The 144,179-nt window shown below is 46.5% G+C and overlaps 2 protein-coding genes across 2 annotated transcripts in view; both read left to right on the plus strand.

Annotated features, from left to right (window-relative positions):
• LOC142312767 (uncharacterized) overlaps positions 1-6,343 on the plus strand; it is an 11,773-nt gene extending 5,430 nt beyond the window's left edge. The window contains exons 2-8 of the mRNA XM_075351755.1: positions 3,866-3,906; positions 4,217-4,322; positions 4,395-4,472; positions 4,555-4,632; positions 4,728-4,941; positions 5,022-5,178; positions 5,308-6,343. Of these exons, the coding sequence (XP_075207870.1) occupies positions 3,866-3,906; positions 4,217-4,322; positions 4,395-4,472; positions 4,555-4,632; positions 4,728-4,941; positions 5,022-5,178; positions 5,308-6,343 (1,710 nt within the window). The remainder of the gene's footprint in view (positions 1-3,865; positions 3,907-4,216; positions 4,323-4,394; positions 4,473-4,554; positions 4,633-4,727; positions 4,942-5,021; positions 5,179-5,307) is intronic.
• Positions 6,344-31,003: 24,660 nt separating this feature from the next.
• LOC142312768 (uncharacterized) lies at positions 31,004-92,880 on the plus strand. Its single transcript, XM_075351757.1, has 3 exons — positions 31,004-31,073; positions 36,309-36,865; positions 92,661-92,880. Exons 2-3 carry the CDS (start codon positions 36,315-36,317, stop codon positions 92,878-92,880), a joined length of 771 nt encoding a protein of 256 aa, XP_075207872.1. The 5' UTR covers positions 31,004-31,073; positions 36,309-36,314.
• Positions 92,881-144,179: the final 51,299 nt, after the last annotated feature.

The following is a 144,179-nucleotide window of genomic DNA, read 5'->3' on the forward strand; positions in this document are numbered from 1 at the left end:
ACAAACCCCCTACCCACGGAGGGGTTAAACATCCTGCTGCTACACCAATGCCCCCAGGCTCCCCAACAGCAGCGGTGGTCTCCTACATTACCACGCACCGTGGGTGGCGTCACGAACGTACACATCCCCCTGTACATAGCTATCCCCTTTCTTTTGAATCCGAGTGTCCGCGCGAACCCCCGGGTCCGAAGACCCCTCGAGCCACCGTGGCTCCGGATCCGAGCGGCTCGGCCGCTGGCACAGGGATGGTACAGAGGCATGGCTGGGGGCGCGGTCGAAGAGCCTGACGTGTGAAGTTACTGGGCTCTGACACCGGAAGAGGCAGGCCCTGGAATACAGGAAGCGCGCGTCATCGGCCCGACCAGCGCCATTCTGGAGAGAGCGTGATGCTGTGAAGGATTTGTACAGCAGAGGCAGAGACACCGCAGTGATGGTGATCGGAGGAAGCGTCTCTGAGCTGGCAGAAATTCTTCGCCTGCTAAAGCTGGGCGAGCGCCGAGTGACGGAGGAGAACAAAGACACGTCCATCTATGTGACCTGGGAAACCATGCCAGACCCTGGACTCGGCCTTGTCTGCCACGAGCTGTGCATCCAGCAGTGGGACAAGAAGAAAGAATCCTGAAAGCCCTGAGGTAATCCCTGTGTTCCTGAGTTGGCCGCAAGGCCCTGTTGAAAGAGGGAGGCTAGTTTAAGAGCCCTCCACATTAAAAAGGGAAGCCTCAGGCTACAGAAGCTATTAAAAAGTTGGGCCAGTGAATGTTGCCCCAAAGTGGCCAGAAGAGGCCAAAGTTTTATTTGAAGGTTGTTTATGTGATTAAGGGATGGGACATGCCCCTCGTGGCAAGAGGAGGCCAGTACTTTGTTGTGGCTTTTTGTTTTTCCCCTGTTGGATTTGGGGAATCTGCGAGCCTTCGGGGCTGGAAGAGGACTGTACCCTCAGCTCAGAGCTTACCCTGCAGCTCTCAGGAACCCTGACCTGTTGTCCTCTTGCCCTGCCATGTACTTTTCCCATTTTGGTCCACGCCACATACTTCCCCCCACCTTGCCCCAACCTTGAGAAACTGCGTCCAGTGGAGAACGGAAACAGGACATTATTGCTAACAAGTATGGAGCCTCCAGAACTTTTGGAAGATGTTTTCCCCCTTGCTTAAGGACAGCACCCCCATTGTTCGGGTTCGGTGGGCGAAATAGACAATTCCACTGTGTCATCCTCCCCATAACCGGCGGATGAGAGGAACTATGCAGTTTATTTTTAGGACTCATTTTAGGCTGTTACGGATTTTTTTTTCTAGTGGGCCGGATGGGTCTACAGCTGCTGGAAGGAACACGCAACCATGTTATTAATATTGAATGCAGTGTTGTAGGTGTTTATATTGTAACGTAAGGGATGTGTTATAATGTTTTTTTTTCATAGGTGGATTATGTCACAGTACTGCCAGCTACCAGTAGTTGACAATGAGCTCCCTAGCAGGGAAGGGAGGTCCATATGCAAGGTGCAGTACTGAAAGGGTCTTGAATATACCTGGTCCACAGTGAACGTATTGAACTGAGGTGTGTTTTTATATTTTCTGTTTCTTGCATGTCTCATCACCAGGGGCCTGGCAAATTTAAGTGGGGGGGAATGTAATAGGGTTACCAGTGTCTACCGCCCCCACGTCCCCGCTGGTGACTATTGGATCTACAGAGTATTTGTATAGAATACATTGTAGTAATGTGTTGTATTTTTGTAAACTGTCTTGCATTAATGTATATTTCACCCCCTGTGTAATACGGCCAGCTTCCACCAGAGGTCATGGCTTTGGGGGCCTCTCAGAGAGAAGGGATGGACTGGGAGATGACAGGGCAGCAGGGGGTTAAATGCCCAGTCACACACAACGACTTACCAGCGATCCCGAAAACGATGCGACCTGATAGGGATCGCTGGTAAGTCGCTGGGAGGTCGCTGGTGAGATGTCACACAGTCAGACAATACCAATGATGCAGGAACGATACAGGTCGCAGTAGCGACCTGTATAACGATCTCAGCAGTCACTGTGACCCTGTCACACAGTGTCAAACACAGCGATGTGTCCTGCCCAGCAGGATATCGCCTTTGAAGAAAATAGCCTGGACCATTCTGCAACGACTAGCGATCTCACAGCAGGGACCTGATCGCTGGTAGATGTCACACATAATGAGATCGCTAACAGGATGGCTACTGCGTCACAAAAACCGTGACTTAGCAGAGATCTCGCTATGTGTGACGGTACCTTAAGGGTACCGTCACACTTTAGCGACGATCCAGCGATCCCACCAGCGAGCTGACCTGGTCAGGATTGTTGGTGCGTCGCTACATGGTCGCTGGTGAGCTGTCAATCAGGCAGATCTCACCAGCGACCAGTGACCAGCCCCCAGCCCCCAGCGACGCATGGAAGCGATGCTGCACTTGGTAAGGCTACTTTCACACATCAGTTTTTTGCCATCAGGTACAATCCGGAAAAAAAAGGATAAAACGGATCCGGTATCGCATCCGGTTTATCCCCATAGACTTGCATTGTAACCGGATTGTACCTGATGGCTTTGCGGTGCATCCGTTTTTTTCCGGATGCGGCAAAATAATTAAATGCGGCAGCCGGATAGAACGTATCATGTAACCTTTTTTTGCCCCTTAAAAAAACCGCATTCTGCCGGATCCGGTACAATGCGGCATTGTATAGAATGGTTGTCTATGCATGCCGGATCCGGCGCAATGCGGTTTAAACCGGATGCGGTGACCGCATCCGGTTTGGTAAACAGAGCATGCGCAAATTTTTTTTTTTCATCATCACAAAACTTATAAAAGGATCCAGCACATTCTACACACCTCCTGCCGTTGGTTCCTGACTTCAACTTCTGCTGTCCTCCAGTCCAGTGCTCCAGGGAAGAGGTAATGTCCACAGTACTGTCCACAGATCACTGCTGTGAGCTGCGTACATGTACTTAGACATTTTTTTTTCTTTTTTTACAGGTGCAGTGTTGCGGTCACATTTTGGGCCTGCCAGTTGCTGGGTATGGTTCGCTTCAGTGCCAGTGCGAATTTCTTTGGAGGAGAGTGTTCCTGAGGTAATGTCCACAGTACTGTCCACAGATCACTGCTGTGAGCTGCGTACATGTACTTAGACATTTTTTTTTCTTTTTTTACAGGTGCAGTGTTGCGGTTATAGTTTGGGCCAGCCAGTTGCTGGGTACGGTTCGCTTCAGTGCCAGTGCGAATTTATTTGGAGGAGAGTGTTCCTGAGGTAATGTCCACAGTACTGTCCACAGATCACTGCTGTGAGCTGCGTACATGTACTTAGACATTTTTTTTTCTTTTTTTACAGGTGCAGTGTTGCGGTCACATTTTGGGCCTGCCAGTTGCTGGGTACGGTTCGCTTCAGTGCCAGTGCGAATTTATTTGGAGGAGAGTGTTCCTGAGGTAATGTCCACAGTACTGTCCACAGATCACTGCTGTGAGCTGCGTACATGTACTTAGACATTTTTTTTTCTTTTTTTACAGGTGCAGTGTTGCGGTCACATTTTGGGCCTGCCAGTTGCTGGGTACGGTTCGCTTCAGTGCCAGTGCGAATTTATTTGGAGGAGAGTGTTCCTGAGGTAATGTCCACAGTACTGTCCACAGATCACTGCTGTGAGCTGCGTACATGTACTTAGACATTTTTTTTCTTTTTTTACAGGTGCAGTGTTGCGGTTATAGTTTGGGCCAGCCAGTTGCTGGGTACGGTTCGCTTCAGTGCCAGTGCGAATTTATTTGGAGGAGAGTGTTCCTGAGGTAATGTCCACAGTACTGTCCACAGATCACTGCTGTGAGCTGCGTACATGTACTTAGACATTTTTTTTTCTTTTTTTACAGGTGCAGTGTTGCGGTCACATTTTGGGCCTGCCAGTTGCTGGGTACGGTTCGCTTCAGTGCCAGTGCGAATTTATTTGGAGGAGAGTGTTCCTGAGGTAATGTCCACAGTACTGTCCACAGATCACTGCTGTGAGCTGCGTACATGTACTTAGACATTTTTTTTCTTTTTTTACAGGTGCAGTGTTGCGGTTATAGTTTGGGCCAGCCAGTTGCTGGGTACGGTTCGCTTCAGTGCCAGTGCGAATTTATTTGGAGGAGAGTGTTCCTGAGGTAATGTCCACAGTACTGTCCACAGATCACTGCTGTGAGCTGCGTACATGTACTTAGACATTTTTTTTTCTTTTTTTACAGGTGCAGTGTTGCGGTCACATTTTGGGCCTGCCAGTTGGTGTGCGAGGCCTGTAATAAAAAAAATATGTCGTCTTCTGGTAGCCCGCCCTCCGGTTCACAAACTGAGGTATATTTTTTTTTTTTGGGTGTTTTTTTAAAAAAAAAAAAAAAAATTTTTAAATAAACGACATTTACACAGGTGGCCGAAACATCACAGGAGATGCTGCCAGAAGAGGACGGAAGGGGTGGAGAAATACACGGAGCGGGCGGTCATAGTGTAAGTTTCATACAGGAATTGTTTACCACAGCACACCAAACACATAAGTAAATAATGTTTTTTTTTTTTTTCTTCACTAAAGGCTTCAACTTCTAGGGCTCACGATAGAGCTCCCCCAAGACCGTCCCAGGGTCGTCGTCGAGGTGGCGGTGGTCATAGTGTAAGATTTTTTTTTTTTTTTTTTTTTTTTTTTCATGTCAGTGTGAATTTATGTCTATTTTTTTTTTTTAATTTCTTTTTTCTTTCTTTGAACAGGCATCACAGCGTGCTCCCGATTCTGACGGTGAGGAGGCCGGATTTATCAACATCGACCTCCTCATCGATGAAGTTAGAGAGAGGGAGCCGCTGTGGAACATGGCTGACCGCCGCCACGCTGATTCGATCGTAACCCGTCGACTCTGGGACGAGGTATGCCACGCAGCGATAGAAGGTTGGGGGGAGCTCAATTCTCGTGGCCAGAAGAAAGCGCGTAAGTATTCACAGTTCAGTAGGTTATGCTGCAGGATGTAATGTGTTGTATACTAACCACTTTGTGCTTTCCACTTTCAGGTGACAAACTTCAGAAGCGGTGGCGGTCTATCAGGGATCGCTTCAAAAAGGAGTTGAATCAAGAGATGCAGGCCCCGAGTGGATCCGGAGGACGCAGATCGAAGTACCGTTACTTTAGAGCGTTGTCGTTCCTCCGGACAACTATGGTGTGCAGAAGGTAAATATTCCCCACAATATGTACAAAGTATAATATTTTATGTCTGATTTTTTTTGCCTTTTTTTTTTATTCAGTGGCACTGTATAGCAATTAAATTAATTATTATTTTGTTTTTCCTCTTTTTACCAGCACCGTCTGCAGCACTCAGGAGCCTGCATCGAACCCGACAGGAGCGATCCCTGAACAGTCCGCCACTGGGGAACACAGGCACAGACCCCACCCATCTGAACCTTCCCTTCCATCGACATCTGTCCCATCCACCTGCGCTGGAGCTTCCCGTGAGACTTCATTACCTGAAGCTGCTGGTGATGAGATAGCTTTTCCCCTACCCCACCCCTCTGACACTGCTGCCCTCAGTAGAACACCTTTGGGTTCTGGGCGTCAGCGTCATAGGGGTCAGGAAAAGAGCTATGCGCCCGAGTTCTTGCATCTAAATGCAGCCTTCCAGAACGCCATTCAATTATTAGCCGAACAAAATCGTTCATCTTTTAGCTTCATAAATGCCAATATGGAAAAAAATACACACGAATTGTGCACGCGTCTGGACAGGCTGCATTTAGATGCAAGTAAATCACCCAATCATTGTTTTTTTCAAGCCGTACTAGAGCGCATGGAAAAGCTATCTCCTGACCAGCAGATGCATGTAATGCAAGCCACACGGCAGGCTCTGGCGCAGGTTTCCTCCCAACCACCTCCACCCACCCCTCCTCCAGCACCTGCCCCCCCTCCAGCCATTGTCCCTACTCCCCCTGCTGCCCAGTACCAGCCTGCTGCCCAGTACCAGCCTGCTGACCAGTACCAGCCTGCAGCCCAGTACCAGCCTGCGGCCCAGTACCAGCTCCCAACCACATCTGCCCCTACACTTCCTACCCACTACCACATCTCGCCTTCCACACCCATCATGACCCCAACTCAAGCCACTAATTCACCCGCCACCTCTTCTGTCTCACAATCCCTCCACTCCACCCCTCAATCCTTACCAAATCCCATCCCATCTCCTGGTTTCCCTCTTGGTTTCTCAACCACACCTTCACCTTCTGTTACTTCCCCACCACCACCACCAACACCACTTTCCACCCTCAATACTCCAACTGTGCGTGTGTTCCCATCTGTCAGCCCCTCCAGTACTATCTCCACCCCAAGCCCAAGATATACAAATTTATAATTTATGTATGTAATAAAAATAAAAGTTTTTTGTTGAAAAGTATTTATTTGTTCTTGTTTTTTTTGGGGGGGAATATTATTTTGCAAGTTAAGTTAATAATAAGGTAATACAAAAACATAACATGTTGTAATTTGACGGTGTAAAAATTACAAATTTTTTAAAGCGAGTGAAAGATTAAAATTAACAAGGTTAACAAGATATTTTTTAATTTATTTTTAACTATGTTTATTTGTTATAAAACTAAACAAAAATCTTATACCATTTGATCTTGCCAATCTACTCTACCTTCTGGGGACACAAAATAGTCAGCATATTTGTCACGTATTGTTGAACAGGCAACACTACTCCTAAATCCAGGACTGGTGTAGTCAGTCAAAGAGGTGGATTCCAAACTCTGGTCATCCAAGGACAAAGGTTCCTTTGTTAAAACAAAATTGTGCAGTACCACACATGCTTTCACTATTTCATCAACAGTTTCAATGTTTAAATTAATGGCTGTTAACAACACTCGCCATTTGCTGGTTAGTATCCCAAAGGAGCATTCCACCATTCTTCTGGCTCTGGATAATCTGTAATTATATATTTTTTGTGTTTGCGTCAATCCACGGCTTGCATATGGCTTCAATAGATGTTGGGAGAGTTGAAAGGCTTCGTCGGCCACAAAAACAAAGGGCATTGGGGGCTCACATGTGCCAGGAAGAGGTCTTGCAGGAGGGAAATCAAAAGTATTCCCATAGATTCGCCGCCCCATTGGGGACATTTTAAAGACCTGCGAGTCATTGGATCTCCCATATGCGCCAATGTCCACTGAGATAAATTTGTAGTCCGCATCCGTTATTGCCATTAGGACAATTGAGAAATACTTTTTATAATTGTAGTATTCTGACCCCGAAGCAGCAGGTTTCACAATTCTTATATGTTTGCCGTCCACTGAGCCAAGGCAATTTGGAAACTGACAAATGTTATAGTGTTGTTCAGCAATTGCAAGCCATCTGTCCCTGGTGGGCTGGGGGATGAAATCCTCATGGAGGCAATCCCACAAGGCTTGGCAAGTGTCTCTAATGATTCCCGAGATGGTGGAAATTCCTAGTCGAAACTGGTAGTGGAGGGACGAAAGCGACTCTCCAGTTGCAAGGAATCTGTAAAGGAAAGACAATAATTATAAAAAAATAATAGCAAACACATTACAGTTAAAAGTCAATTTACAGGAGGATACAATTAAAAAAAAAAAAACTTACCTAAGCGTAACCAGTAAACGCTCCTCGGGTGTTATAGAGTAACGGCAGAAGGTGTCCGTTTTACGTATGTTGTCCGCAACAAGGCCAAGGAGGACGTCAAAATTATTCACTGCCATCCGGACATAGCTTGTGAATTTTTCATGGTTTCCACGGAGCTCCAGGTATAGGGTTGAAAACACCCCACGTGTCAGTCTCTGGGCAGTCAGGGGATGGATCCAAAAGCGTCGATGTCGCTGACGCCTCAGTCGCTGTCGCTCCTTTTCTCTGACGATGATAGCCAAGCGATTTGCCTCAAAAATAAAATCTGCAGTGATCTTTGTGTAATTTGCAAGAATAGCATCCATGGTTTCTGATTGTCTCTGTCTTCATTCTGTAATATATGCTTCAAAATACTGTATATATACTATATTTTCCCAATAGCCAATCAGAATACGGAACTCGTTAATTGTTTGTTTAGTGTTAAAAAAACGGATCCGTAAAAAAAACGGACATAACGGATGCAAAACGGATGCAAACCGGACCCACCGGATCCGTTTTATTCCGGATCCGTCCACAACGGATCCGCTTAAAACCGGATCCGGTGGGTCCGGTTTGCTCCGGTTTGCACAACAAAACCGGAAACGATGGATACGGCAAAAAAAAGGACTGTACCTGAATACAGAAAACTGATGTGTGAAAGTAGCCTAACTAAGGTAAATATCGGGTAACCAAGTGCTTGGTTACCCAATATTTACCTTGGTTGCCAGCGCACACTGCTTAGCGCTGGCTCCCCGCACTCCTAGCCAGAGTACACATCGGGTTAATAAGCAAACCGCTTTGCTTATTTACCCGATGTGTGCTCTGGCTACGTGTGCAGGGAGCAGGGAGCCGACACTGGCAGCCTGAGAGCGGTGGACGCTAGAAACCAAGGTAAATATCGGTTAACCAAGCAAAGCACGTCGATTGGTTACCCAATATTTACCTTGGTTACAGCTTATCGCAGGCTGCCATACGCCGGGTCCCTGCTCCCTGCACATTCAGATCGTTGCTCTCTCGCTGTCAAACACAGCGAAGTGTGTTTCACAGCGGGAGAACAACGTCCAAAAAATGAACCAGCACTGTGTGCAACGAGCAACGATTTCACAGCAGGGGCCAGATCGCTGCTCAGTGTCACACACAGCGAGATCGCTAATGAGGTCACTGCTGTGTCACAAAAAACGTGACTCAGCAGCGATCTCGCTAGCGATCTTGCTATGTGAGAAGTACCCCTTAGGCTATGTGCGCACGTGTGCGTATTACATGCAGTTACGCTGCGATTTGCAGCGCAGCGTAACTGCATGCGTCCTGCGTCCCCTGCACAGTCTATGGAGATTGTGCAGAAGCCGTGCGCACGTGGCATATTAGAACGCAGCGCTTCGGCTGCTGCCCGAATCGCTGCGTTCTAAGAAGTGACATGTCACTTCTTCCGTGCGGTTTGCATGCTGTCTATAGGGAGAGGCAGCATGCAGAGAGCACGTTCTCTGCCGGCACCATGCGCTTCAGAACGGAGCTTTTCAGCTGCGCTCTGAAGCGCACCTTTTAGGTGCGGTGCAGAGCACACATGTGCGCACATAGCCTTAGTGAGAGAGAGAGAACTCATCAGCACAGGAAGATATAGGAGAAGGAACTTCCTGTTACAGTCAGATAAGGATTGGAAAGGCTGTGAAAGAGTGCAGATCAAGAGACAAGTCCAGCAGAGACAGAAGAGCAGAGTGGAGTGCAGAATGGTGGAGATGACAGGGACAGGATTTAAGGAGTGTAGGAAGCCCAAATCTTCACCATCCCCTTGTCCCTGCTACAGGAACAGCAAGAGAAAGACAGAAAGAGATGCAAAGTTGTCATAAGGGGCTCTATTGCAGCAGGACATAAGTCCAGAGTGTCATGGACATGTAAAGAGAAATTGGGGTGCTCCTACCTGAGGTGTTATCTGCCGGTAACTGTGGGAATGCAGTTGCGGCGGGAGGGTGTTTGAAACTGTCTGCCAGCAAGTTACTTAGTAAAGTGAAGCAAATGTTACCGGGTGTCTGTCTCCTTCCTGACCGAGCGGGGCACAAGGCTCATAGAAGTGAACAGGACTCAGACGAACGGCAGCTTAAAAGTATCTCCTCCATGCCACAAAACACCCACTCCACTCTGTCCCCCCGTGTCTCTACTGTGCCGGGGTGGGTTGAAGTCCGCCACGACCCTCGCCCACGACTGCCCCTTTCCGGCACTTTGCAATACTATTAACTGCCACACTATTACAAAAATACCATAATAGCACACAACAATAATACACAGTTAAACCCACAATTACTTAATTATATACCAACCACATTAGATAAAACACACACATAACTAGTAGTCCACCCACCTACTAACTATCCCTAGATAGAAATCAAGGGGTTAATAGTAGTGTAGCCAAATTGCCAACAAGGGGTTAATAACAGTTATAAGCAGTTACAGTATGCAGGGGGTAGCAGATTAGTATGCAAGCGGTTAATGTTAGTAATGCTGGTGTGCAAGAGGTTAATGCAGGAGTCCTGAAATATAGGGGGTAATAAAGGGGTAATGCAGAGGGTTTGAAAGGGGGTTAATGCAGAGGGTTTCCAGGGAGTTTATGCAAGGGCTTAATAGTTAACGCTGTATCCTCATAGTCAGGCGATGATGCTCGCTTTGTGGTGCGACTGAGGGACGATCTTGATTATCCTAGGCTGCTCGCTGCCATGCGGTGAAAGGGGATAGAGGCCACATATTGGCTGCTTGAGGACAGTGAAATCAAAAAGAGGCTGAGCACTGCCACTAAAAAACATACTACATACTACATACCCGTTTGCACCAGCGCCTGGTGGCATGGCGCTTTAAAGTGGTGCACATCTGCAGAGATGTGATTACATCGATGGGAACATCTAGACCCCCACAGGCTTTGGCTGCTGTCAGAATAAAGGATCCATTTGATCCTTTGATTTAGCAGCCTGTGGTCATCTCCTGTCATGGTAATTAACCATATCAGCAGATGGACTGTTATCACCAGATGGATAATTGTCCATCTGCTTTGATATGCCCTGGACAAGAATGTCCAGTCTGGGTATATCTCATCAGTGAAGGAACATTAGCGGGGGCCTATATGGGGATATATTTATTACATATATTGCAGAACATAATTAGTGTGGGAGAATACCAGTGGGGGCATATAGATTTAGATAGATAATGGATAGATAGCTAGATAGATAGATAATGGATAGATAATGGAATAATGGATAGATAGATAGATAGATAGATAGATAGATAGATAGATAATGGATAGATAGATAGATAGATAGATATCTGCATGAACTGGCACACATGCAAATATATATCTATATACATGGACATTTTTGGGGCATTTCCATCTACATGAAGCATCGTTGACTGGAGATAACATTTTATATGGGGATCACCTTGTAGAAGAGGACACATTTTTCACCTAGTCACCTTTCATTATGTTTCACTGCATAGCATATGCTTCATCTGCTGCCAATAAGTTGTGCATTCACAATGTCGTTTGTAACATTACATTATTTTTTCCCTTTCTTTTTTTATTATAACATGGATACAAAAGACCTGTTTTACAGTAAAATCTCTTGTCCAAAATCAAAGACATGTGGGATGGATTGCACAATGCTTTGAATCACATTACAGGAAACCGCATTCTGACATTACTTTCATTGGGAAGAAACATATTTTGAAGCTGAAGATATAGCCCATAGGGGAATAATGGTAAGGTAAAAACAGAGAAAAATAAATACTAGCAGTGAAGACAGCGAGAAATGCCAAGTTTTTCAAGAATTTACTTAGAAATATACTTTAAATTGGTTTGCCTTGCAATTTCATATTATGAAAATGTTGCCTTCTACAGACGCAGTAGATCCCCGTTGGCTTTTTATATATTACTTAGTGCACTGGAAAATTCACTAGTAATATCAGCTATGTTACAGAGTTAAATTAACTTGTGATCCAAGAGCTAACACAGGATGCACAGCACTTTACAATGGTTTCACCGTAAAATTGACTTTTATATATAAAGCAGTCTCTTATGGCTGGTGTTCAGAGGGGGAGCTGGGAAAGGTTTATAAAGTAAACTTAACTCACAGAGACCTTGTATATATGTGTGCATGAGTTCAAAAGCATATAGCCATTGACATGACTGTACAGGGTGCAAGGTAACAGCTATACCCTGGTCCTGGTGCTTGGAAGGGTCCATGGTCCCCTTCTGAAAAGTCATAAGGAGTAATTTGTCTTCTAAATAGCATGTAGTATGTAGTGGATGTGCATACTGCATATATTAATACACAGTACAGACCAAACGTTTGGACACACCTTCTCATTCAAAGAGTTTTCTTTATTTTCATGACTCTGAAAATTGTAGATTAACATTGAAGGCATCGAAACTATGAATTAACACATGTGGAATGAAATACTTAACAAAAAAGTGTGAACCAACTGAAAATTTGTCTTATATTCTAGGTTATTCAAAGTAGCCACCTTTTGCATTGATTACTACTTTGCACACTCTTGGCATTCTCTTGATGAGCTTCAAGAGGTAGTCACCGGAAATGGACTTCACTTCACAGGTGTGCCCTAAATGGGGTTGGGACTATCAGTTGTGTTGTGCAGAAGTCTGGTGGATACACAGCTGATAGTCCTAATGAATAGACTGTTAGAATTTGTATTATGGCAATAAAAAAGCAGCTAAGTAAAGAAAAATAAGTGACCATCATTACTTTAAGAAATGAAGGTCAGTAAGTCCGAAAAATTGGGAAAACTTTGAAAGTGTCCCCAAGTGCATTGGCAAAAGCCATCAAACGGTACAAAGAAACTGGCTCACATGAGGACCGCCCCAGGAAAGAAAGACCAAGAGTCACCTTTGCTGCAAAGGATAAGTTTATCCAAGTCACCAGCCTCAGAAATTGCAGGTTAACAGAAGCTCAGATTAGAGACCAGGTCAATGCCACACAGAGTTCTAGCAGCAGACACATCTCTAGAACAGAAAAAAAACAAGGAGAAAAATTGTATGGACTGACTATAAATAAATAAATTGCAAGTGCTTAATAACAGGGTACTTAGTATATACATTTTTGCAAAAAAGTAAAAAGCTGTCTCACCTCGTCACGATGTACCCATCTGAGACAGTCCCTAACCAACTAAAGTTAAACCCATTATACATACCTGACTTGTGTCTATCAAAAATTCCAATGTGAATGGTAACAAGTGGTCAGCTGTGTCCCAGATTAAATACACAGCAAAGTGAGATGCAGTTTGCTTTTCAGCCTCAGTGAAAGGAGGGCTGCACCCCCAACTTGCAATAAAGCAAGATGACAGACAAAAAACACTAAAAAAACTGAGCTGTGACAAATATTCAATAAACATGCAACATTACAAGCATTTGAATTGCAGCCTTAAGACATCTCTAGAACAACTGTTAAGAGGAGACTTTGTGCAGCAGGCCTTCATGGTAAAATAGCTGCTAGGAAACCACTGCTAAGGACAGGCAACAAGAAGAAGAGACTTGTTTGGGCTAAAGAACACAAGGAATGGACATTAGACCAGTGGAAATCTGTGCTTTGGTCTGATGAGTCCAAATTTGAGATCTTTTGATCCAACCTAATTGTCTTTTTGCGACGCAGAAAAGGTGAACTGATGTACAGTCATGGCCAAAAGTTTTGAGAATGCTACAAATATTAATTTTTACAAAGTCTACTGCTTAAGTTTTTCTAATGGCAATTTGCATATACTCCAGAATGTCATAAAGAGTGATCAGCTTAACAGCAATTACTTGCAAAGTCAATATTGGCTAAGAAAATGAACTTTAATCCCCAAAACACATTTCAACATCATTGCATTTCTGCCTTAAAAGGAGCAGCTAACATTGTTTTAGTGATTGTTCCATTAACACAGGTGTGGGTGTTGATGAGGACAGGGCTGGTGATCAATCAGTCATGATTAAGTAAGAATGACACCACTGGACACTTTAAAAGGAGGCTGGTGCTTGGTATCATTGTTTCTCTTCAGTTAACCATGGTTATCTCTAAAACACGTGCAGCCATCATTGCTCTGCACAAAAATGGCCTAACAGGGAAGAGTATCGCAGCTACAAAGATTGCACCTCAGTCAACAATCTATCGCATAATCAAGAACTTCAAGGAGAGAGCTTTCATTGTTGCCAAAATGGCTCCTGGGCGCCCAAGAAGGACCAGCAAACGCCAGGACCATATCTTAAAACTATTTCAGCTGCAGGATCGGGCTACCAGCAGTGCCGAGCTATAGCAGCAATGGCAGCAGGCTGGTGTGAGTGCTTCTGCACGCACTGTGAGGCAGAGACTGCTTGAGCAAGGCCTGGTTTCAAGGAGGGCAGCAAAGAAGCCACTTCTCTCCAGAAAAAACATCAGGGACCGACTGATATTCTGCAAAAGGTACAGGGAGTGGACTGCTGAGGACTGGGGTAAAGTTATTTTCTCAGATGAATCCCCTTTTCGATTGTTTGGGACATCTGGAAAACAGCTTATTAGGAGAAGAAGAGGTGAGCGCTACCACCAGTCTTGTCTCATGCCAACTGTTAAGCATCCTGAAACGATTCATGTGTGGGGTTGCTTCTCAGCTAAGGGAATCGGCTCACTCACAGTCTTGCCTAAAAACACAGCCATGAATAAAGAATGGTACCAGAATGTCCTCCAAGAGCAACTTCTCCCAACTGTCCAAGAGCAGTTTGGTGCCCAACAATGCCTTTTCCAGCATGATGGAGAACCTTGCCATAAAGCAAAGGTGATCACTAAATGGCTCATGGAACAAAACATAGAGATTTTGGGTCCATGGCCTGGAAACTCCCCAGATCTTAATCCCATTGAGAACTTGTGGGCAATCATCAAGAGACGGATGGACAAACAAAAAACAACGAATTCTGGCAAAATGCAAGCATTGCTTATGCAAGAATGGACAGCTATCAGTCAGGATTTGATCCAGACGTTGATTGAGAGCATGCCAGGGAGAATTGCAGAGGTCCTGAAGAAGAAGGGTCAACACTGCAAATATTGACTTGCTGCATTAAATCATTCTAACTGTCAATATAACCGTTTGGTACTCATAATATGATTGAAATTATATTTCTGTATGTGATGTAAACATCAAACAAACAATTAAAAACCAGAGGGCAACAGATCATGTGAAAATATAATTTTGGTATCATTCTCAAAACTTTTGGCCATGACTGTACTTTACATGCCTGGTTCCCAGCGTGGAGCAGGAGGAGGTGTGATCGTGTGGGGGTGCTTCACTGGTGACACTGTTGGGGATTTATTCAAAATTGAAGGCATACAGAACCAGCATGGCTACCACAGCATCTTGCAGCGGCATACTATTCCATCCGGTTTGCCTTTAGTTGGACCATCATTTTTTTCAACAGGACAATGACCCCAAACACACCTCCAGGCTGTGTAAGGGCTAAGAAGGAGAGTGATGGGGTGCTACGCCAGATGACTTGGCCTCCACAGTCACCAGACCTGAACCCAATCGAGATGGTGTGGGCTGAGCTGGACCGCAGAGTGAAGGCAAAAGGGCCAACAAGTGCTAAGCATCTCTGGGAACTTCTTCAAGACTGTTGGCAGACCATTTCCGGTGACTACCTCTTGAAGCCCATCAAGAGAATGCCAAGAGTGTGCAAAGCAGCAATCAAAGCAAAAGGTGGCTACTTTGAAGAACCTAGAATATAAGACATATTTTAGTTGTTTCACACTTTTTGTGAAGTATTTCATTCCACATGTGTTAATTCATAGATTTGATGCCTTCAATGTGAATCTGCAATTTTCAGAGTCATGAAAATAAAGAAAACTTTTGAATGAGAAGGTGTATCCAAACTTTTGATCTGTACTATATATATAATATATTGTGAGGCTCATGTGGGATTAGTGAATGAGGGCAGGTACATCTTGTCCCAATATCTGTCTTATGTGATCTAGCCTGGTCAGGATCTAATGGACTAATGGATTGAAAAGGAGGCTGGGAGGTGGGGTGAGCGTCTCCGCCTGGGAACACGGAAAGCCTGTCTGTGTAGAAGACACCTGTGAGTGGTAGCAGTGCTCAATGTCTGTATGGTTTAGCTGGAAGGGAGAAGCCCTCCAGTCTGTAGTTAGGGTATCATCATGTATAGTTAGTGCCGGACAGGCAGGGATTTAGTTTGTTGCTGTTTTTTTTTTCCTGTTTGTGTTTCCCCAAAATAAATCGGACCCAGCATCAGTTGCACCTGGATCTCGGCTGTACGCCTGCGGTGAATACAAACCCTACGTGCCCTTTAAACCTAGAAAAGGCGATCCCCGAGCGTCTTAATCCAATATATAGATATAGATAGAGAGAGAGAGTTATGGGCAGGGGTTTAACAATCGCGGTCGCAGAGCGCATGACCAGGCCCCTGGGTGGGGACCTGCTGATCAGTGGCTGCTTCAGCTGATTATTAATCCTCGAATGCACATCCAGCTAAAATGTATTGTGGGGCAGAGACCGGTCGGGTTCCTGCACCGCAAAACATGCCGCCAGCCAATCAAAGGCTGGATGCTGACTTTTGCATGTCAGTCATTGGTGTCACATGGCAGTAATGTAATGCTTCATGATAGCATTCACGCTGTCAGCTGCCAGCCACAGCACTGGCTAAGGAGGCTGACACCACAGGACGTGAGAAGTAGGGAAGGTGAGTATAATTTTTTTATGCGTTAGAGGCAGAACAGGGAATATATATACCAGGAAGGGGCCCAGGATGTGGGCATATATAGCATATTATAGCAGCATGGGGCACATATTTATCAGGAAGGGGCCAAAGATGGGGATATATATGCCAGCATGGGGATCATATATACCTGGAAGGGGCCCAGGGTGGGAGCCATATAGCAGGTGAAATATTGAATACGTCACCAATTTTCAAAGTAAATAAATTTCTAAAAGTGCTATTGACATGGATTTCTCACCAGATGTTGGTGAAGACCAATTCAATCAACACAGGCAAAAAAGTCAACCATAGATCTCGATACATTTAGTGATGTGTAATAATGAGAAATGACAGGGAAAAAGTATTAAACATGCTTACTGAAATATATTTAATATTTTGTATAAAAGCCTTTGTTGGTGATGACAACTTCATGACATCTCCTGGAGAAACTAGTAGCATTCATTGCTCAAGTGTGATTGTAGCCCATTTTTTCACACAAACATTCTTTAAATCCTGAAGGTTCCCTGGGCTCATTCTACAAACACTGAGCTTTAGTTACTTCCATAATTTTCTAATGGATTCAGGCAGGTGCTTGGCTGGGCCATTCTAGCAGCTTTATTTTCTTTCTTTGAAACCATTTGAGAGTTTCCTTGCCTATGTATTTGGGATGATTGTCTTACCGATATGTCCAACCTCATTTCATCTTCATCATCCTGGTAGATGGCAGCAGATTTTTATCAAAGATCTCTCAGTACATTTACCCATTCATCCATCCTTCAATTACATGAAGTTTGCCAGGGTCATATGCTGAAAAGCAACCACACACCATGGTGTCCCCAGTTTCAAACTTCACAGTTGGAATGGTGTTTTGTGCTGATATGCAGTGCCTTTTGGCCTCCAAACATGGTATGTATTATGGTATCCAAAGAGTTCAGTTTTAGTCTTATTTGACCGGGCTATATTCTCCCTGTATTTCACAGGCTTGTCTAAATGTTGTTGAGCAAACTTTAAATGTGCATGAACAGGGTTTTGTTCAGCAATGGAGTCATGCTTGGGGAGCGTGCATACAGGCGATGGAGGTTGAATACACTACTTATTGTTTTCTTGAAACAATTGTATCTGCTGATTCCTTTGTGTAGTTCTCTATAAGTGGTGTTTGGCTCTTAAACAACTCTTCTGAATATTCTTTTCACTCCTTTGAAATCTTGCAGTTTGCACCTTGTCATTGCTGGTTTATGATGTAATGATGTTCTTTCCACTTCTAGATTAAGGCCCCAATAGTACTCACTAGTAGCTTCCGTAGTTTAGAAATTCTTATGTAACCAATGCCATCTTTGTTATTAGACACCTTTTAATAGGGCATTATTTAAACCAAATGATATTTTTTTCACTAAGTGTCAGGATTGCTTTCTAATTACTGATAGATTTCAGCTAGCGCCATGACTTTCCATGGCTTATTGCACCTCTCTTTCTTCATGTGTTCAATATATTTTCTCTGTATCATTTCTCATTCTTACGCATCAATAAATTTATGGACATCTATGGTTTAATTCCTTTGCCTGTGTCGATTGGATGGGTTGTTACTGACATCTGGTGAGAAAATTATGTCAACAATATCTAGTTAGAAAATGTGTGACATGTTCAATACTTATTTTACCCACTGTTTATATCAGAATAGAGGACATATTTACCAGGATGACGGACATATTTACCAGGATCGGGGACATAGATACTGTACCTCGAAGGGGTCAAGTTGGTTGACATTATTACATAATGAAGGGTGAGAGGAGGGAAACACGTCCTTTATAGGATTTAAAATACTACAAGGACCCATACCTCTGACCAAAATGTGTGTGGGGGGTACAGGTCCAAATTTTGCACTGCGTCCGCTTTGGACTTTAGATGCAACACTGGATATAGGAAATACATAGGCCTGTAAAATGCATCTGTAGGAGCTCTGCATGAGCTGTACAGGGTCTGTGCACACAGCTTTCAACATCATGGACAATTTGGGATAAAAAAAAACGACAAAATACAGTTAGAATTTTGGGGATTTTTTTTAACTAAGTACAGCAGCCAGAAGTTTGATGAATCAGCCAAAAAAGTATTGTATTGTCTAGAAATGTTAAATTTATAGGAACGCACCATTAGGATGAAAAAGGAATAGGTAAAGTGAGAGATGTAACTAGGAAATGCAAAGGTCCAAATTAACAATATTATCAATGACATATGGAAGTAGGGGAACTTGTTACAAATTTAGTATTATGGCCCTTGAGCTTCAAATGACGTTTTTGAAAAAACTTTGTTGTCAAAATCTGAAAATTAAATACTCAAAACTGCTCTCATAATCAGGGCTGTCGAGTCAGTAAACCTTCAACTTTTATATTCTCCCACTTCGACTCCCACAATACTTAGTTAAAAATTTGTGTAATTACTTGATCATTAAATTAATCATTACATTTATTTGTTATTATAATTTCTAAACATTTCTAAATTCTTATATATAATATATATATATATATATATATATATATATATATATATATATATATATATATATATATATATATTAATAATAAGTTATATTTTTATATTGAACCTGGAGTCGGAGTTGGTTTGTTTCCACCAGCTCCACCTGAGACAGTCTCTGACTCTATGAGTCCAATTCTCCAATATCTTAGGGATCTATTACTTATCCAGTTTTCATTGTACTAATTACAATTTAGTGGATCAAAGACATTACTGGATGACGAGATCTGCCTATTATAGGGAGTAGCTGTTGTCTGTTTCCACTTTTAGTTATACAATGCTTGGCAGTGCTGAGGGACGTTTTCCATTTATTCCGCTTCACTTTGGGATACAGCTACCAGTGATATAAGTTCAGCTGATTTCACGCAGAGAACAGGGAGTCCACCTCCTACTGCTCCCACTGTTTACCTCTATGGGATTATGTGATTAATGAAGCCTTTAGACATCCTTTTTCCACTGGAAACAGGGAGAGCCGCAGCTGTAAAAACAGCTCCCCCTTGATTCCATGCTTAAATGGAAATAAGACTGCAGGTAGCAGATAGGAGGACTAGATTTATTGGGAAGGGGAGACCACATACTGACCCTTTACATGTGACCATGTGTTTATAAACACTGACAAGCAGTAATAGTATGATATATGGCTATATGTGACATACCTCACTGGGACACCAAGGCAAAGCTTACATAGGCACAAAATATAGCAAACTGGAATCTAGGAATATATATTGTGATGTGTGTAAGTGCTTAAAGGGGTTTTCCAGGAATATATATATCATATATAAATAGATATATAATTTATAATATACCGTATTTTCCGGATTGTAAGATGCACTTTTTTCCCCCCAAAACTGGGCATAAAATGGGGGTGCGTCTTACAATGTGGATATGGTTTACCGGGGCAGCTGTGGTGGAGCGAGATCATAGGAGGCAAGGTCGGCAATACTGAGGGTGTCATTGCAGTGTCGCAGCGGTGTCCGGCGCTTGATGATTGCGGACACTATTGAATCGCCCGTGGTTGATGCAATGAACTTCAAGAAAATGGCTGCGGAGGCCTCTCTGCGCACACGCCGCCTCTGCGGACGTTTTCTTGAAGTCCATTGCGTCAACCACAGGCGATTCAATGGCGCCTGCAGTCATATCAGGCTCCCGCCGCCGCATCACCCCCACTCCCCATCCTGTGACCCTCCTAAGTCACTCTACTGCTGGGATACCCCCGCAGCATGAGGGCAGATCAATGGCGCCCGCTGCCGCGACAACCCTGAGGCCGCAGTATCGCCGACCTTCCGTCCGCTAACCCTTCTGAGATGCAACACCCCCTCTTCTGAGCCTGCAGCATTGCTCACATGGCTCCTGTCAAATTCCTGAGCCGCTCCACCTCATTGCTTCCCCTGGTATTATTATTATTATTTATTATTATAGCGTCATCAATTCCATGGCGCTTTACATGTGAAAGGGGTGTACATAATAGGGACAAGTACAATAATTATAAACAATACAAGACACAGACAGGTACAGGAGGATAGAGGTCCCTGCCCGTGAGGGCTCACAGTCTACAAGGGATAGGTGAGGATACAGTAGGTTAGGGTAGAAGCATTGGGATAGTGGTAAGTTAGTGGTAAGTTAGTGGTAAGTTAGTGGTAAGCATTGGGATAAAGACACACTAGGATTATAAGATGGACCCTCATTTTAAAATTAAAAATTATTTTTCCTATTTTCCTCCTCTAAATTTGGGATGTGTTTTATAATCCGGGGCATCTTATAAACCAAAAAATACGGTACTCTCTTCCTGTAAAAGCTGGGCCTCAGGTAGGGCGTTGTTTCGATAGGCATTCTCCATATTCATTTTATATATACATAGATCCCTAAGATATAGAAATCCTCATCCTTTTATACCTTACCAAAAATATGCTCAAAATGGGAGGGAGCGAATCAATATATAAATGATGGTATGTGGTTTTAAAGTCTTGAACTTTTTCTGAACTTTGAAAACTGCCCTTACATTACGCTCACAATAAGTAATACTTATGCTTAATAACCCCTCAATAAGAATGTTATAGGAAACAAGAAAGCCAAATAACTTCATTTTGAACCTTTCTTTTCTAAGCAGAAGTTGGATATATACCCAAGACCTGGCAACAAATGCAATCATTTTAGCTCTGCATTCCCTTATTATGCCTGTAGAGGAAACATATTCACGTGAAACAAATAGTTCTACTCAGTCACAAGCGCCTTTGTTGCTAAATGTGACCCAGCTATGTAACTATTTTGGTTTCCTCACTGATATAAATATGAGATTTCACATGTCAGATCTCCAGCGATAGACAAAGTAGAAGTAACGCAATAAGAATGTCTTGTTATTGAAAATATTCTTATCGGTTCTCTCCTTACTGTGAAAATCACTACGTTCCAATAAGTATGCTTCCTCTAAAGGAAACCTGCCCCTTACTTCACAACAGCTATACATAAGACTGGAGAAAGAAGTATACATTGTACATATGAACGATTTTCCTATGGAGCCGTTATAAGGTGCTACTGGATATAATACTATTTTACTACTGTAAAAATGTTGATTGTTCGGCTTTCAGCCAAATCAGATAGCAAAAGTCCCGAATGTATCCTTCAGCCATGTTCACACGTCCAGTAACCATCCATTAGGGCTCGTTCACACTGGTGTATAAAACGGACGAATGCAATGTGAGAAAATATCGCATCGCACTATGATCAATATTAGTGAATGATGAAGATAAGATCTGCCATTTTTCCCTCAGCTCTGATTGGACTGTGCAAAAAAAATCACTTAATGATGCGATTTTTTGCGAGTCTTGGATCAAGTGCACCCATACAAGTCTATAGGTGATTGTGAAACATTAGACTGCACTGGTGTCATCCAAAATATGCAGAGACAGGCAATGGAGAAGATGGAGACATTAATCTCTCCTTCTTCTCCTCACCTGTGATCTGACACTCGCATTCGAGAGAATCAGAGCACAGTAAAAAAGCCTCTCAGCTCTCGCTCACAGCAGAGCCTAAGCTGAGTGTTATTAGCATATTGTATTTGATGCTATACCCTAGTGCGACCCAGGCCTTAGGACAGATCCAGCAGCAATCCATTGACAAAAAAGTTGTGAAAACACAACATGTAAGATGGCCTATGTCCTCCTCCAAAGCAGAAAGCAAGTTTTGTCACAGACTCATAAATGGGTGCATTAGAATGGGCTACTGGACTGAAAAGGGCCCACATACTGTTCTTGCACAAGGACCCTCATCTGTATGTGTACACCTTTGTCTGTACACTCAAGTCAACTTGAGTCTTTAGTAAAGTTTCTTTACGCAATGAATAGTACAAATTGAACACCTATCTTACTAGAGACCACAATGTTTGAAGCCAGTTTAGCTATTATTCATGTCAATATGTTTTGTTATAGAGGTGATCCTCCCAATACAAAGAAGAAGCAATAAAGAAGCTTTAAAAATACTGGAAGGTGGCTGGATCCAAATGTGCCTTCAGCATTTAAAGGGAAACTGTCACCAGATTTGGTCCCTATAAGCTTCGGCCACCACCACTGAGCTCTTATATACAGCATTCCAGATTGCTGTATATAAGAGACCAGGCCGCTCTGTAGAACATAAAAAATACCTTTATAATACTCACCTAAGGGGCAGTCAAGTCTGATGGTGTCACTGCTCTCCAGTCTGGCGCCTCCTCTCTGCTTCAATTGCCGTCCTCCTCCTACCCAGCTCAGTATGGATGACGTGTCCTATGTCATCCACACAAGACGGCATTGCGGTCCTGCGTAGGTGAACTTTGATCTACCCCAATGAGGGCAGATCAAAGTACTGTAATGCACAGTCACGAGGAAAGGTTAAAGACCACCTGCGCATGCGTACTACAATACTTTGATCTGCCATAAGCGTGGCATATCAAAGTGTGCCTGCGCAGGAGCACAATATCTGCTATACTACAAAGCGGATTGTGAAGTGTGCTCATGATGGAATATGGCCCTTAATGATCAATGGAAGATGTTTGTTCGTCTTCATTCGTTTCAAGCACTACATCTTAAGTATATTACATTGTCTGCCAGAGGGTTTTCTTTAAGTAAAAACTGAAAAATAAGGTAAAACTTCATAGATTTCTTGAAAAACATAACTGTATTATCAAGCTAAGTAAATCTTGGAAAACAGCCACCCTTGGACGGAAAGCAGGGATTAGGTGCAATTTAGTATTAATTTCACCTCCATTGTTGAGGTATTCCTTTGTGCTTGAAGAACTACATCTTCATGGTTTCAGGATATTTGCAAAGCCTTTGTTGGCTTTTCTTGCCTGAGCATCTTTAATTACCTCAAGTGGATCTATTGCCAGTGAGCTGTGTAGGTGTTCTATTAAGTTCTGCTATGGAGCAGGAGGTTCCCCTGGGGTGCTGTGTGTCCTGTTCACCTAGGATTGATCTGAGGGGGTGTGGAATGAAATCTGGCTCTTGCTTCCGAATGAAGAACTGCTCTGTGGCTTTAATATCAGTTTGCACCAGAGCGATGACTTCCATCCCCGGAGCACAGCTTACTTCTCTTAGGTTTGGGTTACATCCCAATCAAGCCAAAATGCTAAAGTTTCACATTTGCTTGCTGTCACAAAATCAACAAAAAAGTTAATTACAATGTATTATATTGCTTTAATAATCTTCAGGGAAGGAACCCAAAGTGACATCTTGGATTATTTCATAATATTGAAAATCACTATGCACTTATTTCCTGAGGTATAAAAACATGAGTGGTTATAATTTTCATACAGGTCAAGTACTACTCATAAAATTTGCTGGCCCTTTTAAAATGTTTGTTTTAATAAAGTAAGTAGCTCTTTTATACTATAAATTCTTCGGTTGTAAGAGCTGGAGAGAAGCTAACACGTAGACTTTTGATTTGCCTTACATATTTTTCCTACAGTTAGGTCCAGAAATATTTGGACAGTGACACAAGTTTTGTTATTTTAGCTGTTTACAAAAACATGTTCAGAAATACAATTATATATATAATATGGGCTGAAAGTTCACACTCCCAGCTGCAATATGAGAGTTTTCACATCCAAATCGGAGAAAGGGTTTAGGAATCATAGCTCTGTAATGCATAGCCTCCTCTTTTTCAAGGGACCAAAAGTAATTGGACAAGGGACTCTAAGGGCTGCAATTAACTCTGAAGGCGTCTCCCTCGTTAACCTGTAATCAATGAAGTAGTTAAAAGGTCTGGGATTGATTACAGGTGTGTGGTTTTGCATTTGGAAGCTGTTGCTGTGACCAGACAACATGCGGTCTAAGGAACTCTCAATTGAGGTGAAGCAGAACATCCTGAGGCTGAAAAAATCCATCAAAGAGAGATAGCAGACATGCTTGGAGTAGCAAAATCAACAGTCGGGTACATTCTGAGAAAAAAGGAATTGACTGGTGAGCTTGGGAACTCAAAAAGGCCTGGGCGTCCATGGATGACAACAGTGGTGGATGATCGCCGCATACTTTCTTTGGTGAAGAAGAACCCGTGCACAACATCAACTGAAGTCCAGTACACTCTCAGTGAAGTAGGTGTATCTGTCTCTAAGTCAACAGTAAACAGAAGACTCCATGAAAGTAAATACAAAGGGTTCACATCTAGATGCAAACCATTCATCAATTCCAAAAATAGACAGGCCAGAGTTAAATTTGCTGAAAAACACCTCATGAAGCCAGCTCAGTTCTGGAAAAGTATTCTATGGACAGATGAGACCAAGATCAACCTGTACCAGAATGATGGGAAGAAAAAAGTTTGGAGAAGAAAGGGAACGGAACATAATCTAAGGCACACCACATCCTCTGTAAAACATGGTGGAGGCAACGTGATGGCATAGGCATGCATGGCTTTCAATGGCACTGGGTCACTTGTGTTTATTGATGACATAACAGCAGACAAGAATAGCTGGATGAATTTTGAAGTGTACCGGGATATACTTTCAGCCCAGATTCAGCCAAATGCCGCAAAGTTGATCGGACGGTGCTTCATAGTACAGATGGACAATGACCCCAAGCATACAGCCAAAGCTACCCAGGAGTTCATGAGTGCAAAAAAGTGGAACATTCTGCAATGGCCAAGTCAATCACCAGATCTTAACCCAATTGAGCATGCATTTCACTTGCTCAAATCCAGACTTAAGACGGAAAGACCCACAAACAAGCAAGACCTGAAGGCTGCGGCTGTAAAGGCCTGGCAAAGCATTAAGAAGGAGGAAACCCAGCGTTTGGTGATGTCCATGGGTTCCAGACTTAAGGCAGTGATTGCCTCCAAAGGATTCACAACAAAATATTGAAAATAAAAATATTTTGTTTGGGTTTGGTTTATTTGTCCAATTACTTTTGACCTCCTAAAATGTGGAGTGTTTGTAAAGAAATGTGTACAATTCCTACAATTTCTATCAGATATTTTTGTTCAAACCTTCAAATTAAACGTTACAATCTGCACTTGAACTCTGTTGTAGAGGTTTCATTTCAAATCCAATGTGGTGGCATGCAGAGCCCAACTCGCGAAAATTGTGTCACTGTCCAAATATTTCTGGACCTAACTGTATGTAAAATATAATATATACCTGGAAGAGAGGATCAATTTTTTTCAAATTCAAATTTGCTAATTCATCAAAATTTTACAAAGAAATTGAATTTGCAGCTAATCGATTCACCGCGAATTGCAGGTACCGCAAAGCCTTTAATTGCCCAAAAACAGATGTGTAGTCGTCTGAGGACTCCTAGGACTGTATTGAATCATTTTTTGAGCTTTTTAACAAAAACAAAAGCCTTAAAAATTTTCAAGTGATTTCAATATACAGTATTTTTTGATTTATAAGACGCACCGGATTATAAGACGCACCCTAAATTTAGAGAAAAAAAAAGATAAAAGAAAAAATGGAGTCCGTCTTACAATCTGGTGGTCTCTTATCGGAAGGATGGCAGCGGTGGTGGAGCGGGGTCAAAGGAGGCAGGGACGGTGGTGGAGTGGGGTCACAGGAGGCAGGGACGGTGGTGGAGTGGGGTCACAGGAGGCAGGGACGGTGGTGGAGCAGGTCGATGATGCGGGCGGCGGGGTCACAGATACTGCGAGGTAGGCAACTTCCAGAAACTGTCGGCGGTGCGGGCTTCAAAAAATAGCGCCTGGAGTCGGCATGTGCGCAGATTGAGCTGACAAGCCAAGATCTCATCTGCGTATACGCCACCTTTGGGTGCCATTTTCCTTAGGTCCACTGCTGGAAGATCAATGGGCCAAAGGTGGCGCGTGCGCAGATGTGCGCACATGCTGCCTCCGGGCGCCATTATTTGAACCTCGAACTGCCAATATTTTCAGGATGCCCCTGCCTCACTGCCTGCCGCACAAGTCCCAGCACAGCACACAGCACAGGCCCCAGTACAGCACGTCGCAAAGGCCCCAGCACAGCACTCCTCAGACCCCAGCACAGCAGCTGCCTCCTGCAACCCCTCTCCTCCACCCTTCCGGTAAGGTGCATTCGGATTATAAGATGCACCCCTCATCTTCCTCCCAATTTTTGGGGAGTAAAAGTGCATCTTATAATCGGAAAAATACGGTATATGGCTGAGGGTAAACAGATGGTAACAAACATCCTGTTTAACAACGCACTGCACTATCACAACTTTTTTTTTTAAATTGCAAACATTCTAAAAATGATCCCTTTTTGTGGGACAAATACTTGCATTGCTGTTATTTTTACACAAAAGGTGAACATGGAAGATGCCATATCCGAGAGTATTCATTTGCATTTTCTTTAAGTGACTTTCCAGTTCTGTCTTGTGCTATTAGTTGCTGTTTTTAGCACTATATTCTTCAAAATGGCAGTTGTTAGTTATGAATTTTGTGCAAAGTCAAAAGAGTTATTTTTTTATCTTGAATTGTTGTTCTGAGTTTTTGGAGCCAAAAGTTGCATGTTTCATAAAATGGCGCACTCATAAACACTCCGGGGGACTGAAGTTTTAAAAAAGTTGCAATTGATGAATCAGGTGAAAAAATCTGGAATCACTTTAACCAGAAAGTGGAAAGCAGAAAACAGCACAATTAATATAGACTTAGAAAAAGTGCAAACATAGGAGCAAACAAAATAAAGGCGTAAAACTAAACAAAAACCAATGTAAAGGAAATGATTAATCAGGGCCCATAGGTTTTTAACAATTAGTTGTCCAAAAATGATCCCAGTTTGTTTTTGGTGGGGTAGCAAAATCTTTGATGTTTGTTAAATGAAGACGCTACATATAAAGCCTTCTAAAAATGATGCCTATTATTTTGGGATCGGCAACAGGTTTGATATTTAGGAAGAATGAAACAACAGCAAGGAGATGTTTGGCACTGTCAGCCAATATATTGCTCAGCTAAAAACCACAGTGGAGAGGCAAGAGATGTTTGGCTGGTGTGGCTTTTTATCTATTGGCACTAGCTGTGGCAGGAGACACACAGTAAAGGAAATTATATGTTGGGCAAGTAGATTTATGGCTCTGTGTGCCCAGCAATAGTAGCCCTGGCAGCAGCATTCCCTGTCTCAGCTTTTATCTTGTCTCTATTAGCTCCACCTGAATAGCTGCAATGTACCAAGTGATGTGATAGCTCCAAGGTTTTATGTGGAAACCTGTGCAGCCACACCTGAGCTTGTGTGAGCCCTCTCTAGCAGATGCTATTAAACATATTACAAAAAATTGCATTATACATTTTTTGTGATTTGCACCAATGAAATCACAAATTGTTCTAATTCAAAGCACTTATGAATTTCAGGAAATTCGACACAAAGTCAATTAGCATTGAATGGTTCATTCATATCTAAGGGGTACTTTGCACACTACGACATCGCAGCTGCGATGTCGGTGGGGTCAAATCGAAAGTGATGCACATCGGCGTTGCTGTCGATATCGGAGTGTGTAAATCATTTTTGATACAATTAACAAGCGCAGAAGTGTCGAAATCGTATCGTTGGTGTAGTGTCGGTCATTTCCATCATTTCGGAAGGACCGATGTTACGATGTTGTCCCTCGTTCCTGCGGCAGCACACATCGCTGTGTGTGAAGCCGCAGAAGCGAGGAACATCTCCTACCTGCATCCTGCGGCTCACGCCGGCTATACGGAAGGAAGGAGGTGGGCGGGATGTTTACGTCCCACTCATCCCCGCCCCTCCACTTCTATTGGCCGCCTGCTGTGTGACGTCGCTGTGATGCCGCATGACCCGCCCCCTTAGGAAGGAGGCGGGTCGCCGGCCAGAGCGACGTTGCAGGGCAGATAAGTCCGTGTGAAGCTGCCGTAGCGATAATGTTCGCTACAGCAGCTATAACACAATATCGCATGTGTGACGGGGGCGGGGACTATCGTGCTCAGGATCTCAAGCATCGGCTTGCGATGTCGTAGTGTGCAAAGTACCCCTAATACCTGGTCTAAAATATTAGATAACTTCTATATAAGTATTTCCTTATCCTTCCTTTACCAGCTTTCCCATGTACAGGACTTCTCTTGTGCTGCACGAATTTAAGTCACTACCTTTGACCCTTCTATTAGTTCCTAACATTTTCAGCTTAAAAAAAAACTTGAAAATGAAGTCATTCACTGATTTCTGAAGCTTCATTTTATTCCCTTTGCCAAAATAAGTGGCTGGCCTGATGGACAAAATTAGTAGTAATGTGTCACTCCATCCATTCTATTTAGACCTTACGTTCTTACAGGAAAAAAACCTCTCTCTTCCTTTCATCTCATTATTTGTTAATTTCCTTCTCATTTGTCATATATTTGTTTGTTGCTTGTTAATTGTCACGGCGCAGACTAGGGATGGCCCGGCGTGAGCCAAAACACACAACAATAGGGGTTACACCACGACAAACAATGGGTACACCAGGGATACTTTAATAATGGAGGGCCCTAGGACTAGTGAGAGGGAGATGGACACCTCCTTCACTTACCTGCTGCTGTACCCTGCATTTTCAGCCAGTCCCCATACAGGTTACTGAAGCCTTGAGAGACCCTATAATAGTCCCTGGCTAGGGAGTGGGCAGGTAAAGGACACTAGCCCATTCGCTGCTCTATAACAACACACCAGGGAAGGACACATATGGGGGAAAACAACAGACAGCTGCAGTCAGCACCAAGACTGCAGCCCCCACAGCAACTTCAACAGAGGGTTTCAGCAGCTCCTTCCACCTCCTAGCCCAGCATCCAAATGGAAAAGAGAATAACTGGTACCCTCTGCTGGTAGCAAAGGGTATATAAAGGGACTGGGAGTAGTCCAAAACCGAAAACACCCAAGATGATAATGAAACTGCTTGCTGGCAAAGAACACTACCATTAACCCTACAACTGCCAAAGGAAAGAAAATACATTTAATATTGAGAGTCAAGAATGGCAATGACTCTCAAGTCCTGAATCTATCACTACGCTCATATTGCAGAGAGACAGCCATGACACTAATAGTGCCGTAGATTTCAGTTAGTACAATCAATGTTGCTTGTACACGTCAGATAGCCATTTGTCAAATTACTTTGTTTTTGGTTCCCCATACATAGCCCCCATGCTGAAAGTGCAGTAGGCATAAGGAAAAAGGTCAGAAAAGATTAGGACACACACATAAGATTGACTTTTGGTCCTGCCAAAATCATTGGATATGTATATTAGCACCTTTTGGTCAATACATTTTTAATTTTATGTTTTATAATAGATAAAAATGAGTGAGTTGAGTCAATGTGATTCGAGCTAATGTAAAATTTAAGGAAATTTGCTGGATCTGGGGAAATTTAAAAAATTGTGATTTGATTTACACTATTTTACACAATGCAGAAAATTACATAGGCCAAAGAAGGCTCAAATGAACTTCGTCACCACTTGGTTGAGCTTTCTAATAATGCTTGGTAGCTATTACATCACTTAGGCTAGTTTCACACTTGCGTTGGACGGGATCCGTAGCATTGCGTTGTGTGACGCATGCAACGGATGCGTTGCATATAGTGGCACAACGGATGCTACGGATCGTACAAAATAACGCAATCCGTTTTAGGGTTTTTTCCTTGACTTTACACATCTGAGCATGCGCAGATGTGTAAAGACGGATGCGTTAACGGAATCCGTCAAATGACGCATTCTAACGGAATCCGCCACCATAGGCGTCCATTATAAAAACAACTGACGCCAAACGGATTCCTGCAGGTTGCGTTTTTTTGACACTCCGCCAAGCGCAGAAAAACGTTACATGTTGCGTTCCATCCGCCCAACGCAGCGTCAAAATAACGACGCTGCGTCATCCAGCGGATGCAACGCAGACACTTGCGTTACAGTGCGTCATCCATACAAGTCTATGGAGAATTGCGCAGTGCGTTAACGGACTGCGCTATTCTCCATAGTGATGGAATGCACTGAACGCAAGTGTGAAACTAGCCTAAGTATAGTATAGTGCCGTTGTAAAATAGTGAGTTTATGGAGATTGATTCATAGACTGGATTACATATATTCATAAATATATGTATATTATCGCCCATCCCTTTAAGGAAAGTCTGTGTGTTGGAAAATGCTAAACCAAGAGTTTGAGATGGTAAGAACCAAACTCATCTGTTAGTCGTCCATCAAAGCCATCTGACATTGTTTGTCAAAGTTGTCAAAGTAGTGCTATATATTGTTTAGAATGTTGGGCTATGAGCTGAACTAGCTATGAGAAACGTTTTACTGTAAGTTACTGTTACACTGAGGTCAAAGCTCAGCGAGCTTCAAAGGAATTATAAATAAGACTGAAGTAGGTTTTGTTACAGGTCTCTAGTGCGCAAGTACACTTATTTCGCGGGTAAAATGTACCACGTGACATGATGTAATGCTTAACCTAAATTAAGGATAGTTAGTTTTTGTGTTACCATGTAAAGAGATAAGGACAATCCAGAGGAGGGGTTTTGGGTTATAAAAGAAGCCCACACTTCAAAGGTTTAGGAGAAGGAGGGAGAGGCAGAAGGTGACAGGAGAAAGACGGACCCATCCGACCAGACCATCTACAGACCATCCCGAGACGACTTACACAATACAGCGATGCGAACGACGATACACTGTGTCCACATCAGAACCTAAGAGAGGGTTAACGTGACAAGCTGCTCGGAGGTCGTATGTGTCAAAGCCATTCCAGGACCATCCATCCATAAGTCGGTTGAAGCCATCCGAGGACCATCCATCCATAAGACGGTTGAAGCCATTCAAGGACAAGCATCACATACTGGTGAGAAATGGAGTTTATTCATGATTATTTTAGTAACTGTCACGTAGAGTATTCTTTTGATCATACACATAGTGACGCACAGTTATGGTCAAATCTGTACCGGCAATGTGAACTTGAGAATTCTAAGCTAGATAAAAAGTTTTTTACTGTAAATCGGTTACAGAAAAAGATACAGAATGTATTGGGTATGGTATACACTTACAACTCCATGGTGGGTGGGGCACAGCCATATGCACGCACTATCTGTATGGTGACTGACACACCCATAACAACAGGCACGCCCAATACAACAGACACACACGTCACAGATTCAGAAACAACAGATTGTCCAAATTGTTCGATATTAGCAGAACATATCGAACATCTGGAGGATCAGTTGGAAACAAGAGCAGATTTAATATCAAAACTACGGAAAGATATTAAATATGTATCTGTTAATACGAGACAGAACAAGACAGAAGCTTTAGGTTCAGACGTACCGGACGGGCTGAATACGGCCGAGGACGAGACTCTGAATGAGGAGGAACTTCAAAAAAAGAAGTTACATGATAAGGCCGCCCGTCTTAACATTAAAATCCATGACCAATTGATGAAAATCATTAAGGACATACCGAAATATGATGATAAAATGGACGCCTTCCATAATGCGGACATTTTTGAGTCACATTCCGATAAATATAATCTGACAAATGAACAGAGAAACAAGATTTATAGGGTATGGCTTCCCTCCCACATGGCAAAAAGGTTACAAGCAACACCTAGGACTGACGAACACAATGACCTGATCCATGACACAAAGGAAGATAGGTTGAGACAGTTGATTCTCTTTACCACAGGAGAGTCTATCCCAACAGTCGAATTGTTAGAAAACCTTAAGACACACATACAGGAGGATCCATTTGTCTTTGTCGTTAAATTTGAACAGGCCTACAAAATGATAATGGAAATCGGATCTGATCAAGAACCGCCTTCCATGATCAAGGCCTTTGTTAAAAAGTTTAAATATTTGGACCCTGCTTCATTCGAAATAGCTTCTAGGATGGAAAGTCTACAAGAGGTCACGTCATTTATTGATAGAATACGTAGACGAATGAAGCAAAATCAGGTAAAATCAAAAATAGCCATGATAGAAGGGAACACTGACACATTAGTATCCCAGGAAAAACAGATCAAAAACAACAAAAGACCGGTGTTGAATTCTAAAAACAAGAATTCAGGGGGGGGTAACAGGAAAAGCACAATTCATTGCTTTTTTTGCGGCCTACCCGGACACCTGAAGTGGGAATGCAAGAAATTCCTGAGGGCGGGAGTTGAGGAAAGGCTGGGTAAGGAAAATGGACTGATGCCAAACACATCCAGTGCACCTCCCCCATCTTCAGCACCTCCACCTTCATACACGCCCACTCGTACTGACAACAGAAATAACCAATCACCATACACGCCCACTCATACTGACAACAGAAATAACCAATCACCATATGCACCTCTGACCAGACAGATAAGGGAAATGTCCATACAGGGATTGGATGGAAGGGGCAAGACACCTGTTGCTCTTCTCCCTTCTCCATCATCCTGACTGGCAAAGCCGGTCCCCAGGCTGCATCCACTGGAATTTGTCACTCGAGTTTCAATGGATAGCTGTGGTCGACCATTTTTAAAGGTAAATCTTGAAGGTCAGGAAGTAACATTTCTCCTTGATACAGGTGCGCAATTGAGTGTCACAAATGTTGATTTACATTTAAAGCCAGATTCCCCTGTATGCACAATTGTTGGTTTCAGTGGTAAAAATGGAACAAAGGTGACTTTAGCGCAGGATGTTTCTTTGGAAATACCTGGTTTTTTGAAAACGAAAATGGATATTTGGTGTTGTCAGGATACTGAGAATATAATTGGCACTGATTTTATGGAAAAGCATGGCTGGATTATTGATTTGGGTAACAAAACAGTTTGGAAAGATTCTAACGGTTGTAAGGCGGTAGTTATTGATCCAGATGAATATAGTCATGTCGGGACCATTTGTTTGACCGATGTAGTGTCAGCAGATCATTTGTGGCCTGAAACTGGTGGTGATGAAGTATTGACTGAGTTAGTACAGCGGTTTCCTTCTTTATGGGCTCAGTACAGGAATGAGGTTGGAACAATGAAGGATGTAATTGTCAAAATTGAAGGCCGAGACCCACCTCCTCAGCGTCAGTATAAGTTGCCTCCAGAGTCAGTTGCTCCGATGTCAAAGATTATACAGGAATTGTTGGCTCAAGGTGTCATACGTAAGGCAAATTCGGTCTGTAACAATCCATTGTGGTGTGTTCTGAAAAGCGATGGTAGCTATAGGATGTTGTTGGACTTGAGGATGTTCAATAAGTGTACTCCCAATGTAGCACCGATTGTAGCTGATACACATGACATGATGTCGAGATTAGATGCTAAGGCAAGGTATTTCTCAGTGTTGGATATCAGTAATGGTTTTTTCAGTATACCGATTGAGCAAAGTTGCCAATATCGATTTGCATTCAACCACCTCGATCAGCAATATGTATGCTGTAGGCTTCCTCAGGGGGCAAGTATGTCGCCAAGCATTTTTCATCAGGCGCTAGCGAACGTTTTGTCGAAATTTTCTCGTCCGGAATGTTTATTGCAATATGTGGACGATATCTTGTTGAGTACGGAGGACAAGGAGATGCACGTGATCTTGCTTGCAGAATTGTTTGAGCTGCTGCATGATGCAGGTTTAAAACTGAATACCAAAAAGGTCAAGCTGATGCAGACTGAGGTCAGGTTTTTAGGAGTTCTGCTAAGTCCAGGTACACGGCGACCCCTACAGGACAGAATAGAGGCAATTGCATCTCTTCCAATTCCAACATCACACAAGGCACTAAGACATTTTTTAGGACTTGTAAATTACTCAAGGGATTTCATTGAAAATTTTGCTGACAAAGCCAGACCTTTGTATGATCTTTTAAAAGGTGACAATGATGATTATTTTGGTCCCTGGAGTGTTGAACAGGAAAAAGCCTTCACACAATTGAAACATGATCTACAACACGCACCTGCGTTAAGTATGGTGGAAAAGAACGCACCTTTTGCGCTTCAAGCACACACTTCAGAGACAAGTATCTCTGTGGTTTTGCTGCAGCTGCAAGGGGGGAATGGAGAATCTTGGGGTACTTCTCTAAGCTTCTCTCACCTGTTGAGAGGGGGTTTGAGGTGTGCGCAAGACACCTGGTGGGAGTGTATTTTGCAATAAAAATCACTCAACACATCATCGGGTTCCAAAAGGTTATTCTCCAAACGCCACATTCCACACTGAAACTTCTCTTTGAGAAAAACATCCCAGGTGTGTCAAATCAGAGATTTGCCCATTGGTTGCTCTCATTGTCTCCAAATCAAATTGAGGTAGATTATAAGGCCAAGTATGTTCTTCCTCAATTGATGCAGTATGAAGGACAAACCCATGATTGCATAGAAACGTTCCATGAACCAAGTCCATCTCTCTTCAGACGACAGTCGGAAGACGCAGATGAACCTGTGTTTGTAGACGGTTCTAGATTTTTTCTGGAAGGACACTATCACACAGGATATGGAATTTTCTATTCCAAGCGAGGACAAGTGGTAAAACACAAGTTACCGAGTCATTTCTCAGCTCAAAGGGCAGAGATAGAAGCGGTAAGAATGGTCCTACAGCTGAATGAAGCTGATGATCAAACTCCAATGGTAATCTACAGTGATAGCTCCTATGTTGTCAGATCCCTAACCGATTACCTGCCTGTTTGGGAAAGGAGAGGCTACGTGGACTCGTCCAACAAAGCCTTGTTGCACCGCGAAACTCTAGAATCAATTTTTGAGATGGCATCTAGGGCCCCAAATAGATTTGCTATAGTGAAAGTCGCTGCACATCAAAGATCTGATGATGAGTTATCTGTAGGAAATGCAACCGCAGATGCTCTAGCCAAAGAAGCTGCCCTGACAGGAGAGGAAGTGTTTGACTCTGAACCTTCTGAGATTTCAGCGGTTCAAAGAACAGACACGTACATACCTTCATTTGCAGAAGAACAGAGAAAAGATCCTTCTCTTGTTATTTTTCTGGATGATCCAAAACCTCCTTTCATCTGTGAAAATGGGGTTTTGTGTCACAATTCAAATGAAGAATTGCGTCCAGTTGTACCAAAACATCTACAGGTAGAATTCACTCGATACAACCATGAGAGTTTAGGTCACTTGGGACAACAGAAATTGTTAGTCATTCTCAAGGAGAAATTTTATTGGGAAAAAATGGACGAAACAGTTCAAAGTGTTGTACTATCATGTCTCATTTGTGCCCAAATAAATCCAAGACCTAAAGGACAGAAGCCACCACTTCTACGGATCGCACCTGCAGATGGTCCATGGTCTACACTGCAGATAGACTATATTGGTCCTTTACCCTCAGGTAAACATGGTCTCAGGTATGCATTGATTGTGGTAGATGTGTTCTCAAAATGGGTAGAAATATTACCTGTTAGGAAAGATGATGCTTTGTCCACAGCAAGGGAATTGGTACAACATGTCTTTTGTACTTGGGGGATCCCAAGGATGATTACCTCCGATCGAGGTAGCCACTTCACAGGTAAAATCATGCAAACTGCTTGTGCTATTCTAGGGGCGCGACAGCAATTTCATGTCCCCTATCATCCACAATCTGCGGGAATTGTGGAAAGAATGAATAGGACAATCAAGTCCAGAATTGCAAAGATGCTTTTGGACAAAGGTAACACTTGGGTTGACAAGGTTCCTTTCATACTGATGAGTATAAGAGGTTCAATCTCTTCTACAACTCAATTCACTCCGTTTGAGTTGATGACAGGAAGAAAAATGCCATTGTGGTTTCCACATGAGCCATTTTTATCCACTCCACAAAAAGATGCTATCTCAAGGTCCCAATGGTTGAGATCGCTGCAGGAGAACCTGAAAGCGATTCTGCCATATGCGGCATCAAGAATGCAGAAAATGGAGCCACCCTATGAGTCCAAATTCAAGAAAGGTGCTCTAGTGATGATCAAAACCTTTCGCAAGAGTGGTCCATGGGAGTGTAATTGGGAAGGTCCTTTTGAAGTCCTTGAGACTATGGGACAAGTCATGATTCTTGTGCACCGAGTGTCAAATGTGGTAAAAAAGACCCGGAAAACACAAAAAGTGTGGGTTCACGTTGACCAGTGCAAAATATTTGTGACAAAATAATGATACTGCATTTCTTTCCAGGAAGAAATGGATTCCTATACGAACTGGAATAAAGAACCTAAAGACTGTGAAGGAAAGATGACATCAAGCCTTCTGGAGAAAGAACATCTTCCCAAGCTCAAGACAAGCTTCTACGTGATGGGATCTACGTTCCTGCTGCTTTGCTTTATTTTCATCATTGTTTACATGTTACATCAAGGAACAATCGCCAATGATGTGAATGAACAGACTAGAGAGATTCAACATTCACGAAGACCAAGAGGATCAGATACACGGAACTTACTGACAGAGGACATCACGGACGATTCTGTGGAGATAACAGGAAATATCTGCATGGGATATGGAACAAAATGTTGCATTGAATTACATTTCATACACGACACAGACATAATATTACATGCGATTGCAGGACCTAAAACTAGATTCACACAATTACAAGGAGAATATGTACACAATAATAAAACTGGTACATGGGAATGTTCTCCTACAGATGTACTATACTGGAACATAGAGATCAGAGGTGATGAACCTGCTGTATGGTCCGGTGATATTACAAATGACATGATTGCAAAGGGAAAGTTTGGAAGATCCAAAACAGAAATTTTGTTAAAAACTCAGGTTTTTGGGAAAATTCTGGATCCTTCTTTACTCTCCATCACAGAAGGAGATAAAGATTGGGTCAAAACATGGAATTTCTAGATAACACGGGAACCTGTGCAAGTTCAGGTATCTGTAGTGTTTACCGCTACTAACACTATAGTTCCGGAAATAAGGGTTTCACCACAGACAGTACATAATAAAGTAAATACATTACCCATAATGTTAAAATGTAACACAAGGTTGAAATTGCCTTCTGAGTCTTTGTTGACATGGACCAAAAATTCATCATTTTTGGGAAGTTTTTTAAACAGTCCAACTAATGTCATTCACAGAGGTCAGATTGGTAATATCAGGTGGATGGATGATACGTTCATTTTTTCCATAGAGAATCCATCTTCTAGGGACTCTGGAATTTACCAGTGTTGCGTTGAAACAAAGACACATTACAGACATTGTAAAGATGTTAGTGTGAATATTTGGTCAGCAGCAGATAGTGCATGCACAGACACGAGGTTCATGCCGTCTTCTCCTTTCCAAATTAATCAATTTCAGTCCAAGTCCTTATTAAGGGATGGAGAATTTATGACAATGGTGTGGATTTTCAATATGTCTCATTGGAAGATCTCTACCAGGTTTCCTCAGTGTCAATCACATCTCATAAACATGGAGATGGGGATAGAACAGTGGTTTGGGAAAAGAACAGCTCAGACTAGGAGTAAGAGAGGAGTGTTAGAAGGAATTCTGGGAGGAATTGGGACAGTGGGAAGTCTGACTAATGCCATGAATATACAGACACTTAAGTCAGATTTGGATAATATTGGTTTTATTGGAGGAAAAGGTGTAAAGGTTCAGAAGAGTCTGAATCAACTTCTTGAAAAGATGGTAATGAATACAGCTGCTGTACTAGGCTCTTCCGTGTCACATCTACAGGATGCTACATTAGCTCTCGTGGAAAGCACACACGAAACACAAGTAGCTAAAGCGTGCCTGGAGATACAGGTAGAGTACTCTTCTAATTTAAAGTTGATTGCACAAGCTTTACAGAGTGGAATTACTCCACTGGGAATACTGCGAAATTTACCTGTAGAGTATGATTTTGCATTGAATCATACGGATTTGTGGGTAAATAAGTGGTTAGGATGTGAACGAAACATTTGTGTTGGCACATCGCTAATCCCGGTGATTGGAAGAGAGGGGACTATTGTTCCTGTTACAGTTTTGGGTATACCTGTGAGCAACACACAACAAGTGTTCTATCAACTGCAGTACACAGATTTTGCATTTGATGGAGTGAACACTGAACAAGTAGACATTTCTTCATGTTTGCATTTTGTTTCTAAGGTGATGTGTTTACCTGGACAGGATAAGGTGATTTATCATTCATGTTTTCATAATCATTCTTCTTGTCATGCGAGAATAGAGACTGTACAGACATTACATGATCTGGTGACTCCAGTAAGTCCAACTAAGATATGTTTTCAGGTCATGTCTGAGACAGAGAAGGTTTCTGTTTACTATTCTACTTGTGTACATAAGGAAAACCTACCTATGGGTTTGTATTGTATAGAAGGAAATGTGAGATCTCTTTCAAAGAAGGAAGGAAGTTTTAATATCACTTCTATAGGAAAGAGAAACTTAACGGCATTTCCGATACAATTCAATTTATCACAGATAAATGATTTTCCTTGGGATATGTGGACAAGTGAAATAAAGAAAGACAAGGGTTTGTTAGATTTATTAACGAAACAGTTAAAGGAAGCAGAAATTATATTCAGGCATGAACAAGGTGAATTAAGTGATATTGAACACGAATGGAATGGAATGTCAGGTAGAACTTGGTGGAAGAGTTTTAGTAAATCTGTACATTCCTGGTCTCAGTCATCTTTTCAGTCAGCGGTTGGTAATGTTTTATTTAATCCCATCATAATCATATTTTTATTAGTTTTGATGTGTATTATATATCAAGTTTTTGTGATGTGTAGAATTCAGAAGATATATAGGAACATAAAAATAGAAATGAAAAAGGAAGATAACATTCTTAGAGGAATGTTAAATCGCAAGATGACTTTTTGACAGAAAGTTGCAGATTGGTTTATCAAGTCAAATATTGGTCTAGAATTTCCAACAAGAATGTATGTGATACGAATGATGACACGATTGAGTTAGGGTTTCCCGGGGTTCATCAAACTTCCATATAAGGGGGGACTGTAAAATAGTGAGTTTATGGAGATTGATTCATAGACTGGATTACATATATTCATAAATATATGTATATTATCGCCCATCCCTTTAAGGAAAGTCTGTGTGTTGGAAAATGCTAAACCAAGAGTTTGAGATGGTAAGAACCAAACTCATCTGTTAGTCGTCCATCAAAGCCATCTGACATTGTTTGTCAAAGTTGTCAAAGTAGTGCTATATATTGTTTAGAATGTTGGGCTATGAGCTGAACTAGCTATGAGAAACGTTTTACTGTAAGTTACTGTTACACTGAGGTCAAAGCTCAGCGAGCTTCAAAGGAATTATAAATAAGACTGAAGTAGGTTTTGTTACAGGTCTCTAGTGCGCAAGTACACTTATTTCGCGGGTAAAATGTACCACGTGACATGATGTAATGCTTAACCTAAATTAAGGATAGTTAGTTTTTGTGTTACCATGTAAAGAGATAAGGACAATCCAGAGGAGGGGTTTTGGGTTATAAAAGAAGCCCACACTTCAAAGGTTTAGGAGAAGGAGGGAGAGGCAGAAGATGACAGGAGAAAGACGGACCATCTACAGACCATCCCGAGACGACTTACACAATACAGCTATGTAAGAGATATGAACTGTTATTTTTTACTATCTGTCTCCATCTATTAACTCAAGCCAAGACAGTTATTTTTCTCTAATGACTGTAACCCTCCAACTCTTATCTGAATAAATTCATAACATGTTTTTGACCTATCTTCGCTCCAATCATTATATACTGGCTATGTAGTTGTCGCCGCAAACCCATTATTTAACAGCCGTCTATCAAATCTATATATATAATTGCCTTATTCTGTCTGTCTGTCTTGCTCCAAAATGATGTCATTACAGTGACAACCGTCCCCACAGCGCGTGTGCTAAAGAGCCTGCGACCAACGTCTCAGCTAAGTGAACAGCACGAACTACGACGTGACAGGACGATGCCCGACACCTTTCCCCGCACCCACACAGAGCCCCGACTCCCAGGTGACTGCTGCACCCCCGGGAGCCCACACCAGGAACCCAGCCGAGACATACCCTTGCGTTACTGGGATCGTGCCAGGAGCCAGCGCACGCTGGTAACCATGGTACACATCGGGTAACTAAGCAAAGCGCTTTGCATAGTTACCCAATTGTGTACCATGGTTACCAGCATAACTCTGCTTCACCCCCCCCGCACTCCGCCCTCCGCTTCTATACACTGAACACACGTACACACACACGCACGAATAGTCACCTGTCCCCAACCATGCAGTCCCCAGCACTGACGTCCTCAGCGCCATGGCCCCGCTCGGCTCCACCCCCCTGCGCTCCGCCCTCCGCATGTATACACTGAACACACACCCGGCACTACTGCACCCATCATCCCCGCACACACCCCGGCACTACCGCTCCCATTATTCCCGCAGGCACTACCGCTCCCATCATCATCACTGCACACACCCCGGCACTACTGCTCCTATCATCCCCGCACACACGCAGGCAATACCGCTCCCATCATCCCCGCACACACGCAGGCACTACCACTCCCATCATTATCACTGCACACACCCCGGCACTACTGCACTCATCATCCCCGCACACAGGCAGCCACTACCGCTCCCATCATCATCCCCTCACACACACAGGTACTACCGCTCCTATCATCATCCCAGCACACACCCCGGCACTACCGCTCTCATTATTCCCGCACACACGCAGGCACTACCGCTCCCATCATCATCACTGCACACACCTCATCACTATCGCTCCTATTATCCCCGCACACACGCAGGCACTACCGCTCCCATCATCCTTGCACAGACGCAGGCACTACCGCTTCCATCATTATCACTGCACACACCCCGACACTACCGCACTCATCATCATCACCGCACACAAGCACTACCGCACTCATCATCATCCCCCCACACACACAAGCACTACCTGAGTGAAGTCTCCGGTGACAGCGTGGCTCACTTCAGTTGCTACATGGAGCTGACACAGAGCGGTCGTGTTCTACGGCGCTCCCTGTCAGCTTCATGTAGCAGAGCTGAAAGCGTCGTGTGGATTACGTCGGACCTGGATGGGTGTTTGGGGATTAATAAAGTGGTAAATGAGGGGTTTTTTTGTCTTTTATTCCAAATAAAGGATTTTTCGTTGTGTGTGTTTATTTACTTTCACTTACAGATTAATCATGGAAGGTATCTCGGTGAGACACCTGCCATGATTAACCTAGGACTTAGTGGCAGCTATAAGCTGCCATTTAACTCCTTATTACCCTGATTGCCACCGCACCAGGGCAATTTGAGATGAGGCAGGTAGAGTCCCGGAACTGTCGCATCTAATTGATGCGGCAATTCCCAGCAGCTGCTGGCTGATATTGTTAGAGTGGTGGGCTCCCCATAACGTGGCGCTCCCCATCCTGACAATACCAGCCTTCAGCCTTGTGGCTTTATCTTGGCTGGTATCAAAATTGATGGGGACTGCAGTTTTTTTTTAATTATTTATGTTTTTATTGTACCGCACGATATAGACCTGCCCACCGGCGGCTGTGATTGGTTGCAGTGAGACAGCAGTGACTCAGCGTGGGGGCGTGTCTGACTTCAACCAATCATAGGCGCCGGTGGGTGGGGGAAGCAGGGAATACGAGATTGAATAATGAGCAGCCGGCATTTTCAAAAGCAGGAGAAGCCGCCAGAGCAGTTTGACAGCTGTGCAGCGGCACGCCGGTGATCGGTGAGTATGAGAGAGGGTGAAGAGAGAGGGGGGGAGAGAGACCATGAGTGATTTTAAATGATTTAGATCGTTCTGCTGGACATGCTGAGCATGCGCAGTAGAACGTGACGGGATCCGTCAGCGGATTCCGCCACTTAGTGCATTGCGGCGGAATCCGCCCCCATAGACAATTATTAGACACCTTGGCGGATTCTAACGACCCAAAAATACGCTACATGCAGCGTTCCCTCCACCCGACTCTGCCTCAAATTAACGACGCAGCGTCGTTCAGCGGATGCAATGTAGACACTTGCGTTACAGTGCGTTGTCAATACAAGTCTATGGAGAATAGCGCAGTGCATTAACGGACTGCACTATTCTTCACAGCAGCGGATTGTGCTGAACGCAAGTGTGAAAGCGACTGAACACACACACACACACACCTGGATAGTCACCTGTCCCCAGCCATGCAGTCCCCGGCACTGATGTCCTCAGCGCCATGGCCCCGCTCGGCTCCACCCACCCTGCACTCCACCCCCCACACACATTACTCCACAGGATGGGGGCACATGTCAGGATGGTGGCTGCATCACAGCATCAGCATATTTTTACTTAACTTTACACTGTTCATGGCCTTCTTTCATTACAAGACATGGACATCATTAAACATTAGAGTCATCTATTAAAACTGTTTCTTCTGTTGTTTGTCATTTTAAAACCAATAAACAATTATAAGAATACTAAATTAAACCTAACCCATCCAGTCCATTCATTACCTTATTATTCAATCTGCTAACCTACATACACATTCTAGACTACCGATACGTTAGAATCGGGCCACCTTCTAGTACTATATAAAAGCCGAGGCAGGGAATGCAGCGTAGCAACTATTTTAGTGTTCTCTTTAGTGAGATGATGCCAAATTTGTAATGTAATAGAAATAGGGAGAATACAAAATGTAGTAGAACTAGGGAAAACAACTAGGAAATGCTTTATAAACTGTACAAACAGTGTGTGACAACACAGCAGTGAAAATGGCTCACACATTTGTTGCTAGATGCATAGTCACTTTACATGACATGTGAACGGCAGCGTAGCCCGTTTGTGGTCTTTGGATAAATATATGGAAACACAATAAATACAGAATTTCGTAATGTACAAACTATTTTTTCTTCAATCCCCAGTGCAAGATGCGTTATATAGTTTATACAAAGGTTTTATATACAGTTTACATACAAATTTACTTTGAGTTGGCAAAACTATCAAACCAGTTACAATCAGCAATTCTCCATCCAGAAGCGAGCATTGAACATTCCCTGTAGTGGGACCTGGTCTATATTCTTTTTTATTTGTAGGGAATGCAATATTCACCGCATCAATCTGGTGTCTACATTACCGCTTCCCCGGGGACTCAGGCCATATACCAGTTGCTGGTCCAGTCAGCGCTGTACTGTGTCAGGAGAAGCTACCTGTCAGCAAGTTCTACTAACAGACCTCACACCCTATTGTATCCTAATCTTCCCTTTCACACTGCACCCTCACACAAGACACGTGAATAAAGATAAAGCTCTGGCATTTCACCAGATCTTCACTTATAATCCCACATTACAAAGACATGTTATGAGATGGGATCAAGACTTTAACTGTTGTGCTGGGTAATGAGACATATGGCTGAGCTATAGTACGGAGCAGAAATAGAACAATAAACAATAGTCACACAGTTTATGATAGAAGGAGCATGCATTTCTTTCTAACCAGAGCTGCACATTCTCATATCTTAGGAAATTGAAGTAACCAGGTACCCTCCTAAGTTCTACAAATAACATTCTCACTTACTGTATCTGGTCCAGGACTAGGAAATCTAACCACGAGGATTTGTGCTGGACCCTCCCTTCGTTTCATTTTCCCATTACTAGGAAATCTAACTCTGTGCTCCCACATAGCATTGTCATCAGAGTTTAGTCCAATCTTTATCGACACTATACACTTCAATATTTGTTGATAGCACTGGTGGACACAGACAGATAAGGACCCCTGTGCAAGAACAGTATATGGTCCCTTTCCAGTCCAATATCTCATCATAATGCACAATTCCACCTGTTTCAGAGGTAGAAATGGGCCCCCAAACTCTTGGGCCCTGAGCGGCTGCACAGGTTGCACCAATGATATGAAAAAAAGGAAATCCAGTTCCAATGCGGTAAAAAATTAGGCTTTATTACAGGTTATATGGCTAAATTCCAAATAGAAAAATATGAAACAATTAAAAAGAATCCCAGGGGAAACATAGTGGATCAGCAAACCAAAGGTACCCGTTTCAGACTTGGTGTCCTTTGCTCTGACAATTGGATGGATTGTTACTGACATCTGGAGAGAAATTCATGTCAATAACGCCTTTAGAAATGTATTTTCTTAGGAAATTGGTGATGTGTTTATTAGAGATGAGCGAACCGGTCCCGGTTCGGCTCGAGGTCGGTTCGCCGAACCGAACTCGAACCGCATAGGAAACAATGGCAGGCATTCTCAAACATATAAAAACACCTAGAAAACACCCTCAAAGGTGTCCAAAAGGTGACAAACAACTCACAACACAACACAAACACATGGGAAAGTGACAAGGACATATACTCATGCGAAAACAAAAGAGCTGGACAAGGAAAAAGAGGAGGACACACAGATATATGAGTATATGCAAGGAAACATCGATGCCATTATTGTGCAACTTGAGCCCTGCTCATTTTAGGCTTCCAATCTGGATAAATTGCCTGAGCTCGCCACCTACGCCTTGGGGATCTTGTCGTGTCCTGCAGCCAGCGTTCTCTCGGAACCTGTCTTCAGTGCTGCATGGGGTCTGCTGGCAGATAAGCACATGTGTCTGTCCACTGACAATGTGGACATGGCTCTCAGAGGACTTTTCTTCCCCTGGGTCAGCCAGGGGACGGGAAAGGCACGCGTATTTTTGAGAGTGCTTCATGCAAAGCATCTTTTTCTTTTTCAAAAGGGGGGTCAACTGATGCCAGTCAAGTGGGGTGTGTGTGGCCCAATTAGTGGCAATGAGGGAGACTGTGGTTGGAGTCCCCTCGCTGTGTTTCCGAAAAGAACCAAGATGAACAAGTCATGGCTCTCAGAGGACTTTTCTTCCCCTGGGTCAGCCAGGGGACGGGAAAGGCACGCGTATTTTTGAGAGTGCTTCATGCAAAGCATCTTTTTCTTTTTCAAAAGGGGGGTCAACTGATGCCAGTCAAGTGGGGTGTGTGTGGCCCAATTAGTGGCAACGAGAGAGACTGTGGTTGGAGTCCCCTCGCTGTGTTTCTAAAAGAACCAAGATGAACAAGTCATGGCTCTCAGAGGACTTTTCTTCCCCTGGGTCAGCCAGGGGACGGGAAAGGCACGCGTATTTTTGAGAGTGCTTCATGCCAAGCATCTTTTTCTTTTTCAAAAGGGGGGGTCAACTGATGCCAGTCAAGTGGGGTGTGTGTGGCCCAATTAGTGGCAACGAGGGAGACTGTGGTTGGAGTCCCCTCGCTGTGTTTCTAAAAGAACCAAGATGAAGAAGTCATGGCTCTCAGAGGACTTTTCTTCCCCTGGGTCAGCCAGAGGACGGGAAAGGCATGCGTATTTTTGAGAGTGCTTCATGCAAAGCATCTTTTTCTTTTTCAAAAGGGGGGGTCAACTGATGCCAGTCAAGTGGGGTGTGTGTGGCCCAATTAGTGGCAACGAGGGAGACTGTGGTTGGAGTCCCCTTGCTGTGTTTTACATGATTTTCGAAGGGCATGACATGCCTAAGAGGTTGAGTTTCATCATCTGCAACTTGTTGGCAACAGAAAGGCTGCCTTTACACCCTTTTGAGACCGAGGATTTTCGAGACCTTATGCCCATTGCAGTGCTCCAAAAGCCAATGGCCAGTCGTCACTCCTTCTCCAAGAAAGGCGTGCCCGCGCTACCACAGTAGGTTCCACACCACCTCACCAATTCCTTGAGAAACTCTGTGTGTGACAGGGTGCATTTCAACACAGATACTTGGACTAGTAAGCATGGACAGGGGAGTTACATGTTGCTGACTGGGCACTGGGTAACTATGGTGAGAGATGGAGAAGGGTTTGCTGTACAAGTCTTGCCGTCCCCACGACTTGTGTGTCAATCCTTCCTCTGTATGTACAAGTTCCTCTACTGCTTCTGCCTCCTCAACCTCGTGTGAGTCCTCCACCTCGGCCCAAACCCTGTGTGGTCAGGCCACCCTTCCTTGTAACTGCGCCCAAGGAATCCCACACACCTCCTTACTATGCTGGCAGCAGAGCTCAAGGCCATCAGGCGGTCAAATGTTTACTTTGAAATGTAGGGGAAATGTGAGACACCGCTGAGGAATTGTGGACGGTTAGCTCTGGAGAGTGAGACCGAGTTTCATCAATGGTTGTCTACAGTCAACCAGCAGTCAGGGAAGGTCGGGTGCGACAATGATGCAAACCAGTCTGCGACCCTTCTTCAGGGCAATGTGACACACGTGCCTTGTATGGCTCACGTGTTGAACCTGGTTGTCCAGCAATTTTTAAAATACCATCCCGGCCTACATGGCCTTGTGCAGCAGGCACGCTGCTGTGTGCTCACTTTCATCCTTCGCACCCAGCAGCTCAACAACTGTCATCGCTCCGGAAGTCTTAGGGTCTGGCTGAAATGCAATGTTCCGACACGCAGGAATTGGAATCTGCACATGTTGCAGCGTGTGTGGCAGCACCGTAGAGCCCTGCTGAAATACGGTATGACGTATACCCTGGGCTAACTTGATCCAGAGGTGATGAAGATCACGCTGCTGGAGTGGTGTCAGATCAAGGACCTATGCACCCTTCTACACAGTTTCCAAATGTCCACGAAGATGTTTAGCACTGGCAATGCCATTCTCAGCGTGACAATTCTGGTCATCTACATGATGGAGCACACTGTAAGCATTATTCGGAGTCAGGTATTGGTCCAAGAGGAAGGTGAGGAAGTACAGGAGGAGTCATATGCAGAAGGGATAATAAGATCTACAAGGTCCATACGGTAAGCGGCACCTAGGCAGCAGTTATGGTGGGGGATAGGGATTAACAAGGGCGCATAGTATCAGCAAAAATTGTTGAGGAAGGTGCAGGAGCCATGAAGAAATGGAGGACGAACTTGCGATGGGCATGGAAGACTCAGCAGATGAGTGAGAGCTTGCTCACATTTCGGTTGTGCGAGGTTGGGGGGAGAGGGCAGAGGAAGGAGGCACGATTCTCACCTCTCTGCCACCAACACACCAAGGACTTGGTCCTCCTGGATGCACAAGACACATGAGTGCCTTCTTGCTGCACTACCTACAACATGACCCTCGGATTGTACGAATTCGAAGTAATGCTAACTACTGGGTTGCCACACTGTTAGATCCGCGGTACAAGACAAAATTTGGCGAAATAATTCCTGCCATATAAAGGGACGCACGTGTACAGGAGTATCTTCAGAAGGTGTTACGCAATCTTCGATTTGCTTTTCCACTAAACACCAGTGCTGCACAGAGTGAATCTCAACGGTTTGTCATGGATAGGAGGAAATGGTCTTTTACTTGTCCACATCTGAGGCACCGAGGGCTGGCTGTTGTGTTGAGATGCCATTGAGTACGGTGTCCCTGCAGAGTTGCACTTTTGGTCATATACAAAATGAGTTGAAAAAGGACAGATGCGGGTGAAAAGGGGAACAGGTGTGTTGAAAAGGGGAAAAAAGTTTTGGTCCGTGGGTTTGGTGGTTAAGCAAAAGTAACATTTGATGAAGAAACACCATCTGTTACGGTGGGACTGGCAGATTTGGATAAGGTGGTATATACTATGTTACCGCTATATAACGAAAATTAATAAGAAAAGAAAGAGAAAGGTATATATCCCCATCAGCAGTCAGTGTCCACCGTGCTCCCAGATGGAAAAGGAGAGGTTGGCAACTGGAAGGTTCGGTGGAGGATACAGAGCTGTGTGGCTATGAAACTAATAGTAGCCTGAACCAAGTTAGACGCCACTCGGATCTTGAGACTGGGAGCCCTGTTAGCGTAACAGGGTCCACACGCCCACCCAGCCCAGGAACTCCCTGTTAACATCACAGGGGCCATTCAGGACGCTGACCGTGTGCATTGGGGCCACACCTGTGAACAGCAGGCGCATCAGCAGCAGCAGGCCTGTTAATGCCACTGGGCTGCACAAGCAGGACTTGTAGGATAGGAGCTGGTCTTAACCGTTCTGAGTTACCAACTGTGGTGGCGGCCTGCATCGACGCCCTATCCCTGCCTACCTCTGGCCTAAAGCCGCAATGGGTTCAACACATGGAGGTGTGCTCTTTCGGAGCATAATAGAAGACTGCGCACCTCCTTGTTGTCTCCAGCCCCTTTTATAACCTGGGTCCGCCACAAACCAGGGTGGACCACAATGCACCTCCTGGAGACAAAAGCAGAGTGATACGTCATGAGTGGCATAACTAGCGTCCTATTTGGAACCGCAACTTCAATGATGACCTCATGGCTGTCATGACCCAAACACCTCACCAGTCATCGTCTGACCATCAATAATGAGGTGACAAGTCATAGGGGCGGGCCTCTGCAAGCCATTTGGGAGTGGCCTGGCCACATCGTCAGGACACCTGATGCCCTGTGGTCTAAATGGGCCCCCCACATCAGGGGCAGGGCCAAAGAGTTCATTACCGGACCTAGTTTCTGATGCAGTAAGTGCCTGACCATGGTCAGTTGCATGAAATACAGTCTCTGAAAAAAGACTATCAGCTTTAGCATGGTGTCTATGCACAACACAGGACTTAGACCCGGCACGGAGTGCAAGTACCTGTGCAAAGAGGCTTTTCGCACTAAGTGTGGGAGCATGCGCTGTAGCCCGAAATGAAGACTTAGCCTCAGGAATGGCACAGTCAGGCTGAGCATACTCACTAGGCGAAACACTGGAGTTAGGCTGCGGCTGGGGTAAATCTGCACACGCATGCGCACTAGCTGCCTCTCCACACTTAGACGTGGAGGAGAAAGCAGCCAGCTGGACAACCCGAGGCACAGGCCTAAATGGCAGCTGATGCCTGGGCGCAACTGAAACCGCAGCAGGCTGCTTGCGTTTAAGGCGTCACCGTTTTGTAACAACAAATAACATCAAAAAGAACAGGTGTACTTCTTCCCATGGATAATCTGATATGATCCCTTTTTTCATGGACACGACCATCGCTAACAAATGTAGATGAGGCCAAATCAGCAGCTGCTTCAATGGATCTGAATTGCTCCATAAAGTGGCCTCTCCTCCACCCCAATTTCAAGATCCCAAATACTCCATTCCTCTGTGGTGCCAATCCAATCGCACTTGCTTCCTAACAGCTCTCAAGTTTCCACCAGCCCTGCTGAGTATGGGGTGACAGAGATGGTTGAGTTTGCATAGCTGTTCAGTCGCACTATAGCCTGGGAATCAGAGGTCTGCTCCAAAGCTGCAATGAGTACAGACAAGGAAGTTATTATTATTTTTATTATTATTGATTTATAGAGCACCATTGATTCCATGGTGCTGTACATGAGAAGGGGGTTACACAGGGCCGTATTTGCCACTAGGCACCTGTGGTCCCGTGCCTAGGGCGGCACGTTGCGGGGGGCGGCACTTTCTGGCAGCAAAAAAAAAAAAAAAAAAAATTTATATAAATTTTTTTTTTTTTTTTTTTTTTTTCCATCCCCGCCCCCCGTCCCTCCCTCCGTTACACTCGGCTGTGTTCGGGGGGGGGTTTGAGAGGGAGGGGAGGCGCACTTCTGTCTATTTAAATACATGGGCGCCAGGCATGGTGAGCTGATTAACCCCGGAAGTTCCATCGCCTTCACTTCCGGGGTCAGAGGCGCGCGGGGCGCGACAATCAGCTGACTGCCCCGTGCTGCAGCGTCCAATGCTGCAGCTGACACACGCCGCGGAGGAGGACGCGTCTGCAGCTGGAGCAAGCCAGAAGAGGAGCCAGCCAGAGCAGGGCGGCGGGCACCGGAGAAGATAAGGCAGAGGCAGAGCCTAGAATGTATGGGCTCCTTACAGGTTAGTTGATGATCGTTGCGATGCCTTTTTCCACTATAATCATGCAAGGGGAGGCTGGGGGGAAAGAGGCTGAGGCTGGGGGAGGCTGGGAAGAGAGAGAGGCTGGGCAGAGAAAGAGGCTGAGGCTGGGGGAGGCTGGGAAGAGAGAGAGGCTGGGCAGAGAAAGAGGCTGACGCTGAGGGGAGGCTGGGAAGAGAGAGAGAGGCTGAGGCTGGGAAGAGAGAGAGGCTTAGGCTGGGGGGAGGCTGGGAAGAGAGAGAGGCTGAGGCTGGGGGGAGGCTGGGAAGAGAGGCTGAGTCTGGGGGGAGAGAGGCTGAGGCTGGGGGAGAGGGAGGCTGGGGGGAAAGATGCTGAGGCTGGCGGGAGAGAGAGGCTGAGGCTGGCGGGAGAGAGAGGCTGAGGCTGGCGGGAGAGAGAGGCTGAGGCTGGCGGGAGAGAGAGGCTGAGGCTGGGGGGAGAGAGAGGCTGAGGCTGGGGGGAGAGAGAGGCTGAGGCTGGGGGGAGAGAGGCTGAGGCTGGGGGGGAGGCTGGGGGAGAGAGAGGCTGAGGCTGGGGGGGAGGCTGGGGAGAGAGAGAGGCTGAGGCTGGGGAGGAGAGAGGCAGATGCTGGGGGAGGCTGGGAGGAGAGAGACTGATTCTGGGGGAGGCTGATGCTGAGGGAGGCTGATGCTGGGGGAGGCTGAGAGGGGGAGGGTTGGAGGAGGGAGGCTGATGCTGAGGGAGAGTTGGAGGAGGGAGGCTGATGCTGGGGAGGCTGGGAGGAGGGAGGCTAATGCTGGTGGAGGCTGGGAAGAGGGAGGCTGATGCTGGGGGAGGCTGGGAAGAGGGAGGCTGATGCTTGGGGAGGCTGGGAAGAGGGAGGCTGATGCTGGGGGAGGCTGGGAGGAGGGAGGCTGATACTGGGGCAAGCTGGGAGCAGGGACGCTGATGCTGGGGGAGGCTGGGAGGAGAGAGGCTGATGCTGGGGAGGCTGGGAGGGGGAGGAGGGAGACTGATGCTGGGGGAGGCTTGGAGGAGGGGGGCTGGGAGGAGGGAGGCTGATGCTGGGGGAGGCTGGAAGGAGGGAGGCTGATGCTGGGGGAGGCTGGGAGGAGGGAGGCTGATGCTGGGGGGAAGCTGGGAGCAGGGAGGCTGATGCTGGGGGAGGCTGGGAGGAGAGAGGCTGATGCTGGAGGAGGCTCATGCTGGGGGAGGCTGGGAGGAGACAGGCTGATGCTGGGGGAGGATGGGAGGAGAGAGGCTGATGCTGGGGTAAGCTGGGAGCAGGGAGGCTGATGCTGAGGGAGGCTGGGGGGAGAGAGGCTGATTCTGGAGGCGGCTGGGGGGAGAGAGGCCGATGCTGGGGGAGAGGCTGCTGCTGGAGGCGGGGGGAGAGAGGCTGCTGCTGGGGGAATGGAAGAGAGGGGCCAATGCTAGAGACAGATGACAAGGGTTAAGGGATAGAGCAATGACAATATCGATGGGGGGGAGTGTAAGGACTCAGAATAAGAGGGGGGCAGCATTGGGAGCTCATTATGGAGAAGGGGCAGCATGTGTGGGCTCAGTATGGAGTGGAACAATGTAGGGGAGTCAATATCAAGAGTGGGGTAGTGTGTGTGGGGGGGGTCTCAGCATAAGCGTTAGTGTGGTGGTCTTAGTATGATGAGTGGGGCAGCATGGAGATGTCATTATGGAAAAGAGGAAGGCAGCATTAGGAGCTCATGGAGAGGGGCAGCATGCACGGGACACTGTGAGGAGGTGGCAGCATGCACGGGACACTGTGAGGAGGGGGCAGCATGCACGGGACATTGTGAGGAGGGGGCAGCATGCATGGGACATTGTGAGGAGGGGCAGCATGCATCGGACACTGTCAGGAGGGGGCAGCATGCATGGGACACTGTGAGGAGGGGGCAGCATGCATGGGACATTGTGAGGAGGGGGCAGCATGCATGGGACATTGTGAGGAGGGGGCAGCATGCATGGGACACTGTCAGGAGGGGGCAGCATGCATGGGACATTATGAGGAGGGGGCAGCATGCATGGGACATTGTGAGGAGGGGGCAGCATGCATGGGACATTGTGAGGAGGGGGCAGCATGCATGGGACATTGTGAGGAGGGGGCAGCATGCATGGGACATTGTGAGGAGGGGGCAGCATGCATGGGACATTGTGAGGAGGGGGCAGCATGCATGGGACACTGTGAGGAGGGGGCAGCATGCATGGGACACTGTGAGGAGGGGGCAACATGCATGGGACACTGTGAGGAGGGGGCAGCATGCATGGGACACTGTGAGGAGGGGGCAGCATGCATGGGACACTGTGAGGAGGGGGCAGCATGCATGGGACACTGTGAGGAGGGGGCAGCATGCATGGGACACTGTGAGGAGGGGGCAGCATGCATGGGACACTGTGAGGAGGGGGCAGCATGCATGGGACACTGTGAGGAGTGGAAAGCATGCATAGGACATTGTGAGGAGGGGGCAGCATGCATGGGACATTGTGAGGAGGGGGCAGTATGCATGGGACACTGTGAGGAGGGGGCAGCATGCATGGGACACTGTGAGGAGGGGGCAGCATGCATGGGACACTGTGAGGAGGGGGCAGCATGCATGGGACACTGTGAGGAGGGGGCAGCATGCATGGGACACTGTGAGGAGGGGGCAGCATGCATGGGACACTGTGAGGAGGGGGCAGCATGCATGGGACACTGAGGAGGGGGAAGCATGCATGGGACATTGTGAGGAGTGGGAAGCATGCATGGGACATTGTGAGGAGGGGGCAGCATGCATGGGACATTGTGAGGAGGGGGCAGCATGCATGGGACACTGTGAGGAGGGGGCAGCATGCATGAGACACTGTGAGGAGGGGGCAGCATGCATGGGACACTGTGAGGAGGGGGCAGCATGCATGGGACACTGTGAGGAGGGGGCAGCATGCATGGGACACTGTGAGGAGGGGGCAGCATGCATGGGACACTGTGAGGAGGGGGCAGCATGCATGGGACACTGTGAGGAGGGGGCAGCATGCATGGGACACTGTGAGGAGGGGGCAGCATGCATGGGACACTGAGGAGGGGGAAGCATGCATGGGACATTGTGAGGAGTGGGAAGCATGCATGGGACATTGTGAGGAGGGGGCAGCATGCATGGGACATTGTGAGGAGGGGGCAGCATGCATGGGACACTGTGAGGAGGGGGCAGCATGCATGGGACACTGTGAGGAGGGGGCAGCATGCATGGGACACTGTGAGGAGGGGGCAGCATGCATGGGACACTTTGAGGAGGGGGCAGCATGCATGGGACATTGTGAGGAGGGGGCAGCATGATGTGAGGACAATGTGCAGATCATATTTCATAATTGAGGAAGGTGTGGTGGGTATAATTTATAAGGGAGGGCAGTGTGTAGTTTATTAGGGGCAGTGTGACAGTCACAGTATATAAGTGGGGACGGTGGGAATACAGTTAGGTCCAGAAATATTTGGACAGTGACACAATTTTCGCGAGTTGGGCTCTGCATGCCACCACATTGGATTTGAAATGAAACCTCTACAACAGAATTCAAGTGCAGATTGTAACATTTAATTTGAAGGTTTGAACAAAAATATCTGATAGAAATTGTAGGAATTATACACATTTCTTTACAAACACTCCACATTTTAGGAGGTCAAAAGTAATTGGACAAATAAACCAAACCCAAAATAAATATTTTTATTTTCAATATTTTGTTGCGAATCCTTTGGAGGCAATCACTGCCTTAAGTCTGGAACCCATGGACATCACCAAACGCTGGGTTTCCTCCTTCTTAATGCTTTGCCAGGCCTTTACAGCCACAGCCTTCAGGTCTTGCTTGTTTGTGGGTCTTTCCGTCTTAAGTCTGGATTTGAGCAAGTGAAATGCATGCTCAATTGGGTTAAGATCTGGTGATTGACTTGGCCATTGCAGAATGTTCCACTTTTTTGCACTCATGAACTCCTGGGTAGCTTTGGCTGTATGCTTGGGGTCATTGTCCATCTGTACTATGAAGCGCCGTCCGATCAACTTTGCGGCATTTGGCTGAATCTGGGCTGAAATTATATCCCGGTACACTTCAGAATTCATCCGGCTACTCTTGTCTGCTGTTATGTCATCAATAAACACAAGTGACCCAGTGCCATTGAAAGCCATGCATGCCCATGCCATCACGTTGCCTCCACCATGTTTTACAGAGGATGTGGTGTGCCTTGGATCATGTGCCGTTCCCTTTCTTCTCCAAACTTTTTTCTTCCCATCATTCTAGTACAGGTTGATCTTTGTCTCATCTGTCCATAGAATACTTTTCCAGAACTGAGCTGGCTTCATGAGGTGTTTTTCAGCAAATTTAACTCTGGCCTGTCTATTTTTGGAATTGATGAATGGTTTGCATCTAGATGTGAACCCTTTGTATTTACTTTCATGGAGTCTTCTCTTTACTGTTGACTTAGAGACAGATACACCTACTTCACTGAGAGTGTTCTGGACTTCAGTTGATGTTGTGAACGGGTTCTTCTTCACCAAAGAAAGTATGCGGCGATCATCCACCACTGTTGTCATCCGTGGACGCCCAGGCCTTTTTGAGTTCCCAAGCTCACCAGTCAATTCCTTTTTTTCTCAGAATGTACCCGACTGTTGATTTTGCTACTCCAAGCATGTCTGCTATCTCTCTGATGGATTTTTTCTTTTTTTTCAGCCTCAGGATGTTCTGCTTCACCTCAATTGAGAGTTCCTTAGACCGCATGTTGTCTGGTCACAGCAACAGCTTCCAAATGCAAAACCACACACCTGTAATCAACCCCAGACCTTTTAACTACTTCATTGATTACAGGTTAACGAGGGAGACGCCTTCAGAGTTAATTGCATCCCTTAGAGTCCCTTGTCCAATTACTTTTGGTCCCTTTAAAAAGAGGAGGCTATGCATTACAGAGCTATGATTCCCAAACCCTTTCTCCGATTTGGATGTGAAAACTCTCATAATGCAGCTGGGAGTGTGCACTTTCAGCCCATATTATATATATAATTGTATTTCTGAACATGTTTTTGTAAACAGCTAAAATAACAAAACTTGTGTCACTGTCCAAATATTTTTGGACCTAACTGTATTTTATACTCATGCTATGTTTTGATGTGCCTGTGGTGATCCCCATTGGGGGGGGGGGTGGTAGTGCCCTTCATTTCTGATTGATACTTTTTCAAGTGTTTTACAAAGTAGATCTGCCTTAAACAGATGTCGTGTGCGAAAACTCAGTTTTACGTTGTCACTAAGGGGCGCGACCACTTAAAGTGCCTAGGGCAGCACGAAGGCAAAATACAGCACTGGGGTTACATACAGAATACATATACAAGTAACTATAGACAGACTGGTACAGAGGGAAGAGGGCCCTGCCCTTGCGGGATTACATTCTAAAGGATTTTTGGGAGGAGACAGTAGGAGTTGTTTAGGTTGAGCGTCAAGTACGTATGGTGGTGGTGTCATTGAAGGTTATAGTCATTTCTGAACAGATGAGTTTTCAGATTCAGTTTGAAGCTTGCGTGTGTAGCATATAATCTAACGTGTTGAGGTAGCGAGTTCCATGAGACAGGGGAAATGATCTGCGCAGATAGCCTGAAGCTTTGTGACTGGGATCCAGGCCCCGATGAAGAAGGTGCTGTGCCTAATCTACACCCTCATTTCAAAAATTAAATCCTCCTGGTGGAGACAATGGGGAACATGATGAGGAGCACAGATACCTGATTGGAAGGACAACTTTACTATTCGGTCAGGGCAGGAAGAGGTTGTCTCGGAGGACTCAGGACGAGGGGAATGAAAACACACAGGGTTATTGATGAGGTTGGGGACAACACTTACTGTCAAACCAAAGTCAGCCAGTCGATGAGGTCAGCAGAGGAGGTGGAGGAGGATGCTACTGACGACGAGGTTACGTTGCGTCTTCCTGGCCAGAGACAAAGTACTGGAAGCACGTCAACAACTGAATCCTGGACCACAACTTTGACTCTGAGCAGATGTCGTGTTGGCTATGCAGGTCGCATGGGCTGTAAGCCTTTCCTAGCCTGTGAATTTTTGGACATCGCAAAGGATCACCAAAGTCATGTAATCTGTAAGATTTGTCAACAATCTGTAAGTAGAAGGCAAAAACTCACACTTTTGAGTACTTCCTCCATGAAGTATCAAATGGATATGAATTGACAGCGTGAAGGTGTATTGCTCAGCTTTAGCAACTGTCAACGCAATATGCTTATTTTCCGTTCATTGCATGCATTGTTGCAGACTACACACAAGGGGCTGCTGTTTTTTTGGATCTGCCTTTGGTCACTATAGCAATATAAAATTGCTCTTCGGGTGTGGACTTGGAGATGCTGTCTATGAACAGAAGGAAAAGCTAAAGGTGTGTGTTACAGCAAGGAGCCACCGCAGAAACACTTCATTCAATTGTGAGGGGAGTTGTGTTGTACTTTGATGATGAGCACTGTAACGTCAGTGAGCAGCATCCTGTGCCACAGACCAACATTCTTACGGTGCTGTCTATACTGTTTACCGTGAGAGGAGCGTAAAGTCTGTATTTCTGGCAACTGGACATCACAGTACCCGGGTACGGTAGGCTGTGCCCAGACAATAATGCGGGCACGCAACACTTTGTTTTATTAGCAAAACACATATCTGTTCTGGGTAGGCCGATTATATAGACAATAAGACTTGCTGCCTCTGCACTGTCAAATTGTCACGTACAGTTTAAATCATAGAGGGACAGCAACACATGTTTGCATTGACTGTTGCTTTTCAAGATTTCCATGACTGTGTTGCAGAGCTGTGTGGTTTGCATTCACACTGTTATCATCTGCATTATCTGTGAGGCTTCAGCTAACAAGGGTATTCAGGGGGGGGTCATGTGTTTTGTCTATGTTTAGGTAGATAACAGAGGGATTAGCAGGTAGTAGGCAACAGAATAGATTGTTCCATTATTTTAATTGTATGCATGGTACTTATTGTTTGTTTGGTAAAGTTAAACAATCATTTATCAACCCAACTGCCTAGAGTCCTTTTCCTTTTGCCTGGTTTTGCTGCATACTGGGGAGCCCACCCTGTACACGACTTAAAATGAAGCATAAGTCGCAATGTGAATTTCACTGTGCTACAATGCGGCCTAGCGTGCCTGTGCAACCACCGCCTGCCCCATCAAGTGCATCTGCGTGCTCTTCATCCTCTGTGACTGTGGGGACAGCAGTCACACATGGTTTTTCACACTGAACTTCCACTCCTTAACCCGCAACAGGGAGTGTGATTGGCAGGTCATCACTTGTGTTGGAAGTGGAAACAGAACGTATTGTTGAGCTGTCAGACATCGAGAGAACCATCATTGGATGCAGGCTACATTATATCCACGCCTGCACTTTCGTCACAGATTGCCTGGACTACCTGCAGTTAATAATTGCATTCCAGAAATGGAAAGGAGTGTAGAATGCACATGTGTTGTACCTTGCTTGGCAGCAAAGGAACACTAACTTAGTATTCCAGACAATTTTAGGAAGGCAGAAAAAGAGTCAGCTCTTTGTGCAAATTAAATAGCGTGGCAAAAGTGGACAGATGGGTACAGTGGCCGTGTTCTGTGGGTACCAGGACAGTAAAAGAAGCCTCACTTTCTATCCCTCCTAATGATCAAATGCAGCAAGGAATTCCCTGAGTTTGCTATAAAATTAGCATAGCTAAATGTGCAGGAGGGTGTCATGCAGAGGTGCTAGAAATAGCTTGGCACCAGTGGGCCACTAATGGAATACAACAGCCAGTTCTATGATGCCACTAAATGGCAGTATTTTTTGCTATCATTATAGCTTATTAAAAACAGAGCAGGAGGGTGTCATGCAGAGGTGCTAGAAATAGCTTGGCACCAGTGGGCCACTAATGGAATACAACAGCCAGTTCTATGATGCCACTAAATGGCAGTATTTTTTGCTATCATATAGCTTATTAAAAACAGAGCAGGAGGGTGTCATGTAGAGGTGCTAGAAATAGCTTGGCACCAGTGGGGCACTAATGGAATACAACAGCCAGTTCTATGATGCCACTAAATGGCAGTATTTTTTGCTATCATTATAGCTTATTAAAAGCAGAGCAGGAGGGTGTCATGCAGAAGTGCTAGAAATAGCTTGGCACCAGTGGGGCACTAATGGAATACAACAGCCAGTTCTATGATGCCACTAAATGGCAGTATTTTTTGCTATTATTATAGCTTATTAAAAACAGAGCAGGAGGGTGTCATGCAGAGGTGCTAGAAATAGCTTGGCACCAGTGGGGCACTAATGGAATACAACAGCCAGTTATATGATGCCACTAAATGGCAGTATTTTTTGCTATCATTATAGCTTATTAAAAACAGAGCAGGAGGGTGTCATGCAGAGGTGCTAGAAATAGCTTGGCACCAGTGGGGCACTAATGGAATACAACAGCCAGTTCTATGATGCCACTAAATGGCAGTATTTTTTGCTATCATTATAGCTTATTAAAAACAGAGCAGGAGGGTGTCATGCAGAGGTGCTAGAAATAGCTTGGCACCAGTGGGGCACTAATGGAATACAACAGCCAGTTCTATGATGCCACTAAATGGCAGTATTTTTTGCTATCATTATAGCTTATTAAAAACAGAGCAGGAGGGTGTCATGCAGAGGTGCTAGAAATAGCTTGGCACCAGTGGGGCATTAATAGAGTACAACAGCCACTTCTTGTATGCCACTAGGTACACTGAGTGTTTGCTAGTATAATGGCTTAGTTATAATGAGTTGGAGTGTGCAATGCAGGCAGAGGTGCTGCAAATATCTTTGCACTAGTGGGACTAGACAAAAGTCCAATAGCCACGTTTAGGATGCCACTAGGTTCACTTTGTGTTTGCTAGTATAATGGCTTAGTAACAATGAGTTTGAGTGTGCAATGCAGGCAGACGTGCTGCAAATATCTTTGCACTAGTGGGACTAGACAAAAGTCCAATAGCCACGTTTAGGATGCCACTAGGTTCACTGAGTGTTTGCTAGTATAATGGCTTAGTAACAATGAATTTGAGTGTGCAATGCAGGCAGAGGTGCTGCAAATATCTTTGCACTAGTGGGACTATAGCAAAGTCCAATAGCCACGTTTAGGATGCCACTAGGTACACTGAGTGTTTAATAGTATAATGGCTTAGTTATAATGAGTTGGAGTGTGCAATGCAGGCAGAGGTGCTGCAAATATCTTTGCACTAGTGGGACTATAGCAAAGTCCAATAGCCACGTTTAGGATGCCACTAGGTACACTGAGTGTTTGCTAGTATAATGGCTTAGTTATAATGAGTTGGAGTGTGCAATGCAGGCAGAGGTGCTGCAAATATCTTTGCACTAGTGGGACTATAGCAAAGTCCAATAGCAACGTTTAGAATGCCACTAGGTACACTGAGTGTTTGCTAGTATAATGGCTTAGTAACAATGAGTTTGAGTGTGCAATGCAGGCAGACATGCTGCAAATATCTTTGCACTAGTGGGAATAGACAAAAGTCCAATAGCCACGTTTAGGATGCCACTAGGTTCACTGAGTGTTTGCTAGTATAATGGCTTAGTAACAATGAGTTTGAGTGTGCAATGCAGGCAGAGGTGCTGCAAATATCTTTGCACTAGTGGGACTATAGCAAAGTCCAATAGCCACGTTTAGGATGCCACTAGGTACACTGAGTGTTTGCTAGTATAATGGCTTAGTTATAATGAGTTGGAGTGTGCAATGCAGGCAGAGGTGCTGCAAATATCTTTGCACTAGTGGGACTATAGCAAAGTCCAATAGCCACGTTTAGGATGCCACTAGGTACACTGAGTGTTTGCTAGTATAATGGCTTAGTTATAATGAGTTGGAGTGTGCAATGCAGGCAGAGGTGCTGCAAATATCTTTGCACTAGTGGGACTATAGCAAAGTCCAATAGCCACGTTTAGGATGCCACTAGGTACACTGAGTGTTTGCTAGTATAATGGCTTAGTTATAATGAGTTGGAGTGTGCAATGCAGGCAGAGGTGCTGCAAATATCTTTGCACTAGTGGGACTATAGCAAAGTCCAATAGCCACGTTTAGGATGCCACTAGGTACACTGAGTGTTTGCTAGTATAATGGCTTAGTTATAATGAGTTGGAGTGTGCAATGCAGGCAGAGGTGCTGCAAATATCTTTGCACTAGTGGGACTATAGCAAAGTCCAATAGCCACGTTTAGAATGCCACTAGGTACACTGAGTGTTTGCTAGTATAATGGCTTAGTAACAATGAGTTTGAGTGTGCAATGCAGGCAGATGTGCTGCAAATATCTTTGCACTAGTGGGAATAGACAAAAGTCCAATAGCCACGTTTAGGATGCCACTAGGTTCACTGAGTGTTTGCTAGTATAATGGCTTAGTAACAATGAGTTTGAGTGTGCAATGCAGGCAGACGTGCTGCAAATATCTTTGCACTAGTGGGACTAGACAAAAGTCCAATAGCCACGTTTAGGATGCCACTAGGTACACTGAGTGTTTGCTAGTATAATGGCTTAGTTATAATGAGTTGGAGTGTGCAATGCAGGCAGAGGTGCTGCAAATATCTTTGCACTAGTGGGACTATAGCAAAGTCCAATAGCCACGTTTAGGATGCCACTAGGTACACTGAGTGTTTGCTAGTATAATGGCTTAGTTATAATGAGTTGGAGTGTGCAATGCAGGCAGAGGTGCTGCAAATATCTTTGCACTAGTGGGACTATAGCAAAGTCCAATAGCCACGTTTAGGATGCCACTAGGTACACTGAGTGTTTGCTAGTATAATGGCTTAGTAACAATGAGTTTGAGTGTGCAATGCAGGCAGACGTGCTGCAAATATTTTTGCACTAGTGGGACTAGACAAAAGTCCAATAGCCACGTTTAGAATGCCACTAGGTACACTGAGTGTTTGCTAGTATAATGGCTTAGTAACAATGAGTTTGAGTGTGCAATGCAGGCAGACGTGCTGCAAATATCTTTGCACTAGTGGGAATAGACAAAAGTCCAATAGCCACATTTAGGATGCCACTAGGTTCACTGAGTGTTTGCTAGTATAATGGCTTAGTAACAATGAGTTTGAGTGTGCAATGCAGGCAGAGGTGCTGCAAATATCTTTGCACTAGTGGGACTAGACAAAAGTCCAATAGCCACGTTTAGGATGCCACTAGGTTCACTGAGTGTTTGCTAGTATAATGGCTTAGTAACAATGAGTTTGAGTGTGCAATGCAGGCAGACGTGCTGCAAATATCTTTGCACTAGTGGGACTAGACAAAAGTCCAATAGCCACATTTAGGATGCCACTAGGTTCACTGAGTGTTTGCTAGTATAATGGCTTAGTTATAATGAGTTGGAGTGTGCAATGCAGGCAGAGGTGCTGCAAATATCTTTGCACTAGTGGGACTATAGCAAAGTCCAATAGCCACGTTTAGAATGCCACTAGGTACACTGAGTGTTTGCTAGTATAATGGCTTAGTAACAATGAGTTTGAGTGTGCAATGCAGGCAGACGTGCTGCAAATATCTTTGCACTAGTGGGAATAGACAAAAGTCCAATAGCCACGTTTAGGATGCCACTAGGTTCACTGAGTGTTTGCTAGTATAATGGCTTAGTAACAATGAGTTGGAGTGTGCAATGCAGGCAGAGGTGCTGCAAATATCTTTGCACTAGTGGGACTAGACAAAAGTCCAATAGCCACGTTTAGGATGCCACTAGGTTCACTGAGTGTTTGCTAGTATAATGGCTTAGTAACAATGAGTTTGAGTGTGCAATGCAGGCAGACGTGCTGCAAATATCTTTGCACTAGTGGGACTAGACAAAAGTCCAATAGCCACGTTTAGGATGCCACTAGGTTCACTGAGTGTTTGCTAGTATAATGGCTTAGTAACAATGAATTTGAGTGTGCAATGCAGGCAGAGGTGCTGCAAATATCTTTGCACTAGTGGGACTATAGCAAAGTCCAATAGCCACGTTTAGGATGCCACTAGGTACACTGAGTGTTTAATAGTATAATGGCTTAGTTATAATGAGTTGGAGTGTGCAATGCAGGCAGAGGTGCTGCAAATATCTTTGCACTAGTGGGACTATAGCAAAGTCCAATAGCCACGTTTAGGATGCCACTAGGTACACTGAGTGTTTGCTAGTATAATGGCTTAGTTATAATGAGTTGGAGTGTGCAATGCAGGCAGAGGTGCTGCAAATATCTTTGCACTAGTGGGACTATAGCAAAGTCCAATAGCAACGTTTAGAATGCCACTAGGTACACTGAGTGTTTGCTAGTATAATGGCTTAGTAACAATGAGTTTGAGTGTGCAATGCAGGCAGACATGCTGCAAATATCTTTGCACTAGTGGGAATAGACAAAAGTCCAATAGCCACGTTTAGGATGCCACTAGGTTCACTGAGTGTTTGCTAGTATAATGGCTTAGTAACAATGAGTTTGAGTGTGCAATGCAGGCAGAGGTGCTGCAAATATCTTTGCACTAGTGGGACTATAGCAAAGTCCAATAGCCACGTTTAGGATGCCACTAGGTACACTGAGTGTTTGCTAGTATAATGGCTTAGTTATAATGAGTTGGAGTGTGCAATGCAGGCAGAGGTGCTGCAAATATCTTTGCACTAGTGGGACTATAGCAAAGTCCAATAGCCACGTTTAGGATGCCACTAGGTACACTGAGTGTTTGCTAGTATAATGGCTTAGTTATAATGAGTTGGAGTGTGCAATGCAGGCAGAGGTGCTGCAAATATCTTTGCACTAGTGGGACTATAGCAAAGTCCAATAGCCACGTTTAGGATGCCACTAGGTACACTGAGTGTTTGCTAGTATAATGGCTTAGTTATAATGAGTTGGAGTGTGCAATGCAGGCAGAGGTGCTGCAAATATCTTTGCACTAGTGGGACTATAGCAAAGTCCAATAGCCACGTTTAGGATGCCACTAGGTACACTGAGTGTTTGCTAGTATAATGGCTTAGTTATAATGAGTTGGAGTGTGCAATGCAGGCAGAGGTGCTGCAAATATCTTTGCACTAGTGGGACTATAGCAAAGTCCAATAGCCACGTTTAGAATGCCACTAGGTACACTGAGTGTTTGCTAGTATAATGGCTTAGTAACAATGAGTTTGAGTGTGCAATGCAGGCAGATGTGCTGCAAATATCTTTGCACTAGTGGGAATAGACAAAAGTCCAATAGCCACGTTTAGGATGCCACTAGGTTCACTGAGTGTTTGCTAGTATAATGGCTTAGTAACAATGAGTTTGAGTGTGCAATGCAGGCAGACGTGCTGCAAATATCTTTGCACTAGTGGGACTAGACAAAAGTCCAATAGCCACGTTTAGGATGCCACTAGGTACACTGAGTGTTTGCTAGTATAATGGCTTAGTTATAATGAGTTGGAGTGTGCAATGCAGGCAGAGGTGCTGCAAATATCTTTGCACTAGTGGGACTATAGCAAAGTCCAATAGCCACGTTTAGGATGCCACTAGGTACACTGAGTGTTTGCTAGTATAATGGCTTAGTTATAATGAGTTGGAGTGTGCAATGCAGGCAGAGGTGCTGCAAATATCTTTGCACTAGTGGGACTATAGCAAAGTCCAATAGCCACGTTTAGGATGCCACTAGGTACACTGAGTGTTTGCTAGTATAATGGCTTAGTAACAATGAGTTTGAGTGTGCAATGCAGGCAGACGTGCTGCAAATATTTTTGCACTAGTGGGACTAGACAAAAGTCCAATAGCCACGTTTAGAATGCCACTAGGTACACTGAGTGTTTGCTAGTATAATGGCTTAGTAACAATGAGTTTGAGTGTGCAATGCAGGCAGACGTGCTGCAAATATCTTTGCACTAGTGGGAATAGACAAAAGTCCAATAGCCACATTTAGGATGCCACTAGGTTCACTGAGTGTTTGCTAGTATAATGGCTTAGTAACAATGAGTTTGAGTGTGCAATGCAGGCAGAGGTGCTGCAAATATCTTTGCACTAGTGGGACTAGACAAAAGTCCAATAGCCACGTTTAGGATGCCACTAGGTTCACTGAGTGTTTGCTAGTATAATGGCTTAGTAACAATGAGTTTGAGTGTGCAATGCAGGCAGACGTGCTGCAAATATCTTTGCACTAGTGGGACTAGACAAAAGTCCAATAGCCACATTTAGGATGCCACTAGGTTCACTGAGTGTTTGCTAGTATAATGGCTTAGTAACAATGAGTTTGAGTGTGCAATGCAGGCAAACGTGCTGTAAATATCTTTGCACTAGTGGGACTAAACAAAAGTCCAATAGCCACGTTTAGGATGCCACTAGGTACACTGAGTGTTTGCTAGTATAATGGCTTAGTTATAATGAGTTGGAGTGTGCAATGCAGGCAGAGGTGCTGCAAATATCTTTGCACTAGTGGGACTATAGCAAAGTCCAATAGCCACGTTTAGGATGCCACTAGGTACACTGAGTGTTTGCTAGTATAATGGCTTAGTTATAATGAGTTGGAGTGTGCAATGCAGGCAGAGGTGCTGCAAATATCTTTGCACTAGTGGGACTATAGCAAAGTCCAATAGCCACGTTTAGGATGCCACTAGGTACACTGAGTGTATGCTAGTATAATGGCTTAGTTATAATGAGTTGGAGTGTGCAATGCAGGCAGAGGTGCTGCAAATATCTTTGCACTAGTGGGACTATAGCAAAGTCCAATAGCCACGTTTAGAATGCCACTAGGTACACTGAGTGTTTGCTAGTATAATGGCTTAGTAACAATGAGTTTGAGTGTGCAATGCAGGCAGACGTGCTGCAAATATCTTTGCACTAGTGGGAATAGACAAAAGTCCAATAGCCACGTTTAGGATGCCACTAGGTTCACTGAGTGTTTGCTAGTATAATGGCTTAGTAACAATGAGTTTGAGTGTGCAATGCAGGCAGACGTGCTGCAAATATCTTTGCACTAGTGGGACTAGACAAAAGTCCAATAGCCACGTTTAGGATGCCACTAGGTACACTGAGTGTTTGCTAGTATAATGGCTTAGTTATAATGAGTTGGATTGTGCAATGCAGGCAGAGGTGCTGCAAATATCTTTGCACTAGTGGGACTATAGCAAAGTCCAATAGCCACGTTTAGGATGCCACTAGGTACACTGAGTGTTTGCTAGTATAATGGCTTAGTTATAATGAGTTGGAGTGTGCAATGCAGGCAGAGGTGCTGCAAATATCTTTGCACTAGTGGGACTATTGCAAAGTCCAATAGCCACGTTTAGGGTGCCACTAGGTATACTGAGTGTTTGCTAGTATAATGGCTTAGTTATAATGAGTTGGAGTGTGCAATGCAGGCAGAGGAGCTGCAAATATCTTTGCACTAGTGGGACTATAGCAAAGTCCAATAGCCACGTTTAGCATGCCACTAGGTACACTGAGTGTTTGCTAGTATAATGGCTTAGTTATAATGAGTTTGAGTGTGCAATGCAGGCAGACGTGCTGCAAATATCTTTGCACTAGTGGGACTAGACAAAAGTCCAATAGCCACGTTTAGAATGCCACTAGGTACACTGAGTGTTTGCTAGTATAATGGCTTAGTAACAATGAGTTTGAGTGTGCAATGCAGGCAGACGTGCTGCAAATATCTTTGCACTAGTGGGAATAGACAAAAGTCCAATAGCCACATTTAGGATGCCACTAGGTTCACTGAGTGTTTGCTAGTATAATGGCTTAGTAACAATGAGTTTGAGTGTGCAATGCAGGCAGACGTGCTGCAAATATCTTTGCACTAGTGGGACTAGACAAAAGTCCAATAGCCACGTTTAGGATGCCACTAGGTACACTGAGTGTTTGCTAGTATAATGGCTTAGTTATAATGAGTTGGAGTGTGCAATGCAGGCAGAGGTGCTGCAAATATCTTTGCACTAGTGGGACTATAGCAAAGTCCAATAGCCACGTTTAGGATGCCACTAGGTACACTGAGTGTTTGCTAGTATAATGGCTTAGTTATAATGAGTTGGAGTGTGCAATGCAGGCAGAGGTGCTGCAAATATCTTTGCACTAGTGGGACTATAGCAAAGTCCAATAGCCACGTTTAGGATGCCACTAGGTACACTGAGTGTTTGCTAGTATAATGGCTTAGTTATAATGAGTTGGAGTGTGCAATGCAGGCAGAGGTGCTGCAAATATCTTTGCACTAGTGGGACTATAGCAAAGTCCAATAGCCACGTTTAGGATGCCACTAGGTACACTGAGTGTTTTCTAGTATAATGGCTTAGTAACAATGAGTTTGAGTGTGCAATGCAGGCAGACGTGCTGCAAATATCTTTGCACTAGTGGGACTAGACAAAAGTCCAATAGCCACGTTTAGAATGCCACTAGGTACACTGAGTGTTTGCTAGTATAATGGCTTAGTTATAATGAGTTGGAGTGTGCAATGCAGGCAGAGGTGCTGCAAATATCTTTGCACTAGTGGGACTATAGCAAAGTCCAATAGCCACGTTTAGGATGCCACTAGGTACACTGAGTGTTTGCTAGTATAATGGCTTAGTTATAATGAGTTGGAGTGTGCAGAGGACAGGAGGGTACAGTGCCAGGGTTGTGGGGCTCTGGGTAGAGGAAAGGAAGCCTGCCTTTCTATTCCCTCCTAATTGGGAAATGCAGCGACGAAATCCCTGACCTTGGCTACACAGACGCTGTCTCTGTTTTCAGGACCTGTCACCTATGGCTCTGACCCTGCCGGTACGAGCCCTTAAAAGGACTGATAGAAAGTGCTCTCCCTAAGCTGTCCAGCGCTGTGGATGGAGCGCATACAGCTGTATCGGCGATAGGATTTAGGACGGAGCTGCGCCAGTGATGTCTGACACCAAGGACGCAGAAGGCAGATAATGGCGTCCTGGAGGAAAATGTCCGGTTTTATAATGCAGGGACATGTGACATGGACATCCTATCACACATGCCGTTGCTTCTCTGGCTAAAAGTCCACTTAGCTGTGTGTGTGTCTGGGATTGGCTGACATAATGGCCCTCCCCACTACACGCGCGCGCTTAGGGAAGGAAGACAAGGAAAAAAAAAAAAAAATGGCGATCGCCATTATACATACAGCAGTGATCTGAAGGCGCTGTTCACGCACACTATACACTGAAATTTCATAATAGTGTGAGTCACAGAGTGACTTACACTATTACAGCGGAAAGCCAGCTAGGAATTAGCTGTTTTTTTGCTGCTAGAACCATTCTCGAACGTTTCTAGAACTATCGAGCTTTTGCAAAGAGCTCGAGTTCTAGTTCGATCTAGAACAGGCCCCAAAATCACTCGAGCCTAGAACTGGAGAACCTCGAACCGCGAACCGCGCTCAACTCTAGTGTTTATACTTATTTCACCTGCTGTAGGAGGAGGGAATCATGACTTGTTTATGGATCTTTCATAGAAGTGAATGGAGAAAGCTGTTTACGAATGTCCAACTCGCCACTAATTTTGTCCACAAGATGTTTTAGAGTTCTTTTCAAGTCCCTGAGGTGAGACTCACTTCTATCAAACATTTGTGGAACATAAAGCTAAGGATGCAAGTGAAAGCCTCAAGGACCCCAAAGACATGCATAGTAAACTATACATTGTGGATTAAAATGGTTTTCCAGGACTTTCCAGGACTATCCTTAGGATAGTGATGATAACCAAATAACCAGTAGGTTTTGCCCCAAGATTTTCCAGATTTATTTTGTTAGAAGTGTCAATATGAAATATTTTGTGCTAGTAGTTCTGGTACCAAGTCCTCCTGCAGTTAATCCTTAACCTTCATTATATTTTATCCCACCACATTGACTCAGCAATGATAATTTGTGCAGTGATTCACGCTGCTGCTCAGTCTCCTCAATCATTCACACTCACAATGTTTTATCTCATTATCGGCAGAGGATTTAACTGTGCTAACTTGCCGGTCATGACTTTCCTGTCACATACTTGGTCCTGGCAGCCAGCAGAAAGCAATGATAGGTATTTCCATTATTTGTTAAAAATGGATTTGACTAGTTTATTGACTATTATAACGGCATTTTTCCTGTTTAATTAGAATCCCCCCGACAAAATCACAAATATAAGTTCATGAAACGTGATGTAGCCCTTCTTCCTTCCTACTATCATTAGCTTTCTCCTTTCCGCTCTCTCTACCTCCCGCTCTCCCTCTGTCACTTCCTTCCTTCCCTCCTTTCTTCCTTTTTCATTCTTCTTTTTCCTTCATTCCCACTCCTTCCTTACTTCCATCTACCCTCATACTTTTCCTTCTTTCCTCTCTACTTTCTCCATTTCTCCCACCTGCATTTTCATTCTTCCTTTTGTCCTTTCTTCCTTTTCTAAGTCCATCCTTTCTCTCTTTAGTTATTGGCTTCATCCTTCCTTCTTCCTTTTTTCTCATTCTCATCTCTGCTTTCATACCAACTTCTTCCATTCTTTCCTTCTGCATGCATTCTAATTTTTCCTTTCTTACTTCCTCCAATTTGCATTTTCTTTTTTCGTTCTTTCTTCCCTTCCTCCATGTTTCATTCATTTTTTTGTTCTTCCCTCCTTCCTTTGACCTTTCATCCTTCTTTCCAAAGAGAAAAGAGAGTGACCTGTTAATCAAGCTAAGCCAGGCAATGAGAAAATAGTGTGTATATTGTTCTTTTCTCCCTACCCAGTGCCACCCTTCGCTCCCTGATTGACTCCTGTGTCCTCTGCTATGTCAGGCATCTGGTCAGGTATAATCTTGCACATTAGCTCATACAGTGAAGATTTTAGTCTGACATAGCATAGACTGAGTGAGGAGTCAATCAGAGAGAGAACGGTGATGCTAGGTGGGGGAGTATTGAGGGGTGACAATAAGTTTGGAGTTTATATAGATGCCCCAATTACACTTCTTTATTGTTGTTCTAGGGCCTATACAGTCATAATATTAATTTCAATAATTAAATAGTCCTAACAGGGTCTCTTTAAAATTAAAAACATAATCTAGTTACAATTGTCAATTAAATATATTTCTTAAAATATCAACATTACGCTTCTGTCCATGTACATGACAGGTTTCTACAGTTTCTATAGATTTTCCTATTCAATTTTGGGTGAATTGATAATTAAGAAGCATTAGGTTCTTTGTAGAGAGAAATTGCACTGAGTTTCACTAACAATAGCCTTTGCGTTGGCTTTGGATGAAATAATGGAGTTGAGCAGAGCGTTTCGATCTATCACACCAAGACACCATGAGGTTTGTAAACTATATGGTAATTACCAAGTAAGTGCTCCATTAAGGCAACCAAAATCCTTATGTTTAAAGCATGCCTTTTTTATTATAGAGGGTCACCAGTAATCGTATGAGTGACTGTTGCTGAAATGGTCCGGATTATAGGATTTCCCTCCATGACAAAGCCGTCATTTATAACCGTGTAGGATTTTCTGCACATGGGAAGGTGTGAGATATGACTGTATGAATGGAAGCCTCTGTATCTGACAATCCCTTTAACTCCCTCTCCTGGTTTATTCAGAAGTGTACTATGGATAGCGAAAGATATTGTCTGTATGGTAAAGGAATGCATATGACTGAAGCCATGAAAATGACTGATAAATTCAGTAGAAAACCATTGTAATGTACCAGCCTCATTAACTATCCAGATATAGCTTTACATTTTTGCAGAATGAATTGTAATAAAGCACATAAGATAGATGGGTAAGTCAGTTTTCAATAAATTAACCCTTGTTTATGCATAGCGTGATTATAGAGTTTAAGCTCCAAAGGAGTACTGATATTAAAAAATATAATTTCAACACAGTGGGTGAGATTTAAAGAGATTTTCCAGTACTTGGACAACCTTTTGTCAATTCTTACATTTCCTCCCTGTAAAATAATAACATCTATACTCACCTCCAGTGCTGGCGCCATTTCAGCTGTGTCGTCACTGCCCCTTTTGGGGAGAAAGTGACATTGTTATGTGGGATATAATCAGACATCTTAAAGATGACTTGACTTCTCCAAAAGAAGAGAGAGTGAAGAAAGTGCTGGTTGGCCACAGGGATTGCATGACATAACATTGTCACGCAATCCCAAGGAGAGGCAGAACTGACACATCTGGAACAGTGCAGGCAACATACGGATTTAGAAGGGGTTACCCGAGTAGTGGACAATCCATTTAAAGAAGACCTATTAATTTACTTAAATATGTCATTTTTTTACCTGGTGTAAATGTTGCTGTTTCTCCTGATTCTGGAATTGTTTACTTTTTATTCCTTCTCTTTTCCTGAGATATTAAGCCATCTCTTAAAATCTAACCTTTTAAGTCAACCATGATTACATGGTCCTCATGAAGATACCCACAGAGAAAAGTTTCTGGCTATTCGGACTTGCCTAACAAGACCATATTTATGTATAGGGAAAAGGGGCCATATCAACATTAACATAAACACTTGAAATATTTCTCTCTGTGTGTAATTGTGAAGGCCTAGGCTATAAATAGTTTGTCCAGTATAATAATAATAAATAATCTGTCCTTTGAATGTTTTATGTATTGCTTCTCCATATATACCTAATTGAAATATGTATAACCAAATCAAATTATGCTTAGGGCTAAGTAGAATAAATTTTAGTTCATGAATAAGTAACTGACATTCGTGAATGGAAGAGATACTTATCTGTGGTTTTAGATAGGTAACTAGCATTCTTCTATTCATAGAATAATGCTTATCTGTAATTTCAAATAAGTAACTGACATTCTTCTATTCATAAACTCTCATCTATGTCTAAACACAGTAGAATGTTTTGCTAACGAATGTTGCTAAGACTGTTCAACAAGGAATGACCTATGCCCGGCTAGCTGGTTGGTTAATAGATAACGTGGATGTATTGAGTAAGCTGTATATATATGATATGTTTTGAATACAAGGGTCAGAAGAGCATTGAGTTTCTCCCGGATAGAGACACGTTTCTGTGTGGTCATTTTTCCTCATACATACATCTGCGCAGATATAATCTGGAATCATCCTCTGCGACCCTGAGAGAGAGACCCGGAGGTCTCCATCAACATAATGACTCTATATAATATATGCGTTTCCCTTTTTGTACTGAGTTACTGAAATAAATGAACTTTTTGATGATATTGTAATTTATTGAGATGCAGTTGAACATTGAATTTCCATTTAAATCTCAAATATGACGTGATTCAGATTACACAAATGAGGAATCCATTTAGTATAATGAGGCAGTATAGTTACTTTGGACTCTGGCCTCTGTTCAGCATTGTCCTTTCCAGAAATGCACAAAACTGGTTAGCCGTGCTTTAATGAATGCTTAAAAAGACACCAATGGATCGTAAGCTGACACAGTCCTAAATTTTGCATCATCATACTTTAAGAGCTATAATCTTTCTTTATTTCTGCCAAAAAGACTCATGTGAAGTCCTGTTTTTTTGCGGAATGAGTTCTCGTTTTTATTGGTACTTTCAGGCACATAACATTTGTAGATTGTTTTTTATTTCCAATTTTTGGGAGGTAGGATGAACATAAAACAGCAATTCAGAAATTGTTGGTTTTTTTTACACAGTTCACATGGTGGTAAAAGTGATGACAGGTTTATTTTTCAGGTCAGTACGATAACAGCGGTACAGCATTTATATAATTTTTGTTATGTTTTGCCATTTTTACACATTAAAACTATTTTAGAGAATAAAGTATTATTTTTGCATCACTATTTGGATAGCTGTAGCTTTTTATTTTTCTGCTGATGGAGCTTGTTTTTTGGGGGACAAGATGATGGCTTTAACTACCATATATCATTTTTATTTATATGCAAATTTTTTATCATGTTTTATTCCACTTTTTGGCAGTATTATGAAAAAGCATAGGTTTTTTGCCACTTTTTTTTACAGTGTTCACTGAAGGGGTTAAATAGTCTTTAGTTTTATAGATAGGGTAGTTCCAGATACGGTGATACCACATATGTGTATTTTTTTTTGTTTAATTTAGTTTTTACATAAACATGTGTTTATTGGTAAAAAAAAAAAAATTCATATTTTTGTTATTTATTTTCGGATTTTTAACAATTACGGTATTTTAACAATTTTTTAAAACTTTTAAAAGTTTTTACTTACAGTATTTTCCCTATGGGACATTAACTTTTATTATTTTAAGAGCTGGTATAATGCATTGCTATGCATGGCAATGCATTACACCTGTCAATGTGAACGCCTCCTAGACCATGCTGCTGGCCACCTTAACAAGCAAACCCGAGGTCATTGTGGGGGTCCCAACCGGTTAGGTGAGGAATCGCACTCCCACTGCCAGCCTCCTAAATGCTGCAAGCGCTCTTGATTGTGGCATTTAGGGTGTTAAACCGCAAAGGGCATTGGGGGCACCATCCCTGGTTGTGAGACAGCCAGAAATCAGCTATCACTTAGGCCCCCTTCACACGTGCGTATAAATCACGTACGTGTTATGCGTACCGTATTTCATGTCCGTGTTGCGTTTTTAACGTCCATTTTCTGGCTCCGTGTGTGATGCGTGTGTCATCCGTATATCTGTATGAGATGTGCGTGTGTCCGTGTTTGTAGTCCGTATGTATTCCGTATTCCATCCGTATGCCATCCGTTTTGCTAGTACGTGTAGCTGGAAAAAGTCATGTAATGAATGGGATAATATGTTGCTGGTGTGTTCAATTCACTCACCCTCACTGTATCCTGCAAGATAAATGCGATTTCCTAGGGACCTTTTCTAATCACATGCACCTGTTCCAAAACAATACAATCATTGCCATATTTGCAAAAAAACGGACACGGACCATACGGAGATGCATCCATGTCACGTACGTGTGCTCAAGGACCCATTGAGTTTTATGGGTGCGTGTGTGCGTGTTCCGTGAGAAAAACGGACATGCTTCCATGTTTAACGCACCAACAAATGTATCACGCACACGGACACACGCTCCGTATGGAAAAACGAACGTGTAACTCAGTACATTGATTAAGATTGGAGTATGTGTGCCCGTGTCTCCGGTACGTGCAGAAACGGACCTAACATATACCGGAGGCACGTGTGTGTGTGAAGGGGGCCTTAAGCTGAGCTCCCGGTAGCGATCGTGCGGGCACAGTTCCTGTGCCATGCATGACCACCATGATGAACCAATACATATTAGATTGGGAACGTCTTCCGGATCATGATGTATGGGAATGTCAAAGGTCGTGAAGGGGTTAAGTCAATACAATAAAAATGCAGTCATATTTACCAACATCAAGACACAACATTTAAGCCCTGCAGTATGCAGTAGACTCTCATGCTAAAAATACAGATAAGACACTCACAAGACTACCATTAATGGAGTGTCACTTTGACATTATTATTGCTTTGTGTGTTAAAGGGCATGAAATAGGTGGATACAGTCCTATGATACCTCAGAGTGTTAAACATCTTTAAAGGGCAATTTACAGCTTCGCTGCAAATCAGCTTTTGTTTTTTCTTTCTTTTCAATTCTTTAAATCTTGGAAATTCCAATTTCAAAAGATTCGATCATCTCTACTTGGTAATCCTGAAGATAAAATTATAGTATATCACAAAAATCCGCACACCCCTCACATTTTTGTAAATATTTTATATCTTTTCACGGGACAACACTGAAGATATGACACTTTGATACAATGTAAAGTAGTCAGTGTCCAGCTTGTATAACAGTGTAAATTTGGTGTGCCCTCTACATAACTCAACACACAGCCATTAATGTCAAAATCTCTGACAACAAAAGTGATTACACCCCTAAGTGAAAAGGGTTAAATTGTTTCCCATTATCCATTTTCCCTTCCCAATGTCAGGCGACTCATTAGTAGTGATGAGCGGACCAGTGGATATTTGGATTTGCTGAACCAGCACAGGAAAAAAAAAATCAGGATCGGCGAGCGAACTTGACGCAGAACTTAACCCCAAACAATGCACCCCTTACATGTCAATCTGGTCAAGATGTTAGGGGCTGTAAAATGGCCGTAGTAAGTGCTTGGGGCTGTCGTAGAAGTTAAATGGTAGAAAGAGCAGGATATTTATACATAGTGTTTCCTGCATGATCACACTGCAGTCAGATTTTCTTCCAGGCTCGCTAATTAAGTTCATGAATATTCACTGCTTCCCCCGCCAACCCTCTGTGCCAGAGTCTGTGATTGGTTGCAGTTAGTTTGTTGTATAGTAGAGTAAATATAAGTAAATAATTAAAAAAACAAACACGTAGACTGCTGACATATTTTGATAGCCAGCACAGGTAAAGCAACAGCGGCAGGCTGCAGCCTCCACCTGTGAGATTTAAAGTGGCTGGATATCAAAATAGAGGGGAAAAAAGACGTATGGTCCCCCCATTTTGATATCCAGTCACGGTAAAGCAGACTGTTGGGGGGCTGGTATTATCAGGATGGGAGGCACCATGGATCTTGGCCCCTCCATCTAAAAATATCAGTCTGCGGGTGTTCAAAATTGTCACATCCGTTAGATACGACAATTCCGGGCTTCATCTGGCTCATCCAGATTGCTCTGGTGCCGTGGGAATCCGGGTAATACAAGAGGTTAATGACAGCTTATAGCTGCCACTAATTCCTAGATTATTAATTGGAGGTATCTATAATCCCCTCCTTCACCCCTTTATTAACTCCAAAAACACCCTTGAATATCTGACGTAATCCATGTAAAGTCCCACGACAATCTCACTGCTGCTACATTTGGAGCCTGGAGAGAGGGGAAACATGTCCACTCTCCACAGGCTTCAGGAAACACTGACATTAGCGGGGGGGAGACCGGGTGTGATTTTCGCTGAACTGAGTGATGTCACCAGCCAATAAACGACTCGGTTGTGAGCAGGTGACATCACTCAGTTCAGCAGAGGTCACATCTGGGCTACCATGATGCTATCAGTGGAAGTGAGATTGGTTTGTTGGATTGCGTGTCATGACCGCAAAATTAACAATGATTTTTAATATACCAAAAAAATGTTTCATAGAAGAAAATAATTCCTTTGTGTGTGTACCACCCCTGTGCCAGCAGCTGGGCTGCTCGGATCCGGATCCGCGGTGGCTCGAGGGGTCTCCGGGTCGTGCGGCCACTCAAATAAAGGGGGTGTATTTACAGGGGATAGTGTGGGAAGTTCGTGACGCCACCCATGGTGCGTGGTAGGATGGAGTACCACCGCTGTGATTAGGAGTACTCGTTGGCGATAGTGTGGGCAGCCAGGTGTTTAACCCCTCCACGGGTAGGGGGAATGCCCCGGGACTCGGTGATAAGGACAGGGTTGTGCCATTGGGACGGTAAGGGTCACTGGTGTACTCACTCAGTCCAATAACGCTGACACCGACAACTGTGGTAAACCAAAGTTCTTGACACCGCTGCCGCTGGGAGGGAGCAGGCCTGGATTCCATGCCCGTTGGTGCTGCCTGTTAGTCTGTGACCTTTGCCTTGGCACCTTGTCTTCTAGTTGGCCCCTTTAGTGTGAAACTAATCGGGTCCCGCTCCCCAGTATGGCTAACTGGGTGAGCTTACTCTCAGGGTTCACGCTTGGGATTTTCTGGACCATATGTGTGGAAAGTCCTATCCCCCTCGTTGCACTAGTACCCCGATTTTGGAGCAGGTGGAGAACGGATCTTGAAGGCTCTGTCCTCATCGGGTAAATGGTCAGGACACCTGAAGCTACTTCCTGACCTAGGGTTCACGTACCCCATCATGCCCTGGCCCCTGCCTGGTGATGGCACAAGGCCACCGGCTGTCCTCCTTGACAGTCCGTGCCCCTTGTCACGATCCCCTGCGACCGGGGTCCAGCTCCTACCAGGCCCAGACTAACGTCTGCCACCCATTTCCTAACCTCCTCTCACTTTCTCCTCCAACACTGCACTGGCCTTCTCCTGACACTCCTGACCTCCCCTTAACCAACCCCCCAAGTGGGCGACCCTATTCCACTCAGGCCGTCCACTGGTGTGTCTGGTGGGTGTGGTGCAGAGTGTTCCTAGGATTTTGGTTAGCTTGTTCTTGGCAACACCAATGGTTAGGGACCCTTAACCAAGGAGGAGGTGGATATTGCACAGAAGGGCAGATTGCACAATACCCTGTGACGACCTGATAGGCCAGGGCGTCACATTTGCAAGCTGGATACACATTTTTTTTCCTTCTATAAGTGACTGCTTCAGAGTTAGTCCAGGAACAATCTGTGCCCTTAACCCTCTGCTGAATACATACCTCGACTTGGGGAGCTGATGTTGAATTATTTCCTTCAATAAGCAAACAGTACTCATATCCATTATGGGATAAACCAAGCCTGAGATAGTCAAACAAAGGCACATCTAGTGGTTCAGAAGTCCTAATCATCTGGGTAGGGGCCCTCTGTTCTGGCGGTTTGGTCAGTTCACAATAGTGGCAACTTAAGCAGGCTTTTTCCACCACCCAACCTAGTTGACCACAATACACAATTCACTGTAACCACTGGTAAGTTCTCGCTGCCCCAAAGTGCGCACCCCTTTCATGAGACTGTTTTGCCAATATCGGTGCCATCTATTCTGGAATCCCCTGCCCTGTGGTCTCAAATTCCTTGAGCAACTTTATCTTTCAGAATATTAAGCTATTTTTTATGCAGAGCCACTCCCACTGGCCGAGTATCTGTAGAGGACTGTCCGATAGGGCTACCCTCTCTTCTCTGGTAGGCTTCTGACAAGCATCTCAAATTTCTACAGCTCCGCAAGTTTTAGGTTAGACTGCTGTAACTGCACCCATTCATCTCTGGGACATCCCAGTACCTGTTTTGATTGGGGCTCTTTTTCAGACTCTTGAGTGGCCACTAAAACCATGGTGAAGCGTTTGAAGTCCGGAGTCTAACCTCCCTTCAGCTTCTCCTCTACATCATGAGATGGTCGTTCTTGGGTTACCCTGGACAATGTGTCCCAATATGTATTTTCAGCCCTAAAATCTGTAGGATATCCTGCTCCAATATTCCAATTCCCCACACTTTGCATTTTCCAGGTGTGCAAGGGGGTTGTAATTGGATTGCTTTCAACCGCGACAGATACTCTGTAAACCTCTCAATTATAGCCCAAAAAAGGGATAACAACTCCAGTTTGATATAACTGCAGTTATCAGCCTGGCATAAGCAATCACTCATTTTCGTCCCTCCTGCACCTGGGCCGAGACTGCCCCCAGACCGTAGAGGCTTCCATTCATATATAATATAAAAGGCTGAGGAAAATGTGCATATGCCAGTATATGGGCATTACTCAGTGCAATCTTCAGGGCCCGGAAGGCCTCTTCCTGCCTTGGGTATACACAGAATTGACCGGAATTTGCCATCTCCAGCTGTCCCCCTCAACAGTTTATGCAATGGTGCCGCTATTTTGGCAAAGTCCTTAGTGAACCAACGGTAATAATCAGACAGGTCAAAGAAGGCTCTCAGCTCTCTCAATGTTGTAGGCAGAGGCCAATTTTGCATCATGTATTCAATCTTCTGAGACAGATGACACTTTAATCTTCAACACATGATGTTGAAGCCACTCCAGCACCTGTCTGAGCTTGGTGAGGTGTTCTTTGAAGGTGACAGACAAGATGATAATGTAATTGAGATATATCAGTGTTGCCTTGAAGTTTATATCCCCCAGGCATTTTTCCATTAGCCATTGGAATGTCCCTGGCCATTGCTAGCCTAAGCGGCATCTGGTTAAATTTGAATAACCACAGGGCATGAAACCCACCTCATGATACTGTTGCAGTAGCACCTCCACTTCTTGAGGAAAGATCACAATCAGATTTGCTTCCATTTGCTCCAAGATGTTTCAGTCAGCTCTCACCTTTTCCTTCCATTGTTTCTGCTTGAGAGACACGGCTATGGACAATGGATCCACTTTCACTGGAGTTTAGATCAGTTTCATAGCATCAGACTAGGTTTCCTGGCATTACACAAACTCAGCCGATTTCCCTTCTAGGTATGGATTGCAAACTAGTCCCACTCAGGTTCAGGCACTTTACTACTACTTGTCCTTGACACAATGTGGTCAGGGTGCATGATACCTTTATTAATATACAGGGTGGTCCAAAAGTAGGTGGACAGTATGTGTAATAGGGTTATGAAGGGTGAGATTTATTAAACATGGAGTAAAGGGAAACTGACTCAGTTGCCCTTAGAAACCAATCAGATTCCACTTTTCATTCTTCACAGACTCTTTGGAAAATGAAAGGTGGAATCTGATTGGTTGCTAAAGGCAACTGAGTCAGTTTTACAGATCCAGTTTTCACAGATAAATCTCCCCAAAATCTGTTTTCTTTCCAGATAATTCAGATAACCCATAATGGCAAATAATTTAAATACAGATCAAAGACAATGGATTTTAAAAGAGTATTGGAAATCTCAAACTGCTGAAATCGTTAGAGCAAATTGGGTTGAAACATTTGGTACTCAAGCCCCAAAGAGACAAACCATTTACCGCATTCATGACAAATTCGATGCCACTGGCTTAATCCTTAATACTCCAAAAACTGGTCGACCCAGAACAGCCTGTACAGAAAATAATAAACAACATGTTGCTGAAACATTTGTTCAGAGTCAAAAAAAGTTCAACAGAAGAGTCTCTTTAGAATTGGAAATTTCATGAGCTTCCATCATGCGAATCCTGAAATCTGTTGGGTGGAAAGCTTATCATCCACGTCTAATTCATGGTTTATTGGAGGATGATCCAGATAGGCGGCTGCAATTTAGTGAGATTATGCTTAACAAAATTGAAGAAAATCCAGAAATTTTCAATAACATTATGTGGCGTGATGAAGCTTCTTTCAAATTACCTGGCCATATTAACAGGCCTAATTGGTATAATGAGAAAATGCATTTAACATTAGAGTAATAACTAAGTGAGCCTGGTGTCAATGTTTGGGGTGGTATTTCAAGTTTTGGTGTTTTAGGACCAATATTTTTTGATGGAACAGTCAAAGGAGATAAGTATCTTGAAATTCTAACGAATCAAGTTGTTCTCCAGTTACAGCAACAGCCTAATTCAAATGACCTTTATTTCCAACAAGATGGGGTTCTCCACATTATTCAAGAGTACTCCGTGAGTATCTTGATGAAACATTTCCTAATAAATGGATTGGCCGAAGAGGCCCACTTGATTGGCCGGCACGTTCACCAGACTTGACCCCAATGGATTTTTTCTTTTGGCGAGTAGTCAAGTACAAAGTTTATAGTCGAAAACCAAAAAGTATCAGTGATTTGAAAAATTACATAAGAGATGCATTTCAAGAAATTAATACCCAAAGAGACTTGTGCAAAAATGTTTGTCGAAGCGTAAGAGGCAGACTTCAAAGTTGTGCAAATTGTAATGGACAATAGTTTGAGCACCCGCGTTGATAAAATTTAAGGGATTTTGTATTATTGTTCAGAATAAAATTTAATTGTCAATGTTATGCTTGTGTTAGTAAATATAATTTTATAATGTTATTATTTTCTGTCCACCTACTTTTGGACCACCCTGTACATTAAAATTTGTCAAATAGTCGACAAACAAAAACAAAACACAACATGGTGTCAGTTTATTTGTTTTAGAGCGTGAATTTGGTCTTCTAGTACAATACCTCTGTTTATACTCATTTTTTTTTGGTAAATTTCAGGGTGCGAGGAACTAAGAGTCCGGATATCTCTTCTCCTCCTTCTGTGTATTCCACTTGCACTTCTACTCCTTCTAATACCACCTGAACCTGGACCAGTATACTGAAAATTGTCTGTTCCAAGGGCAAAGTCAAGGCAGAATTGGGCCACACCACTTCTTTTCCTAGAAGTTTGGAGTCAGTGGGTAACTTCTTAATCTAGCTGACCCATATGAGCTGCTAAAACACTTTTTCTCAAGTGATATTATGCCACTCAGTTCCGACACCGCCCTTGCCGACCTCTACCAGGAACTGTCTCACTTTCTCTCAAAACATTAATTCCCAGAGCCATGGGAAGTCCACCCCCGCTGGAACCTTTCAATTGCATGATCGCTTTTTTTTCAAGATTCTTTCCGCAGATGCATATGTGGCACTCCTGAATATATCAGGGTGCCACAGGGTACTGCAATCCTTACCAAGGGTGCAGGATCTACCCCCTTGGTTCCAGGTTCCTAAGAAATCGGTGTCACTAACATCAGCACAAATCACAATCACACCTCACATCATCACCTGTCAGACACATCAGTGGGTTGGATAAGTGGAATAAGGCCACCCACCTAGGGGTCAGGCAGACTGGTGAGATGGTAGTTCTGGTTAGTCGAGTTAAGAGAGTTGAGTGAGAGCCCTCAAAGAGTGAGGAGCTGGCAGAAGTAGCTCCCGAGGAGCTAGACCAAGGTTGGGTCGCAGACGGTGGTCCGGGACCAGAGGTGTTGGGGACCCATGGCAGTGACATTGGAAGGGTGCGATGAACATAGTTTACGAGGACTGTGGGCATCAGAAACCTAAAAGAACTGACCGGTACTGAGCACGACGGGGTACAGGACCCTAGGTCAAGAGCAGTTTCATCCGTTCTGATAATTAACCTGGGAGGGAAAGTCTCTTTATGAACTTCCCTAGGAGCTCAGAGATTGAAGGCAACAGCACACTGTGGGGGATAGGGCTTTCCAGTAACGCAGCTCACCAAAATCCCAAGTGCCAGCCATCAAGAGCACAGCTAGAAATATAGTGAGCGGGGTCCCAACAGCTTCACGCCAAAGAGCCACACAGAGAACTAACTTGTGAACGGAGGCGGCTCCAGATTACCCAGTGACACCGGTGGGAGCAGACACCTGGACGGTCTCCCCTGTTGAGACTGTGATGCACAGAGTCTTTGGTTTATCATCAGTGTGAGTGTCTGCTTTATAATCCTCATCCAGCACCATGACTACCCACAGTGAGTACCCTGGTTCCCCTGCACCCTGCGTTCCCAAACATCTCACCAAAAACCCCAGAGGCCAGGGCCTTGCCTACCTGCTGAGGGACTGACACCTCGTTGTTCCACACCATCTGCCCCGGTACTCCTTCCAGCAGCGGCGCTACTCCCATTACCACAACCCACAGGTGGCGTCACAAACTTCTCCCCTGTAAATAATCCCCTTTCAAGGATCGGAGTGAGTGCCGAGCCCGGGTCTCGACCCCTCGGATCCGAGCACCCCGGTCTGCGCCGGGGCAGCACACATATCTTCATGCACACCACCCCTGCTACAGGTATGGGCAACTGGTTAGCAGCCATTAGCCAGATGGTCAGTCCTATTCTGGAATGAGCACCATCTGGGAAATGTTTTCGGAAGTATTCTTCAGGCATAGTGGTCACCTAGGAACCTGTGTCCATCAAACAATGGATTGTTTTATCCACTAAGTTCGGCCCACATGGTGAATCTTTCAGAAACTATGTTTTCAGAGTCCTCATCGTCCTCTCCAGGAATATCAAACCCCACAGAATGCTCGACGACTGTGAGGTGCATTAGTTTAACAACCACACCCTCTGCTGATTTTCCTGAGTTGGGCAATTCCTTGAGATATGTCCTTTTCCTATTCCATGCTCTCTAGGTCTGCAGCATTGTTGGTACTGTTGGACTCTAGAGGGAGGGTATCATTGTTGTGATCTTCTTCATATCGGGGTGGGACCTTTTGCTCAGTGGAATTTACAGCTCTAACACCATGCAATTCTCCCCTAATCTCTCCTTTCTCTAGTTCCCAATCCTGAGCCCAGTCTAGCTCAACGTTGGGCAAATAGGAAGCTGCAAGTCCATGACTCTGGACAAGGTTTTTTACCTCTCGCTCTTGGACCCTCGGTTCAGCTCCAACTTCCAGAAAACTCATGTTGGAGTTGTACAGTAAGCATCCTTCAGAGCCTGTCTAAGGTAGGGGTTACTAAAACCGACAATCAACTCGACTCGTAATACTTCATCCAATGGTCACAGTCTTCTTAGTGACATGAACTGTCACTTCCTGTAAAGTGTTCACATACTGGCCCTACAGGGTGCTTTACACGAGACGATCTATCGTGCGATAGATCATCGGGGTCACAGTTTTTGTGACGCACATCCGGCATCACTTGCAACGTCGGGCTGTGTGACACCTCCGAGCGACGCACTATCACTCACAAATCGTGAGTCATGTACTCGTCGCTCGGTTTCAAAATCTCGTTTATTTAAAATGGCGCCAGTTGCTCATCGTTCCCGGTGTAGCACACACCGCTCCGTGTGACACCCCGGGAACGATGAACAGCAGCTTACCTCCGTCCCGCAGCACCCGCCGGCTATGCGGAAGGAAGGAGGTGGGCGGCATGTTTACATACCGCTCATCTCCGCCCCTCCGCCTCTATTGGCCGGCCGCCGTGGGACGTCGCTGTGACGCCGAACATCCCTCCCACTTCAGGAAGTGGATGTTCGCCACCCTCAGCGACGTCGCACGGGAGGTAAGTACGTGTGACGGGGGGTTTATGACTTTGTGTGCCACGAGCAATCAATTGCCCGTGATGCACAAATTACGGGGGCGGGTACGATTGATCGTGAAATCGCACGATCGGTCGTCCCATGTAAAGCAGGCTTTAGTCTCTCCTTCCCTTTGAACGGACAATTTCTGCCTATAGGCTCTTGAGATATAAATTTGGTACTGGCAGCATCACTTTTGCTTGAAGATATTAAAAAGGTTGTCTCACTCTGAACTGAAACCCCCCTCCCCAGCATTCTGTGAAATAGTAGATAATATTTTACCAATGTGAAGTAGGAGATTGTGTATGAATAGGTAAAGAAGAAGGAGTAATCTTCAGCTCACCTGTTGCCCGGACTACTGATCCTTGCGGGTGCCTGGAATCCACCGGTGGTTCCCAACCGGTCAGGAACATAGAAAGGAGAGAGGAAAGGTTCCTTTCCTCTCTCCTTTCTATATGAATAGGTAAAACCTGTAGAGTAAATGGTCTTTTATCTACTTTCATGCTCAGTTTTAATATATTTTCCCGCATCCATTACTTATATGCTGTACCTAGACATCGTTGAACACCCATTTCCTTTAGTTTATTGTTGAAATGGAAAATATCTGTAGTGAAACGAGAGAGTTTTTGCTTTAAATACAGAAGGATTTCTAGACATATCACTGGCTGTTTTATATTGCAATTAAAATGGGCCTTTTATGCAAACTGCAAACAGACATAAACAGTGTCACTCAAATATAATAAAATGTCTTCTCGGCCAATGGCCACATCCTTGAAGCAGGCAATATACAGGAGAAATAAGAATGGGATTACAATGCAGATAAACATTATTCATGATTAGAGCACGATGTAATAAATTGGCACTGATCTCATGGGTTATTGCCAATGGTTTTATTAAAACTTCTTGCCAGCACAATCTATAACTGTAAAGTCTCCGTCCTATGTTCTGTAACTGCTTAGCTGCACATGACATGAATCCAACAACGTATTGCATTAAGCGAGCAATTAAACTCCTTGTAACGGAATCCGGCTCAGGAAGGCATTGGATTCAAGGTTAATTTGGAAAAAATATGAAGTGTTATCAAGTTATTTGTGAGACAAAGCAAATACCCCGAATACATTTATCCTCATAACCGAGGTCAGATTTCATTACACACCAGACGTTCATCGTCTGCATATTCTGAAAGACGAGGAGCACAGTCAAGTGTCAGACAAAGTGATAGAATTGCCCTTACTTGGCGGCAACTTACCATTTCAAGTGACCGCATATTTTTGGGACACTTAAAAGAGTTGTCAAAACGTAGTTTCATATATCCTTATGGGGAATTCAGAATGAATATAGGGGAGCTCCATATCCCCAGGATCATAATATAGTCATCACCTTGATGGGTGGATCTGGAAGACTTACCATGTCCTTTAATGCATTAATGAGAAATCACATTGTTTGGATGGCCACTGTGTAATGCTTAATGTCCCCTGTAGTGGCGCTGCAGGGAACTACAACATTTACTGGCAGATTTCTTCATCTTTTTCATGGGGGTCCCAGAAGAGGGACACTTTGTGAACAGCGTATTCTCAAGGCATTCTTCTAAAAAGTCAAGATTGTCCATATCAGAGAGTAATTTCATAAACAAAAGCCACTGTATAGGCCCTGTTTAATCCCTAAAGGTCTTGGAAAACTTATTTTTCCATTTTTTTTTTGCTTAATCGCATTCTTAGGGCATGTGCCCACGATCGGTGTTTGCTGTGTTTTGGATGCAGCATGCTTCAGCTACATCCAAATCACTGTGTTGTAGAGTACAAGCATAGTGGATGGATTTCCAGAAATCCTGTGACCACTGTGCTTGTTTTTTCCGCAGCAAATACTGACCTGTGGTGCGTGTTTCCAGACCACAGCATGTCAACTATTTGCTGCGGATTCGCATACGTCTTCCGTAGGGAGAACACAAGCGAGAGACCGCAGCACTCTGAACCCTGATTGTGGGTACGAACAGCTACAATGTCCTGCATTCTCCTGTGGAGGAGACTCGCGGCATCGCAGGTCTGGACCCGCTGCGTCCAGGACACAGTCAGTCCTGAACGTGGGTGTACCGCCCCGTGCTCGGCAGCCGAGACGCTCGGATCCGGACCTTCAGTATGTGGCTCGAGGGTCTCCGGACCCGGGGGTCTCGCGTTCACTTCAACTAAAGGGGAGTTATGGTTTGGGGATGTAGATGTACGGCCGAAGCCGTGTTAAGTTCGTGACACCACCCAGGGGATGTGGTGAAGGTAGACACCACCGCTGCAGTTACGGGGCACCCGGGGGAGATGTTGCGCAGCAAGTTGTTAACGCCTCCGTGGGCAGGTTTGGTGGCCCTGGGACCCGTTGGGGGTGTTTGGCGGTGCAGTGAGATGGGCGACCGGAGGTTGCTGATGTACTCACTATTAGTAAACACACGAGTCTCTGGTAAACCAAGGTGATGGTAGTTGGTGCCCGCAGCCGACTGCGGTCCGGTCCCCCACCCGGCTGGTGGTCTCTGTCTTTCTCCCGCACCTGTGTTGGATGGTGGACTGCCTGTGCTTGCAACTTCAGGAGTTTGCTTCCGACTTGTTGTTGCCTAAGGAGCCCTTTGCCCGCAGACGCTGGCCCATGGGATCTTTGAGCCGTGGCGGTGGCCGTTTATCACCCTCGTTGGGCTGTTGCCTTCAGTCGGGACTTTGGGTGGGACAGGACCTCTAGTCCTGGCCGCAATCAGTTAATTAGCTAGCCCCCAGTAGCTTCTGGACCTAGCTTCAGGGTCTGAGTACCCCCCTTTGTGCTTCGGTTTCCGAGTTGGTTCCCCGGGTCCGTACGGGTGGGCTACAACCCTGTCCCGGTCCACCTCACTTCCACCGAGCCATCTTCCCGGCTCCTGCAGACGGAGACTGCCATCTACCTCCTAGCCAAAGGTGCCAGGGCTCCTACCCCGGCACCTGATCAAATTGGTTTCTCTCCTCTGCTGGATCTGCACACAGCTCCAGCTCACACACCTCTCCAACTTGAACTCTCAACCTTCTCTGCTTTACTGTTTACTTTCCTGCCCCAGGCTATCTGAGACTCCTCGGTGGGCGTCTTCCAACTGCCTGGTTCCGCCCCCTGGTGTGTCCATCAAGCCCTGAGGGGGTGACTAGGGTTTTAATGTTTGGCTGAATGTTACCTATGAGTGACAGGTGTAATGCGGGGCCCTATTTGTGACTACCTGGCCCAGCCAGGGCGTCCCATTGGGCACATACCCTTAGAGTCGTAACTTTTTATTTTTTAACTGGTCTTGGAATATCAGTGCTGTTTTTTGCATATTGAGGTCTACTTTTTAGTATACATTTTTCAGTCCAGAGAAGCTAGTGATCAACAATATTTTTTTTCCCAATTTTTGTGGGGGTTTTTTCCATAAAATCCTCGAAACACCCTAAATTAAATTTTCTATTGTTTTAAATGATTGAAACACTTACATGAGCAAAGGAGCTAATGAGTTAATGTGAAAGTAATTTCAATGTTAAATGATTTTCATAAAAACTGTGTTGAATTATTATTAATGATTGTTTATTCTTTTTTATTCAGATTAAATCCCACAAGGGGACTTTTAATTTTTACTTGTTTGTTATATACACACATGCAGGGAGAGACCTGTCAATCGAAGGCAGCGGGCGGGCAAACGTGATCGACTAGTCTCCCATGGAGCAACGTTTCAGAGTCAAACATACCTGGCTGAGATCATACAGCAAGTATCAGCTGTAAATAAAAAAAATATAAAAAAAGAAAATGTATTACATCATCTAATCTATTAAAATATGACATTATGTACCGTATATCAAAATGACAGAATTACTCTTTTTGTTTAGTTATCCCACAAAAAAAATTAATGAAATAAAGAAAAACATAAATATATTTAAAACCATTATGTAATTGTGCTGAGTCGCAGAATAGTGAACGCCATGAAAACAATACCCAAAAACAATAAAAAAATTAGTTTTTCCATTCCATTAGAAAAATATTTTATTTTCCATTTTTCAGTGCAATGTATGTTAAATTAATTATGGCATTAGAAATTACAAATCAAACGGAAACAAAACAAGTCTTGGGAAAACTGGAATAAAGAAACAAAAGCAAAAAAAGCAAGCAAGCAGCCCAGTAAATGACACATCACTGGAATCAGGGTCTCTACCCCTATATCATGCTGGGGCAGCAGCAAAAACATGGTGACAGATGTACTTTAAATAGCACCATTTTGGCTTTACATACAATTCATTAACAAATCCAGGTTTTCAAAAAGGGATAGTCGTTTATTTTATAAAAAAAAAATCACATATAAAAAAGACTAAAGGCCGCATTACACGCTGCAATATCGTTACCGATATCGCTAGCATGCGTACCCGTCCCCATCGGTTGTGCGACACGGGTAAATCGCTGCCCGTGCCGCACAACATCGCCCAGACCCGTCACACTACTTACCTGCGTCACAGCGACGTCACTAAGCGGGCGCCCAATAGAAGCGGAGATGAGCGGCCGTAACATCCCGCCCACCTCCTTCCTTCCTCATTGTCGACGGCCGCAGGTAAGGTGAGGTTCCTCGTTCCTGCGGTGTCACACATAGCGATGTGAGCTGCCGCAAGAACGACGAAATACATCGTACATGCAGCAGCAACGATAATTGGGAAGAGGGGGGCATGTCACCGATTAGCGATTTTGCACGTTTTTGCGACGATTCAAAATCGCTCATAGGTGTCACACACAACGACATCGCTAACGGGGCCGGATGTGCGTCACAAATTCCGTGACCCCAACGAGATTGCTTGAGCGATGTCGTAGCGTGTAAAGCGGCCTTAAGAGATGGGTAATAAAAATATACCCCAATGCTGTTTAGGCGTTTCAAGGCTACATGCCTCTTAATCATGTAGCCTTGAAACACATAAACCGCATTGGGATATATTTTCCATTTTTGAAGAGCTGGATTTTCTCTGGATTTTTTTCTAGATTTTTTTTCTGTATTGCTGCAACCTATTATCCGTCACACTCAAGGGAACAGGTGAGCTGGACTTTTCTTCTTGAATTTTATATACAATTCATTGTATAACATTTATTTGTTTTGAAGGTAAAATCAAACATCTCTTATGCCATTGTTTTATGGGATTTACTTTTACAGTGCTCACTTTGTTAGGCCTTCTAATGCCATGTCAACCCTATTGAACGCCACAGTTATGTATTGGGGTGCCTACGGCCTTACTGAGGAAGTCCTCCACCTGTATAGAAACCTGATGGCACTGTAACTATTTCCTTTGATGTCCTGTACATTTAAAGTATCTGCTGCTAAAACTTTGATGTTAAACCCTATAGGTCCACTTTACAAGCCTATCCCTTGATGAAAATTGTTCAAGCGGCATAAGGACACTACATAAAAAAGGCAAGTGGTATGACTGATTAGTGTATACCAGAAAGTAAACCAGCTAAAAACCTCTTTATATTATTTATTTATTTTTTTTTAAAGTTATAGAAAGGGGGAAGTGAACAATAGATTAAAGTAAAAATTTAAAATTAGGAGTCCTCTAAATAAATGTAGGTAAGAGTCTAAAGGGTGCTTTACACGCTGCGACATCGCTAACGATATATCGTCGGGTTCACGTCGTTAGTGATGCACATCCGGCGTCATTAGCGACATCGCAGCGTGTGACAGCTAGGAGCGACGATCAACGATCGCAAAAACGTCAAAAATCGTTGATCGCTGACACGTCGCTCCTTTTCATAATATCGTTGGTGGTGCATGCCGCTGGTTGTTCGTCGTTCCTGCGGCGTCACACATCGCTATGTGTGACACTGCAGGAACGACGAACATCTCCTTACCTGCGTCCACCGGCAATGAGGAAGGAAGGAGGTGGGTGGCATGTTCCTTTCCTCACATGCCAGAGGTGCCATGAGACTGCGCTGGAGAGTGGAATGAGCTCCAGCCAAGCCTACTCATCAAATGGTTACATGTGACGTCAGTGCCTTCTGAAACACAGAATGTGCTCCAATGTACAGGATGGCATCAGTGGACGCAACCTGGGCTCAAAATAGGCGCATGTTCAGCCTGTGTCAAGATTTCTCAATATAACATACAGTAGATGGGACAGGGGAAGTAGCCTACTGATGTGGGAGCTAAGTTATAGCGAAAAAGTAAATTATCTATATATATAATTGCCTTATTCTGTCTGTCTGTCTGTCTGTCTGTCTTGCTCCAAAATTGTGTTACGGTGACACAAAGCTGATTGGCCGCTGGGCTCGCCATGGCCCCGCCCCCCCGCACGGATTGGCCGCTCGCCTCGCCTCGGCTCCGCCCCCCACGGATTGGTCGCTCGTCTCGGCCTGGCCCCGCCCTCCGCATGGATTGGCCACTCGCCCCGGCCCTCCGCACGCATCGGCAGACATAACCTTGCGCTGCTGGGATCGTGACGGAGCCGGTGAACGCTGGTAACCATTATACACATCGGGTAACTAAGGTCCCTTAGTTACCCGATGTGTATCATAGTTACCAGTGTACACCGGCTCCGTCAGGATCCCAGCAGCGCCAGACATAACCTTGTGATGCTGGGATCTTGACTGAGCCGGTGAACGCTGGTAACCATTATACACATCGGGTAACTAAGGTCCCTTAGTTTCCCGATGTGTATCATAGTTACCAGTGTACACCGGCTCCGTCAGGATCCCAGCAGCGCCAGACATAACCTTGCGATGCTGGGATCTTGACGGAGCCGGTGAACGCTGGTAACCATTATACACATCGGGTAACTAAGGTTCCTTAGTTACCCGATGTGTATCATAGTTACCAGCGTACACCGGCTCCCAGTACACATGTGCAGGGAGCCAGCATTATACTCCTCTCCCCCCAGGACTACTCCTCCTATTATAGTCCTCCTATTATATTCCTCTCTGAGTATAATAGGAGAACTATTATAGCATGGGGGATGTAGCACGATGGGGTGCGCAGCATGGGGGATGTAGCACGATGGGGGGTGCGCAGCATGGGGGATGTAGCATGATGGGGAGTGCGCAGCATGGAGGATGGAGCACGATGGGGAGTGCGCAGCATGGGGGATGGAGCACGATGGGGAGTGCACAGCATGGGGGGTGGAGCACGATGGGGAGTGCGCAGCATGGGGGGTGGAGCACGATGGGGAATGCGCAGCATCGGGGATGGAGCACGATGGGGTGCACAGCATAGGGGATGGAGCACGATTGGGTGCGCAGCATGGGGGATGTAGCACGATGGGGGGTGCGCAGCGTCGGGGATGGAGCACGATGGGGAATGCACAGCATAGTGGATGGAGCACGATGGGGTGCGCAGCATGGGGGATGTAGCACGATGGGGGGTGCGCAGCATGGGGGATGTAGCACGATGGGGGGGTGCGCAGCGTCAGGGATGGAGCACGATGGGGAATGCACAGCATAGGGGATGGAGCACGATGGGGTGCGCAGCATGGGGGATGTAGCACGATGGGGGGTGCGCAGCATGGGGGATGTAGCACGATGGGGAGTGCACAGCATGGGGGATGGAGCACGATGGGGAGTGCGCAGCATGGAGGATGGAGCATGATGGGGAGTGCCCAGCATGGGGGATGGAGCACGATGGGGAGTGCGCAGCATGGGGGATGGAGCATGATGGGGGGTGTGCAGCACTGGGGATGGAGCACGATGAGGAATGCGCAGCATAGGGGATGGAGCACGATGGGGGGTGGGCAGCATGGGGGATGGAGCACGATGGGGGGTGCGCAGCATGGGGGATGGGGCACGATGGGGGGTGCGCAGCATGGGGGATGGAGCACGATGGGAGGTGCACACCTCCCCCCAACACACACACACAACACACCACACACACACTGGGAACCACAAATACCGCCATACACAGACACCCACACACACAGACAACGCCGCACACACAACACCCAACACACAAACACCGTGGCATACATAAATATACGCACATACCGCGCAACACACACATTGCACAAAACACACCACACAAACCGCGCAACACACACACACACAACGCTACAGACACACAGCGCTCCACAAACAACGCAACACACGCAACACACATACAACACCGCTCTCACCCCCCGCCACACCCAGACAACACCCAGAACATGTACAGCCCCTACACAAACACTTGGTAACTACACACAACAACATCTATATATATATATATATATATATATATATATATATATATATAACAAAAATCATACATTAACTACACAATACGTAAATTCTAGAATACCCGATGTGTAGAATCGGGCCACCTTCTAGTATATAAATATAGGTAGACTGTGTCTACACCTAACACCCAAGTTTCTGCCATATATGTAAAACAGAAATTTTAGTCATTTCAGCTCTTAGCTTACCAAATGGTCAGCACAAATCGACCAGCGCAGCCCAAAAGGGCCTATACGCTTAGGCTAGTATTTCATAAACAGCGAAGGCCATATATAAATTAATATATTCTAGATTGTAAACAAAAATTGCATGGCTAGTCTATATATGCACTGGGGAAAAGGACAAAACAATTTCCCACAGGAAAGGTGCCAACTTCAAAAGACATTGTAGACAAGGAGAACAAAGAAGAAAAATGGCACAGGGTATTGCAAAAGAAGATATAAATTTTATTAGAAAAATCATTAAAAATATTAATCTCACAAGAGTCACAATATTTGCAATATAATATCAAAAAGGATGAAATCACAGGGTCATGGATGGATGAAAACTCACAAATGTAATGTTGAACACAATTGTAATAGTACAACCCTAACCGCCACAAAGAGAGAGCCCTGAAGTAAAGATGGTACTATACTCCACAATGTTACAAATTGGGTAGGTATGCGTTTGAACCACAAAGTGGCAATCAAATAGTAGAAAAATGCCCTAAGGATGGAAAGGGAAGGAAACGTGGAATTGAGGAGTCCTATGTAGTCGTGTGGAGGTGATCACAGAAAACCCTCTATGGGTGCACCACTGGTAGTCCACAAAAAGAAAAAAAGATGGGTAGGAATTCAAAAGGCCCAGATGCATAAGCCTGTATGGAACAGGGAATGCCGAAGGGAAAAAGAGAAAAAATGAGAAAAATCATGGATGTTGCGGGCTAACAGTGGTGCATCCAGGAGGGGTAATGAAGACAGTCGTGTAGCAGAGAGGTATGGAGTGGTGTCATGAACTTGATTAAACAGTAAAAAACAGGAATGATGGCACTATCACCTGCGCAGTAGGCAAACAGGAAATAAAGGGCTCAGTTTCAGTTGTGTGTGCGCCGATTTAAATAGTCATGGAATGAGAGGTAAGGCAGGAATAGTAAAATTAGACCAAATTCCTGATCACCCACACACAACTGAAACTGAACACTGACTGATGGTGTGGAGTGCAAAGAATATATCAACAGGAGGGAAAAACGTAACTCGGGTGCACCGCTGACACTATCACCTATATAGTGGACAGGCGAAAAATGAGTGGAAAAATGGAAAGCTCAGGAACAGTTGTACATGCGTTGATTTAAATAGTCATGGAGCAAGAGGTAAAACAAATTGAAGGGTTTGACCAAGTTCCCAATTAGCCATGTACAACTGGAACTGAGACTAGGCACTAGCTGATGGTATGAAGGAGTATCAGCGGAAGGAAGTAATGCACCTAAGGTACCTGCTGACAAGGATGGGCACTGAAAGTATGCCTACCGTGGAGGCAAGGGGGCACACCAAGAGGTGAAAAATCCCTGTAGTGAAACTGAATACAATGATAATAGACAGGGTAGTAACAAAGTTGCCCACATATAGGGCAAAGGAAAACCACAACCAGCCAAGAGTCAAGGGTCAGTTGTGTATGCTAATGAAATGAAGTGTTAAAAGAAGCAAAAGTAAGGGTAATAGTAAACCACAATCATAATCAGCTGTACACAACTGAAGCCAGACGCAGGAGGTAGTGAGGAGGAATACCAGACATGTCAGCGGGGAGGAATGAAGTGCCAAGAATGCATCGCTGGCATGAAGGAGGGCTAAATTAAAGATTGTACCTAGTGTGAAGGCAGAGCGTGGCGGCAGGTGAGCGGTCCCAACGTCCGTTTCGCCAGAGCGCTTTTTCGAGAGAAGTAATGTTCTTGAATAGCGCTGACACCTCATAAAGGGTCAGCGTAGGTGTAAGTAATCACGATAGTGGCCGCAATTGCGCATGCGCCGGGGGCGGAGGCCAGGGGGCGGAGGAGGTAAGCGCCACCATGCACACGGCGCATGCGCGGGAGGATGCACGTCTCCATGGCTCCCACGCATGCGCCCAAAGTGGACACCACCATAATACACCTTTTTGAGTATACTGGCTTTAACCATCTCATGAGCACAATTGTTTGTTGTTTTTAATCCTTTTAATCATGATTATATTTTTCTCATTTTAATTTTTCTTTGTGTGTGATTTCCATATAGGTATTGCATCTTCATCTTTGGAACCTGCATTCCTCCTTTCTCTTTTCATCTGGCCTATAATCTTTTTCCATTGGTGGACAACATGAGAAACATTGAAGATCGCACAAGCTACACATGTTTTGCGCTCTTTATTTTGCCATATGATACAGATTTGCTTGCTCCTACTTCTGTAACCTTACCAACACTATCCATACACCTCCGTTATTCTGCTTTGTATTGATTGTGTCCGCGCGCGTCTGCCGGTCAGCTGACTGCCAGGGGGGCGTTGTTTGGTGGTGTCCACTTTAAGCGCATGCATGGGAGCCATGGAGACGTCCGTCCTCCCGCGCATGCGCCGTTTGCATGGTGGTGCTTACCTCCTCTGCCCCCTGGCCTCCGCCCCCGGCGCATGCGCAATTGCGGCCACTATCGTGATTACTTACACCTCTGCGCTGACCCTTTATTAGGTGTCAGCGCTATTCAAAAACATTACTTCCCTCGAAAAAGCGCTCTGGCGAAACGGACGTTGGGACCGCCCACCTGCCGCCACGCTCTGCCTTCACATTAGGTACAATCTTTAATTTAGCCCTCCTTCATGCCAGCGGTGCATTCTTGGCACTTCATTCCTCCCCGCTGACATGTCTGGTATTCCTCCTCACTACCTCCTGCGTCTGGCTTCAGTTGTGTACAGCTGATTATGATTGTGGTATACTATTACCCTTACTTTTGCTTCTTTTAACACTTCATTTCATTAGCATACACAACTGACCTTTGACTCTTGGCTGGTTGTGGTTTTCCTTTGCCCTATATGTGGGCAACTTTGTTACTACCCTGTCTATTATCATTGTATTCAGTTTCACTACAGGGATTTTTCACCTCTTGGTGTGCCCCCTTGCCTCCACGGTAGGCATACTTTCAGTGCCCATCCTTGTCAGCAGGTACCTTAGGTGCATTACGTCCTTCCGCTGATACTCCTTCATACCATCAGCTAGTGCCTAGTCTCAGTTCCAGTTGTACATGGCTAATTGGGAACTTGGTCAAACCCTTCAATTTGTTTTACCTCTTGCTCCATGACTATTTAAATCAACGCATGTACAACTGTTCCTGAGCTTTCCATTTTTCCACTCATTTTTCGCCTGTCCACTATATAGGTGTTAGTGTCAGCGGTGCACCCGAGTTACGTTTTTCCCTCCTGTTGATATATTCTTTGCACTCCACACCATCAGTCAGTGTTCAGTTTCAGTTGTGTGTGGCTGATCAGGAATTTGGTCTAATTTTACTATTCCTGCCTTACCTCTCATTCCATGACTATTTAAATCGGCGCACACACAACTGATCCTGAGCCCTTTATTTCCTGTTTGCCTACTGCGCAGGTGATAGTGCCATCATTCCTGTTTTTTACTGTTTAATCAACTTCATGACACCACCCCATACCTCTCTGCTACACGACTATCTTCATTACCCCTCCTGGATGCACCACTGTTAGCCCGCAACATCCATGATTTTTCTCATTTTTTCTCTTTTTCCCTTCGGCATTCCCTGTTCCATACAGGCTTATGCATCTGGGCCTTTTGAATTCCTACCCATCTTTTTTTCTTTTTGTGGACTACCAGTGGTGCACCCATAGAGGGTTTTCTGTGATCACCTCCACACGACTAAATAGGACTCCTCAATTCCACGTTTCCTCCCCTTTCTATCCTTAGGGCATTTTTCTACTATTTGATTGCCACTTTGTGGTTCAAACGCATACCTACCCAATTTGTAACATTGTGGAGTATAGTACCATCTTTACTTCAGGGCTCTCTCTTTGTGGCGGTTAGGGTTGTACTATTACAATTGTGTTCAACATTACATTTGTGAGTTTTCATCCATCCATGACCCTGTGATTTCATCCTTTTTGATATTATATTGCAAATATTGTGACTCTTGTGACATTAATATTTTTAATGATTTTTCTAATAAAATGTATACCTTCTTTTGCAATACCCTGTGCCATTTTTCTTCTTTGTTCTCCTTGTCTATAATATAATCTAGAGTAGTCAAATGAAACTGCTAAACCTGAGTTGTTCATTTTTAGCCCCCCTGGTGTCACTGACTCAAGCCAGAAGATCCATCTTGTTTCGCGCTGCAAAAACTTCCTGTACCAGTCACCCAATCTTCCTGAAGGAGGAACCAACTGTTAGTGTCACCATTATGTTTCTGTATGACATGATGTGAAAAGGGAGTCTCTCTGCCATTTCTGATATCACCCAAGAGCTTCCTGATACGGATACAAAGTTGCCTTTTGGTCTTTCCTACTTAATTCATATGATACAAACATGTACAAATATAAACAACTCAGGATGATTTGCAATTAGCAAATTGCCTAGTGGTATAATTCCAGCCAGTGACAGCACTTTTGAAGGTTTTAGATGGTGTGATGTGTGACGCCCCTAAAGCTTCAGTCACCACAGGGTATTGTATCTCACTTAAGGTGCAGTACTCATCCCGGGTAAGGAAGAGGTTAATCACTGGTGTTTATCACAATCCATCACACACAGCCAGGTAGTGAGTCAGCTAGTTTCACTCACACACAGTTTAGGTGCTTTCCCACTAGGACTTTCCGGTTACTAGGACAACAGCCTGGGAGGCAGAGGGAGACTGGGGAAGTGAGAGGACACACAAAGATTCACCTCAGAAGAGTCTGGGACAGGAGATAACGTGGTCACTGAGGGGAGTGCTTCAGAGCTTACTCAGGACTAGCGCTCAGGGGAGTGCTTCAGAGCTCCCTCAGGGAGAGAGGAGAAGATTCACAGAAAGGAACATAGTGAGACACAGGAGTTACCAGGTCGCTGAGGAGAGAGCTTGATTTGCTTCCTCAGGACCAGCGCAGTAAGAGTGCAGAGCCCTACGGTGGTGAATACTTCACGCTTTATCATCAGAATCCGCCGGGAGAGGGGATTGCACGTCTCTAAGCCCACCTAAGTGCCCGGGGCAAAGCAGCAGATAGAGCCAGGAGCCGGGACCACGGTCCGGTCCAACAAACGGCTCACGCTGCCTGCTATACGAGACAAGACTTAAACACAGAACAGGAGTCCCTGTAGAGCTTTATGTCACAGGAATTCACCATATAGCACAAGGAGGAAAGGTCTCACAGTTCATAACACCAGTAGTGGCCTCCAAACTATCCAGGATCGACTGGAGCCCATCACTGTGGAAACCGGCACTCCAAGGGTGACGACATAAAAGTGAGTAAAGTGAACTTTGACTGCAGCCTCGTTGTCATCCCTATCATTGTCGGCACCGTCCCCCTGCGCTCCTCCGCCATCGGCTACTACTACCACCATTATCCTCCATGGGGCCTAGCTCTACCCGTGTAGAGCTGAAACACCCGAGCTGTGTTACCATCCACCCCAGAAGAGAGAGACATCCCGCAGCGGCGGCTCTCCTCATAGCCGCATATCACAGGTGGTGTCACAGGACAACTACTCCCTTCATCACCACCATCCCCCCAATCATTCTTGGTTGACACCGCAGAATCACAGAGCCGGGCCAGGCCACTGTGACAGAACAAAGTTCCCCAAACACCAGTCCGGTGAGGAGTAACCCCCAAGACCACGCGGGCGCGTCATAATGAATCAGCAGAAGCTGCATGAACCCCATCTATACATGCCTATCAGCCTCCGGTCAAATTAGGTAGGTGTTGATTTGGGAGGTATAAAGTGACTGTTTGACAAGGTGGTCACATAAGGACTTCCCTCTCCTAAACATAACAGATGGAATCTCTGAAATAGAATTACCAATATCTGGGTCTGCCTTTAGTATGCCCCCAAATCTTCTTGCTTTGGGGACAAGGAGGATGGGTTTATCAGGGACATCTCAACCTTCGGGTGCTAACCTTCTCAGTAAGATACGGACATGGTTAGGTCTCAATTAGGGTGACATAGACCCTTACCAACATTTACTTAGTGGACTTCTAAATTGTAATTTTTACTTTAGTGTATTATTGCTCACTTCCCCATTTTTATAACTTTTCATTAAATATATATATATGGGTTTTTAGCTGGTTTAATTTTGATCAGTGTATAGTACCAGATATGACGCCTGTATATATATACAGTCCCAATGTAACACTAGTCATGGTGCCTTCAGCCATTAGTGGTTACCTTCACCCAGCCTTCATGCCAAGAGCCATAAAGCCAACATGACTCTAGTGATAGAGCCTATAGGTCAAATGTTATTAGCCAAAATGTCTACAGTCATAGTGCCCCATAAAATAGTGCCAACCATTCATTATCATTTATTAAAGAATAGGGGTATTTACTTAGCAGAAGCTTTATATCATGTATAGCAGCATCACCGCTGATCCCAATGACTTGGCCGCAGTAGTCACATATTCAGTAGTTGTCATCACTGCAGCCTATAAATCATCTGTGGGAGAACCGTCACCAGAGCAGAGGATAGAGAACATGGCTAATCATATTGCTTTTACATAGGGCAAGGCGATGGGCTGAAAAAATTCAAGGATAAAAAAAACACTTTGAAGCAATTCTGTATACCATTTTAACATGACACAATATGGATTGGAGCAATAATATGTGTATACTACAGTAATTTACTATTTACATCTTACATTTATTAGGTTATTTTTTAGAATGCAAGACGCGATTGGTGGAGACATTTTTATCCAAAGGCATAAAAACAAAACAATTTTTTGCTTCACTCTAAGGGGGTATTCTATAATTTTAGTTTTGTTTTTTTTTCACACATTTGGAGCCACTGGCATAAGATGCACCAAATTCACGTGACTTAATGAATTAGGAGCATGTCCCTGGTGCCATGTGCTTCCAGCAGAAATGTCCTCCAGGCAGAGAATTCCACGTATGGCCCAAACAGGCGCACCTAGCCGCAATTGGTGTGAAAGCGACCATAAGTCACAATGACTTTTGCAAAAATATTGTCACTTATTAAGGTCTTTTAGGCAAGATTTCTGGCATAAAGATAGTAATGAATTGGCCCCTTTGAATCTTTTTTTTTTTTTTTTTTTTTTTTACTTTTTACAAAATGTATTCGTCAATTCAGTGGCATAACAAAAAAGTTTAGATTGGAGCCCCAAAAAGAGATAATGATGATAATGCCTATCTGTGGAATATGTTGATGCTATATAAGCAAGTAAAATAAATAAATAAGTAAATAAATGAGTTTCTATCAGTTGAGGTAGTAAAAATATAGATGCTGGGAAGCAGTGAAGAAATGGTTATAATGTTGTCAACACTGCCATCTAGTGGAGAAAAAGATTACAGACAGAAGAATGTCAATTCTTTTCCTAAAGTAACAAGAATATTTATTACTATTATTATCATTATTATGAATAATAATTAATTTTTAAAGTACTCATAATTCCAGGGTGCTGTATATATGAAGAGGGTTTATACAAGGAATATAAATATAAATTACAGTTTTTGTCACTCATTTAGTCGCCCAATAATTCCTACAGTGAGCTGCTCAGCTTACAACAAGACTGAAAATAAATATATTGTTAGTAGTTGTAGTAGTAGTAGTAGTAGTAGTAGTAGTAGTAGTAGTAGTAGTAGTAGAAGTAGAGTAGTAGTAGTAGTAGTAGTAGTAGTAGTAGTAGTAGTAGTAACATTTTTATCATTTTATTTTATTTTTATTATTGAAACTATAGCCCTGCTACACCAATTTACAGTATATAAATTTGGCCTCCCATTGAATTCAATAGTCTCGATATGTTTGCCGAACTTTTCGGCAAACACCGGGAGGCTCAGTAAAGATCAAGGAATAAAACTTTGAAGGGTTCACTCATATCTATTTGAAACCCCTACCGAGCATGTTTGGAACCTGATTTTTAGCCACTAAACATGCTGGAATTGACTTCCAATCACAGAAATGTCGTAGCCATCTTTGCTACTGGCATTACTGTAATTGTGAAGTGCAGTGAAAAGAAAAATGACTTACTAAGATTTCCCGCAGCTGTTACACTACTTCTGCGTCCGCTCATTAGATCTCATACATATGCACTGCTTTCCCTGCCCACCGTCTCTGCTGGTGTCTGTGAGTAGATGCAGTCAGACTGGTGACTTGCCAGCGTCTCTGATTGGCTGCTCTCACAGCTTTAAAAATACATAAATAAAAAAAAGTTGCAGAGTTCCCAGCACAGATAAAGCAGACGTCTACAGGTTGCATCATCCAGCCATATGTGGCCTTTTTTAAATAAATATTTTATTTAAAAAAAAAATGTGTGGACTCCCCGAATTTTGATACCTAGCCAAGATAAAGTAGACAGCTTGGGGCTGGTATTCTCAGCCAGGGGAGGCCCATGGTTATTGGGTCCCCTCAGACAAAAAATATCATCCCAAAGCCACCCAGAATGATTGCATCCATTAGTTATGACAATAACTTTACTCAGCTCATCCCGATCGCCCTGGTGCAGTGGCAATCGGAGTAATATAAGGGGTTATTGACAGCTGACACTAAGTCCTAGACTACTAATGGATAGGTGTCTATGAGACCCTCCATTACTAACCCTGTAAGTAAAAAAAAACAAACACAGAAAAATCCATTTTAAATAATAATAGTAATAATAATATTAAAAAAAACAACACCGTTTTTCACCCCTTGTTGAGGAGACAACTCTATTTCATCTTACATCTTTGCCTAGATGTCCTGGACAGTTTTCACCTCAACGCCCCTGGCATTTCTACTCAAGAGACCTTGCCAGAGTCCATGGATCCTCTTCCACTGGTGCAAGTGGTATAACATTCGACCTTGTGAGATCTTATGGAATTGCGTTAACTTGGGCCATCTGTTTTTAAGGGGTTATTAGCAGCTTGTTCCACGCAGGTTCAAGCACCTCACCAGCACTTGTCCTTTATTCACAATGGCCAGAGTGTGGGCAACTAAGAGTCCTGGTATCTCATCCACTCCTTCTGGGGGCTCAACCTGCACCTCCAACCATTTCAGCAGTACCTGAGCCCGGATCAGCATGGCGAGTACTGTCTGTCCCAAAGGCAGCGTCAAAATGGAATTGGGGGACACCAACACTTTTCCTTGATGTTTGGAGACAGCGGGTAACTTTTGGATCTGGCTCACCTGGATACGCTGCTGGAACGGTTTTCTACCTCAGTAATATTGTGCTGCTCGGGGCCGACCATGCCGTTGTTGTCCATCTTCCTTCAAAATGGTGTAGAGAAGGGGTTAACGCCGCGCATCAGCCAAAATGAAGATGTGGAAATGTTGATGATAATGAACTATCTTTTTATTCCATAGGTCTACACGTTTCGAGGTGAAAACCTCTTCTCTTCCCATTTTGAATGTTCATCCACGTGGGACTGCAGCAGACGCCAGTATCTCATGTGCACTAGTGGTTGTGACTTTCACAACCAAATTCAGTGAGTGTATAGTCCTATATACCGTACCTATCCATCTGGTATTACACTATTAGCGCTCCTTATTTTCAGATTTGCACATTGTTGTCCATCTGTCAGGAATGTCCCACCTCTATTAAAATGTTCATTCCCAGAGTCACAATAGGTCCCCCTCTACCAGAGCCTTTTGCCAGCATGATCCTTTTTCGTTCAAGGTTCAGTCCACAGATACGTTTCTTCATCCACACCACCTGAGCGATAAGTAAAGGAAACTAGTTAGCAGCCATCATTCGCATGATCAGCTCTTTTCTGGAATGGGCAACCTCAGGGAAATGCCTCAGGGAAATATTCTTCATGCAAGGTGGTTACCTGGGAACTTGTATCGATCAAGCATCAGATACTCCATCTATTAAAATTGGCTAATAACATGGGTCTCTCAGAAACTACACCTTTGGAGTATTCATCCTCCTCCAAAGAACTGTCAAACCCCACGGTGTACTCCTCAACTAGGGGTGCATTAGTTTAATGACCGCTGCCTCTGCTGGTTTTCTCGGGTTGGGCAATTTCTGGAGATACCATATGTCCTTTTCATTCAAAAGTTAAATATTCAATTCCGTGTTTCCAAAGTCTGCAGTACTCCTGATCTCTAGAGGCAGGTTAGTCCCAACTGTTCTCTGTTCATATTGAGGTGTGGTGTTTGGCTGAGCACGTTTTGCAGAAATTCCCCCCTGATTTCTCAGATCTCTTGCAACAACTCTCGAGCCCAGTCAGGCTCCACACTAAATTGGGCGCTACTTTATGGCTCTGGATCCCACTGATCAGGACTGGCGCCTCCCATTCTCGGACAATCAACTGATCTCAAAATACATCATCCAATGGTCCCAGTACTCTTTGTCAGTCTTCTTAGTGATATGGGCAGTCACGTCCAGAAACGTGTTCACGTACCGGGTCACAGTGTCCCTCTTCCCTCTAAACTCAATGGAATAGATCGATGTGCAGATTGCCTAAGTCAATGGTTGCATGTCTTCTAAAATTCTATTGATTGTAAACAAAAGACAATACAGAAGTTCAGAGCTATCAAATCACAGTTAGCACATTTCACAGTTAACCTCGACTGATCAAATACATGCAATCACTGAAGGTTATTATAAAAATAATCTCTTAACATTTAGACAAGAAAACTTAGATTTTCCATAAATCTATCAATGTTAGCGGTTCACTAAATGTGGCACTTTTTATTGCAATATGCTACATCAACAGTTAACTTTAGTAATTAGCTATTCTGTGTCAGAACCAATCGTCAAGACAAGAAGTAACGGCCTGGTTCACTTGGATGCTGGTTGAGAACAAATGTTCATTTTTCAGTCTCTCGTTCTGGATGTCCAATCTTTGGTGTTTGACCGCACAGTCTTATCCTCTTCTATTGATGGTATACAGTGTTTGGTCTTCAGGTTCCTCTAGCAATGGTGTTCAGTCTTTGAGTTCCTCTGACAACGGCATTCGGTCTTCGGGTTCCTCTGGCAATGGTATGCTGTTCTCAGGTTCCTTTGGGCTGAGTACACTTACTGATAATTCCACTGCAGACAACACGGACTTGCTCTGCTGCATATACATTTGTTCCCCTGGTAATTTTGGCGCCTTCTCACTACCGTCCCAGCCTTTTATATTTTGTAACTGCTCCACAGTTCTCACCTGACTCGGCATCCTCTTTTAACTCTTCTCTTGAGGAAACACACTACTGACAGATTGGTTCCTGGTGACCCTGGTTCTTTGGCAGATGGCAATGTAGGTGGTCCATTTGCCATGGAGTAATGGCAACAGTAAACAAGAGGTGTCAATTTCAATAAATATGGCAAGTTTAAACTGTAGTGAGTAATTGACTCAGTTTATATAAGTATATATTTTTTTAAATTTTATTTCAACATATACAAACTGGACATTATGTGCAAACATACATAATTATACAACATAACATAGGTGAAGAAAAAGACATAAACCGCACATAATCATACATATTGCCCTTGAAAATTGTTTACAATTTGTGGTAGAACCCATCTGCACCGCACCATGTAGTATTTTGAAGGCCTTAAAATAATGACCACCCTAGCATATTTATTTCACATCTTTATCTTTTGGATCCATAAAACCAGTGATAAATATATTCAGCAGTGGGTAAATAGCCCAGGGGACCATAAAACAAATGGTGTGTAAAATATAAATTTGCTTATCTAGTCAAAAAATATAATCAATTCCCCAATAAGGTCATGTTTAAGAAAACTGGTATAATAGCATAGTGCGTGATGTCCACTGCTATTACATTATCATATTGCCTACCATTTCCTACCATTTTCCATGTCCAGCGTTTTATGTTTGAAAATTGTATTTAACATTTCTTTCCAGTGACTGATGTCACAAGAAAATGGCCATGATCAATACCACCAAGAAAGACAGCAGCAAGCCTGAAGTGGTGATGTAACACCCAAGAAGCAGCCATATCTTAATATGGAAAGGCTATATTCCCATTATGGATCTCAGTCCTTGAGGGAATTCCTTTTGGATGTTTTAAGGTAAAATTCTATTGTGTAGATAAATTGTGCAGTGAGTGTAATTTTTAACATTGCAGATCGGGATCCAAAATACATGAGAGGGACATAGTCTTGGACTTGAGGGGGTGAAACCTGTTTTGTGGAGGCAGAAGCGGTTGCAGCACTGCCAGAAGACCAGAAGATCAAGGTTGGAGAACAAGCCCCATGCTGGCCTTGGATACCTCCCCCAAAGCAGGAACAGGCCCAAGGACATCCCAAGGAAAGCAAAACAACCCCAACAGCACCGCAAAATACGAGATATATAGTTAGATAGTTAAGTAATTGACTATTTATCTCACACAGTTTGGGAGGGTGGGGAGGAGGTATTTGGTTACATTCTGGCCCAGTACCGGCGAACATACCGGACCCATAAGGCTAGTTTCACACTTGCGCTATTTTGACGCAAACGGAATCTGTCACTAATGTAGTACAGTTCATTTATTTACAGTGGAAGCGCATTACTATGGCGCGTGTGTGTGTCATGCAGTACCCGCTTGTGTCCACACGATGTCGCGCTTCCACTGTAAATAAATGAACTGTACTACATTAGTGACGGATTCCGTTTGCGTCAAAATGGCGCAAGTGTGAGTGGGCCCTAAGGCTGCTTTCATCAAGATAATTGTGGATGTTGCTATACCCATGGTCATGGTCTGGGACAAAGCACCATCCTTGGGGCAGGATACACCACCATGAGCCAGCATATGGTCTTAGAAGCCTACATTCTTATGTGCCTCCATAGTCATAAGCCTACTCCCCCCCCCCAGCAACCTTCTTCCCTCATCCTCATCTTATGTTCCTCTACCTCATCTAGCACCCCAACCTCATGGTTCCCCCAGGAATGCTCCTCAGTCCACACGCCCTACAACTCATTATATTGTGTTTTCTTTTTTTACCTCTTTTCCTAATTAGTATGGCAACAGTTTGTTGGGGTTTTTTTCAAACGTTGTCAGTTGCCAAAAATAAGGTGTCTTTTCCGTGTATGGTTACTTACTGTAAAATAAAAGTGTAATCACTTTGACTATGACTTTTTTCTCTTTATGTTTTACACAATTCAGAGGTTTGTTTAAATATAATACACAACACACATTTTTTGGATATTAAAGTTTATAATATTTACAAAGCAACCTAACATACATCACCAATTCAAAACAACAGAACAGTCTTGCCAGAGAATTGAACCCTCCGATGTTACAAAATAATTTGAATATGTGACGCCCTGGGCAAGCCAGGGGTCACAGGTCATTGCACCAACACACCCTCCACCCCAGTTAGGCACACCAAAGCTACACAAAATCCTTGTTGCCTTACTCCAGAGGCTGATGTTCACACCAGGGGGTGTGCCAGGCGGTTGGCTCCGCCCACCGAGGAGTTCACAGCTCTGGAGGCAGGAAAAACCAGTAGAACAGTTAGGGACGTGAAGGAGTAAACAGCTAAGATGAGCTAAGGAAGTAAAAGTGAAAGGAAGTGAAGTGGAAGTGGTAGAGGAGGAGTAGGAGAAGTGGAAGGAAGGTGAAAGGTGACAGAAAGAAAGCCTGAAGTGAGTCCAGCTGTGTGCAGGACAGGGTCAGCAAGGTCAGCAACGGCGGTGACTGTCTGGAGGGGTGACCGTTTGGAAGTTCCTGGAAGGACCGCGGACGGGTGGTGACCCAGCGGTCTGGAGCAGCGTACCAAAGGACAGTCAGCACCAGGGCAGGGGCCTCTCGGACCCCGGCAAGGCTAGGAGTCGCCATAATTTGCCAAATCCGTCAGTGAAGGGGACGTAGATCCCCCAACAGCCAAGTCCCGATTGAAGGCAACAGCCCAACCATTGTAGTAGAAACACCGCCACCGCCAGGGCACCAGTTTCTCAGGGCCAGCGCCTGCGGGCAAAGAGTAGAGCTCCTCCGGTCCAGCTTGAAGCCGGGGAGCGGGTTACCGGTGGAAACCCATCGCTACCAACACAGAAACAAAGGTGCAAGGAAAAGGGACATCACCGTCACCTACTGGGAGAGCAAGTGCAGCCGTCCGGGGGAACCGTCTTTCCAGCCGTGTGGTTTACCGTAAAACTGTGTCAACGTCTCAGGCTGAGAGAGTACCACAGTGCCGCAAGGCACAGCGCTGCCCCCGCGTCCCTGCGCCCACCAGGCCCTGCATCTCCCATCCCATCACCGGACCCCGGGATCACCAACCCCTACCCACGGAGGGGCAACACAACAACTAGCTGCTCCCCCACCATCACTCCCGGGATCCCCACACCGAGCAGCGGTGGTGAAATCACCACAGCCGTGGGTGGCGTCACGGACAATAAATAATCCCCACACCCAAATACCCCTTTCACTCACGGGCGAGGAGTGCCGCTCGAGAACCCCCGGGATCCGGCCCACAGCTCGAGCCACCACTGAGCAGCAGCAGCCGCCGGACCCGAGCAGAAGGGGTGAGCGTAGTGTGCTGACACCCTCCTCCCCGCCCGCGACAAATACATTTCACAAACTTCTATAGCCGAAGGCTCACGGTATCTATGGGCAACAACTGGGCCAGGATTGGGGCCTTGCTCTCCACCATCATCCACAGACACTGTAAAATCATGCATTCAGTTGTAGTTATATCGTGTAGGGTAATACAAGCTTTAATTGCAGCATTATCATTTTGTTAACTTAATTGGAGGGTCCTCATCAATACCCTCCATTTTGCACACAAAATGCCAAAAGCACATTCCCCTAATCGCCGTACCCAATGCAAGCCTGTAATTAAAGATGTGGCAACAGTGGTCGATACCTCAGTGAAGTTAGGGCCTCAGTACATGTCTTGTCAGTTGGAAAGCCTCATCCCCAACCACTAGAGACAGGTAAAAGCTGTGGAGGTGCAATACCCAAATCATTATTCTGAAGCAGCAAACCCAGTATGGAACAATTGAAGATTTGAGAACCTCCAATTCTCCCATAGGCAGCAAGATCTACAATTACAAATGTGTAAGTGCTGTCATCCAAGGCCAACAACAGTACTGAAAAGTATTGTTTATAATTGTAGTATTGGGACCCTGAGATCAGCGGCGTCTTAACATGGATCTGTTTCCCATCCAATGCCCTTGGGAATTTGAATCTTTGGGAAAAGTCCCAGGCGATATGTTCCCAAACTTCTGTTTGGCATTACAGTTTGATGGAGTCTGTCTCAGATCTGCTGACAGGTGGCATGGACAATGACGGAGATGGTGGACTTCCACAGGAATGTAAGGCTGCATAGGAAAGACCAGTTGAAAAAAACGTAGAGGAGAGAATGCAACATGAAAATTAGGAAACATCCGTAATAATAATAATACATAACGTCTAAAAGGGATATAATTGGAATAATGTGCCACAAACAGTTGTATCCACCGTGCCACACTGACATCAACAATACGACACAATTATAAATTGCATATCTTCAAATTTGGGGGGACAGGATATAATTTGTTATGTGCACACAAATAAATATTATTGATTCTGCACAAACCTGCCCAAAATGTTGGAAAGGGGAAGAGCATGGCTTAATATTGTTTTAACGCTAACATTGCGACAGCCCAGATAAAATTATAAACATACATTTGTGGCTAGGCAAGTATACATGTAAACCAAAAAACATGTCATATGACATTACACTAAGACACACCATACGCTTCCATAGCAGTGGACTAGAAGAGCTGATTGAGTATTATGCCAGTTGTTTCACTTTACTGGCCAACAAACACATACAAGATTATCATTAATTAAACCTTAGTAGTCCGCCAAGGAGGTCTGTACCACCTCTACTTTTTTTCCGCAACATCATAAGGACAAACACTCATGAGTTCTAAAATTAGTAATTTACTTGGCGCAAAGTGTGAACATTTTGAACTAACAACATTTATTTTATTAAATGAAGTTACAAGTAACGTACAGTCTTGACCAAAAGTGTTGGCATCATGGAAATTGTTCCAAAAAATGCAGTATTTCTCACCAGAAAATTATTGCAATTACACATTTTGTTATACACGTTTATTTCCTTTGTGTGTATTGGCACACAAAAAAAACAGAGGAAAAAAAGGCAAATTGGACATATTTTCACACAAAACTCCCTACATGGTCCAAACAAAATTGTTGGCAACTTTCCAAAATTGAGGACAAACAACTTTTTTACCAGTGTGTCATACTCTTTCCAACTCATCTGTGACAAGTGGCAGGTATGGGCAATATGAAAATAACACATTAAACCAGATAAAAAGGGTAGAAGCTGACTCAATCTTTGCATTGTGTGTCTGTGTGTGTCACACTAAGGGGTACTTTACACGCTGCGACATCGCTAGCGATTGCTAGCGATGTTGAGCGCAATAGCACCCGCCCCCGTCGCTCGTGCGACATTTGGTGATCGCTGCCATAGCGAACATTATCGCTACGGCAGCGTCACGCACATACCTTGTGACCACCGAACAATCCCTCCTTCAAGGGGGAGGTTGTTCGGCGTCATAGCGATGTCACTGCGGCGTCACTAAGTGGCCGGCCAATAGAAGCGGAGGGGGCGGAGATGAGCGGGCCGTAACATCTCGCCCACCTCCTTCCTTCCTCATTGCTGGTGGACGCAGGTAAGGAGATGTTCGTCGTTCCTGCGGTGTCACATATAGCGATGTGTGATGCCGCAGGAACGACAAACAACATTGTACCAGTGGCAGCAGCGATATTAAGGAAATGAACGATGTGTCAATGATCACCGTTTTGAAACGATTTTGCGATCATTGATCGTTGCTCATTAGTGTTACACGATGCGATGTCGCTACCGGCGCCGGATGTGCGTCACTAACAACGTGACCCCGACGATATATCGGTAAAGATGTTGCAGCGTGTAAAGTACTCCTAACAATGAAGAACAGAAAAAGAAGAGAACTGTCTGAGGACTTTAGAACCAAAATTGTTGAAATATATCAACAATCTCAAGGTTACAAGTCCATCTCCAGAGATCCTGATGTTCCTTTGTCCACAGTGCGCAACATAAGCAAGAAGTTTACAACCCATGGCACTGTAGCTAATCTCCCTGGACATGGGTGGCAGGGAAAAAGTTGCAGTGCAGGATAGTGGATGAGCAGCCTCAATCAAGCTTCAAAGAAATTCAAGCTGTTCTGCAGGCTCAGAGTGCATCAATATAACATTTGAATTAAATGAAACGCTATGGCAGGAGACCCAGGAGGACCCCACTGCTGACACAAAGGCAAAAAAAAGCTAGACTGCAGGTTGCCAAAATGTATGTAAGCCAAAATGCTTTTGAAAAGTGTTTTGTGGACAGTTGAGGCCAAGATAGAGTTTTTTGGTAAAGCACATCATTCTACTGTTTACTGAAAACAGAATGGGTCCTACAAAGAAAAGAACACAGTACCTACAGTCAAATATGGTGGAGATTCAAAAATGTTAGGGGGTTGTCTTGCTGCCTCTGTCACTGGGTGCCTTGACTGTGTGCAAGGCATCATGAAATCTGAAGATTACCAAAGGATTTTGGTTTACAATGTAGTGCCCAGTGTTAGAAAGCTGGGTTTCCATCCTAGGTCATGGGTCTTCCAGCTGGACAATAACACCAAATATACTTCAACAAGCACACAGAAATGGATGGAAACAAAGCACCTGAGAGTTCTGAAGTGGCAGCAATGAGTCCGGATCTAAAATCCATTGAACACCTGTGGAGAGATCTTAAAATTGCTGTTGCCCATTTTGGGGGGTTTTGGGTGACATTATGTCCAATTTAATTTTTTTTATTTGATTTTTTTGTGTTGTACCAATAGACACAAAGGAAATAAACATGTGTATGACAAAATGTGTAATTACAATAAGTTTCTGGGATAAATACTTCATTTTATGCATTCATTTCAAGGGCGCATATACTTTCAGCCATGATTGTAATGCATTGGTTAAAAGCCTCTGAAGACTCTACTCAGCAGAAATACAATGCCTCATGACAGTATTCTGGTAGGGTAGCCCAGAATGAAGTGTGTCACCCTGGACAAGCCAGGGGCCACAGAGAACAACATCACAACACACCCCACATTCCCTGCAGGCACATCAAGGTCAGACACAAAACCCTTGTTGCCCTCCTCCAGGGGCTGATGTCCACACCAGGGGGTGGAGCCAGGTGGTTGGTCTCCACCCACCGAGGAGTTCACAGTCCTGGAGGCAGGAAAACCAGGAGATTAGTTTTGAGAGGTGGAAGTGTGAGGAGTGAAGTGGTAGGGAAACAAACAAAACTGACTGAGAGCGTCCGGGTGTGTGCCCCGGGCGAAACAGCAAGGTTGGCAGACGGCGGTGACCGTCTGCAGGAGTGGCCGATTGGAGTCTGCCGTAAGGACCGCGGACGGGTGGTGTCCCGGCAGTACCGGACCGGTACACAAAGAGAAGCCAGCACCAGTGGCAGGGGCCTTTCGGACCCCGGCAAGGCTTGGAGTCGCCGTGAATTTGCCAAATCCGTTAGTGAAGGGGACCTCCTGGGTTTCCAAACAACTAAGTCCCGATTGAAGGCAACGGTCCGACCGAGTGAGAGGGACACCGCCACCGCCAAGGCACCAGTTCCTCAGGGCCAGCGCCTGCGGGCAAAAAGGGGCTCCTCCGGCCCATATCCAAGTCGGGGAGCGGGTTACCGGTGGGAGCCCATTGATACCAACAACCGTATTTAGGTGCAGGGAAGAGACAGTCACCGCTAACTTGCAGGGAACAACAACACCGCAGCCGTCCGAGGGACCCGTGCAACCAGCCGCTTGTTTTACCGTGAACTGTGCCATCATCATTGGGCTGAGTGAGTACCTCCGTGCCGTGCGGCACAGCGCTGCCCCTGCGACCCTGCACCTCATCAGGCCCCGCAACCCGCCTGCCATCCTGTCCTACCCCATCACCGGGCCCCGGGACCACCAACCCCCCTACCCACGGAGGGGAGGACTAACAACTTAGCTGCTCCAGTCACCGCTCCCGGGAACCCCGTTCAGAGCAGCGGTCGTGTCACTAAAATCACCACAACCGTGGGTGGTGTCACGGACAATAACCAAATCCCCACCACCAAAACAAACCCCCTTTCACTCACGGGCCAGTAGTGCCGCTCGAGACCCCGGGATCCGGCCCACCACTCGAGCCACCACAGAGCAGCCGCAGCCGGACCCAAGCAGTGGGTGAGCGCAGCGTTGCCATCCTCCTCCCCGCCCGTGACAACTTGGCATCACGAACAGGATCTTACCGCTCTGCCATTGGGTAGAGGTGCGCCTTGTTACCGCCGGAGGTGTCCGGCCGAAAAATTTCAGAAGCCGCCATCTTTGGTGCGGAAAGTTCCCGCTCGAGCGTCTTCTCGAGTAGCGGAGGCGCGAAGGCCAAAACCCCGCCCCGATAAAGGAGGAGCCGAAAAGAGGCTAGGGGGACGAAATGGCGGATGGCTGCATGTGAGCGCGGCTATAAAAGCAGGGACTCCAGGACCCTGCGCCCATCTTGTTCCTGGGAGAGGCCGCCAGCAGGATGTTTATGCCGTCCCGAAGCACCGTGGCCCCCGCGCCTGGAACAGCGGCGTGGGTGGAAATCCGGACCGCACAGCTCTACCAAAGGCTGCAGGTCAAGATGCAGCTCCTCTTAGAGGAGTGGGAGACCGACATGGCAGAGGTCATAGCGACCGTGCGGAGACGCGAGGAGGAAGCTGCGGAAGGGAGGGTGAGTGACCCACGCCCCGATGCCCTTAAAGGGCCGGTCATCGCGGCTGCGGGACCCGGTCTAAACCCTCTCGCCCTGCTGCCTCCCTCGCCACCCGTCCTGGAAGCCGTGACCCTGCCACTAGGCCCGCTGCCACCACCACCGGTAGCGATACCCCGCATGTCCGCCCCGGCGGGCCGACCTGTAGCCGGAGCCCGCAGCCGACCGGAGGTGCTGCTGCCGTGGAAGGCCCTGAAGCCCGAACCGGAGGCGTCCCTCGAGAAATCCCCCAAGCCGGAGCCGCTGGACCGCTCCGTGAAGAAGGCCCAGCCGCGGAAAGCCCCTGTGCCCATCCCCCACGCCTCGGACGAGGTAGCGCCGGGTTGCCGTTGCAAGGCGGCGCCCAAGGCCACGTCACCGCGGGACCTTCTGCCCAGATCACCAGCAGTGGGCAGTGTCCAGAAGGTCTCGCGGGGCCCGACCCGTGCGCCGGAGCTCACAGCAGCCCCGTATTGGGACAGGGAGCCGGTACCGTTGGGCCTAGAAATTGAAGAGAGGGAAAGGAAGAAGGCGGAGTTGGTGGCCCGTACGATCTGGGAGAAGGAAAGTCTCCGCCAGGCAACCTTCCGTGTCCGAGGCCCGCTGTATGAGGGGCAGGTGAGGTTGATGTCCGCCGGGGCTATGGATTCATTTATGAACCGGGCCTGGAGGCCGAAGTTTTTATAGCCCGGCGGGATGTTAATGCTCACCTGCCAGAGGAGCACCCAGGCCGTAACCTGATGCCGGGAGATCTGGTGCAGTACACCCGGCACTGTGGGGAGAGGGGGTGGTTCGCCCTGGATGTAAAGTTGAGGGGCAGCCAAGAGGCCCGTGTGAGCGCCGCACCCCCTCCCTCAGGTGATGCAGAGGACTCTAAGTAAGGGCAGCGGAGCACCGTTGTCACCGTCCCCATTGGGACCAGCACTGTGTTTGTTTTGAAAAGTTTTGAAAGTTTATGGAAGATGATGAGAAATGGAACCGTGAAAGTCACCTGATTTGCAACATTGATTTGAAACCGGCCGTTGCCGGCACTGTTGTCCCCGTGGGGACCGTTTAAAAAGTTGCATAAGGAACTTCTTATGGACAAGCCTGAGAACTTGCAGGGCAACCACAAACATTAGTGGCTTGTAAATAATTGTTGTTGTTACAGCTTCCAACCGTTGCCACCTCCGGAGAGGCACACTGGAGGAAGGGCCCGCAGTGGAGCAGGCTGGGGCCCAGCCACCACAGGAACCGGTGGCTAACTTCTGGGGGTTCCAGGGGCTCCCCATGGACGTGGGTCCCCTGGAAAGGACAGAACCCGCTCGGGCAACTTGTGCAGGACTGGGGTCAAGGGGTGCTGCCTGTTTCTTAAGGGCAGCATCAGGGCCAGGTTGCTTGGGTGGGTGAGAGCGGAAGCCGTAACCGTTTGAAACCGTTCGAAACCGTTTAAGTAAGAGTACCTCCCGATGTGGGAAGAAGTTATTTTAATTGTATGTCTGTCACCGTTTTACATTTGTTTATATTTTTCTACAGTTGGTGAAAATAAATCCGGTGTTGGACGGGCAGCCCGAGGACGGTCTGCATTAAACTAAGGGGGAATGTGTCGCCCTGGACAAGCCAGGGGCCACAGAGAACAACATCACAACACACCCCACATTCCCTGCAGGCACATCAAGGTCAGACACAAAACCCTTGTTGCCCTCCTCCAGGGGCTGATGTCCACACCAGGGGGTGGAGCCAGGTGGTTGGTCTCCACCCACCGAGGAGTTCACAGTCCTGGAGGCGGGAAAACCAGGAGATTAGTTTTGAGAGGTGGAAGTGTGAGGAGTGAAGTGGTAGGGAAGCAAACAAAACTGACTGAGAGCGTCCGGGTGTGTGCCCCGGGCGAAACAGCAAGGTTGGCAGACGGCGGTGACCATCTGCAGGAGTGGCCGATTGGAGTCTGCCGTAAGGACCGCGGACGGGTGGTGGCCCGGCGGTACCGGACCGGTACACAAAGAGAAGCCAGCACCAGTGGCAGGGGCCTTTCGGACCCCGGCAAGGCTTGGAGTCGCCGTGAATTTGCCAAATCCGTCAGTGAAGGGGACCTCCTGGGTTTCCAAACAACTAAGTCCCGATTGAAGGCAACGGTCCGACCGAGTGAGAGGGACACCGCCACCGCCAAGGCACCAGTTCCTCAGGGCCAGCGCCTGCGGGCAAAAAGGGGCTCCTCCGGCCCATATCCAAGTCGGGGAGCGGGTTACCGGTGGGAACCTATCAATACCAACAAACGTATTTAGGTGCAGGGAAGAGACAGTCACCGCTAACTTGCAGGGAACAACAACACCGCAGCCGTCCGAGGGACCCGTCCAACCAGCCGCTTGTTTTACCGTGAACTGTGCCATCATCATTGGGCTGAGTGAGTACCTCCGTGCCGTGCGGCACAGCGCTGCCCCTGTGACCCTGCACCTCATCAGGCCCCGCAACCCGCCTGCCATCCTGTCCTACCCCATCACCGGGCCCCGGGACCACCAACCCCCCTACCCACGGAGGGGAGGACTAACAACTTAGCTGCTCCAGTCACCGCTCCCGGGAACCCCGTTCAGAGCAGCGGTGGTGTCACTAAAATCACCACAACCGTGGGTGGTGTCACGGACAATAACCAAATCCCCACCACCAAAACAAACCCCCTTTCACTCACGGGCGAGGAGTGCCACTCGAGACCCCGGGATCCGGCCCACCGCTCGAACCACCACAGAGCAGCCGCAGGCGGACCCGAGCAGTGGGTGAGCGCAGCGTTGCCATCCTCCTCCCCGCCCGCGACAGAAGCTCCTCCAATAGGCGGTCAATCGTCTCAAGGCGAATGCGGCAGAATGCAAAAAACTTAACAGGATGGCGGCATGGCTCACCATACAGCTGATGAAAGGGACTGATGAAAGGATGGACCCATAGCCTGCGCCACCTCCTTGAATCAACAATGACTTATTACCTTGTACCAAATTCTCTGAACTGAACATGCTTAGTCTGGATGAATGTTAAACGATAGAACATATTTGCATAAGACTCAAGGAAAAAGCTGCAATAAGGATAATATTTTAGGGCATATCCCAACAATATGGATGTGGTCCCAATGTGTGACCTTTGGGAGTGTGTTTTTAGGATGGTAAGAATCAAAAAGGCCCTTTAGTTAATAGGGTATTTGATTGAAAATATTGTTTAAAAAATGCAAGGCATAAAGATGGTTTACAGAAATTATGAGAGAAAATAATTGCACGCTTGGATTGCACTCTCATTACATATGGATATCATCTGGATTTCACTCATCCCTCTTTTTTTGATTAATGGGACTGATTTTTTATATGTTTGGGTGACCCCGGCTGGCCTTGCAGTAACTATTAGCTGTTTTTAGAAGGTTTGTCCAATTGAAGAAATACTTGGCTAACATAGGAATAGCTCCATCCTCTAACCACTGGAGGTGAAACTCTGGAAAGAGCTAAGAGTCACAGAGCTATGCTGGTTTCCTTAAAGGATTATTCCCATCTCCAAGATCCTATCCCAATATGTAGTGGGTGCAATAATAATAATAATATTAGTAAATACCTTCAATTAGAAACGTAGTATAGTTCTCTTAATATAGCCATGTCTCTTACCTCATGTGCAGGCCATTTCAGCTAATGTATCTATGGTTACAACCACGAGCAACTAACTAACTGCCACTAGTTGAGTGGATGTAACCATGGACACCTAAGCTGCAATGCCCTGCACATGAGGTAAGAGATATGGCTATATTAGGAGAACTATACTACGTTTCCAATTGGGGGTATTTGCTAATATCATTATTATTATTACTAGAAGGTGGCACGATTCTACGCATTGGGTATTCTAGAATTTACGTATTGTGTAGTTAATGTATGATTTTTGTTATATATATAGATGTTGTTGTGTGTAGTTACCAAGTGTTTGTGTAGGGGCTGTACATGTTCTGGGTGTTGTCTGGGTGTGGCGGGGGGTGAGAGCGGTGTTGTTTGTGTGTTGCGTGTGTTGCGTTATTTGTGGAGCGCTGTGTGTCTGTAGCGTTGTGTGTGTGTTGCGCGGTTTGTGTGGGTGTGGGGTGTGTGTGTGTGTTTTGGGGGGAGGTATGTTTTGTGCAATGTGTGTGTTGTGCGGTATGTGCGTATATTTGTGCCGCGGTGTTTGTGTGTTGGGTGTTGTGTGTGTGTGCGGCGTTGTCTGTGTGTGTGGGTGTCTGTGTAGGGCAGTGTTTGTGGTTCCCAGTGTGTGTGTGGTGTGTTATGCAGTGCGTGTGTGGCAGTGTGTGTGTGTGTGTTTTGGGGGGAGGTGTGCACCCCCCATCGTGCTCCATCCCCCATGCTGCGCACTCCCCATCGTGCTCCATCCCCCATGCTGCGCACCCCCCATCGTGCTCCATCCCCCATGCTGCGCACCCCCCATCGTGCTCCATCCCCATTCCCCATTTTGCTCCATCCCCCATGCTGCGTACTCCCCATCGTGCTCCATCCCCCATGCTGCGCATTCCCCATCGTGCTCCATCCCCCATGCTGCGCACTCCCCATCGTGCTCCATCCCCCATGCTGCGCACTCCCAAACGTGCTCCATCCCCCATGCTGCGCACTCCCAAACGTGCTCCATCCCCCATGCTGCGCACTCCCCATCGTGCTCTATCCCCCATGCTGCGCACTCCCAAACGTGCTCCATCACCCATGCTGCGCACTCCCCATCGTGCTCCATCCCCCATGCTGCGCACTCCCCATCGTGCTCCATCTCCCATGCTGCGCACCCCCCATCGTGCTCTATCCCCCATGCTGCGCACCCCCCATCGTGCTCCATCCCCCATGATCGTGCTCCATCCCCCATGCTGCACACTCCCCATCGTGCTCTGTCCCCCATGCTGCGCACCCCCCATCGTGCTCCATCCCCCATGCTGCGCACTCCCCATCGTGCTCTATCTCCCATGCTGCGCACTCCCCATCGTGCTCCATCCCCCATGCTGCGCACTCCCCATCGTGCTCCATCTCCCATGCTGCGCACTCCCCATCGTGCTCCATCCCCCATGCTGCGCACTCCCCATCGTGCTCCATCTCCCATGTTGTGCACTCCCCATCGTGCTTCATCTCCCATGCTGCGCACTCCCCATTGTGCTCCATCCCCCATGCTGCACCCCCCCATCGTGCTCCATCCCCGATGCTGCGCAACCCCATCGTGCTCCATCCCCCATGCTGCGCACCCCCCATCGTGCTCCATCCTCCATGCTGCGCACCCCCCATCGTGCTCCATCCCCACTCCCCATTTTGCTCCATCCCCCATGCTGCGTACTCCCCATCGTGCTCCATCCCCCATGCTGCGCATTCCCCATCGTGCTCCATCCCCCATGCTGCGCACTCCCCATCGTGCTCCATCCCCCATGCTGCGCACTCCCAAACGTGCTCCATCCCCCATGCTGCGCACTCCCAAACGTGCTCCATCCCCCATGCTGCGCACTCTTCATCGTGCTCTATCCCCCATGCTGCGCACTCCCAAACGTGCTCCATCACCCATGCTGCGCACCCCCCATCGTGCTCCATCCCCCATGCTGCGCACCCCCCATCGTGCTCCATCCCCCATGCTGCACACTCCCCATCGTGCTCCATCCCCCATGCTGCGCACCCCCCATCGCGCTCCATCCCCCATGCTGCGCACTCCCGATCGTGCTCCATCACCCATGCTGCGCACTCCCCATCGTGCTCCATCTCCCATGCTGCGCACTCCCCATCGTGCTCCATCCCCCATGCTGCGCACTCCCCATCATGCTCCATCTCCCATGTTGCGCACTCCCCATCGTGCTTCATCTCCCATGCTGCGCACTCCCCATTGTGCTCCATCCCCCATGCTGCGCACCCCCCATCGTGCTCCATCCCCGATGCTGCACACCCCCATCGTGCTCCATCCGCCATGCTGCGCACCCCCATCGTGCTCCATCCCCCATACTGCGCACCCCCCATCGTGCTCCATCCCCACTCCCCATTGTGCTCCATCTTCCATGCTGCGTACTCCACATCGTGCTCCATCTCCCATGCTGCGCACTAACCCATCGTGCTCCATCACCCATGCTGCGCACTCCCCATCGTGCTCCATCTCCCATGCTGCGCACTCCCCATCGTGCTCCATCCTCCATGCTGCGCACTGCCCATCGTGCTCCATCTCCCATGCTGCGCACTCCCCATTGTGCTCCATCCCCCATGCTGCGCACTTTCCATCGTGCTCTACAGTCACACATCAGACAGTATACACGCACACATCTGATCACATACACTCACACACACACCCCACTTCTCCCTGTGCCCACCGGTGGGCGGTCCCAGCAGCTGTGCTGCACGTCGTGCTCCTCTGCCGACACTCACATCTCCGATCGCATACACACACACATACACATACACACACTCACACATCAGAACACACTCACACACATCCGATCGCATACACTCACACACACACACTGAAGATATCGCACATACGCGCTAACACAATCACAACATCCGGAGATACCACATGCTTCCGGCCATGTGATCCTCCAGCAGGTCCTGGAAGGTCACTGCACAGTATCGCCGCCGAGAAGCAAGCGATATCACGGGATGTTGTGAGTATGTGGATGCGATCTGATGTGTGTGTGAGGTGTGTGTGTGAGGTGTTTGTGTGAGAGTGAGTGTGATCTGATGTGTGTGTGTGTGTCTGTTCTCACCTGGGAGTCGGGTCTCTGTATCGGTTCGGGGAATGCGTGCGGGGGGCGGGGCCAGAGCGAGCGTGCAATGCGTGAGGGGGGCGGGGAGTGGCCGAGTTGGCAATGCGTGCAGGGGGCCGGGGCGAGAGGCCAATCCGTGGGGGGGCGGAGCCTGGGCGAGCGGCCAATCCGTGCGGGGGCGGAGCCGAGGCGAGGCGAACGACCAATCCGTGCGGGGGGGCGGAGCCGAGGCGAGCGGCCAATCCGCTGTTTGTCACCGTAAGGACACAATTTTGGAGCAAGACAGACAGACAGACAGAATAAAGCAATTATATATATAGATTATTATTACACCTACTATATATATTGGGATAGGATCTTGGAGATGGGAATAACCCTTTAACTCCAACAGAAATTAGTGGGAGTTAAGGAAACAGAGTAGCACAGTGGACCATGAAAGGCTCAGAGGGGAACAACCCTTCAATATGGAGTGACAGTGGTGAGCTGTAGAGTAAGAGAGAAGGGTATTGCACACATATTAGATTCGGGTCCCACTGATCAGCCAGAAATCCTATACCTTTAGGGATTGCTCAGCTGTCCCAAACATCACTCATTAAAATAAATGGGGATTATAGATGTTGTGTCCTGAGGGACTATAGGGATAGCGGGAAACCGAGGCCAATAAGCTGACCCTCATATTGAGGCAAGGGTTAATTTAGGTCTCTGGAATCCATACAGTTTGATGTTCCTTCTTCTTCTCCCCTGCTATACCCCGGAATATGGGCACACTACTGCATATGCCCATTTCCTCTATATGACAGATGCACATTTAGTAGTCTCAGATTAACAAGCTGGTCCCGCTCACCCTATAAAGAAATCTGTGTTTGTGCAGACTCCGGAGCAAACCCAAGACAATGAAAGCCTCTTCCCTGCATTGCTCTGTTTGGTATAATGATAATGGTTGTAGCCTGCTGCATTTTTAATACCTGTTTTATTACTGATGACTTCTAAAAAACTGACTGTAAAATGAATCAGCATTCCAGTAACACACTGTCCTTTAATTGCCTTCAAAATATCTTTCACAAACAAGGACTGGTTGCTGTTTCGCTTGCAGGAATATTGTAGAATTGGCAGTTTTCTGCTTTCAGCTATGTCAATGGCAATGATTGAATTTAACTCTCAAAACGGTCATCTTGGCTCCAAACGATATTGCTGCCTTTTTCCAATAAATATTTTTATTTAAAGAAGGCTGAGCTATAAAATATCGGCGTGATATGGCATTTTATATATCAAGAGCAGAGTGATGTGCTTTCTCTGAAATATAAAATATTTGTGCTCTGTCCTTGATTATAAATTTATTTATTAGTCTATAAATTGAAGGTGGAGACAGTTCTTCCTCGAGGTAGGTCCTATTGAAGAAATTGAAAAAAAAAAATACATTCAATGGTCACTGTACATTTAGACAACTTTATCTCACTGGTTAAAGGGAACCTGTCACTACTTTTTTTGGCTATACGCTGCGGCCACCACCACCGGGCTCTTATATACAGCATTCTAACATGCTGTATATAAGAGCCCAGGCCGCTGTGACAACATAAAAAACACTTTATAATACTTACCTAACAGTCGCGCAGTGGGCCTTATGGGCGTCTCCGTTGTCCGGTGCCGGCGCCACCTCTTTCGGCCATCTTTGTCTTCCTTCTTCTCTAGCCGCGGTGCATGAAGGGTCCGACGTCATCCACACTCGCCGGCATTGAGGCCCTGAGCAGGGCAGATCAAAGTATTGTAGTGCGCTTGCGCAGGTATGGCGAGGGTGTATGACACAGCCGCGTCATGCACACAGGCTTCAGAAAGAGGACGAAGATGGAGAGGCGACGCCGGCACCGGACAACGAAGACGCCTAAAAGGCCCACCACAGTGACCGTTAGGTAAGTATTATAAAGTGTTTTTTATGTTCTACCCCCGGCCTGGGCTCTTATATACAGCATTTTAGATTGCTGTATATAAAAGCCCGGTGGTGGTGGCCACAGCTTAGAGGCCAAACAAGTAGTGACAGGTTCCCTTTAAAGTAATAGACAACCTGCCAATCACTTTATTTAAAAAGGATGTTCTCTTACACCTGAAAAGTCTTCCGTCTTGCTGTCCATTGCCTGTTTTCAAGTATAATCTGTCTGTAGCATCAAAGCTTTCAAGATGACTACAGAAAGTGGGGACCTGCTAATTAATCTATATACAGTTGTAACAGAGATGCATGCTGACAGGTGAAGAAAAGGAAGTATCAGAACCTATAGTACTGGCAGAATTTTGCCAAAGAGGACCAACCCCCTTAAAAATAGGAAGATTGCAAGTTACAGAGCATGGAGACTTTCTGAACATACTAGACAGGTATGTGCACCAAAAGCAGCTTTAGGCCCTCTTCACATGTCAGTGATTCTGGTATGTATGTTACTGTTTTTATACGTACCAGAATCATGGACATACGTAGACCCATTAAAATCAATGGGTCTGCACACATATCAGTGATTTCTCACTGACGTGTGTCCGTGTGTCGCAAACGCGTGTCCATGTGTACCACTTGGAGACATGTCCGTTTTTCTCCGGCATCACTGATGTCCCACGGACCTAACTATGGTGTGATCCGTGAAACACAAACCAGAAAAACACGTACATTTAAGATAAAAAGCTTTTTAAACTCACCCGCCTTCAGTGATGCTGTCTTCGGCCGCTGCTGTCTCCTGCTTCTAGGCCAGCTAATAATGTTCATGAATATTCATTGCATCGTGACCCGGAGGTAACAGCAGTGGTGAGACAGCAGCGGCTGGAGACAGCATCGCAGGAGATATTAGCAGCACGGACAGCAGGAGTGTGGACAGGTAAGTATAGAAGTCCCTGATCTCCGTGTATTATCACGGATAGCACTCAGAGATCAACTGTGTGCCAAAATCATTGCACACGGGGGGGGGGACATACGTACCTTTATCACGTCAGTGAATAATGTGTGTGTTTTTCACTGACGTGTGACAGGGGCCTTCTTACCATGTACTTAGCACAGAAGACAGAGATCAGTTATACTAGGCTGTAAAACGAGGTCCAAATATTTGCTTGTTGCTTGCAAAAACCCAATGTATATACAGGATTAAAGCAAGTGCTATTTTTTTATTACTTTGTATGTAAAGGCTGGGGCTACACTCATCTATATTTATGCAAATTGCTATAAAATTGCAATGACAATTACTGTAAATGTTTTTATGGGGGGGAGTGTTCAAGTGACTGTGACTATAGGCTCATTCTTTATACTGTTGTGATTTCACTAAAAACTGTAATCAGTGACCAGTTTGGTTTTAATTTTTTTTTTTTTCACAGTTTTATTTATTTTAAGGACTATTACACTTTTTCATGTATTTTTTACATGCTTTTTTTGTATACCTAAGTTTTTTATGCACTTTTTTCTTATAGAAAGGTCTGTAAAAAATCACATGAAAAGGGCAGCACCGGGAGCATTCAAAAATAATACAATACGGTTCTATTTCATCAATGTATTTTCACCAGATTTCTGGAAAATACTGCGACTCTTGGTGTTTTCACGCCTTTCCCGGCCAGATCCAATAAGTAGGCGGGGAATGAGTGGAATGAATGGGGCATGGTGAAGCCCACCCGATAAATTCGTCAAAAGTTATGCCACCCTAGTGGGGAAGCTTACTCAAGAAATATACTGCAGTTGCTGTCTGGAGGAACATTTCTACCGAGTGACACACCAGTGATAAGATTCGCCTAATTCATCGTGTGGAGTGCCTCTTAATGAATTAGGTGCATATCACTCCTGCACGGCCATCATTAAAGGAGTATTGTCATCTTCATGATCCTATCCCAATATGTAGTAGGTGTAATAATAATAATATTAGCAAATACCTCTAATTAGAAATGTAGTATAGTTCTCTCGATATAGCCCTGTCTATTACCTCATGTACAGGGCATTGCAGCTTCATTATGCATGGTTACGATCACGAGCAACTAACTGTCACTATATGAGTGTACGTAACCAATGATACCTAAGCTGCAATGCCCTGCACATGAGGTAAGAGGTAAGGCTATATCAGGAGAACTATACTACATTTCTAATTGGAGGTATTTGCTAATATTATTATAACACCTACTACATATTGGGGTAGGATCTTGGAGATGGGTACACCCCTTTAATACTGACATACAAAATGCTAGTCTTAATTAATCGGACCCTATGTGTGAAAATGGAACAAAAATCGTATCCACAATGTTGTAAGATTACCCTGACATAAGTATTCTCTTATAAAAAAACATCTCTGAGAAAATGCCTTTATAAAGCTTTCATTTCTCTGTATTGTGATCTTAACCTCATAATGACCTATAGATCCATAGTATTCTCTGAATGCCATATTATGGCTCCATAACCTAGCGGTACCAAGAGAGAATTTTTGTTTTCAATTTCAATACATTTTTAAATAGTAACCATTAATTAATTAATTAGTACCGTATTATATTTTACACAAAAAAAATCAAGAAAAATTACACTAGCTTCATGCATAAAATAAAGCCTACTTATGAGAAGATATTTTATACTGATCGGACACTTATGATAACGTTGGCATTTTACCCGGCAGTAATATCTATATATCTAAGTTGTTGAGGATATTAATCAGATCAGAAATGCTAATGTAATTCAGTTTATTAGTAACTTAAAAGGATCGAAACTCGTGTCCTAAGCTGCTGCTCTTCCTTTTCTTCCCAGTAGGTGGCGACGTCAGAATGAAATTACCGAACCATGGTTAGAAATTTCAAATGAAAGATCGCTATATACTAGAATTAGCCACATACAATGTAAAGAACACTGCTGTATCAACTCCTCAGGTTAAACCTGAAATTATCTATATTATCACAAGTAAGTGCGTTATTATAGCCAGGGGTTGGATAGCAAATTTTATTCTGGAAGGGGCAAGCAAAAAGGAAGAGCCCGGACTGCTGACCCGAAGGGGCTTAAGGGAGGGCTACATGACTAGGAGGGATGCCAGGCCATAGGGTTAATAAGGGGTTAATGGAGAAGTCAGTTTGGGCGCGAAATTTGGGGGTGGTGCTAAGGGGCAGTTAGGATCAGGGGTCAGTGTGATTGGTTAGGGGGTGGTGCTATAGGGGGTAGTATATAGGGCAGGTCAGAGGGGGGGTGGGCCATTCCTACCTGGACGGTGACTGGAATCGTTGTGGCTGGATCCCGAAGATGGAGGACTTCATGGCACAGATGAAGAGGATGGCGGAGCAGCGTGGACAGCGTTGGATGGACGAGCAGCTCCAGCGATGGTCCGGCGTCGGCGAGGAAGATGGGACCCCCCTGCCTCCGAAGCGGCAGCGAATAACACGGCCCCCGGAGCGACTCAGCCCGGAGATGACGCCGAGGAGCCGGCAGCGGAGACGGAGCCCGAGTGGACGTGCGGCAGTGGATCCGGGAGCCGGGACGTCGCGAGGCCCCGGCCGGAAGTCGGGCCGCGGGCGCCAAGGCAACGGGGCGGTGAGCGACACGGCCGGCCTCCCCTCCTCTTCCGGTTCGCGGCGCACGGCAGTGACGCGCGCGTCGCGGCCGCGTGACCCGGCGCGGTCACCTGACCCGGCGCGGTCACCTGACCCGGCGCGGTCACGTGGCCCGCTGCGCTCGCATGGCCCGGCGTCCCCTTGTGCTCCGGCGGCCTCACCTGACCGAGCGCGCTCACCTGACCCGCCGCGGTCGCGTGGGGCGGCGCGGTCACGTGGGGCGGCGCGGTCACGTGGGGCGGCGCGGTCACGTGGGGCGGCGCGGTCACGTGGGGCGGCGCTGTCACCTGACCGGGCGCTGTCACCTGACCGGGCGCGGTCACCTGACCCGGCGCGGTCATGTGGCCCCGCATACTCACCCGTCTCGGCGCGTCCCCGCGATCCGGCAGGCTCGCCTGACCCGGTGCGGTCACCTGACCCGCCGCGGTCACGTGGGCCGGCGCGGTCGCGTGGGTCGGCGGGGTCGCGTGGGTCGGCGGGGTCGCGTGAGCCAGCGGGGTCACGGGGGCCGGCTGGGTTGCGTGGGCCAGCGGGACCGCGGGGCACAGATGAGGCCACAGTGGCGGCGGCAGCAAGGGCCAGGAGCAGAGCGGGGCCCATGCAGGAGCATGGGGTCCCAGTGTCGGCGGGGGAGTCCGTACGGAGACGGCCCGGATCAGCGGGGCCCGGCCTGGGATCACAGCGGAGGGACAGCGATGGGACGGCGTCGGGATCAGCTGGAGCACGCGGGGATGCCGGACGGCATGCCCCAGGCGGTGATTATGTGGCGGCGCCAGCGTCTGGATCGTCGCGGAGGATGGACGGTGCTGCGGGCGGACGGGGCCTAAGGTCGAGTCTGCCGGACGACGGGCTCCCTGGGCCTGGGTCCAGTGAGGAAGATGAGGCCACCTTGGAGGAGGACGCCGCGGAGGACGACACCGGGGACCAGATCGTGGAGGTCGGCGAAGCGGCTGGAGTGCGACGCGGAGGACATGTGACGGCTGTTTCGGGATCTTCTCGGAGTCAGCCTGGTAAGACCACGGTTTCTCCTATTTCTCGTGCACCTGGTTTGGCTATGGATGGTGTGTCTGGTGCTATGGATGGCGTGCAGGGCGTGAATGTGGTTGGTGGTACGGGTGGTTTGCTTGGTGGCCCGAGTGGTGGGCAGGTCATGAATGTGGTGACGGGTGACGGCAGTGTGGCATCCGAGTTGTTGAGGTTGGTCAGGGGTTTGTTTGCCCCTGTGGGGGGCCCTAGCTTGGTGTGGCAGGGAGCGACGGGGCAGGAGGTTGCGACTCCTGCGGTTGGAGGGGTTGCTAGTGGCAATGGGGTTGGTGAGCCGGTGGTGGCGGCTCCCGCGGCCGCAGCTGCGGCTCCCGCTGCCGCAGCTGCGGCTGCAGTGGACATTGTTCGATTGGATGACAAGGCGAGAGGGGAAGTGTATGTCTGCTTTGATGGCCCGTTGGGGGCGCATCTGAAGCAGGAGACCAGGGAAAAAATATGGAAGGATGAATATGTTGAAATATTCTCATTGCTTCCGTTGGAAAAGTTTAATCTGGATCGGGTTAAACCGGATGAGAGCAAGAAGGACGAGGAAGAACGGCGGCGTTATCGCCTTATTCCTCGCACTTTTCAGAACTGGTTGCAGGCCTTTGTGATACTGGCCAGTGTGGTGGGGGAAAAGGCTCCGGATAACTGTTCGGCGCTTTTTTGTTATCTGGATTCTATCTGTGAGGCGTATAGGACCTATGGGGGGACTGCTTGGCTAAGATATGACGAGCAGTTTCGCCAGAGGAAGGCGGTCAGACCCAGTTTACGGTGGGACCACAAAGAGATTAGTCTATGGATGCGGCTGATGGCTGTGCCGAAGTCGGCATCGCAGTCCTTTCCAGGGGGCACCGGCGGGGGGTCATTTGGCACCTCGCCGGGGCCCAAAAAGGGCGTTTGCTGGCAGTTCAATGAGAAGGAATGCCGGTTTGGTTCCTCCTGCCGATTCAAGCACGAGTGTTCGGGCTGTGGTGGCGCCCATAGTCACCTTAAGTGCTTCCGGAAGGGAAAAGGAAAGGCCGCTGAGTCTTCGTCAAAAAGGGAGGACCCCGGTGAGGGTAGATCGGATGGCGCCGTTTCTAAGTAGATACCCGGATTGGGGGTCGGCTGAATTGTTGAGTGACGGTTTTAGTTTTGGTTTCAAGATACCGTCAGTGGTTAAGACGGGAGAGATTCGTTTGAAAAATTTACAGTCGACTCGCCTACATGGTGAGATTGTTGCGGATAAGTTACAGAAGGAGGTGGAACTAGGACGGATGGCGGGGCCTTTTGATGCCCCTCCATTGCCGGACTTGGTTGTGTCCCCGTTGGGGTTGGTCCCGAAAAAGGAACCTAACAAGTTCCGGCTTATCCACCATTTGTCCTATCCTACTGGCCGGTCGGTGAACGATGGTATTGATCCTGAGCTGGTTTCGGTATCGTATGTCCGTTTTGATAAGGCTGTGGAATGGTTAAGGAAGTTGGGTTGTGGTTCGCTTTTGGCGAAAACGGATATAGAAGCGGCCTTCCGCCTGTTGCCGGTGCACCCGGACAGTTTTCACCTGTTGGGGTGTTGGTGGGAGGACAAGTTTTATGTAGATTGTTGTTTGCCTATGGGCTGTTCAATTTCATGTTCATATTTTGAGAAGTTTAGTTGTTTCTTGGAATGGGTAATTAAGGAGGAGGCGGGTCTGGATTCAGTGTTGCACTACTTGGACGACTTTTTGTGCATGGGACCTGCTGGATCCTCGCAGTGTTCCCTTTTGCTTCGAACAGTGGAGCAGGTTGCTCGCCGCTTTGGCGTTCCGTTGGCGCCGGAGAAGACGGAGGGTCCGGTCACGGTTTTGAAATTCCTGGGTATCGAGCTGGATACGGTTGCCATGGAGTGCCGCTTGCCGGAGGACAAGCTGGTGGATTTGAGGCGTTGCGTTCAAGGGGCCATTGAGGCCAAGAAGATTCGTTTACGGGACTTGCAGTCCCTGTTGGGGAAGTTGAATTTTGCGTGTAGGATTTTGCCGATGGGGAGAGTTTTTTCCCGTCGCTTGGCTCAAGCCACCACCGGTGTGTTGCACCCTTTGCATTTTGTGCGTTTGAAGGTGGAGCATAAGGCGGACCTGAGAGTGTGGTCCCGTTTTTTGCAGCTGTATAATGGACGGTCATTGTGGCTTCGCGAGGTGGTGACAAATGAGGAGTTGGTACTGTATACGGACGCGGCGGGATCCAGTGGTTTTGGCGCATATTTTGGGGGGAGATGGTGTGCCGGCAGGTGGCCTGATTCGTGGCGGGCTTGCGGTCTGACTAGGAATTTGGCCCTGTTGGAACTTTTCCCTATTGTCGTGGCCATAGAGGTTTGGGGACAGGATTTGAAAGACAGGAAGGTGCGTTTCATGTGTGACAACCTGGGGGTCGTTCAGTGTGTTAACAAGTTGACAGCTGATTCCCCCCCGGTGGTGGATCTCTTGCGTCATTTGGTGCTGAAATGTCTGGAGTTGAACTTGTGGGTCTGTGCTGTACATGTGCCGGGGGTGCTGAATTCTGTGGCTGATGCTTTATCTCGCTTCCAGTGGGACCGCTTTCGAATGCTGGCCCCGGACGCGGAGCAGCAGGAGACCGTGTGGCCCGTCTGGTTGTGGGACCTGGTTTGCAGCCGGCCTGGGAATTGATCAGACATTCGGTGGCACCCAGTACGTGGCGCAGCTATAATTCAGCGTGGGACCGTTGGCTCGAGTTGGTTGATGAGGTGGGAGGTCATGTATCTGAAGGTGACAGAGTTTATTTAGTTTTGTTCATGTTGGGCAGGGCTAAGGAAGAAGGCCTGTCGTGGTCGGCCGTGGCGGGCAGGTTGGCGGGCATTGCTTTCTTTTTCAAGTTCCTGGGCTGGAAGGATGTTACGAAGGATTTCTGGGTGCGCCAGGCGCTGAAGGGTTACAGGAGGGCGGGGGCGCGCCGAGACCTTCGGCGCCCGGTATCTTTTGAGCTGCTGGGCAAGCTGTTGTCGGTCTTGCCTCGGGTGTGCTGTTCGGAGTATGAATGCCAGTTGTTCGGGACCGCTTTTGTTTTGGCCTTCTTTGGGGCGTTTAGAATTAGTGAACTGGTGAGCAGAAATACGAGGAGTCACGGAGGTTTGTTGTTGGAGGACGTGGAATGCGGTATGGATGTGGTACGGTGTTGCTTGGGACGGTCAAAGACGGACCAGCTGGGTAGAGGTCGGATGGTGGAACTATGGGGTGTACCTGGTTTAGCGGAGTGCCCTGTCAGATGGCTGTCGGCCTTTTTAGAAGTGAGGGGAGCTCGCCCGGGGTCCCTTTGTCCCACCAGGACGGGTCAGCCTTGTCTAGTTACCAATTTGTCTGCATCTTTCGGAGGTGCCTGCAGTGTTGCGGTCTCAACGAGGCTGAGTTCGCGTCGCATTCCTTTCGGATTGGGGCTGCGACTCAGGCGGCTCGTTGGGGTCTGGGCGCGCAGGCTCTCCGTAAGATTGGACGATGGGACTCGGCCAGGTTTAGATCTTACGTCCGGCCGAACTTGTTGTGAGATATTGGTGGGGGGGGGGGGTCGGGGGCGGTATTTGTTTGGTAATCATTACCCATCTTTTCTTCCTCGTGCCCCCCCCACCCCTCCTTGTGTTGTCACCTTTTGTTTTGTAGGTTTACCGTTGTTGGTGTGGGTGCTCGGCCACTCATACGTGTATTGGGGGGCGTTTCGTGCGGGAATACGACCGGACGGCCGCCAGTTGGGGCTTCCCAGGGAAAAGGCTACGGTGCGATGGATCGGGGTCAGGGGCATGCTGTGGAGTGAGGTGTTGCCTACCTGGCGCCACCAGTCACAGCTGGACAGAGCACCGGACGTGGTAGTACTACACGCGGGTGGGAATGACCTGGGTCTCCGGGCTTCCAGGGACCTGATACAAGACATAAAATGTGACTGCCTGCGGCTCCTGTCTTCCCACCCGGGTCTAATAATTGTCTGGTCGGATATGGTTGCGCGGCTGACATGGCGGCACGCCAGGTCGGTGGAGGCAGTAAACAGGGCGCGAAGTAAAGTGAATCGGGAGATTGGGCGGTTCATTTCCCGGGTTGGGGGTGTCTCTGTTCGGCACCCGGAGTTGGAAGCGGCGTCCGCCGACTTGTTGCGTCGGGACGGGGTCCATTTAAATTCGGTGGGAAATGATATTTGGGCCTTAGGGCTGATGGAGGGGGTTGAGAAGGCTTTGTTGGTGTGGGAGGACTCGCGCGCACAAGGGGTCATGCGCGCTCGCGGTGGCGGAAAGGAGGGGGGTGTCTGAAGGTGGGGGTTTGCACAGAGGAGAGGACGGAACCCAGTGCCGGAGCGGGTTACCTCTAGCGGTGCAATTGTTTGGTAAACGGGTCCTTGCTGGGTTGAGTCTCAGCGGGACATAGTGGGGGCAACATCTGGCTTGGGCTCTCGAGTCGGTGTGTTGCGGCTGAGGGTCAGGAGACGGGCTGATGTTGCAAAGAACATTTTGGTTAACCTTCAGGTACCCCCCCCTTTCTTTTCGGGTTCTTCAATGAAGAATTGTATTGTTACATGGCTGATGTTTCTGTTACGAATAAATGGGGCTGCTGTGGCCTTTATATCCAACGTCACACAGTGTTTGTGTTTATTTTAGATAAGAACCCTAGGGGGTAGGGGGTTGTTGGGGAAGGTCAAAGGCCTTCAGTCAGACATTCCGGAGTCAAGGAAGAGCCCGGACTGCTGACCCGAAGGGGCTTAAGGGAGGGCTACATGACTAGGAGGGATGCCAGGCCATAGGGTTAATAAGGGGTTAATGGAGAAGTCAGTTTGGGCGCGAAATTTGGGGGTGGTGCTAAGGGGCAGTTAGGATCAGGGGTCAGTGTGATTGGTTAGGGGGTGGTGCTATAGGGGGTAGTATATAGGGCAGGTCAGAGGGGGGGTGGGCCATTCCTACCTGGACGGTGACTGGAATCGTTCCTGCCCGCCCGCCCTGATTGTGGATTCGACATCAATGAAGAAAAGAAGGAAGATCGTATTTGTCGCAGCGGCGGAAAGGAGGGGGGTGTCTGAAGGTGGGGGTTTGCACAGAGGAGAGGACGGAACCCAGTGCCGGAGCGGGTTACCTCTAGCGGTGCAATTGTTTGGTAAACGGGTCCTTGCTGGGTTGAGTCTCAGCGGGACATAGTGGGGGCAACATCTGGCTTGGGCTCTCGAGTCGGTGTGTTGCGGCTGAGGGTCAGGAGACGGGCTGATGTTGCAAAGAACATTTTGGTTAACCTTCAGGTACCCCCCCCTTTCTTTTCGGGTTCTTCAATGAAGAATTGTATTGTTACATGGCTGATGTTTCTGTTACGAATAAATGGGGCTGCTGTGGCCTTTATATCCAACGTCACACAGTGTTTGTGTTTATTTTAGATAAGAACCCTAGGGGGTAGGGGGTTGTTGGGGAAGGTCAAAGGCCTTCAGTCAGACATTCCGGAGTCAAGCACAAGCCCAAGAGTGCCGCGTCTCATCCCTAGGCTTGGGTGTCATGTAGATCTCATTGTGTATAATACTTGTCTGAGGTACAGCTACTTACAGCTCATATCATAAAACTCACTCAAACTCACATTTCTGCTTTATCATTAGAAATTATTTACAAAAGGATTGCAAATCATGCCATCACTAAAGTGGTGGTCCAATACCTAGAAAGACAGCTGTGGCTGCGGCTAACTTGAGTGACGTTACCACTAATTGCACGGCTCACTTCAGTCGCTGCATGGACCTCACAGCAGGCAGTCTTGTTCTATGGCGCTCGCTGTGAGCATCAGATGTAGCAGTGCTGGAAGCATCATGGGACGTTGTGTGGATTACGTCGGACCTGGAGGGGTGTATGGAGGGTTAATCAAGTGGTGAAAGAGGGTGGCTTTTTGTCTTTTATTTCAAATAAAGGATTTTTTCGGTGTTTCTGTTCATTTACTTTCACTTACAGATTAGTGATGGGGGGGGGTCTCATAGACACCTGCCATCACTAATCTAGGACTTAGTGGCTGCTGTGGGCTGCCATTAACTCCCTCATTACCCTGATTGCCACCGCACCAGGGCAATTGGGAAGCGCTGGGTAAAGTGCCGGGACTGTCGCATCTAATGGTAATTCCGGGTGGCTGCTGGCTGATATGTTTAGGGTGGGGGGGGTGCAAAATAACCATGGGTATCCCCAGCCTGAAAATAGCAGCCCCCAGTTGCTGGGCTTTATCTGTGCTGGTATCATATTATAGGGGATCCTACACCAATTTATTTAGTAATTTTACTGTACGATATACTGGGTTACCACCAGCATCTGTGATTGGAAGCCTCAGACATGTAGAGTGGGGGCTCGTCTGACTGCAACCAAGCCCAGACACCGGTGGGAGTGGGAAGCAATGAATATGTATGAGCCTAATCAGCAGCCCGGGAAGAAGAATGAGAGGCCGATGGAGAAGTGTGACAGCTGCGTTGGTGATCGGTGAGTATGAAGCGCTTGCTCCTACCCCTTTGCGCTGGATTCTGGTCCCCATAGACTTTATATGTGGAGCGGCATCTGGCCAGACACCAGGATTCAATCCCCTGCCGACCCCGAGCAAGCGTGGAATTGATCTGCCAGTCCTCCGAATGCAGTGACAAAATGCAAAAAGAATTGACATGCTGCATCTTTGGGGTCACCACAAAGATGCAACCAAAAAAAAACTGCAACGTGCACACTGTAAACTAGAAATCTCATAGACTTTGCCGGGAAGGCAATGCATGAAGTTTGGTGACGAAAACTGCAGCCGAAAAATGCACAAAAACGCAGCATGCGCACAAGGCCTTAGGCTATGTGCGCACAATACATTTTTTTTTGTCGTATTTGTTGGTGCAGCTTATTGCCCAAAACCAATTATTTGTGGATTTTTGACCAGCGTCTCTCTAGAGCCTTTTTCGTTGCCTATTGATCCCTCTCTTTAATTACACCACCAAGAAAGTTTAAATTAGCAGGAAATATGTTTACTGTTGTTGATATCTTAAACTGGGGACTGTCTCGCTGTTAGGTGTGTGCTATATTAAAAATTTGCTAGATAGTGATAATGAAAAGTGAAAAAAAACCTTTTGAAACGTTGAATTTAAAATAAAAACTTTATTTAAACATTAGGTGGTATTCTGATAACACATTCCCTTTGATATCCATGGAAGAAAAGACTTGCTCATGTTGAATGATTAGGCTGAAATAAGTCTGTACTGTACAGGTGCCAAATATGTTTAAGCTCATGTTATTTAAAGGGCCAGCATCAGGTATTTTCTTGAGACTTCCGAGAAGCTCCAGCTGTGGTACATTGGGGATGTTGAGGCAGCGATATTAGATTTATAAGTATTATTTACATTATGCCACACTGGTAATTCAGTCAGATAAAGAAAGGAAGTGCTGAGCTTTTGTGGTCACCGTTACTGAGGAGACGACTTCCTGTCAGCGCTAATGTTTACATGTGTCATAAAGTTACGTCTGCTCACAGGAACATCTCAAATAAGACAATGGCTTTCACTAACAACAAGGATGTGATTGATCTTTTTCATTGAGATCGGTGTTATGTTTAAGCAAGAAATCAAGTGTCACATAGAGGACTACAGAAAATATCACTCGAGAGGTTTACTTGGAAACGGCGGGCCATGACTTGTGGGGCCGCAAGTCTCCTCCACAGGTGAACGCAGGAGACCGCAGCTGCTCGTACCTACGATTCGGGCTCGGGCAGTTGTGGTCTTTCTTTAACGTTTGGATGGCATAAGCCAGAGTCCATTTCTTTCATTCAAGTACCGAATGGGGGCACACACTTTTGTAAGTATGCCTCCTGCAGGCAGCAGTCTCTTATTAATCGACAATGGCAGCTTCCACGTGCTTGCTCATTTCCAGCAGGAGCTCATGCCAGTCCCGGACCGATTCCTCAGGGTCCACGAGTTCCTTTCACCTTCTCCCCTCTCTACAGATTTCAGTATGGGGTAAACAACACTGTCCTGAAGCACCTGGGGTAGGTAAAGTTCCATGGGGACATGTCCTTAGGGAAATGAGGGCAAACTATTTCGAACAAAGGCTAATGTCCTTGGGCAAGGGGGCAAAGGGCAAGGTCCATGTGGTAAGAGGAAGTGTCCATGGGGCAGGGGCAAATGGGTTTAGCACCCACTTAGCTATTCAGTATTCCAGCAGTGGGGAGCATAACAAGGGCAACACAAATAGGGAAGGGGAGTATCTTTGACCATTCTGGCCCATCTTCAGGGGCATGATCTCCAGACCTGTCCCCACAGGACATGGAACAGTCTCGTTTATTCAAGATGCAACAGGTATAAGTGGGGATAATAGTCCAGATCTGGCACTTCTACACCGCCAGCCTTGCGGCCGACTTTTAAGTGGTCATCCTCTGTATGATGGAAATGGTAAGTCTCACCTTCAAATGTGAATTCAGCCTGCATAACAAAGGCTGCATAGGCGCCAGGAGTTGTAGGACTAACTCTCCCACGGTGGTCAGTTATTGGTATCTAGCCATGGGTTACTGCCTTGGCTCCGAGCCTCACTCCTGCTGCGTCCAGTGATGTTCTGCCTCTGCAAGGCTCCAGACTGTCAAATCATTGAGCAGCCACAGTATCTGGGCCCTACAGTCAGGATTCTTTTGATTGGCCAACAAGTGCCCAGCTGTCTCTTCCATCAGCAGCGCCTCTGCCATGGTCCAATCAGTTTCTTCTAGCATTTGCACTTTTAATAGCACCAGTTGACACTGTTGGGGGGAGTCTCCCCTTTACAAACTATGCCCTCCAGAGTGGGCCCTCTTCTGGTGCCTCCTCCTATTTCTTCAGAGACATAATCATTAACCTCTAGGGAAGAGCGGACCTTCCCTTTCGGCCTTTCGGGTGCACCCATCATAGGTGGGCACTATTGAACAGAGGAAGTTTCTTAATCCCTAGCGTCTGGACAAACAGTGCAACACTTCGCACTCTTTTCTTCACCCCCAGGTGAACTTGACAGGGGTGGGCTCCACTGCTCACAGGGTGTTTCCTAATCCCAAGCTTCCGAGCACACTGGACAGCGTTTTTGCATTTTTGCTCTGTGTCTGACCACTATGGGTGTCTCCTTCCTTAGGGTCCTGGCCATGTCTTGCCACTTTTACTTCAATGTTCCAAAACTTTTTCTTCCCAGTCATCTTCCCTGCAGTCTGTCTTTACAGATTGTGTGCGCAAATACAAGGCCAACAGGGCTTCGCTCTACTTCGTCATATTGAACCTGTGTTTGTGATCCGCCCTGGACAGGGGTGCGACACTTACTTCAGTCTTCAGGGGAACATCCACCTCCCCACAGCCAGTCACTATCATAGATGTGGCAGGGCAACACATCACATATAGAGTCTCTTTTTGACAGACATAGTGTAACGTTTGTCACTACCTTATGAGGTCGCATGAACGAAAGGGTAGTCAGGAGAGCCAGGGTCTGATAACAGGAGGTCACGTATGATCATAAGTATTAAACAGAGATGTAGTCAGGGCACATGACCATTGAGGAAGGATTCTCCAGTCGTGCTGTGTGTGTTACCCACCAATACCATCTGTAAATAATACACGAACTGCATGTGACTTGGTTTAAAATTGGCCACAGCAGCCTTTATTACCTATTATTTACATACTAACACAAGGGGGCGCCGTCCAACGGGCGACCCCAACAAATAACAATAGGTAACACAGTAACCAATACAGTAAATATACAACCCTGAGTAGGCCCAGTCCAGGAACCACTTCTCACCCCAGTATCCCTGGCCGCAACACACCGACCCAGAGATGAGGTATTAATCACCTACGGATTAACCCCCCAACTTTGCAGAACCCCGTGCCTGCAACATCCCGGAACCTGGAGCCACCATACCAAGATGGTGTCTCTCTGTCCAGTTACCATTGCCTTCAACCGCCTCTGGACCAGACCTACCCCCCGCTGCTGTGACAAAGAAACAACCCAGACCAAATTCCCCTCGGCATTAAACACAAGGGAGGGTGGGCGGGGATCGTTCCATATCCGGAAGTCAAGAGAGAGGGGGTAAGTCAAAGTCCTTTACTTACACCCCTCAACTGTCCCACCTCTTCCTCCAGGGAACTCCTCCTACCCACCAATCCCTTTACTCTGCCTTATAAACAAACCATTCCTGTTTCCATTAACCCCATCACTCCTTCCCTTCCCTCTAGTCATGTCGCCCCTCCACCCTATGGGTTCCATGGCTTTCTTGACCATTGAGGAAGGATTCTCCAGTCGTGCTGTGTGTGTTACCCACCAATACCATCTGTAAATAATACACGAACTGCATGTGACTTGGTTTAAAATTGGCCACAGCAGCCTTTATTACCTATTATTTACATACTAACACAAGGGGGCGCCGTCCAACGGGCGACCCCAACAAATAACAATAGGTAACACAGTAACCAATACAGTAAATATACAACCCTGAGTAGGCCCAGTCCAGGAACCACTTCTCACCCCAGTATCCCTGGCCGCAACACACCGACCCAGAGATGAGGTATTAATCACCTACGGATTAACCCCCCAACTTTGCAGAACCCCGTGCCTGCAACATCCCGGAACCTGGAGCCACCATACCAAGATGGTGTCTCTGTCCAGTTACCATTGCCTTCAACCGCCTCTGGACCAGACCTACCCCCCGCCACAGGACAGGGCACGTGACTCCTTACGTGGCCTGGACCCGCCACACACCAAAAGCTTGTACCACACCTCCACGCAATCCCAGCGTCCACAAAACAGCACCAAGCACGTGAAGATGCACCCCCATCGCATCCCCAAAACCACCAGTTCAGCGCCACCAACTTTTGGCGCCGCCCCCCAATAAGGCTCGATTGATACTGCCTATCGCACGAGCCACACGCCATTCCAACCTGGTCACACTATCAAAACTACCCCACGATTAAGCTCAGGTATGTCTTACACAATGCAACAACCAACTATTTTTTTTTTTTTTTTTTAAACATTCATAAATAACTTCTCAAGATACCAAATCGCTGCCTCCAATTTACTGGACCAGTACCATCGACCCGTCCAGACCCAACTGGCAACATTCAGGCGAGCCTCAGACCGTCGAGGCCCCAAGAACCAACGAATGCCCAAATATCCAAATGAGGCACACCCTCACCACAAAAACCCAGGGGTTATAAACCCACAGATAACACCAACCTGTTACGCCAACCCATTCCACTCCCAAAAGACTCAAATGCCCCCATTGCCTTAACCCGATAACAACTGAGGCCAAACGTAACACCGAAACAAGAGGACTCCCACCTCCCAATACTTCTCACAACCCCTTTTCTGAGCCCACCGAGGGGCCTCCGTGGCAGCCCAATCCAGAAGGAATACGACCCATAGTATTCCGGGCGCCCACCCCCGCCACCTGCAATCAAGTCTGCAGCACTGCCACAAAATGGTACCTTAACAAACGCGACACAATAATGAGCCTGGGCGCCCTCACAACATAATTCCGCACCCGGGACCGCGTATAACAACACCAACCTTCACCACCCGCCTAATCTAATTCGGTGAGCGACAAAGCCGGCGCTCAACCCACTACACCACCTCGGACACATCCTCCAACATCCAACCTCCGCTCTTGACCGTAGATGGGCTGACCAACCCCACAATCTCAAAGCCCCCCAAAAGGCTAACACAAACCGTTTTGGACAAGGGAAACAAAAACCCGCTCGTGCTCAGATGAACATAGCCTCCACAAACCACTCACCAAACGCTGCCACAAAACAACGGAGACGGACCCTTGTATCCCGCTCCCTCACACCCTTACGACCAAACCCTTCAAGGCCTGCCGCGCCCTAAGATCCTGCGAAAACATCTCTCCACATCTAATCCTTAACAAGACAGCCACAGCCGCCACCCTCTGCTCCACTGCGGACGCCGGCCTAGCAGCCTGAAAACCGTTACTCACCACTGCCAACGCCACCATCAAATACTCCACCGGGCCTTCCTCACACATTGTCCCAAACGTTATCCGCGCCACCCATACTTCTGAATATCAGCCCCAAATAACCTCAGTCACTGGGCACCGAGCCGCTCCCCAACACAGCCACACCAGACTCCACAAGCCCTCCGGACACACCGTGCCCACCTCGTCTGCTACCCGGCCTCAACTCCCGAGACCTGCAGAACTGGAAGGAAACACAGCAGCTGCTATTCCCTTGGCGAACCCCAGTACTGGTTGCGCCACGCATAACATTTTTTTTTTTTTTTTTTTAAAACACATCCAATTGAGAAACCAACTGTCGCAAGTACGCCACCCTTGGCCCCAGGATTAGCAAACCAACTATTAAACGAATTCTCCACCAACTGATAGCCAGAATGACAGCACACCTTCCTCTTGGAAAAAACTGCCAACCTCCACCACCCTACCACTACCACCGATTGGAAGCGCTACCCCACAATGCCCAACCAGAAAACAACTGGACCCGCTGCCTCCGAGTACCGCAGCTACGTTCCATCAGGTAGCACCTTACCCAGCCACAATCCGCGGCCACTAAATCGCCGTAAGAAAAAACCTCCTACACCATCAGATCATCATTGATCTCCCTCGTGACCACACACAAAGGATCCGATGGCTGCACCCTTGGCGCAGCCATCGCCAGCCGTCCAGCAGACACGCACCCCAGCGGCGTAACTCTGCACCCGTGGTTCGACCGCCCCTGCAAAGACTGCACCGCCTGAAAATGCACCGTCTTAGCTGACCTAACTGCCTCTATCGCAGCCCATAGGACCACACCATTACCCACGAATCCTACCCCTCTGACCATAACATCAAACTTTATCCCCACAAACCGTATCACTGGCGTTGGACCCTCAGTCTTCGCCTGCGCCAACAGGCCCAAAAGAGTATCCACCACCATCTGTAATAAAACAATCAACCTCAACGAATCATCAACCCGCCAACCCGATGTAAAGAGAATCAACCTATAATGAATAAGAGGTGTAAGCTGGGACACACCACGCACAAACCACTCCACCAAGAAATAACCGCCTCCAAAGGAACATAAAATGGGACAACAACCCATTAGCACCCACCGATCAACATAATAATAACTCCCCTCCCCACCGCAGCACCAGAACTGCTAGCTAGCAGGGTGGACCAGTAACAACCTAAATGCCGCCTCCAAATTCGCCTTTGCCATCAATGCTCCCCGGCTCACCGCCTTTACCAAATCCCACCCTCTGTCAAACGACACATAATAAACCGCCGACAATTCTGGAGCCAAGCAGGCATACACCGATGACTCCTCCAGATAAGATACGTTTTGAACAAGCCGAAATATATACATCTATATACGGCTCATTTCCGGCACTACCCCCCAACAGAGAAACCCAATCGTGACAAGGAGGGCCCCGAATGGCCCACCCATCCTGCCCAACACCACTTCCTGACCCCTCTTTCCACTGACAACCACCAGGTGTCCCCTAGCCCAGCGCAACCTTCCAATAAGGAGGCAAAGATCCACCAATATAAATAGAATGACGCAGAATTACTATGTTCCTTACCACAACCCAACACTTATGCTTAAGACAACCGTCCGCGCCAAATCTGCACCACCCATCCTTCTATTCCCCCCAAAAAACCCTCATCGTCCGTGTCGCCGGGGTTCCAAGCCCCGAACAGCCAACTACCCCCCCAAAAGGGGGGGGGGGCTGACTAGGAGCCGCCATCCACTGCAGCCATAAGGATGTGCCCGTATGATCCTACCGCATACTGGCACGCAACACCTTCCCTTGCTGAAATTACTCGGCGTACTGAAGCCAGACTAAACCGCCATATGACCTAACAAGCCACCCCAAATGGATCCATATAACCGAACCATGCCGAACCAATTACCCAATTCCTTCCCCCGATACCCTTGCCAAAAAAAACGCAAATGCCCGCAGCCACGTTGCAAATGTACGAGGGTGAGCCTCCACCGGCGCTCCCCTCCCTCTACTTATCCTTCCTGGAATCACTTGGCTTAACCTAATCCAGGTGAAACTGTTCCCGGGGGAGCAGCGAAACTATTGCTACACGTTCCCCATTCAAATCTTATCCCTCACATCCTCCAGCAAGTGAGCCCCCCCAGCGGGCCTTTGAAGCACCCATACCTCTCACACTTGGCCACTGTCAGCCAGACGCACCACCTCATCCCCCTCTTCGTTCCTCACCACTCACTCTGTCACAGCCCTTGCCGCCTCTGCCCGAAAATGCTCCCCTGCCGCCTCATGCGCCCTCACTCTGCCTGCCGCACCTGCGCCTACTAACCACCGATCCCGTCCATGCCGCCGGCGGTGCATGCGCACTCTCCACAACCATATACACCACTTCAGTAAACCCCATACCTGGTCAAAACACCAACCCACTCGGCGCTGCCGTGTCCGCAGCCGCCCCCCCCCAGCCCTGCCAAATCCACGGCCGTCTCACCCGACCGCGACCCGGCATATCCTGGAATAAAAATCACGCCATCCGGACGTCTGATTCATCCGTCGCTGCTTCCTCCTCCTCCTCGCTGGAGCCGACCGCCTCTGGCTCATGTAATGCAGACGCCGCCGAAGCGCTGCCACCACCACGGCCGTCCTCCTGGTACGCCGCGTGGGCACCATCCTCCAAGCTCCATCTTCTGTCCCGCGGCGACAACCCCAGAAACCGTCCCGTCCTACGGGCTGCCACCGCGGGCCTTATCTTCTGGCCTGACCCCCCCTTGCTACCTGCAAGGACAGGGGGTACCTGTGGCCTGACCCGCTGCCAGCAGACTCCCATCCAGAGCCGCCAGCCTCCTGCCCTCCTGGGCCCAGAAGGCATCCGTCCGCCGGGCCCTCCCCCCCTTGGGGGAGACCGCCGCTGCCGGGAGCTGCACGCCTGCTCTGGGTGACCAGGCGGGGACCGCAGGGCCCCCGCCGTCACCCCCACGTACCGACGCCTCCCGGGCATCCGTCGCACCATGCTCGCCTGCCCTGGTGCCGGACCCCTTGCTGGCTGCAGCCCCCCGCCCCCCCCCCCTCCACTCGCGGGGGGGGGGTAACGCTGGCCTCCGTCCTCGCCGGGCGCTCTCCTGGCCAGGAGCCGCCGCATCCAGCCCTCCTGGGCCCCATGAAAGCCTCTGTCCGCTGGGCCCTCCCCCTCCTGGGGGAGACCGCCGCGGCCGGGAGCTGCAACCTGATCAGGGTGACCAAGCAGGAACTGCAGGGCCCCTGCCGTCACCCCCACTCACCGACGCTTCCTGGGCACCCGTCGCCCCAGGCCCGCCTGCCCTGGTGCCGGACCCACCACTGGCTGCAGCTCCGCGGCCCCCCCCCCGCCTTCCGTGAGGGGTAAAGCTGGCCTCTGTCACCGCCGGGCGCTCTCCCCGTCCGGGAGCCGCCGCATCCAGCAATCCAGGCCGCGGCTCGGACCGGAAGTAGGCCGCAGCCAAGCCACGCCCCCCTCCCGGCTGCCGCGGCCCGGACGGAGATTCCTCCCGCGGCCGGAGCAGCAGCTGAGTACTGCCCTGCCCACGTCCTACCGCGGAGGGTCCCCGAAGGGGCTCTCGCATCTCCTCCTCGCTCCCCCCACACACGGCAAGTACCTGAGATATGAGGGAGGGGGGACGCCGCCCGCAGCTGACAGGGGAGCGAGGGGAAAGTGCCAACGGGTTAACCCCCAGCAGCCAAGACGTGGGACCGCGCTGCCAGGGGCCCGTGCACTGCCATGATGAATCCGCTGCTCCCGGGTAGCAGCCATCCTGTCGCACGTCCGGATCGTTCCATATCCGGAAGTCTGGTGATTTGAGGGGCTGGGGAACCTCCATCATGACGTCCTTGTACAGATCTTTGTGTCCTTCTAAATACTCCCACTCCTCCATGGAGAAATAGAAGGTGACGTCCTGACACCTTATAGGAACCTCTCCAGTCAGATCGTTCCATATCCGGAAGTCAAGAGAGAGGGGGTAAGTCAAAGTCCTTTACTTACACCCCTCAACTGTCCCACCTCTTCCTCCAGGGAACTCCTCCTACCCACCAATCCCTTTACTCTGCCTTATAAACAAACCATTCCTGTTTCCATTAACCCCATCACTCCTTCCCTTCCCTCTAGTCATGTCGCCCCTCCACCCTATGGGTTCCATGGCTTTCTATCCGAGGGTCACAATACCAGAAGAGCACGTAGTAATAAAAGGGAGCAAGCAAAGATGGAGCTGAGTCAGAAAACGGTCCGGGGTCCAAGACAGGAATGCAAGACAGGAATTGGGAAGTCCAATAACAGTCCGGGGTCAGAATAACAAGATCAGAATACTAGCAGACACACAAACTATAGAAACACAGCAGAGCCAGAGAATACAACAGGCAGAGTTCAGGGGGACCATGCTCAGTAAAGAAGCCTGAGCAATTACCCGGAAGGTGGAACAGCTGAGTAACCAGCACTTCCTAGAACCAACTTGGACTGCAGTATAGTGAACAAGCTGCTATTTCATTAACAAGGATGCAGAGCATCTCCAAGAGCAAGATGCTCTGCACAAAGTAATAAACACACTGCCAGATCTGTAAGTGCTGCAGAGCTTCTCCAGGTCTGTGAGATGCTCTGCACGGAGAATCGTGACACATGGTCAATCCTATACAGTTCTGCTGCCGCTGTTCTCTGGGGTGCTTCCTCTGCCTAGCCCTTGCCCTGGGTATTAGCTTTCAAGCGGCTGAGACTAAGCCCCTGCTTCTCCCCGTTCTTGTTTCCATGGCTACTCGTGTCCAATCGCAGCCTTGGACGGCTACCCTAAACCCATCCCGAGGTGAGTCGTAGGCTCCAGACATAGGGAGGATACCTCTGTATTCTTCGACGGGCCCAAGTTACCAAACACTGTCCACACGCCAGGAACGCCACTGCAGAACTAACTTCTCTCAGGCCTGTCTCACCAGGTAACCCACTGGCTCTCTGTCACTACTCCCATCCTGGTTCTCCATTGACTCAGTAACTGTTAAGTACCTGTCAACTGTACATGCTAAAACTTTCACTTACTCTGGTCCTTATCTGGTTAACATTCTTATACACTACATTATACAGTTAATTTATAATAAAATGCAACATTCAGTAAGAACACTAAACGTTTGACTGCTAGATGGCACCGATCGCTGCACTGATCTGGCTCTGCTACATAACGAGCCCATATTTTCCATCAGCAGCTACACTTAGACAATATTATAAAACACAACTAATACAATGCACACACTATAAAATACATCAGACATATCATATTTAACCACTATAGAAGTGGGGCAATCTGGCCACCTCCTACAGTTCCATAATAGCCGGATGTTACATAACTTTCCCAGACAAATAATTAACTAAGAAACAGGTGCTTGACAGAAGAAATCAACAAGAGAACCATATGACTACTTTATTAGGTATACATTTTACTATTTATGTGTTGCACCACATGATAGTAAAGGTGAAGATCTTACCCAGATTTTTCTATTCTTTCATGGGGTGTAGGGCTGTAGTTTTTGCTAGAGATGAGCAAAACAGTCAAATAATAAAAGACACATGCCAAAAAGGCAACTGACAAAATATTGAACAGCAGAGATGACAGTTAATAGGGCAAGGTCCACATACAGGTTTTCAATAGTTCTAAGTGTAAAGCCTGCTTTACACAGTACGATCTGTCGTGCAATTTCACGATCGATCGTACCCGCCCCCGTCGTTTGTGCGTCACGGGCAATTAGTTGCCCGTGGCGCACAAAGTCGTTAACCCCCGTCACACGCATTTACCTGCTGTGTGACATCGCTGTGGGCGGCGAACATCCTCTTCCTGAAGGGGGAGGGTCGTTCGGCGTCACAGCGATGTCACACAGCCGCTGGCCAATAGAAGCGGAGGGGCGGAGATGAGCGGGACGTAAACATCCCGCCCAACTCCTTCCTTCCGCATAGCCGGCGGGTGCCACGGGACGGAGGTAAGCTGCTGTTCATCATTCCCGGGGTGTCACACGGAGCGACGTGTGCTACCCCGTGAACGATGAGCAACCAGCACCATTTTAATTAAACGAGATTAGGAAACCGAGCGACGAGTACACGACTCACGATTTGAGAGCGATACTGCGTCGCTCGGAGGTGTCACACAGCCTGACGTCGCAAGCGATGCCGATGTGCGTCACAAAAACCGTGACCCCGACGATCTATCGCACAATAGATCGTCTCATGTAAAGCACCCTTTAAACACAAATTAAATAGATGGATGTATTTTAATCCTTTTAATCCTTAATGTTGGCAATTACTTTCATAATCGGGAAGTCACCCTTATTATTACAGTGCATAAACTGCCAGTCCCATAGGTATAGAAAAAGTGCACAAAAAACAATAATAAATGAAAACATAAATAATTTATTAAATATCTTTTAAATGTGAATAGAATGTCAAGATTCCCACAAGAGGACAAATACCAACCCAGGTATCAGAATTAGTGTTGGATTAGCAAGTTATTAATAGTTTACATTAAATAGATAAGAGCAGTCAAAGGTGTATAGGTCCTTTTTACAAAATTGTACAATATTTTGCCAGACAAAACACAAATGTTCGTAATAGTACACTTTATAACGCATAAGGTATTTCCAGTTGTGAATTATCCAGTGGCCACCAATCCACCATATATTAACTGAATATAATAGCAGTTAAATATGTGTCACATCAAATGGCAGAATGGAAATATGCAAGAAAGAGGAGTAAACCTACTATTTAGATGACCTGGATGATGTTCTCCATGCCGCGACTCACGTTTCACCCTGCTTCTTCAGGGGCCATGTGTTTAAATGGTGTAATATATGAGGACAACATATTGTCAATAACAGTCTAAAATGAGAGTAAATAAGTAGAGGCTCTCACCATGTATTTTACAAGTTAAACATGTGTCCATACAATGCAACAATCAGTGATGTCAATCCTGTGGATATGGCAAGTAGATAACATCCCCTAATGTTTAAAATAAGTCCTGTATTAATAATAAAAAAAAAAAAGCTTCTCAATGCTGCAGTGGCCATGCCAGCAGGGTGCACAGCAATCTAGTGGATGCAGTCCAAACGATACCGCTGATCGAGTGATGCCAAAACTGTAGGTACTGTGGACCAGAAACCAAAAAGGGCTTCATTAGTGGTTTCGCCCCTCACCATCACCAATACTGTCTTCTTTGCAAATTCTGTTCTCCACTGCTCAGGGAGCATGTCTTGACCTTTCTCACACTTGCATAGAACCTTCCAGGGATCTAAGCATGAGTGGTGGTGATTAAAAGATGTGGAGGACCAGACAAGTGTCATCGCGGAGTGGAGGAGTCGGAGATGTGAAGCCCCTCCAGTGTTGTGTCGGTGCATTACCTTCAGGGACTCCACGCAGCTGGATCCTGTCACAGGTAGGAAATCTTCTATCTAGGATTGTCGTGACGCCACTCTCAGAATTGCGGTCAGTGGGGACCGCCACTGCAGATTAAGGGACGCCTGGGGCTGATGGTGGGTGCAGTCGGTTGTAATCGCCTCCTGAGAGTGAGGCAAGCCCCAGGGCCCTGTGTAAGTGTGTGGAACCACAAGGCGCAGAATAACTCAACACAAGCAGAATGTCTTTCAGGGGTTTTACTCACTGTTGATGGCAGGGTGAGTAACCCGGGCGTAGCTGGGATGAACCAGGCTGGAACCAGGTGTCCTTCAGGCTGACTGATGAGGGTGGCTACCGACTCGCCTTCCTTAGCCCTTTACGTTTTGGGGTAACCCCGACTTTTAGTCCCTATGGGGGTCACCCAGGGAAGTTGCTGGTCCCTCTCTCCCCTTCGTTTTGGCCCGTTTGCTTGTAGCCTGGACCAGGACACTCCGGCAGCTTGCCTCCTGTGAACTATGGGCCCTAACTGTGGCTACGTGGCTGCGGACTCTGTAGTGTGGTCTTGGGGGTGTAAAGTGCCCCCTCAAGCAGGTTTGGCAAAGGAAAGGTGAATCTATCCCTGCACTGGGACCTGCTACCCGTTTGGGCCTGGTAACTCCCTGGCAGTCTCCTTACTTCCCACTCCGTTGCTCTCTCTTTAGCTGTGTGTGGATTTCGGGTAGCACTCCCAGGTGACCGTTCTCCCCCGTCGGTAGTCACTGCGCGGACGCTGTTAGACTGCCACAGCTCCAGGGTCTGCTCCTCACGTCTGCTTTCCCTGAGCTGCACACTAAACCGGCTCACTCGTGGGACCTGCACTGCTGCTCCTGTCTGAGCTCCACTTCCATGCTCCTCCACTCCTCCACACTCTGCTTCAGACTGCTCTCTCCTCCTCCTTCCTCTTTTCCCTTTTGTGCCTGCCTACGCCACCTAGCAACCAGGCTCTCTACCACACCCCTTGAGTGGAGATGGAGGCTTCGCCCCCTCCACCCCTCGGGTGGAGGTGGAGGCTTCGCCCCCTCCTGGGATCCCCAGGGGTCCTCCCAAAGGTACATGTGTGAGACCTGATCACTATGCGCCTGTGTAGTCACACCTCGGTCAGCCTTCTGGATTACCTGTGTTGTACTGTCCCCAGCATGGGTGCAGTACTCAGTGGTGCCTGACCAGGTCAGGGGCGCCACATTCCCCCTTAGTTATCACCAGCACGTCCTCGGGCTGCAAGACAACATTTTAAAATGCATAAAACATTAAAACATGGTAAAACATTTTAAAACCACCAGGTACCATACATCACCACCCTCC

The sequence above is a fragment of the Anomaloglossus baeobatrachus genome, chromosome 5, assembly GCF_048569485.1.
Source record: "Anomaloglossus baeobatrachus isolate aAnoBae1 chromosome 5, aAnoBae1.hap1, whole genome shotgun sequence".
Taxonomy (NCBI): Eukaryota; Metazoa; Chordata; class Amphibia; order Anura; family Aromobatidae; genus Anomaloglossus; species Anomaloglossus baeobatrachus.

Bases quoted from the DNA above. Each gene is read 5' to 3' on its own strand.
- LOC142312768 (XM_075351757.1), top strand. From the start codon at position 36,315: ATGGATTCCTATACGAACTGGAATAAAGAACCTAAAGACTGTGAAGGA. The intron at 36,866-92,660 runs GTTTGGAAGATC...ATTTCCATATAG, and splicing joins GACATGATTGCAAAGGGAAA to GTATTGCATCTTCATCTTTG.